The 144,179-nt window shown below is 41.4% G+C and overlaps 1 non-coding gene and 1 pseudogene across 1 annotated transcript; one reads left to right on the top strand and one right to left on the bottom strand.

Moving 5' to 3' along the window:
* Positions 1 to 35,553: 35,553 nt before the first annotated feature.
* Positions 35,554 to 104,187, top strand: LOC149494615 (uncharacterized; annotated as a pseudogene).
* On the bottom strand, positions 58,908 to 59,013 carry LOC149494616 (small nucleolar RNA R71). Its single transcript, XR_016321895.1, has one exon. It is a non-coding gene; the product is annotated as a small nucleolar RNA R71 (small nucleolar RNA).
* Positions 104,188 to 144,179: the final 39,992 nt, after the last annotated feature.

Genomic DNA, 144,179 nt, shown 5'->3' with positions numbered 1-144,179 from the left:
CCGTAAAGACATCAAGTCGGGAATGAATCCCGTAAAGACATCAAGCCGGGAACGAATCCCGCGAAGAAATCAAGTCAGAAATGAATTCTGCATCAACATCAAGTCGGGAATGAATCCCGTAAAGACATCCAGTCGGGAAGGAATCCCGCGAAGACATCAAGCCGGGAAGGAATCCCGCGAAGAAATCAAGTTAGAAATGAATTCTGCATCAACATCAAGTCGGGAAAGAATCCCGCAAAGACATCCAGTCGGGAAGGAATCCCGCAAAGACATCAAGCCGGGAAGAAATCCCGCGAAGAAATCAAGTCAGAAATGAATTCTGTATTAATATCAAGTCAGGGAGGAATCCCAAAGAAATCAAATCGGAAATGAATTCCACAATCCGCATTAAGTCAGAATTGAATTTTGCCCCAACAGCAAGTCGGAAATAAATTCTACACCAGGACGGAAAGGAATTTCGCACTAACATCAAGTCGGAGATGAATTCCGCACCAGCTGAGCACGAAGTTCACATCCTGGAAGGAACTACGAAAGACCTGATTCTCCCCATCCCCCGAAGAGTTCTTGGAGATACGTAGGCAGCCGCAAAGGCGCGGTCACAAACATAAGTTTGCATCATAAATAACATTTTCTCTTTGCCAATATAAAAAAAAAATGAAAAAAAGAGAAGAAAAGAAAAATAAAAGCTGGAGTTGAAAACCCGAAAGGGCGATTTCAGGCAAGAATTGAGCCCGCTAGGCTGAAAACCCGAAAGGGCGGTCTAGGCAAAAGTTGGGGCAAAGAGCCTACTAGAGTCGAAAACCCGAAAGGGCGGCTACTAGGCAAAAGTTAAAAAAAAAAAAAAGTGCTTTCATGATTTCTTTCAGAGAGTCCATTTTTGTAGGATAAACAGCAAAGTATGTCCTTAAAAAAAAAAAATCTCTTTCAAAGGTCTCCTTGGGAGTATATAAATCATTTTTTCTAGGAATCACTGAGTTCCTTCCAGTCAAAATTCACTACAAGAAAAATTCGAGTCTCCAATGAGTCTCTAAAATCAAGTCTCCATCACCAGTGGTCATTCCACAACGAGTCACAAAAATCGAGTCATTCTCAAAAGTTTGTTTTGAAAGCGTCACTCTTTGAGTCATTCCTCGAAAAAAAAAAAGAGAGGGGAAAATGTCAATTCAATCCCCGGGGTTTCCAAAACAACCCTAAAAAATGTCAAACATAATCATTGAGAGGTAATTCTTTAATACCTCGTCTCCACTCAGACCATCGTTTCTTCGATCCTTTCAGACGAGCGATGTCATCCACATTGTCCGTTTCCTCGAGTCATATAAGTGGCTTTGTTCTCTTTGATGCCTCAATCGATTGGACAAGTACAACACCAATGTTTTGAAGTGTTCCATGGTCAGCACCATTCTGGGGGCAAGAAGTGATAAGAGCCTTCACCATTCTCCCATCACAGAAGTAATCACGGAATTTTTAGTCTTTCATTAAGAAAACATTCTATTTCAGCTAATAAGGGCATCAATCCTCTCAAGCAGGGGGCAAAATCCTCCAAGTCGGATTCAGGGGCAAGTGTTATAAAAAAAAAAGCATACAAAACCCAGGGTGAAACCCAACCATCGTCAATCTCTTTTACACAAACCCAGGGTAGAACCCGGTTAATGGTTAACCTTTTTTACATAAAACCTGGGGTGAAACCCTAACCAATAACCAACCATTTTTCATCCAAAACCAAGTCATTTGATCATTTCGACTTTAGGTGGACCCTTGGTTCTCAAAGAAAAAAAAACAAAAATAAAACAAATCTCTTTTCAAGCCCTCATTAAGAGGTAAAACATCTTTTCAAGTCCTCTAAGAGGCAAAATCTCTTTTCAAGTCCTCTAAGAGGCAAAATCTCTTTTCAAGCCCTCATTAAGAGGCAAGACATCTTTTCAAGCCCTCATTAAGAGGCAAGACATCTTTTCAAGTCCTCTAAGAGGCAAAACATCTTTTCAAGTCCTCTAAGAGGCAAAATCTCTCTTCAAGTCATCTAAGAGGCAAAATCTCTTTTCAAGCCCTCATTAAAGGGAAAAACCTCTTTTTCAAGTCCTCTAAGAGGCAAAATTTCTTTTTAAGTCCTCAAAGAGGCAAAAACATCTTTAAGTTGCAAACATAAATCCATGCATTTGATCATTTCATTTCAAAAGAGAAAACCAACGGCGGGGTTTCCTCCTCTGCCCATCCTCAAAATTTGCTCCTTCAGACAGCCACTGGCTCTCATAAATCATTTTTATGATAGCTAGTGGGGGGCAACTGTGAATACTCAAATTTTGAGGCTCGAAAAGCCAGTTTTCCCGGATTGCAAATAGTCAGGCCGGACCGGAGGCCATTTTGGAAATTTACCGGAAGTATGCCAATATGGTACTTAAAACGTCCGGGACGTCGCGAGAATCGCGGAACTGGTCCCGAAATATTTTTTAGAGGTCCAGAACTCCCAAAAAAGCCTCTGGAAAGAAAAATTAGCGAACCCGCCGACCTCGGTGGCTCAAGCCGCCGGACACGGCGGCTCCGGCCGCCGAACCCGGTGGCCCAGGCCGCCCTGCAGTCCATTTTTTGCCTATAAATTGGCCCCGGGGCCTTCATTTCAACTCACTCAGTCTGTGTTGACGGACGCTCCTTCTCCCCCACGCTCCTTGCGATTCTTTACTACTTTTCTGCATTTTTAATTTTAGCTTTATTGCTTTCTTGTTGTGTTAATTGGTCACTAAAATTGAACTAATTAATATTCCCCTAACAAGGAGCTTAATTTGGAGCTAAGAAGTGGCCGACGACTGACCCAGGTAATAATTAAACCCTGTCTATTTAATTTTAGCACTTCATGCATATTTCTCTTCTACTCCTAAATTCTACAACTGCATAAATGCATTCACGTCATGAATTTGGCAAATAAATTGCCTCAATTAATTAAGTTCAGGCTAAGATACCCGGTTAATCAATAATCATGGTATTCATGCTAAAATCCGACAATATCGGCTAAAAAGACCTAGTTAATCAATAACTATGGTTAATTGCCTTTATTTCGAACAGTCCGGCTTAAGTCCAATTAATCAATAATTGTGGCAAAAAAGCCTTAATTAATCACGTTTTGGCAACAAATTGCCTACAATTGAATAAATCACATTTTGGCAACAAATTGCCCGCGGTTCAATCAACTTTTGGCAAACAAATTGCCTATAAATTAGATTAACCACTGTTTAGCGACAAATCGCTTAAATCACAATTTTTGGCTAAAAGCCTTCAAACAATTGCTTTTGGCAAATAAATTGCCTTAAATCAATTAATTTTGGCGACAATCGCCCAATCATCAACTTTTGGTAATAAATTGCCTAAATCAATTCATTTTGGCTAAAAAGTCTTCAAATAATCAATTTTGGCGACAATCGCCTAAATCACATCAATTTTTGGCAACAATTGCCTAAATCAATCTTTTTGGCTAAAAGCCTTAAAATCAAGCATTTTGGCGGCAAACGCCCAATCAATCAATTTTCGGCAACAAATTGCCTAAACAAACACTTTTGGCTAAAAGCCTTCAAATCAACACATTTTGGCTAGAAGCCTTTAAATAACCAATCTTTTGGCAAACAAATTGCATAAATCACAAAACTCTTTGGCTAAAAGCCTTAATCCATTTTTGGCAAACAAATTGCCCAATCAACACTTCTTTTTGGCAACAATAAGCCCAATCAAACACTTCATTTTTGGCAAACAAATTGCCCAATCAACACTTCTTTTTGGCAACTATAAGCCCAATCAAACACTTCTTTTTGGCAACAATAAGCCCAATCAAACACTTCTTTTAGCAACAAACGCCTCAACAAATCAATCAATTCTTTGGCAAAATGCCTAAACAAAATGCACGAAGCATTCACACACTCATGCATAAAGCATACCCATTCAAAGCCCTTTTTAAAAAAGGCCTATCGAACTACGTTGACTTTGATCTTCCATTCAAACGGAAGTACGTAGGCACGTTTGGGATTTAACCCCGAGCGGCAAGTCGAAATCACTTAAAATTGGTCCAAATTACATTAATCACCTTGCAAAGCATTCACTCATGGTTAGTTTATCAACATGACATAGTCTCGGGATCCACCTCGAGTTCGTAGATTATGCCTTAGACATTGGGATAATTAATCTAATAATTAGGTTAATTAAAAATGGAGTCACTTAGGGTTTTTCCTAGTTTACCCTAAAATAATTAAACAAGGTGGCGACTCACACATTCACATGCATTTCTGCCTTTAGTCATATGCATCTCATGTATGGCATTTGGGGTAGGGGTTCACATTATCATATACTTCAAAAACAGGAGGTTGTTCTACATACAGTTCTTCATTTAGAAAACCATTTAGAAAAGCACTTTTCATATCCATTTGATACAACATGAAGTTTTTAAAACATGCAAATGCACAAAGCATTCTAATGGCCTCAAGTCTTGCAACTGGAGTAAAGGTCTCATCAAAATCGATACCTTCCTCTTGGTTGTACCCTTGAGACACTAACCTTGATCTATTTCTCACAACATTACCTTGTTCATCAAGCTTATTTCTAAACACCCATTTTATTCCAATAACAGAATCATTTTTAGGTCTAGAAACAAGTTTCCAAACTTTGTTTATCTCAAATTGATTTAGCTCTTCTTGCATAGTAAGAATCCAACTCTCATCATTTTGAGCATCTTCTAAATTTTTAGGTCTAATTGAGAAACGAAAGCAACATTACCAAAATATCTCTTATATTAAGCTCTAGTCATCATCCTTTCTGAAGGATTATCTATGATGTCCTCTTATGGATGATAATTGTGAAATCGCCATTCTTTTGGTAATTGAGAATCTTCATTTTCTGTTTCTAGCATTTGACTTTCAGTTGTGTTCTGATCTTCATGTTCATCTTCTGGTTCAGCCTGATTATCAACATTCTGCTCACTTTCTAGCTGTTCTAGTTGTTTTGAATGTTCATTCTGCTTTTCTTGTTTAGAATCTACAACATCATCATTTTCTAAAATTCTAGAAGTAGAGTCAGATTCATCAAACACAACATGAATAGATTCTTCTACGACTAGAGTTTTCTTATTAAACATCCTATATGCTTTACTATTACTAGATCCTTCATAAGATTTAGCATCGAATTTAGCAAGATGATTTTTCTTGTTATCTAGAATAAAGCATTTACACCCAAAAATATGAAAATAACTAATATTTGGTTTTCTACCTTTGTATAACTCATATGGAGTCTTTTTAAGTTTAGATCTTACCAAAGCCCTGTTTAGAATATAACAAGTAGTGTTAACGGCTTCTGCCCAGAAGTACTTTTGTAATTTCGAATCACTTAGCATGGTTCTGGCCATTTCTTAAAGTGTTCTACTCTTGCGTTCCACTACTCCATTTTGTTAAGGTGTTCTAGGTGCTGAGAAGTTATGGAAGATTCCTGATTCGTTGCAAAAAGCATCAAATTTCTGATTTTCAAATTCTCCTCCATGATCACTTCTAATTGCAGAGATATTGTATCCTTTCTCATTTTGTATTCTCTTGCAAAGATGAACAAACATGTCATATTACTCATCCTTATTTCTAAGGAAGAGTATCCAGGTAAATCTTGAATAGTCATCTACAACAATAAATACATAGAATTTTCCTCCAAGACTAAAAGGAGTAATAGGTCCGAATAAATCAAGGTGTAGTAATTGTCAAGGTCTAGAAGTAGAAACCATGCCCTTAGATTTGAAAGATGTTCTGGTTTGTTTGCCCAATTGACAAGCATCACAAATGTGATCTTTTTCAAATTTCAACTTTGGCAAACCTAGAACGAAATCTTTCTTTGACAGTTTAGAAATAAGGTGCATGCTTGCATGTCCAACTCTTCTATGCCATAACCAACTAGAATTATCAACAAAAACTAAGCATATGTCTAGGTTATGCATATTAGAGAGATCTACTAGGTATATATTCTCAAACCTTTTTCCAACAAATAAAGTTTTGTTATCATGCATGTTCTGAACTTCACAATAAGAGGGTTCAAAGATCACTCTTCTATTTTTATTAGAAATCTGACTCACACTTAGCAAGTTATAATGTAATCCTTCTACTAAGCATACATCTTTTATTCAAGGATTAGAACCTACCACACCAATACCAACAATTTTACCTTTTGCTTTGTCCCCAAAGCTTACTATACCTCCCTTTTTCTTTTCTAATCTGGTGAATTTCTTTCTGTCACCAGTCATATGCCTAGAGCAAGTGCTGTCCATATACCACATTTCTGTTTTCAGCTCACTCTTTAGGCACACCTGAAAAGATCAAGCAGATTTAGGTACCCAACTCATATTGGGTCCTGGAGGGTTAGTGGTAACAGGTGTATTCATCTTACTATGATTTTTCTTTTTATTGAGACTATCAGATTTCTGATGTTCTAAAGTCACAACATTAGAAACATCATTTTTCTTATTAGAAACATGACTCTGTTTAGAAATGCCATCATAGCTAAAACTTGTCTTTTCTTTAGAAAATGATTCTGAAATTGATTTTAGAATTCTAATCTCAGTTTTTAAAGATTCATTTTAAGAATTTAGATTCTTTCATTTTTCTTCAAAGTGTTTTAGATTTTTAGAAAATCTATTATTATAATTCTTAAGATCTTTGATCTCTATTATAAGATCTTTGCATGTAACTTCTTATTAAAAGCATCTTTTAAATGATTAGATTCTGTTTTTAACTTTCTGAAATCTTTCTTTAGAATTTTATGCTTTCTAACAAGCTTTTCAAGTTCATTGCAAAGGTTATTATAAGTATCTAAAAGATCATTTTTTGATTCAAGTTCAGAAATACTTACATTGCTTTCTTCACGCTTTTGGACCGTTGCATCTATTTCATCAACTTTCTGTGTTGAAGTCAGAGTGCTGATTTCCTTGGAGTCAGAATTGATAGTGGCCATCAGATAGATATTTGTAGTTTCTTCTTGGTCACTTTGACTTTCAGAATTAGAATCATCTGAATCACTCCAAGCGGCTACGAATGCCTGCTTCAGCTTTTCTTTCTTTGACTTCTTTTTCAGTTTAAGACAGTTAAGCTTGATATGTCCGGGCTTGTTGCATTCATAACAAACCAATTCAGAAGATTCTTTCTTAGGCAAGTTGCTATTTTAAGGTGGAAAGTTCTTTTTAATAAACTTTTTCTGTGGCCTTCCAGTCTTTTTATAGAACTTTTTAAATCTCTTAGCAACAAGTGCTAAATCATCACTATCAAGATCAGAAGACCTTTCTTCACTGGAAACTACTTTCAAAGCCAGTCCTTTCTTTTTCTTATCTTCCATAGTCAAAGAAGATTTCATTTCTTCTGAAATAAGAGCTCCTATAAGATAATCATAAGTAACTGGAGTCTCTTTGTAATTCATAACAGTTCCTATAGAATCCCATTTTTTAGGTAGAATTCTAAGGATTTTCTTAACAAGCTTATCTTCTGAAATTTCCTTTCCGAGAGTTCTCAAAGGATTTACTATATTGGTGAATCTAGAATTTAATTCAGCAATAGTTTCTCCTTCCTCATACTCAACATTTCATATTCTCTCCAAAGGATATTTATTCTGAATTTTTTCACTCTATTCGTACCATCATAGGTAACTCTAAGTTTTTCCCAAACTTCTGTTGCAAACTTACATCCAGACACTTTGTTATATTCTGTTGGATCTAAAGCACAATGAAGAATATTAATATCTTTTTCATTTATAGAAATATCATTCAAATCAACATCTGTATATTCTTCTTATGATTTTCTAATTCTGTCATTTTTTATAGTTTTCATAGGAATGCGAGGACCAGTAATGACGTTCCTCCAACAATTTATGTCCATTGATTTTATGAAATTTTCCATTCTGGTTTTCCAATAAGAGTAATTAGAACCATTGAACAAAGGAGGTCTAGAGACAGACTGACCTTCTAAAGAAGTAAGAGGAAGTGGGGCTGCCATGGGATCTTATCTCTTAAGCTATTAAGCTTTGGTAAGTCAAGAGCCAAAGCTCTGATACCAGATTGTGGGTCCCGTATGTGTATGGCACAACCCAAGAGGGGGTGAATTGGGTTTTAAAAAAAAATTTAACTTTAAAAACAAACTCAGAATTTTATAACAGCAGAAAAGTAATGCAATTGTGAGAATAAGTTATTGATTAGAACTTCCTCACAATGCCCTTATGTAGAAAATAGAAAGACTTTGCAAAGTACAGTTATTGATTAGAATTGCTTCACAATTTTTTATGCAATATCAAAACTACTTTATGAAGGAAAGCTATTATGTATAGAACTTCCTCATAAAGTTTAGATAAATATAAAAGACTATGTCAGAGACAGTTATTGAAATCTGAACTGCTTCACAAAGCTTCAATCAAGATTAGAAATCCAAGTAGTGAAATATCCTGAAAATAGAAGACAATTTAGAACTTGGTATATTCACTGAGCAGAAGTCCAGAGTTCTAATGTTCAGAAAAGATAAAGCTTGTTCCAGTTTAGAACATCAAAACCATTAACAACTTTTAGCATTTCAAAAATATAAACAGAAGTGCAAGTAAAATAATATCAAGCAGAAACTTTAGAAAGTAAAAAGATCAACACAGTGATTTATAGTGGTTCAGCACTAACTCGCCTACGTCCACTCCCCAAGACTCATCTTGAGATCCTCAGCTATGTTATCTCTTTTGAAGGGTAATAATACGAATCTGCCACCACTGGTCAATAAAGCTCAAGGAAGCATGGGGAACAACGTAGGAGATCCGTTGGTGCTTCCTAATGGACCGATTACACGAAGTCGTGCCAAGCGATATGGGGCAGCCATGTCCTTATATGTTTAAGTCCAAATAACACAAGAGCTTCATGGTGTGGCATTTAACAAGTGTTGTGAGGAACTTGAAGGCATTCCTAGGCTTCTTACAATGTTGGAGGCATATGCTGATGGTGTGGCATGCCCGTGCTGGGTAGCACACCCTAGGGGTGCTAGAGTTTGCCTCTTGTAGCATGGGGGTGCTAGGTAGCACGCCCAGGGCGTGCTAGACACTGACTTGGACGTGTTTTATCATTTTGTGCTTTATTTGGCTTAGCCTCTTTGTTATTTTTGTATGGGCCTTTTGTTTATTTCATAAAGTTAGCCCATTATGTTTAGGTTTTAGTATAAATATTCTCATCTTCTTTGTAAACAAACAACTTTGATCAAATTGAATTACAGAAATTTTCAAGCTTTGCTTATCTTCCTAGCTTAGAGTGATAGTGAGAGATTGCTTCCTCTAATTGCATTAAGAATTCTAGATAGACTTATCAACTCATTTGCGGCGTTTATCTGATTCTTACTTCTCAATTATTGGTGTTCCCGTTTCTTTATAAGCGAGGGGTGCCATAGAGGCAAACTTCATCTTGATCTTTGATCCAATCCATCCGATTAGGGGTTCTAGGAATCCATTTCCTACGAGTTCCACATCATTTGGTATCAGAGCCAAATCAAAGGTTTGAGGTAAGTTCTGGTATCTTAGATTTTAGGATTTGAATTTTCATGTTCTTGAATTCTCCTTAGTTTGAATTCTTCATCTTCATCTTGATTTTTCTTTTGTGTTTGCTTGGTGTTCTTGACAAAAAAAAAAAAAAAGAGAAAATCTAGAAATTTGAGACCTTTGGATTGCCTAAAAGAGAAGAAAAAAAACAAAAAAAAAAAAAAAGAAAAGACCTTAGATTTGCCTACTCATTAAAAAAAAAAAAAAGAGATTAAATTGCTATCATTATTGAAGAGTTATACTTATTTAACACTTTGTGGGACTGTTTAGGACACAAACCATATACTTATCCCTTGTTAAGGCCTTACCCTACCTAAATTGGGTTACATTTGTGGGTTAAGTGAGGCTATAAGTCAGCACACCCGTGCTTCTATTTAGCACGCCCGTGCTAGGCTCTGACTCTCGAGGTTGGACCTAACCACACAAGCACGCCCATGCTTCCATCTAGCATGCCCGTGCTAGCCCCTGACCTTTAAAAAAAAAAAAAAAAAAATTCGGGTTTTCTTTGTTTGCTTGCTTTGTTTGGGTAGTAATACATAGGTCCATATTTATTTTGCTTTGTGGTGAACTAAATTCATCTGTTATATCCAGAATTCGTCTTTCTTTGATTGTAGTTTTTTATTCTTGCTTTGTGCTTCCTTTGCTTCTTTTATGTTGTTAGGGTGTATTTGCTTGTTTACTACACTCTAATTGATAATTAAGTAGTACATCATTCTTGTTCTTGTGCTACCATTCGTCTTTTGTTTGAGTTTTTTTTCTTTCTAGAAATTGAGCTTGCTTTCCTTGTTAAGATTTTATTTCCTTGAGTTTAAACGTACTTTGAGATTGGTTGGTTGGCCTGGAATTCTGAAGTACAATTGGAGGATTTGCAAAGAGTGGTAAGGACTGTAAACACGTGAGGTAGTGTTTTCTTCACTTTAACCTTACTTCTTTTGTGATTACTTCTTTGAGTACTAACCATGAATACAGGAAAGTCTGGAGAAACTAGTGGGGAAGGAAGTCAAATTCAAGATCCCCAACTGAAGCTCTATATGGAATCAATTCAAGGGCAGTTTCGAAACTACAACAGTTTCCTCCAAGATATGAGAGAGGAGTTGTAGGAGATTAAAGCAGCCCAAAGTTCAAATACAATAAGAGCTCGTACAACTAATACTCCAGCAACTAGATTTCAAACTCCTGAAGATGAGGAGACCGATAATCCTGAAGTTGGTGCAGTTGATGGTGACTTGGGATCCATCAAAATGAAGATTTCGAAGTTCTATGGAAACAATAATGCAGAAGAGTACCTTGAGTGGGAAAGGAAGGTTGAGGAAATCTTCGAGTGCCATAATTACTCGGAGGAGAAGAAGTATCACCTTGCAGCTGTTGAATTCAAGGGGTATGTAATGTTCTGGTGGGTGTGAACCCCTTCCCCAAATATCAAGCATACAAATGCATGTGACTAAGGAAGAAATGCACTTGAGTGTGCGTGTGAGTCGCCACCTTGTTTAATTATTTTAGGGAAAACTAGGAAAAACCCTAAGTGCTCCAATTTTAATTAACCTAATTACTAGATTAATTAACCCAAAGTTTAAGGCATGGTCTACGAATCCGAGGTGGATCCCGAGACTATGTCATGCTGATGAACTAACCTATGAATGAATGTTTTGCAAGGTAATTGGACCAAATGGAATGTTTTGATGATTTCGACTTGCCGCCCGGGGTGAAATCTCGAACGTGCCTACATACTTCCGTTTGAATGGAAGATCAAAGTCAACGTAGTTCGATAGGCCTTCTTTGAAGGGCTTTGAAGGGAATGCTTTATGCATGAGTGTGTGTATGCTTTGTGCATTTTGTTTAGGCATTTGATGCCAAAAACGTTGATTTTAAGGCATTTGATGCCAAAATGTTGATTTTAAGGCATTTGATGCCAAAAATGTTGATTTTAATGGCTTTTAGCCAAATAGATTGATTTAGGCAATTATTGCCAAAAATTGATTTGATTTAGGCGATTGTCGCCAAAATTGATTATTTTGAGGCTTTTAGCCAAAATAAGTTAATTTAGGCAATTTATTGCCTAAAATTGATGATTGGGCGATTGTCGCCAAAATTGATGGCTTTAAGGCAATTTATTTGCCAAAAGCAATTGTTTGAAGGCTTTTAGCCAAAATTGTGATTTAAGCGGTTTGTCGCTAAAAAAAAAAAGGATTAATCTACTTATAGGCAATTTATTTGCCAAAAGTGATTAATTGATTTGCAATGTAGGCAATTTATTGCCAAGAAAACGTGTTTAATTAAAGCTTTTAATTAATTAATTGGACTTAAGCCGGATTTGTTCGAAATAAAGGCCATTATACCATAGCCATTAATTAACTAGGTATTTTAAGCCATTATTGTCGGATTTAGGCTTTAATACCACGATTATTGATTAACCGGACATTAACCTAAATTTATTTATTGAGGCAGTTTATTTGCCTAACGATGATATGAATGCATTTATGCAGTTGTAGAATTAGGAGGAGTAGAAGAGAAACATGCATGAAGTGCTAAAATTAAATAGGCAGAGTTTAGTTTATGTACCTGATTTAATCGACGGTCACTTCTTAACTCCAGGTTAAGCTCCTCATTAAGGGAATATTAATTAAATTTAATTTTAGTGACTACTTAACAAAGCAAGAAAAGTAATAAGACTAAAACTAAAAATGCAGAAAAGCAGTAAAGAATCGCAAAGAGCGTAAGGGAGAAGGAGCGTCCGTCAACACAGACTGAGTCAGGAAAACAGAAGGCCCGGAGGCTGCTTTTATAGGGAAAATCGGACTGTTTCGGCGGCCGGGCCACCGGGCTCGGCGGCTTAGCCGCCGGTGGTCGGCGGCCGAAGGCCAGCGGCTGGGCCGCCGTGCCTGGTGGTTTTGCTAATTCTCGCTCCGGAGGCTTTTCCGGGAGCTCCGGACCTCCGAAAAATATTCCGGGACCAGTTCCACGATCCTCGGGATGTCCCGGACATTTCAAGTACCATATTGGCATACTTTCGGTGAACTTCCAAAATGGCCTTTGGTCCGGTCGGACTGTTTGCAGTCTGGAAAAATTGGCTCTTTGAGCCTCAAAATTTGGGTATTCACAGTTGCCCCCCATCGGCAACCATAAGAAAGATTTATGGGTGTCGGTGGTTGTCTGAAACACAAATTTTGGAGATGAAAATCGGACGCGTCCAGAAGCCCCCCCTTTTGGCTATTTGTTTATAAATAGCTTGAAATTCACCATTTCCATCATTCTAAACTCTCCACAACCAAGAGTCTCTCAAATTCTCTCAACTTCCTTACCATGACTTCTCCAAGCTACGGTAGCGATGAGGATTTCCTCGGGTCTCTGGGGATTTCTCTCGACGAGGCCGATCTCATGGCAGACGCTGACACCCACGCCTCCATGACCGGCATCTTCGCCCAGGTACGCTCTCTCTCACTTTTGTTTGTATATTATTTATTGTTTGGGCCTTAGGCCAAATTGTGAATTTTTGGGCCTTAGGCCAAATTGTGAATTTTTGGGCCTTAGGCCAAATTGCGAATTTTGGGCCTTAGGCCAAATTGTGATTTTTTGAAATTTTCCTGTGCTTACCTTTTATTAGTATGCATGCTAGGGTGGAACTAAGATATTACCCTTAGTAAGGAACCGAGGAGTAACTCTTAGGTTGTTTTACCTTTTAGAACTCCCGTATTAAATTGGATGTGGGTGAGAGCTCTGTGGCTGGAGTTCCGCTTGAAATATTTGATCAAAACAACCCGGTTGGCGCGATTATCTGTCCATCTTATCTGGGCTATCTGAGACATTTTGACATGGGTCGGAGTAACTACAAGGAGTTATTGTGTGCTTTGGCTGAGAGGTGGTGGGACACCACCAATACCTTCCACTTTTCTTGGGGCGAATTAACAATGACCCCTGCAGACTTTTCTGTGATCTCCGGGATCCCTTTCGGCATTCGACCAATCGAGCTATATGATGACTGGAGGATTGATATCTCCCCCGACCGGATGGTAGAGCTGATTGGGATAGACCTGCCTCGGACTGTCGAGCCAGGCTCTGCTACCCCTGCTTTGAGCATTTCCAGGCGCTGGTTATCCCTCCAGGCCCCTGGCATTTATGCTAGATACGGGCGGGGAGAGCTGACGGCTACTCAGGTGGCCCGATTCACTTTGTTGCTGTTGTTCGCTTCGACCTTCTGGTCTAACAGGAAAGAGAAGTTTAACCCTTCTATCTTGAAGAGTTTGGAGAATTTGGCCCATTTAGAGGAGTATGATTGGGCCGGTGCTATTCTGAGCTGCATGTATGACGATATGTGTGATTTGAGTCGAGGCCACGGCAAGCTTAGAGGGACCTACTACTTCTAGGAGGTAATGTAAAGAACATTCTCTCCCTTTCTGTGCCCCCCCCCCCCCCTTTTTTTTTCACTGATTCTTTTTTTCGTTCTACAGACTTGGGCATTCGAGTACTTTCCTTACACTTGCCCAGAGTTGCTCCAAACTGATCCCGGATCAGGACTGGCGCCTTCAGCTTGGAGATGGTACAAATCAAACCTTCATCCCGTCCGGCGCAAGAAGTCGCTGAAGGAGCTGAGAGCCTTTTTTGATACGTGCCCGCTGGAGCAGGTATGTGCTTAGTGATTCTTAGATATGTTAAATAAAAAGGATTTACTAACATATTTGCATCTTTTATAGGCCGAAGTGGGGCCGATGACTGGCCGTCTATAAGGTTGGATTCAGGCTGATCCTGATTTCCAGCGGTCAGATGCCTTGTTTCAGCGGAGGGTGGTCCTGTCACACCCCATCCTTCGGCGATATTACTTGGGCGAGAGAGTGGACATTCAGATAAGAGGCTGTCATTCTATCCCTTATTCTCCTCCTGAGGACATGAGAGCGGGTAAGCAAATGATGCTCACTGCGACTCATACTGAGGGTATTCCACATGTGGAGCTCATCCTGGGGGGAGATTATGACGAGTTCTGCGGAATCTTTTTGATGCCGCCCATTGGATCTCGGCTTGATAATTTCCAGAGGCCGGCTCCTTCTCAGCCGCTCGGCACCCGTTCTTCTCGGGCTTCGGGTCCCTCGACTAGGACTCCAAGGAGGAGGCCCACGACCGATCCCACTTCTTCCACCCCGGTTGAGAGGCCATCGCAGGCCGGGCCTAGCCGGTTGGCAGGTCCTTCTAGGGCTCCCCAGGCTATTTTGGAGGCTACCGGGTCGCTTTACCCAGACCTGGCCAGTCTACGTCTTCCATACAGTATTTCTTACTTTATTCCTGACAGCCCTCCAGCTTTTCGAGAGGTCTCCCTGGAGGGCGTGGATCACACGGTTCTTCCTTCCGAGGACATCACTGAGGTAAACCTGACACATCTCTCACAAAAAGGATTCATAGGAGATATTGACTTGTATTTTTCTTTGTATGATTTCCAGGTTCCTGTCGGATTGGTCAACCAGATGATGGAGCTATTTCTCGGGATGCAGCAAGAACTAGCTGCGGCCTGGACTCAGATAGCCTTTGATGATCAGAGGAGTAGGAGGCCCCGCCGCTGATAGATGCTAGATTTCCCTGCTTTCCTTTGTTTTTCTTTTGCTGTATTTTCTGTACTGAAACTTGGCTGCGTTTTTGAACTTTGGCTATATTTCTGTACTGAACTTTATTTGTACCTGCACTTGATTAGTACTGAAAAAATATGTATGCATGATTATGAAATAGGAAAGAAAAAAAAAAGGATTTTGCTTTACTCTAAAACAAAACATTTCTCTTTCTTTTTTTTTTTTTTTTACTGAAAAAGACACACATTTTTTTTCTTTGAGCTGGAAATTTTATCTCAGGTATATACATCAAAATAAATTTTTTTTTTTTTGGTGGTGGCCGGCTCCGGCAGCCGCGCCGCCGGCTCCAGCGGCTGGGCCGCCTGCGGGCGCGCCTTTCCTCTATTTAAGCTGCTTTTCCTATTTTTTTTTCATTCACTCCTTTTTTTTTTCCAAGCCACCAAAAATCTGGTCAGTTTCTTCTCTCTTTTTCTTCCTTATTTTTTTATTTATTATTTTTTTTTATTATTATTTTTAATAACAATAAATAATAAATAAAATAAATAAAAGGACATGAATCCCTTCTACAACCATAGCATGCACAGCTGGACTAGGAGTCTCTCCAAAGTTGAAAAGATCAATTTGGGGAGGTACGGTCTTTCTCCCGTTATTACCCTTAGGGGTGTAGTAATTGATTGGGATTTTTTACCGGCCTGTATTAGAATTTGGGACCGGAAGCCCACGTTTTCCGGTTTGGGGCCATGATGGAGGAGATGTGCCCTCTTTTTGAGGAGTTTTGTGCTATCATAGGGTGTGACCCCAATGCCCCTTTGGTCAAGCATGAGGTGAAAATTGGGTATGTTAGGTCTTTTGAAAACCTGTTTCAGTTTAGCTGACCACAAGCTAGGGCTATGATCGTTGAAGACCAGAAGGCAGTTCTATTGCCCCTAATTGACGAATTTTCAGAGGCTTGCCCAGACGACCCAGATCGAATGAGGCTGAGAATGCGGGCCTTGGTTTTTTGTTTATTGGCTGGCTTCTTATTTAACCAGGATCCAGGCTTTGGGGACTTACGCCTCTGCCCCATGGTTCGAAAAATGGAGGATATGGGTTGTATTGGCGGCATTGTGCTGGTAGAAACCATTAGGAGCCTTGACAAGGCTGCTTTAGGGTTCGACGATTGGACAGTTTCTCCCATTATTCTCCAGGTATTTCTCCTTATTATCTCTCCTCATTTTTTCTTTCTTTTTAAATCATTCCCTTGTAATAGAAAGGATCCATTACTCAGGTTTGGTTGAAGGACCACCTTCAAGTGGTTACTGCTCCTACCTCCTTTCCTTATAACCCTTCTCAGTATCGCATGCGGAGGATCTTAAAATCTCACATCCTTCTACTGACGCATGGACTTCATGGTTGATTGAGTTGGGCCCAAATGAGATACTGTGGTTCATCTCCTGGTACAACGTCACCCGCTTTATCCAGGTTAGCTTCCGTCATACTTGGGTTTACCTTCTGGGCTTCGCACATTGTACTTGGTACTGCGCTTCACGCGTTTTGAGGCAAATGGGGATAGATCAGACTGTTCCAATTATGGATGACATTTCAGCTGATTCAGCTATTACCCCGGGTGTTACCCGAGCCGTCCTTAGGGCTTGGGTCAGAGATCATCATATGGTTAGGTCCTTGCCTAATCCTGCCAGTATTCAGACTTCCCCTGAGTATCGAACCTGGTTCATTATTGCTGTCTGGCCGATTGAGAGACCAAGGAGGACCGCACTGCTGAGTGTACTCGAAGGTTGGGTTCAAGCTAACGAGGTTGGGACTAGTGAGGAGATTGTGCTGGCTCCTCGGACAGGCGGGATGGGACAGAGTTCAACAGCTAGGGATGACTCGGAGGATGTTGCTCCACGGAGGAGACGGGACACCTAGGCTCCTATAAGCTTTTGAATTTTTATTGTCTTTTGACTTTTGTTTTGGCTTTGGATTTTGGATGTAGTTTTGCCTTTTTGTTTTTTTATTTGGGACTTTGACTTAGACTTTATTATTCATTGGACTCTCTCTTTTTTTTTTTTTTTTGCTTGATTTGAACTGCTTGCTTTTCATGCATGTCATTTGTCTTTTAAACTTTCCAAGCATCCTCCAACTTTATTTATTTATTTAAGCTCTAATTTTTGCCTAAGCCGCCCTTTCGGTTTTCAACTTAGCGAGCTACCCATTTTTGCCTAAGCTGCCCTTTTTGGGTTTTCAACTTAGCGGGCCCCGACTTTTGCCTAAGCCGCCCTTTCGGGTTTTCGACTTAGCGGGTTTTTCTTTTTTTTCTTTCTTTCTTCCTCTTTTTTTTATTTGGCAAAGAAGAATGACATAAATTGTTTATTAGTGTTTAGACCGCGCCCAAAGAGGGCTGCCTACATATCTCCGATACATAATTTCTTTTTTCGAAGAGAATCAGGTCTAATGTAGTTCAATTTTACATTATGCAATGAATTACAATTACACAAAATATCTTTTTAACTGATCTAAATTACATGGATTTGTGAATTCCAAACCATCCAAGTCAGTCAAAATGACAGCTCTGCCAGATAATATCTTCTTCAACACATAGGGTCCAGCCCAATGAGGATGAAACTTCCCACGCGGGTCTACAATTAGCTGTCTAATTTCCTTCAGGACCAAACAACCTTCTTCCAGCTTCCGGTCTTTGACCTTCTTATTAAAATGCCGCGCCATTCTTCTTTGATAAACTTGAGTTTGGTGGATTGCCCGCAATCGCTTTTCATCTATACCCAAGAGTTGCAAATGATAATTCTCAGCCCAATCTGCTTCGCTGATTTGGCTTTCCCGGATGATTCTCGCCGACTGAACTTCCAGCTCAATAGGCAATACTGCCTCCATACCATATACTAAGGAATACGGGGTTGCCCTAGTAGGCGTTCTGATTGAAGTCCTGTATCCCCACAAGGCATTTGGCAATTGTTTGTGCCAAGCTCTATGCTTCTGAACTGTCTTCTGCAAAATGACTTTTATGGCCTTGTTTGCAGCCTCTACGGCCCCATTTGTTTGCGGACGATAGGGTGAAGACTTGTGATGCTGAATCTTCTTTTGCTTCAGTAGGTCCAAAAATTCACTTTGAAAGTGAGACCCGTTATCAGTAATGATCTCGAATGGTGTTCCATACCGACAAAGGATGTTAGTACGAACGAACTGTGCCGCCTTCTTGGCATTCAAGACCGAATAGGAGGCTGCCTCAATCCACTTGGTGAAATAATCAACAGCAACCAGGATGAACTGATGGCCATTGGAAGCCTTTGGATGGATCTTTCCGATCACGTCTATGCCCCAAGTTGCGAAAGGCCATGGTGAAGTAATGGGATTTAGACTGACCGGAGGCTGTCTTTGCAGCTTAGCAAAAATCTGACACTCATGGCACTTCTGCGCGTGCCTCACGCAATCTACATTCATGGTCGACCAGTAATAACCCAGGTTCTTAATTTTTCGAGCCAAGGCTATCTCGTGCATGTGCGGACCAGACTCTCCATTGTGTAAGGAATCCATGATGCTTTGAGCTTCTTCCTCGTCAACGCACCTTAGGTGCAGGCCATTCCAACTCCTTTTATACAGAGCTCCCCCAGTAAGGAAATATCCAGATGCTAACTGTCTCAATGTCCGTTGATCAGTCTTGTTGGATCCCTCCGAGTAGGCTTCATTCTGAAGATAATTCTGTATATCCCAAAACCACGACTTGTCATCGACTAGATTCATGACATGTGCTGGCTGTTTCTGTAGCCGAACCGTCAGAGGTCGAATGACTTGATCTCCCCCTACATTAACCATGGAGGCCAAAGTAGTCAAGGCATCTGCAAACTGATTTTTGGCGCGCGGCAGGTAGTGGAAAGATAATTCCTCAAACTGCTGAGCTAATTCATCCAAGCGTCATAGGTAAGGAACCAACTACTCTTCCTTAATTTTCCATTTCCTTAGAGCTTGAGAGACTATCAGGTTGGAATCTCCAAAAACCCTAAGGATTTTTATTTCTTTTTCTAGGGCCGCTTCTAACCCCTTGATGCCAGCTTCATACTCGGCTTCGTTGTTGGTACAGTCGAAATCTAGTTTGACTGCGATTGGGACGTATTCTCCACAAGGAGTTTTGAATACGACTCCAACCCCGTTTCCATGGTAGTTTGAAGCTCCATCGAAGTACATCTCCCAGACTTCACTTTCCAAGCTGAACAAGTCTTCATCAGGAAATTCTACCTCCGGCATTTGGTCTTCGACCGGCAATTCTGCTAATTGATCAGCCAAGGCTCCGCCTTTCAATGCCTTCCGTTGTACAAATTTTAAGTCATAGGCTGCGAGCACCGACATCCACTTAGCCATCTTAAAGTCAAGAACCGGCCTCTCCATAAGGAATTTCAAGGGGTTCGATTCGGAAATGACATAGGTGGTGTAAGACGAGAGGTAGTGCTGCAGCTTTGTACAGGCCCAAACTAGAGCCAGACACAACTTCTCTATCTTATTGTATTTTAGCTCATATTCCAGCATCCTCTTGCTAAGGTAATACACGGCATTTTCTACCCTTTTATCTTTCGCTTGTTGAGCTAACATTGTACCCATCGCTTCTTCTGTCACTGATAGGTATAATAACAAAGGCTTTCCTAGCCTTGGTGGCTGTAAAACTGGCGGGGATAGCAGATATTGCTTGACTTGGTCAAAAGCTTTCTGACAATCCTCATTCCATTTGACTAAAATCCGACAATATTGGCCTAAAAAGACCTAGTTAATCAATAACTATGGTTAATTGCCTTTATTTCGAACAGCTTGGCTTAGGTCCAATTAATCAATAATTGTGGCTAAAAAGCCTTAATCAATCACGTTTTGGCAACAAATTGCCTACAATTAAATCAACCACATTTTGGCAACAAATTGCCCACGGTTCAATCAATTTTGGCAAACAAATTGCCTATGAATTAGATTAACCACCTTTTAGCGACAAATCGCTTAAATCACAATTTTGGGCTAAAAACCTTCAAACAATTGCTTTTTGGCAAATAAAATTCCTTAAGTCAATCAATTTTGGCGACAAACGCCCAATCAATCATTTTGGCAATCAAATTGCCTAAATCACTTTTTTTTTTTGGCTAAAAGCCTTAAAATCAATCATTTTGGCGACAATCGCCTAAAATCAATCATTTTGGCAATCAAATTGCCTAAATCACCCTTTTTGGCTAAAAGCCTTAAAATCAATCGTTTTGGCGATAATCGCCTAAAATCAATCATTTTGGCAATCAAATTGCCCAACCAACATTTTGGCAACAAATGCCAAAAAAACAATCAATCTTTGGCAAAATGCCTAAACAAAATGCACAAAGCATACACACACTCATGCATAAAGCATCCCCATTCAAAGCCCTTCAAAGAAGGCCTATCGAACTACGTTGACTTTGATCTTCCATTCAAATGGAAGTACGTAGGCACGTTTGGGATTTAACCCCGAGCGGCAAGTCGCAATCACTTAAAATTGGTCCAAATTACATTAATCACCCTTCAAAGCATTCATTCATGGTTAGTTCATCAGCATGACATAGTCTCGGGATCCATCTCGGGTTTGCACACCATGCCTTAACCATTGGGTAATTAATCTAGTAATTAGGTTAATTAAAATCAGAGTCAACTTAGGGTTTTTTCCTAGTTTACCCTAAAATAATTAAACAAGGTGGCGACTCACACATCACGTGCATTTCTTCCTTAGTCATATGCATTCACATTGCATTGATATTATTTGGGGAGGGGTTCACAGTTTGGCGACTCTGCTGGGGACATATGTAATCTTTTTGCATATAGTGGACTACAATTGTTGTGTAAAACTAACCTGCCCCTCTTTAGGGCATTATGTTACTATGCTTTTGTTTTGCAGGGTACCTAAGCACAAATTGAGTATTCTTTCTTTAAGAATACTTAATAAGGAAAATTTGAACTTGATTGACAGATTTAATTAAAACATTTAAATTTGTTGATTTATGTGCACGATTGAGAATCTTTTTCTCCATTGCATAAAAAATGAATTTCAAATGAATTTCTTCTCTCTCTGCTCAAACTTCTGAGTTTGGATAGCAAGTAGCGCTGATCGGCAGGTCTCGTTGATTATGTCGACGGACAGCCAAAGCGTCCTCCCTGTTGCCGCAAACCATCCCTAATCCTTTTGGGGGTAGCCCATGAGTATGCGTACTGTTGGACCCACGCGAAACTCTTTGTTTCACATGTGGTTAGGTATATCCATGCTCAAGGCTCAAGGGTCCCTTATAAGCCGATTCTCTATTTGAGTCATAGCCTATAGAACATATCCTTTAGGACTGTATGCACCCAATGATGTGAATCATTTCATTAAAACAGATTATGTTGTGATGTTGTGCGCATTCACGCATTCATCCCCATACTTCACGAAAAAAAACATTCCGTTTCAGACCAAAAAAATTACATTTTGGTCCCTGAGACCTAAAAATTACATTTTGGTCCCTAAGACCTGGAAAATTACATTTTGGTCCTTAGACCAAAAAATTCACATTTTGGCCACTAAGGCCCAAAAATTCACATTTGGCCACAGAGGCCCAAAAATTCACAATTTGGCCCATAAGGCCCAAAAATTCACATTTTGGCCACTAAGGCCCAAAAATTCACATTTGGCCACAGAGGCCCAAAAATTCACAATTTGGCCCATAAGGCCCAAAAATTCCCAATTTGGCCCTAAGGCCCGAAAGTTCCCAATTTGGCCCTTAAGGCCCAAAAATCCACAATTTGGCCCCTAAGGCCCAAAAAAAATTCACATTTTGGCCCCTAAGGACCAAAAAATTTTTTCTCTTTGAGAACTTAAGGCCTTTCGAAAAGTCGAGGTGTCCAACCCTACCTCACACTACCTCACATACCCCATGAAAACACCTTATATAGGATAGTCTAATCATTTTGACTATGTCCTTTCACAGGTACCCCTCCAAAGACCACCTACACCCGAAACACCGACTGAGCTCTCACCCACGAGTCCAACAACTCCGACTGCACCAATGGCATCACTGTCTGACATTCAAAACCTCATGGAACAACTAGAAGCCAGAATGGAGGCTAGAATGAATGAGGCATTGGCTGCCCAGAGAACCGCCCTATTAGCTGAACTAAGTGGTGGAAATGGAAATGGGGCTTCCGCTGGGGGAAGTGGACCTACTGCCTCCAACCAAGGACCTGGTGCTGAACCGACAAACCCTGCCCTGGATGACATGCCTTCCAAAACTGCTTCTGAGCTGGAAGCTCAGAGAATGAGAAAAAAACTAGAACTGCTGGAAAGGTCTGTTACTGCTCTTAAGACGCACAAGGAAGTGGTGGACATGGACTCCTTGTCCTTATTCCCCGAGGCAAGAATGCCAACCAAGTTCAAAATGCCCAACATGGACAAGTTTGATGGAACCACTTGTCCCAAAATGCACCTGGAAAATGTATGTGGGTGCCCTCAACCCATTTGGCCTGAACAGTGAGCTCCTTGCTCAGTTGTTTTAGCAATCTTTGACTGGTGCTGCATTAAGATGGTTTGTAAGCTTGGATCGTTCCAAAATGAAGAATTGGGAGGACATATGCAATGCTTTCAACATGCAGTACCATTATAATATCGAAGTGGATGTTACCCGGAGGGAGCTGGAAACCACTAAACAAAAGAACAATGAGCCCTTCTCCTCGTTCCTTTCGAGGTGGAGAACCAAAGCTGCTCAAATGATCAACCGACCCTCTGAACAGGAACAAGTTGACATAATAATCAAGAATTTATTGCCTATCTACCAGTCACAGCTTCAAACACAGTACCTGCCTACGTTCCAATCGCTCATTGCGACTGCAACTAAGGTGGAAGACTTAATCTAGTTGGGTCAACTCAAAGAAGACTCATACAAGAAGCAGAATCATGTTGGACTTTGAAAAACCGTCTACAAGACCTGGTTGACAATGGGTCCATCATCCCCAAGAGCAAGCTGAACATCAACCAATCCCTTGCCTAACCATGGGATTAATGCAAAAAAAAAATTGCTGAACAAGAATCGTTCGATCCTTTCGAACTTTTCTTAGAAATGAATGAAGTTTGTGCCCGAGAAGGTTGAGATCAAATCTCTAAAAAGAACAAAGGAATTGTTCAAGACCAACAACAACCTGTCTGATCGATTTAAGCATCGAGAAGAACAAAGTCACTATAGTCAATCCAATCCTAGTCCATCACAGTCCACCTAGAGTTTATCTTTTAGGGTCTAGTTTTTCTTTTCATTTTCATTTCCATTCAAGTTTTCATTCAATTCAAATTTGTAAATCTAAGTGTCTTTTGTACACAAATTTTGTCTTATCAATAAAAAGGGATCAGTTTACGTTCCAATCATGTTTATACTCTTTCCCTATCCTTTCCTGTGAAAGCAAAAAAATCGAAAAAATAATAAAAAATTGAAAAAAAATGATGACAAAAAAATAATAAAAATTGGCAAAGAAAAATGCATTCATCCTTTCATTTGCTCTGCATCAACCAAAGCTGGGGGCATCCTAAGAAGCACCATCAAAGGGGAAATTTTGAAGGGTAATCATGGAAAGGATCCAGCAAAGGGTACGCAAGACTTCAAACAGTATTGAGGCAAAGCCGATTGAAGGGGTTAGGGCCAGAATGGTTTCTCCGAAAACCCAAGAATGGAAGATGCTCCGACAGAGAGGTGTCTGAATTTTGAGCTTAAAAGCGACAGAATAAAGAAGTTATGTTTGGAATTGGGTTGGGTCTGCACGAAGTCGCAATGCTATCCATACACTACTCAAGTCATCTCAGGATCAAGTTGCCTTGAAATTCTTTATGGAGAGGCTGCTTCTAAGCAAGCAAAAGAAAAAATGGGTCAAAAGGAATTTCTGCACAAAAGCTACAGGAAATCGAGTTGTCAAAAACGGGTCAACTGTAAGCTCTCCGTTAAATTCAAGCCCATCAAGGGTAGATGACAAATCATTTCAGCCATAAGTATAAAGACCAAGCGGCTGCTCACATTTTGAAAAAGCAAGTTAAAAGAAGCAGTCCTTTCCACGAATTGGATGACAACAGACACCTTGAAAATCAAGCGCCAAGCATGGCACAAGTACAAGTGTCCTTATAAACAAGGATCATTTCTCAAAACCAGGAAAAGGAAGAGTCTCCTCAAAATTCCTTATGGAGAGGAGAACCATTGAGGAAATAAGTTTCAAATTCAGAGGAAGATAAAGTTCAAGAAAAGGAATCAAATTAACCTCAAGAATTCAAACATGGCGAAGCCACAAACTCAAAGCATAAAAGCTTCTTCAACACTCAAGCCACTCAAGTTACCACCACAATGTGGGTATTCAAAACTCTTTGTAATGAATACAAGTCATATTTCAGTCAACCAGTAGTAAAACCACTACAACAACAAAGTCAGATTCGCCTAGGGTCATCAATATCATACGAGCTCGAGTCAATAAGTTGATTCAACATCATCAAGTCGGGAAGGAATCCCGCAAAGACATCAAGCCGGGAAGGAATCCCGCGAAGAAATCAAGACAGAAATAAATTCTGCATCAACATCAAGTCGGGAAGGAATCCCGCAAAGACATCAAGCCGGGAAGGAATCCCGCGAAGAAATCAAGACAGAAATAAATTCTACATCAACATCAAGTCGGGAAGGAATCCCGCAAAGACATCAAGCCGGGAAGGAATCCCGCGAAGAAATCAAGACAGAAATGAATTCTGCATCAACATCAGGTCGGGAAGGAATCCCGCAAAGACATCAAGCCGGGAAGGAATCCCGCGAAGAAATCAAGACAGAAATGAATTCTGCATCAACATCAAGCCGGGAAGGAATCCCGCAAAGACATCAAGCCGGGAAGGAATCCCGCGAAGAAATCAAGCCAGAAATGAATTCTGCATCAACATCAAGTCGGGAAAGAATCCCGCAAAGACATCCAGTCAGGAAGGAATCCCGCTAAGACATCAAGCCGGGAAGAAATCTCGCGAAGAAATCAAGCCGGGAAGAAATCCCGCGAAGAAACCCAGTCGGGAAGGAATCCCAAAGAAATCAAATCGGAAATGAATTCCATAATCAGCATTAAGTCAGAATTGAATTTTGCCCCAACGGCAAGTTGGAAATAAATTCCGCACCAAGACGGAAAGGAATTCCGCACTTACATCAAGACAGAAATGAATTCCGCACCAGCCGAGCACGAAGTTTGCATCCCGGAAGGAGCTACGAAAGACCTGATTCTCCCCATCCCCCGAAGAGTTCTTGGAGATATGTAGGCAGCCGCAAAGGCGCGGTCACAAACATAAGTTTGCATCATAAATAGCATTTTCTCTTTGCCAATAAAAAAAATAATAAAAAAAAAGAGAAAAACCCGCTAAGTCGAAAACCCGAAAAGGGCGGCTTAGGCAAAAATGGGTAGCCCGCTAGGCTGAAAACCTGAAAGGGCGGTCTAGGCAAAAGTTAAGGCAAAGACCCTGCTAGAGTCGAAAACCCGAAAGGGCGGCTACTAGGCAAAAGTTAAGGTAAAAAAAAAAAAAAAAAAAAAAAAAACAAACAAACAAACAAACAAACAAACAAAAAGTGCTTTCATAGGTCTCCTTGGGAGTATATCAATCATTTTTTTAAGAATCACTGAGTTCCTTACAAGAAAATTTTGAGTCTCTAAATCGAGTCTCCAATGAGTCTCTAAAATCAAGTCTCCCTCACTAGTGGTCATTCCACAACGAGTCACAAAAATCGAGTCATTCTCAAAAGTTAGTTTTGAAAGCGTCACTCTTTGAGTCATTCCTCAAAAAAAAAAAAAAGAGAGAGAGGAAAATGTCAATTCAATCCCTGGGGTTTCCAAAACAACCTTAAAAAATGTCAAACATAATCGTTGAAGAGGTAATTCTTTAATACCTCGTCTCCACTCGGACCATCGTTTCTTCGATCCTTTCAGACGAGCGATGTCATCCACATTGTCCGTTTCCTCGAGTCATATAAGTGGCCTTATTCTCTTTGATTCCTCAATCGATTGGACAAGCACAACACCAATGTTTTGAAGTATTCCATGGTCAGCACCATTCTGGGGGCAAGAAGTGATAAGAGTCTTCATCATTCTCCCATCACAGAATTTTTAGTCTTTCATTAAGAAGAAATTCCATTTCAGCTAATAAGGGCATCAATTCTCTCAAGCGGGGGGCAAAATCCTCCAAGTCGGATTCAGAGGCAAGTGCTATAAAAAAAAAACATACACAACCCAGGGTGGAACCCAACCATCGTCAATCACTTTCACACAAACCCAAGGTAAGAACCCGATTAATGGTTAACCTTTTTCTTCCATAAAACCTAGGGTGAAACCCCAACTAATAACCAACCATTTTTTATCCAAAACCAAGCCATTTGATCATTTCGACTTTAGGTGGACCCTTGGTTCTCAAAGAAAAAAACAAATCTCTTTTCAAGCCCTCATTAAGAGGCCAAACATCTTTTCAAGTCCTCTGAGAGGCAAAACATATTTTCAAGCCCTCATTAAGAGGCAAAACATCTTTTCAAGTCCTCTAAGAGGCAAAACATCTTTTCAAGTCCTCTAAGAGGCAAAACATCTTTTCAAGCCCTCATTAAGAGGCAAAACATCTTTCCAAGTCCTCTAAGAGGCAAAATCTCTTTTCAAGCCCTCATTAAGAGGTAAAAACATCTTTAAGTTGCAAACATAAATCCATGCATGATGTTTGCAAACATAAATCCATGCATTTGATCATTTCATTTCAAAGAAAAAAATCAACGCAGGGTTTCCTCCTCTGCCCGTCCTCAAAATTTGCTCCTTCAGACAACCACTGGCTCTCATAAATCACTTTTATGATAGCCAGTGGGGGGCAACTGTGAATACTCAAATTTTGAGGCTCAAAAGGCCAGTTTTCCCAGACTGCAAACAGTCCGGCCGGAGAAGCCTTTGGAACGAAGAAAAACTAGAAAGTCTGTCGGCCGTGGCGGTGGCAGCCACCCTTAACAGCGGCTGCGGTCGACTGTGAATACTCAAATTTTTAGGCTCGAAAAGCCAGTTTTTCCGGACTGCAAACAGCCCGGCCGGACCAAAGGCCATTTTGGAAGTTCACTGAAAGTATGCCAATATGGTACTTGAAATGTCCGGAAAATTATGAGGATCGCGGAACTGATCCCGGAATATTTTTTGGAGGTCCGGAACTCCCGAAAAAGCCTCCGGAATGAAAAAAAAGGAGCACACGGCACACCCGCCCTCAAGGGGCGGGCCTGACCGCCTAGCCAGGGCGGGCCTGACCGCCCAGCCAGGCGGGCACGCCCGCCCAGCCAGGGCAGGCACGCCCGCCTAGCCAGGCGGGCACGTCTGCCTGGCTGGGGCTGGCACGCCCGCCCAGGCAGAGCGGGCACGCCCGCCCATCTAAGGCGGGCACGCCCGCCCAGCTGAGGCTGGCACGCCCGCCCTTGAGGGCGGGCACCGCCCTCGGGTCTCCGTTTCCTATAAAATGGGGCCTCAGGCCTCCGTTTTTACTCACTCAGTCTGTGTTGACGGACGCTCCTTCTCCCTTACGCTCTTTGCGATTCTTTACTGCTTTTCTGCATTTTTTAATTTTAGATTTTATCGCTTTCTTGCCTTGTTAATTGGTCACTAAAATTAATTAACTAATGTTCCCTTAACGAGGAGCTTAACCTGGAGTTAAGAAGTGGCCGTCGATTAAATCAGGTACATAAACTAAACTTTACCTATTTAATTTTAGCACTTCATGCATGCTTCTCTTCTACTCCTAATAATTCTACAACTGCATAAACGCATTTCATGTCATCATTAGGCAAATAAACTGCCTCAATAAATAAATTTAGGCTAATGCCCGGTTAATTAATAATCGTGGTATTAAAGCCTAAAATCCGACAATATTGGCCTAAAAAGACCTAGTTAATCAATAACTATGGTTAATTGCCTTTATTTCGAACAGCCTGGCTTAGGTCCAATTAATCAATAATTGTGGCTAAAAAGCCTTAATCAATCACGTTTTGGCAACAAATTGCCTACAATTAAATCAACCACATTTTGGCAACAAATTGCCCACGGTTCAATCAATTTTGGCAAACAAATTGGCTATGAATTAGATTAACCACCTTTTAGCGACAAATCGCTTAAATCACAATTTTGGGCTAAAAGCCTTCAAACAATTGCTTTTTGGCAAATAAAATTCCTTAAGTCAATCAATTTTGGCGACAAACGCCCAATCAATCATTTTGGCAATCAAATTGCCTAAATCACTTTTTTTTTTTTTGGCTAAAAGCCTTAAAATCAATCATTTTGGCGAAATCGCCTAAAATCAATCATTTTGGCAATCAAATTGCCTAAATCACTCTTTTTTGGATAAAAGCCTTAAAATCAATTGTTTCGGCGACAATCGCCTAAAATCAATCATTTTGGCAATCAAATTGCCTAAATCACCCTTTTTGGCTAAAAGCCTTAAAATCAATCATTTTGGCGACAATTGCCTAAAATCAATCATTTTGGCAATCAAATTGCCCAACCAACATTTTGGCAACAAATGCCTAAAAAACAATCAATCTTTGGCAAAATGCCTAAACAAAATGCACAAAGCATACACACACTCATGCATAAAGCATCCCCATTCAAAGCCCTTCAAAGAAGGCCTATCGAACTACGTTGACTTTGATCTTCCATTCAAATGGAAGTACGTAGGCACGTTTGGGATTCAACCCCGAGCGGCAAGTCGCAATCACTTAAAATTGGTCCAAATTACATTAATCACCCTTCAAAGCATTCAGTCATGGTTAGTTCATCAGCATGACATAGTCTCGGGATCCATCTCGGGTTTGCACACCATGCCTTAACCATTGGATAATTAATCTAGTAATTAGGTTAATTAAAATCGGAGTCAACTTAGGGTTTTTTCCTAGTTTACCCTAAAATAATTAAACAAGGTGGCGACTCACACATCACGTGCATTTCTTCCTTAGTCGTATGCATTCACATTGCATTGATATTATTTGGGGAGGGGTTCACAATAATCCACACACATTCTGACTTTGCCATCTTTCTTCGGCACCGGCACGATGTTTGCTAACCACGTCGGGTAGGCAATAGGTTCTATGAACTTGTTCTCCAGTTGCTTGGCAACTTCCTCCTTGATTTTCAAGGACCACTCTGTTTTCAGCCTTCTTAGCTTCTGTTTCACTGGCTTAGCCTCAAGGTATACCGGTATCTTGTGCACCACTATTGCTGGGTCAATTCCCGTGATGTCACTTGCCTTCCACATGAAACAATCGGCAAACTTCTTCAAACATTCACTGACCTGTTCCCTGTTCATACAGTCAGATGCAATGTATGTATGTTCATTTTCTTCTTTGCCAATCATTATTTTTTCCTTTTCATTTTTTATTTCATTTATTTGATTATTTTTGCTTGGAAATGCTTGGAAAGATAGACACGCAGGGTAATCAAGAGTTTGCAAGCCTTTATTGATTATGACGGAATCGTCTTCAAAAATTACATCAAATTTGAAAACTGGATCTTCTAGATCCGACACGGACGACTCAGAACTGGAACTAGACTCTGACTCGGTTTCAGAGTCGGGGTCAGACTTAGACTCAATACAGGACTTGACTACAGACTTAGGTACTAGGTTTGACTCGGGAGGAGGTTTATCAGCAGCACGCTCCTCCTCGGCGTACCAGTTGTTGAGAGGTCCTTCGTTCGGCTTGATCAGGCTGAGCAGGTCTTGATTCCCACCATTTCCTGTGATAACTGCAACCTCATCAAAGAGACTAGGCTGCATGAAGTCTTCTGTTTCTAGTTCAGTTATTGTTTCGGGCTTGTTGCCCCAGACATCTGAGAATATCTCTAACCCAGGCAGCATCTTCTTAGCAGTCGGGCAGCAAAATGGTTCTCGGAAGCCACAGTAAGGAACTGCTTCTCCCGGTTTGCAGAAGTAGCTGTTCAAAGTCAGAAAGTAAGACCGCATCCGTACATTCTCCTTCCTTCCCTTTCTGGTTCTCTTAGCACGATCTTCATTAGTGGGCTCATAACCCAGTCCGAAGGTCCCTTCATTCACTGGACACTCCTAAGCTTGCAGTTTGGGGTATGTTTTCTCGGATCTGGCCATAACCATTCCTGGCAAATAGGACATCTTAAGCATCAAGGGCACTATGTAGTTTATTTGCACCGTCCCGAAATCAAAGAGAATTCGAGAGTTTGCAGTCTTTCCTTCTATGAACTGCACAGTGTCATACTGCAATCCCGAGAGGGGTAGGTTGGCAGTTTCAGGGTTGACCTCAAAGAGAGGATGGCCCTTTGGCTTTTTGAGCTGACTGTAGTCATCCCCCTGAATGGTGATAACTTTGTCCTCATAGGGAAACTTGACCTTTTGGTGCAAGGATGAGGGTACTGCCTTAGTGTGATGTATCCACGGTCGGCCCAGAAGCAGGTTGAAGCTGGTCGGTACATCAATTACCTGGAATTGGACTTCCATCACAGCTGGCGCAACTGTTAATTTTAGCATAGCAATCCCCAGCACTTCCCTCCGGGTACTGTCATAGGCTTTCACTATTTGGTCTGATGGAGTGAAGTCTGTTTCTTCCAACCCTAGGCAGCTGGCTACCCTTAGTGGGCAGACATTAAGTGCTGACCCATTATCAATGAGAACCATGGGCACAGTTTTGTCTCTGGTCTGGACAGTGACATAAAGGGCATTATTATGACTGCCTCCCTCCTTGGGCAAGTCATCATCAGAGAACCCGATGCTCTGTATTTTAGATGATTGGGTAAGGGTGGATACTAGCACCTCCGGGATAACCTCTACCGATGTCTGAAGTTGGCTCAAAGCCTTGCAAAGAGCTTGGCGATGAGGAAAGGATGATGCCAGGAGCTCCCAGATTGATACCTTAGCTTGTGTCTTTTTTAGCTGTGCAAGTACCGGATCTTCTTTTAGCTCCTCTGCCCTCTGGTAGGGCTTATTTTGGATTTTATCCAAGACTAGTGGTTCATATTGTCTTTCGCTCCTGGTAATGGCATCGACCTCTTTAGTTAGGTCATTCAGATCCAGGACACAAATGTTATTCATTTCTAGGAACAGTTCAAAAGGATCGATCAGTTCCTGGTCAGCCATAATAGCATTTACCCCGTGATTCGATAAGGGGTTGGTACTAACGTTTGGTTTACTCCTTGGAATAATAGAACCATTATCTACCAGATCTTGGATGCGGTTCTTGAGCATCCAGCACGCTTCGGTCTTGTGCCCATACCCCTGATGGTACTCACAGTATTCATCAGCTTTGTAATTCCTTGGTAGTGGGTTTGGCGGTGGCCTTGCTTCCAAAGGCTTTATGTAATTAGCTTTGACAGCCTCTCGGAATACCACAAGGATTGGCATCCCGAGATCAGTATAGGTTCTTCTGGACGATTGATTGTTATTCCTCATGTTTCCCACACGTAAAGGATTCGTGGGGGTGATGCTAGCCACTTCGTGGACTTTGCTAGCTTGGCTAGGTTTCTTGTACTTTGAGGTTCCTGGGTCTTCTTTCAAGTGCCCCATTTGAATCAGATCTTCTACTTTCGTAGCAGTGGCAATGAGCGACTAAAACGTTGGTAGGTACTGGGTTTGTAGTTGGTGTTGGTAAACAGGCTGCAGGTTCTTAATGATTATGTCTACCTGTTCTTGCTCAGAAGGCCGATTAATCATTTGGTCGGCCTTGGCCCTCCACCTCGTAAGGAACGAGGAAAAGGGCTCATTGTTCTTTTTCTTGGTGGTTTCTAATTCTCTTCGAGTGACATCCACCTCCATGTTATAGTGATACTGTGAATTGAAGGCATTACAAATGTCCTCCCATGTTTTCATCTTAGATCGGTCCAGGCTAACAAACCACCTCAAAGCAGCGCCAGTGAGTGATTGTTGGAACAACTAAGCAAGGAGCTCGCTGCTTAATCCAAACGGGTTAAGGGCACCCACATACATTTTCAAGTGAGTCTTAGGAAAAGTGGTTCCATCAAATTTGTCCATGTTGGGCATTTTGAACTTAGTCGGCAGTCTGGCTTCAGGGAACAAGGACAAAGAGTCCATGTCCACTACCTCCTTGTGTGTCTTTAGAGCCGTGATAGACCTTTCTAGGAGCTCTAGTTTCTCTCTCATTTTCTGAGCCTCCAGCTCAAAAGCAGTTTTGGAGGGCACGTCATCTAGGTTTATGGTAGGGTTTGTTGGTTCAGCAGCAGGACCCTGGTTGGAGGTGGCAGGTCCACTTCCCCCAGCGGAAGCCCCATTTCCATTACCATTCCCATTACCCAATTCAGCTATCAGGGCGGTCCTTTGGGCAGCCAGTGCTTCATTCATTCTGGCCTCCATTCTGGCCTCCAGTTGTTCAATGAGGTCTTGAATGTCGGTAAGTGATGCCATTGATGTAGGTAAGGTTGTAGGAGTTGCAGGTGAGACTGGTGTAGCTGGTGAAGCTGGTGAAGCTAGTGATAGCACTGTAGGTGTGGCTGGCACTGACGTTGGCACTTGGATTGTGGGCACCTGTAAGGATAAGGGTAGCTGGATTAGGTACAGTGGTTGGTGTATCAGGGTAACTGATGTAGATCGACTCTTTTGTCCAACTGTGCATGACTGAACAGAGTGTTTTGTGCTCTCTTTGTGTTTACCCCATGTTTATGATATGTCGTGAATGCGCATAACAACACGTCATAATCTGTTTAATGGTATGGTTCACATCATTGGGTGCATACAATCCTAATGGATAGGTTCTATAGGCTATGACTCAAATAGAGAAATGGCTTATAAGGGACCCTTGAACCTTGAGTATGGATATACCTAGCCACATGTGAAACAAAGAGTTTCACGTGGGTCCAACGGTACGCATACCCATGGGCCACCCCCAAAAAGGATTAGGGGCGGTTTGCGGTAACAGGGAGGACGCTTTGTGTAACAGCCCAACCCTAGTGTGATATTGTCCGCTTTGGGCCTTCGGCCCACATGGTTTTGTTCTTGGGCCAGGGAAACCTCCGCTCTGCCAGCCCAAAATGCGTCACACTAGTTCAAGGTTGCCACCCTTTATGTATAGGACTTTCACCTTGTGCGTAGCCGATGTGGGATTCGCCTAAGGTGTTGTGCCCCAAACCTGGGATGTCACATACATCCCCCCTTAGGGACTCAGCGTCCTCGCTGAGGTTTGCCCCACCACTGGCCAGAGGGATAAGGCTTGTCTCTGATACCAAATTGTAACAGCCCAGCCCTAGTGTGATATTGTCCGCTTTGGGCCTTCGGCCCGCACGGTTTTGTTCTTGGGCCAGGGAAACCTCCGCTCTGCCAGCCCAAAATGCGTCACACTAGTTCAAGGTTGCCACCCTTTATGTATAGGACTTTCACCTTGTGCGTAGCCGATGTGGGATTCGCCTAAGGTGTTGTGCCCCAAACCTGGGATGTCACACTTTGGCTGTCCGTCGACATAATCAAAGAGACCTGCCGATCAGCGCTACTTGCTATCTAGACTCAAAAATTTGAACAGAAAGAGAAGAAATTCATTTGAAATTCATTTTTTATGCAATGGAGAAAAAGATTCTCAATCGTGCAAATAAATCAACAAATTTTAAATGTTTTAATCAAATTTATCAATTAAGTTCCAATCTCCTCCTCAAGTATTCTTAAAGAAAGAGCACTTGATTCGTGCTAGGGTACCCTACAAAACAAAGCATAGTAAAATAAAACCCTAAAGAAGGACTGGTTAGTTTACACAGCAATTGTAGTCCACTTTCATGCAAAAAGATTACATAAGCTATCCCCAGCGGAGTCGCCAAACTGTGAACCCCTTCCCCAAATATCAAGCATACAAATGCATGTGACTAAGGAAGAAATACACTTGAGTGTGTGTGTGAGTCGCCACCTTGTTTAATTATTTTAGGGAAAACTAGGAAAAACCCTAAGTGATCCAATTTTAATTAACCTAATTACTAGATTAATTAACCCAAAGTTTAAGGCATGGTCTACGAACCCGAGGTGGATCCCGAGACTATGTCATGCTGATGAACTAACCTATGAATGAATGTTTTGCAAGGTAATTGGACCAAATGGAATGTTTTGATGATTTCGACTTGCCGCCCGGGGTGAAATCCCGAACGTGCCTACGTACTTCCGTTTGAATGGAAGATCAAAGTCAACATAGTTCGATAGGCCTTCTTTGAAGGGCTTTGAAGGGGATGCTTTATGCATGAGTGTGTGTATGCTTTGTGCATTTTGTTTAGGCATTTGAAGCCAAAAACGTTGATTTTAAGGCATTTGATGCCAAAATGTTGATTTTAAGGCATTTGATGCCAAAAATGTTGATTTTAATGGCTTTTAGCCAAATAGATTGATTTAGGCAATTATTGCCAAAAATTGATTTGATTTAGGCAATTGTCGCCAAAATTGATTATTTTGAGGCTTTTAGCCAAAATAAGTTAATTTAGGCAATTTATTGCCTAAAATTGATGATTGGGCGATTATCGCCAAAATTGATGGCTTTAAGGCAATTTATTTGCCAAAAGTGATTAATTGATTTGCAATGTAGGCAATTTATTGCCAAGAAAACGTGTTTAATTAAAGCTTTTTAGTCACAATTATTAATTAATTGGACTTAAGCCGAATTTGTTCGAAATAAAGGCCATTATACCATAGCCATTAATTAACTAGGTATTTTAAGCCATTATTGTCGGATTTAGGCTTTAATACCACGATTATTGATTAACCGGGCATTAGCCTAAATTTATTTATTGAGGCAGTTTATTTGCCTAACGATGACATGAATGCATTTATGCAGTTGCAGAATTAGGAGGAGTAGAAGAGAAACATGCATGAAGTGCTAAAATTAAATAAGCAGAGTTTAGTTTATGTACCTGATTTAATCGACGACCACTTCTTAACTCCAGGTTAAGCTCCTCGTTAAGGGAATATTAATTAAATTTAATTTTAGTGACCACTTAACAAAGCAAGAAAAGCAATAAGACTAAAACTAAAAATGCAGAAAAGCAGTAAAGAATCGCAAAGAGCGTAAGGGAGAAGGAGTGTCCGTCAACACAGACTGAGTCAGGAAAACAGAAGGCCCGGAGGCTGCTTTTATAGGTAAAATCGGCGGCTCGGCCGCTGGGTTCGGCGGCCGGGCTGCCGGGGCTCGGCGGCTGGGCCTGGCCGCCAGAGGCCAGCGGCTGGGCCGCCGTGCCTGGTGGTTTTGCTAATTCTCACTCCAGAGGCTTTTTCGGGAGCTCCGGACCTCCGAAAAAGATTTCGGGACCAGTTTTGCGATCCTCGCGACATACCGGACGTTTCAAGTACCATATTGGCATACTTTCGGTGAACTTCCAAAATGGCCTTTGGTCCGGTCGGACTGTTTGCAGTCCGGGAAAATTAGCTCTTTGAGCCTCAAAATTTGGGTATTCACAGTGGGAACAATTGTTGTTGAAGCGAAGAAAGAAGCGAATGCGCCCTGTGCCACAATGGGAGACCATGAAAGAGTTGATGCACCAGAAATTTGTTCCAGCCCATTACTTTAGGGACTTACACAACAAATTGGCCAGATTGGTGCAAGGGGGAAGAAGTGTGGAGGTATACTATAAGGAAATGGAGATGTGCATAGCTAGAGCCAAGATTGAAGAGGCTGAAGAAATTATTATTTCCAGTTTCCTTGGAGGATTGAATAGTGAGATTGCCGATGCTTTGGAGATGTATCACTATGATACAATGGAAGAAATGGTAGACATGGCAATGAAACTTGAAAGACAGAAAAAGGGAAGAATCACCAACAAGTATTCCAGCAATACTGGGGGATCAAAACGGTCCAAAGGAGTTGAAAGAAGAGATGTCAAAGGTAATAGTTCCCAAAGGGCAGAATCAACTTCAAGAGGTAAAGAGGTTGCCCAATCTACATTCAAGGGTAACAAAGGTACTTCTAATCCTATAATCGCTTCTAAAGAGATTAAATGCTTTAAATGTTTGGGGAAAGGGCATTTTGCATCTCAATGTCCTAATATGAGGGTTATGATTGCTAAGGATGATGGGAATATTAGTTCTGAGTCTGAATGTAGTGATAATGATGATGAGCCATATTTGCATGATGATGATAATGATAATTTGGATGTGGATGATCATAACTTGTTGTTTGCTGAATATGGAGAATCTCTAGTCATTAGATGTGCTTTGAACATGCATGTTAAGGAAGAGAGTCTTGAACAGTGAGAGAACATATTTCACACTAGGTGTTTGATTAGTGGGAAAGTGTGCATCCTTGTTATTGATGGGGGTAGTTGCACTGATGTAGCTAGTGTAAGTATGGTGAATAAGCTGAACTTGGCATGTGTTAAACATCCTAAGCCTTACAAGCTACAGTGGTTAAATGATTGTGGGGAGGTGAAGGTGACATGCTAGGTACTTGTGTCATTTTCTATTGGATAGTACAAAGATGAGATCTTGTGCGATGTAGTGCCTATGCAGGCAGGCCATCTGTTGTTGGGAAGGCCATGGCAATATGATAGAAGGGCACTACATGATGGGTTCTACAACCGATACTCTTTAGTTCATAAGGGGGAAAAAGGTAACTCTTATTCCATTATCACCACAAGAAGTGTATGCCGATCAAAAGAAAATCTTGAGAGAGAGAGAGAGGCTTAAGCTTTGAGGGAAAATGGGAGTGAGGCTTCAAGTTCTAGAGAACAAAAGAGTGTTAAGAGTGAGGTTGGGAAGAAAGAGGCCACAAAAGGTACCAGACAGATTAATGGCCCAGTGGTGAGTGAAACACCGAGAGGGGAGAGAAAGAAACACAATTTTTATGTGAGAGCTAGAGAGGTTAAGTGTGCTTGTCACGCCCGACTCTAATCACCAGAGGAATTGTCCGTTTGGATCAAGCCAAATCGCCCATACAAGATGGCAAGACCCGCACGGTTTTGTCCCGCAGGTGAAATAGGAAACTTCCCAGGAGGTCACCCATCCTGAGATTTCGGTTAACCGAGCACGCTTAACCCTGGAGTTCTTCCAACTCTCCAGCCATTCCACCAAAAGGCGCCTCTAATGATTAGTTTCCCCCTTTTCAATATATGATTCGATTCATTCCTGTGTCCCGCATTCCACTACCCTAGCTAGCCTGCCATCCTAGAAGCTAGCCAGGAGCTTCGCTCTACCCGCCCTCTTAGGATCGCTTTGCCAGGTCGGGATGTCACAGGTCCACCAGCTTCCGCGTGGTTCGTCCTCGAACCATACATCTACTAGAGGGGGTTCGGCTCTGATACCAACTGTCACGCCCGACTCTAATCACCAGAGGAATTGTCCGCTTTGGATCAAGCCAAATCGCCCATACAAGATGGCAAGACCCGCATGGTTTTGTCCCGCAGGTGAAATAGGAAACTTCCCAGGAGGTCACCCATCCTGAGATTTCTGTTAAGCGAGCATGCTTAACCCTGGAGTTCTTCCAACTCTCCAGCCATTCCACCAAAAGGCGCCTCTAATGATTAGTTTCCCCTTTTTCGATATATGATTCGATTCATTCCTGTGTCCCGCATTCCACTACCCTAGCTAGCCTGCCATCCTAGAAGCTAGCCAGGAGCTTCGCTCGACCCGCCCTCTTAGGATCGCTTTGCCGGGTCGGGATGTCACAGTGCTATAGCCTTGAGGCAGCCCGTGTTGCTTCTTAGGTTCAAGGAGACTTTGTTTTCTAACACTGACATTAACCTTGATGGATTACCTTATGTGTTTGTTTCTATGTTGCAGGAGTTCAATGATGTCTTTCCTGAAGAATTGCCTAGTGGATTGCCACCTTTGAGAGGGAAGGAACATCAGATTGACTTCGTTCCTGGCTCCACCGTTCCAAATTGACCCGCCTATAGAAGCAATCCAATGGAGACAAAGGAGTTACAGAGGCAAGTTGATGAGCTTATGGAGAAAGGATTGGTGCGAGAGAGCATGAGCCCTTGTGCCGTTCCAGTACTTTTAGTACCCAAAAAGGATGGTACATGGCGAATGTACGTTGACTGTAAAGCGGTCAACAAAATCACGGTAAAGTATGGACACCTATTCCTAGACTTGATGACATGTTAGATGAGTTGTGTGGGGCGACTTACTTTACAAAAATAGATTTAATGAGTGGTTATCATTGAATTAGAATGCAACTAGGTGATGAGTGGAAAACTGCTTTCAAAACTAAGTATAGCTTGTATGAATGGTTAGTGATGTCTTTTGGATTGTCTAATGCACCTAGTACTTTCATGAGGCTTATGAACCATGTTTTACGTGCTTTCTTAGGAAAATTTGTAGTTGTATATTTTGATGATATGCTTGTTTATAGCAAGTCTTTGAATGATCATGTTGAGCATGTTAGGCTAGTATTAAAGCTTTGAGAACTGAACAATTGTATGCTAAGCTTAAGAAATGCACATTTTGTATAGATAGACTTGTATTCCTTGATTTTGTTGTGAGTGCACAGGGTAGCGAGGTGGATGAGGAGAAAGTGAAAGCTATCAAGGAATGGCCAATGCCGAAATCAGTTTCGGATGTGCGAAGTTTCCATGGGTTGGCGAGTTTCTATGGACGGTTTATGCAAAATTTCTCTTCGATTGCCGCACCACTCACGGAGGTAATTAAAAAGGAAGTTGGGTTCAAGTGGGGCGAGGAACAATAGAAAGCGTTTGACACTCTTAAAGGGAAGTTGACATCCGCTCCTATACTTTCTTTACCTAATTTTGAGAACACCTTTGAAATTGAGTGTGATGCTTCTAGTGTAGGAATTGGAGCAGTTCTGATGCAAGAGAAGAAGCCAGTTGCCTACTTTAGCGAAAAGTTGAACGGAGCACAACTCAATTACTCAACCTATGATAAGGAGGTGTATGCCTTAGTGAGGACTTTACACGTATGGCAACATTACTTATTGCCTACGGAGTTTGTCATTCATACCGATCACGAAGCCCTAAAGCACTTGAAGGGTCAAGGTAAGCTCAACAAAAGACATGCTAAGTGGGTTGAGTTCATTGAGCAATTCCCTTATGTAATTAAGTACAAGCATGGGAAAGATAATATTGTTGCTGATGCATTATCTAGAAGATATGCTTTGCTTACTACTCTTAGTTCTAAGTTACTAGGATTTGAGTATGTTAAGGATTTGTATGTGTCTGATTCTGATTTTGGCAATGTATATTTGGCATGTGAACATGGAGCATTTGATAAATTTTATAGACATGATGGATATTTGTTTAGGGGCAGCAAACTTTGTGTGCCTAAATGCTTTATGCGTGATTTGCTTGTGCTTGAGTCTCATTGTGGGGGATTCATAGGACATTTTGGGGTACATAAGACTTATGACATGTTAAATGAACATTTTTGTTGGCCTCATATGCATAAAGATGTCGAGAAAGTTTGTGATTCTTGTCTTGCTTGTAAACAGGCCAAGTCTAAGTCTATGCCTCATGGCTTGTATATGCCTTTACCAGTTCCTAGTACACCTTGGGTTGACATATCTATGGATTTTGTGCTTGGTTTACCTAGGACTAGACATGGTAGAGATAGCATATTTGTGGTAGTTAATAGATTCAGTAAAATGGCTCTGTTTATTCTATATCATAAAATTGATGATGCCATTAATGTTGCTGACCTATTCTTTAAAAAGGCGGTACGATTACATGGGGTACTGCGGACCATTGTTTCTGACAGGGATGCTAAATTCCTTTCACATTTTTGGAAAGTTTTGTGGGCTAAGTTAGGTACTAAATTACTTTATTCCACTACTTGTCACCCACAAACAAATGGGCAAACTAAAGTTGTGAATAGGACTTTAGGAACTCTACTACGTGCTATTGTGGGTAAAAATCTAAAAACTTGGGAAGATTGTTTGCCATTTATTGAATTTGCGTATAAACGAAGCATACATTCTACTTCGGGTTTTTCTCCATTTGAACTTGTTTATGGATTTAACCCACTAACTATTTTGGATCTTGTCCCTTTACCCTTACATGAGCTTTCTAGCTTAGATGGTGATAAAAAGGCTAAATTGGTGAAGACTTTACATGAGAAAGCTCGACCAAATATCAAAAAGAAGAACAAACAGTATGCTGACAGGGCAAACAAAGGAAGGAAGAAGCTGGTGTTTGCGCCTGGAGATTGGGTTTGGGTGCACTTTCGGAAGGAGAGGTTTCCCAACCAATGGAAGTCTAAGTTGGATGCACATGAAGATGGTCCATTCCAAGTCTTGGAATGCGTCAATGACAATGCCTACAAAATAGATTTACCTAGTGAGTATGGTGTTTCTGCTACTTTTAATGTTAGTGATTTGTCTCCCTTTGAAATGGATGCAGATTTGAGGACGAATCTTTTCGAGGAGAGGGGGAATGATACGGATCCCCCACCACTCGTCAATAAAGCTCAAGGAAGCATGGAGAACAACATAGGAGATCCGTTGGTGCTTCCTAATGGACCGATTACATGAAGTCGTGCCAAGTGATATGGGGCAGCCATGTCCTTATGTGTTCAAGTCCAAATAACACAAGCTTCATGGTGTGGCATTTAACAAGTGTTGTGAGGAACTTGAAGGCATTCCTAGGCTTCTTACAATGTTGGAGGCATGTGCTGATGGTGTGGCACGCCCGTGCTGAGTAGCACAACCTAGGGGTGCTAGAGTCTGCCTCTTGTAGCACGGGGGTGCTAGGTAGCACGCCCAGGGTGTGCTAGACACTGACTTGGACGTGTTTATCATTTTATGCTTTATTTGGCTTAGTCTCTTTCTTATTTTTGAATGGGCCTTTTGTTAATGGGTCTATTTCATAAAGTTAGCCCATTATGTTTAGCTTTTAGTATAAATATTCTCATCTTCTTTGTAAATAAACAACTTTGATCAAATTGAATTACAGAAATTTTCAAGCTTTGCTTATTTTCCTTGCTTATAGTGATAGTAAGAGATTGCTTCCTCTAATTGCATCAACAATTCTAGATAGACCTATCAACTCGATTAGGGGTTCTAGGAGTCCATTTCCTACGGGTTCCGCATCAGGAAAAAGACAAACAAATAGTACAAGGCAATAGATAAACTCCTAGATCTACCCTTTGTCCCACTAGACTATCCAAAGGTTCTAGTTAACCTCAACCGTTTCTGTTTTTGGCAGAGAATAGAAACTCAAATCAAGACATTGAATCTCTCTCATGGAGAAGGTCGCTTGATAACCTCTTTCACAATAGCTTTTCACCTAAGCTATTACACAAATGTTTATCAAATGAAAAACCTGTCTACTAAAGATTACAAAATCTAAATAGACAGACAGAAATGCAAGTATAAGCATAGGAAAAACAGTTTTTAAGATTAGAAAATCGTTTTAGAAATCAGAACTGTTTTTCAAAAAAAGTTGTTATAAAATTTCTTTTCTCTTTTAAAGATAAAACGTATATTATTAAGATGAAAAGAAATAAGGGGGTTGAGAATAAGTTTTGAGAGATAAAAATATGATCAATGGACGAACACTCTTAAAAACTCTTTTCTCCCACGTCTTTTAAAGAACAGACGCCTTTTATAGAGAGGGATAATAATCTTGTTTTTAGAAAGTAAGATATCTTTTTCAAATCAGAATATTGACTTTTCATTTTTGGAAGATACGGAGATCTTTGTTATCGAAAATTCTTTTGAGTCACATATTCTTTCTTTTTCGATAAGCGAATAAGAGAAAATCTAACTTTCCTTTAAGAACAAAATTTTCGAAAATAAGGATTTGAAAATCTTATTCAAAATATTTATTTACCAAAAACGATTGAGATAAAATCTCATTCATTTAGGTAAGAAGATAAAATCAAGATTTTGGATTTCTTTAAAAGATTTGTTTCCAAAAATGAAGAGATAAAGATTTTATTCGATTTATTCTATTACCAAAATTGTTTGAGACAAAGTCTCTTTAATTTAGGTAAGTGAATAAATTTCGAACCTTTATGAAAATAATTTTCGAAAAGCTAAAATAAGCTTTTTCTTAGATATTTATGACAAAAAATGACAAGTTCTCCTCCATTTTAGGTAAAAGAATTAAGGAACGAAAAAGCTTTTAATTTTTTTAAGGAAGTATTTTCAAAAATCCTTTTGATAAAGAGAGAAGAAATTAATTTTGTACTTATAAATGGATGTTCTCTCTATCCTTTAATAAATCCTAAAAATCTAACCACTAAGGTCTTGAATAGTCTTCATGATCCTCAAAATTGTAGGACTTGCCTCATTTATTTATTACTTTCCATATATAATCTGCATAAAATGTTATTAGCACAAATAACATAATTTAAATTTATTTGTTTTGTTTTAATCATCAAAATCTCAAGATAAATATTTGACCCTTGAGCCAACAGCCTCGTCTTGTTTCTACACAATCGCTTTAAATATCTCAAATTAACGTTCATTTGAAGATTGTAAGCGTATTCCTTAAGGAAAATCGTGGTGAGTTCAATCCAATCTCTCCTTACCCTCTTCTCGATATTGTAATACCAAGTTTGGACAGACCAAGTTAAGGACACTAGGAACATCTTTAGAATTTCCCTCGACGGCAAACTCGCCAATTCCATGATTGACTTGTATTGTATGAGATGCATCTTCGGATCACCATTACCATCATACTTTGCCACTTTTGGCATGTTGTAGGTCATAGGGATAGCTTGCTTCAATTCTAACTCCTCATCATGATCATCATCATCATCGAAGTCAACATATTGGTCCATCTCCTTGGACTTCATGAACACGTGCAACTTCTCAAGCTTCTTATCTTACTTTTTTTCTGAGACGACAGGCTCAGACTCAGCCTTTTTGGCAAACATCTCTTAAAGAACTCATCATCTTGCCAAGTGATCAATGTGTTCCTTCCTTTCTGACTCGCCCTTGCCTTCATCATCTTTAATCACCACTTGCTCTTTACCCTTATCAGTCCATAAGAGCTTTTCAAGGCTAGCTGCCATAATTTTCTCAATCATCTTCTCGATTTCAGAAATGGGAATGCCTGGCTCGAGCATTCTATCAGCATAAGTTGAAGCAGAACTGGCAAATCTTTTTGCATTAGAGAGTGCTCAATCTCAAAGCGGGAGCCCGAAGAACTGGTAGGTACAAAATTTGGCAAATCAAAGGGGGTCGAAGGTTCTTCAACTCTAACCAGGCGATTGTCCACTCTTAACCAACTGGCTCCTTGTGGAGCTTTATCTTTGCAAGGTGCAATCTTGACTGTACAAATAGATGTTAGCAAACACGACATGATGCATGTATGCATGGATGCATGAAAATGAAATGACATACAATAATCCGATCATACAATCACAAAATCATGAGATGCAACTAATGTTATATTCCATTGCGGATTTATCACGATGGCTCAGATCCAAAATCGGAGAAGGGCTTTTGGGAACTATTAGGAGCAAAACATGCCCTATTTAGTAGCCAAATACTTATAATGACTTTATGCTTATTCTTTTATTTTTTATCCCTTTCTTTTTGCCTCAAGCATGATATTACTTGAGCATGGTCCTTTATTTGAGATTTTTTTATTATTATTTTTTTTTACATCAATGATATTTGGCTAAAAAATAAACTCTTTTCATTATTTTTCCAAAAATAAACTTTTTAAATTAATTGTTCTTTTGAGGCCCTAACTAAATATTTAAAATTATTAAACCTCAAAGCCTAAGAGGTTTGATATGGCTTTTCATCCTCTAAAGTGAAGTGGCCAATTTCCACAAGGCGGTTAGCGATATTGCACATGAGCGTGAATCGCGCCTCCACACCTTGGAAGAGAGTCATGGCTTCGAGTTGTGCTTGCTTTATTTCAAGCAAGAGTTGATGAGCCTCTTCTAAATGGTCTTCCTTCATTGGAGTTGGAATCGAAGGAGCTTCCCTCTTAGGCAATTGGACCTCGGCCTTGTAGTCACCATTGGAAAGAGCTCTTTTGGCTCGTTTGCTTCCAACACCTCTCTTAAGTCTTTCGCCCTTTGGTGCTTTGAATGTCAAGATCGAGCCATGATAGAATATACCCTATATACCTACAATAAACAAGTTAAATGATGCACGGATGAAACATGACATAATCATAGCAATTATATACAAACAAGGGGGGAGCGGGAGTAAGGAAATGCATCACCTCCACCCTTATATCTCCCACACACGATTTGAGGTCAAAGTCTCTTCTAACCCTAGGACATATAGGTTGGGCCCATAAACCATCATGGTGTGAACCCCTACCCCCAATATTGGCATATGATGAATATGACTAAAGGGCAGAAATGCACGTGAATGTGTGAGTCGCCACCTTGTTTAATTCTTTTAGGGTAAACTAGGAAAAAACCCTAAGTTGCTCCAATTTTAATTAACCTAATTACTAGATTAATTATCCCAATGTCTAAGGCATAGTTTGCGAACCCGAGATGGATCCCAAGACCATGTCATGCTGATGAACTAACCAATGAATGAATGCTTTGCAAGGTAAATGATGTAATTGGACCAATGAAACGTTTAAGTGATTTCGACTTGCCGCTCGGGGTTGAATCCCAAATGTGCCTACGTACTTCCGTTTGAATGGAAGATCAAAGTCAACGTAGTTCGATAGGCCTTTTTTAAAGGGCTTTGAATGGGTATGCTTAATGCATGAGTGTGTGTATGCTTTGTGCATTTTGTTTAGGCATTTTGCCAAAGAATTGATTGATTTGATTAGGCGTTTGTTGCCAAAAATGTTGATTTATGGCTTTTAGCCAAAAAGATTGATTTAGGCAATTTGTTGAAGTTGATGTGATTTAGGCAATTTGTTTGCCAAAAGTGATTATTTGAAGGCTTTTAGCCAAAATGGGTTGATTTAGGCAATTTGTTTGCCAAAAGGTGTTGATTGGGCGATTGTCACCAAAATGATTGATTTAAGGCTTTTAGCCAAAAGATTGATTAATTCAAGGCATTTTTGCCAAAGCTTTGCTTCGATTTAAGCGATTTGTCGCTGAAAATGGTTAATCTTATTTATAGGCAATTTGTTTGCCAAAAGGTGATCAATTGAATTGCGATATAGGCAATTTATTGCCATAAAAAAACGTGTTTAATTAAGGCTATTTAGTCACAATTATTGATTAATTGGACTTAAGCCGGACTGTTCGAAATAAAGGCGATTATACCATAGTCATTAATTGACCAGATACTGTAGCCAATATTGTCGGATTTAGGCTTTAACACCACAATTATTAATTAATCGGGCATTTAAGCTTAATCATATTTAATTGAGGCAGTTTATTTGCCAAATTGATGACGTGAATGCAATTATGCAGCAGTTTAATTCAAAATTGGAGTAGAAGAAGAATATGCATGAAATGCTGAAATTAAATGGGCAGAGTTTCGTTCTTACCTGATTTAATCGGCGGCCGCTTCTTAGCTTCAGCTTGAAAATTCCAGATTAAGCTTCTCGTTTGGGGAATATTAATTAAAATTAATTTAATTTAAGTGACCAATTAACAAAGCAAGAAAGAAATAAAGCTAAATTAAAATGCAGAAAAGCAGTAAAAGAACCGCAAGGAGCGTAGGGGAGAAGGAGCGTCCGTCAACACAGACTGAGTGAGTAAAAACTGAGAAATCGGGGCCCATTTATAGGGCAAATCCAGGCTGGACGGCGGCCGCTGCCGCCGTGTCGGCGGCAGCTGCCGCCTTGACCGGCGGCCGCAGCCACTGGGTCCGACGGCAGCCGCCGCCGTGGCCGGTCTTCTTGCTTGTCTTTTAGTTCCGGAGGCTTTTCCGGGAGTTCAGGACCTCCAAAAAATATTCCGAGACCAGTTCTGCGATCCTCGTAATTTTTCAGACGTTTCAAGTACCATATTGACATACTTCCAGTGAACTTTCCGAATGGCCTCCGGTCCAGCCGGACTATTTGCAGTCTGGGAAAACTGGCTTTTCGAGCCTCAAAATTTGGGTATTCACTGTTGCCCCCCACCGGCAATCATAAAAATAATTTATGGGAGTCGGTGGTTGTCTGAAAAACAAATTTTGAAGGCGAAAATCAGACGCGTTCAGAAGACCCGCCTTTTGGCTATTTCCTAAATTTTTTTCATTTTCTTCGATTTATTTTTGGGCCTTAGGGGCCAAAATGTGAACTTTTGGGCCTTAGAGGCAAAAATGTGAACTTTTGGGCCTTTGTGGCCAAATTGTGAACTTTTGGGCCTTTGGGGCCAAATCGGGGAATTTTTGGGCCTTTGGGGCCAAGATGTGAACTTTTGGGTCTTAGGGGCCAAGATGTGAACTTTTGGGCCTTTGGGGCCAAATCGTGAACTTTTGGACCTTAGGGGCCAAAATGTGAATTTTTGGGCCTTAGGGGCCAAAATGTGAATTTTTGGGCCTTTGGGCCAAAATTGGGAATTTTTGGGCCTTTGGGGCCAAATTGGAAATTTTTGGGCCTTAGGGGCCAAGATGTGAACTTTTGGGCCTTTGTGGCCAAATTGGGAATTTTTGGGCCTTTGGGGCCAAGATGTGAACTTGTGGGCCCTTGTGGCCAAATTGGAAATTTTTGGGCCTTTAGGGCCAAATTGGGAATTTTTGGGCCTTTGTGGCCAAATTGGGAATTTTTGGGCCTTAGGGGCCAAAATGTGAACTTTTGGGCCTTTGGGGCCAAATTGAGAATTTTTGGGCCTTTGGGGCCAAGATGTGAACTTTTGGGCCTTTGTGGCCAAATTGAGAATTTTTGGGCCTTTGGGCCAAATTGGGAATTTTTGGGCCTTTAGGGCCAAGATGTGAACTTTTGGGCCTTTGTGGCCAAATTGGAAATTTTTTAGCCTTGGGGGCCAAATTGGGAAAATTATTTTGAAGAAAAATTATTTTGTGAAAAAAATTTTTTTTTAGGGAAATATTACTATTCCCCACATTTTAACCAAAAAATGCTTGAGAAAATGTAGAAAAATCTTATGAGAAACAGCAAGAGAAGCAGCAGGGCAAGCAGCAGGAGAAACCAGCATCTGTGAATACTCAAATTTTGAGGCTCAAAGAGCCAGTTTCCCGGACTGCAAACAGTCCGGCCGGAGAAGCCTCCGGAACGAAAAAAAAAACTAGAAAGTCTGTCGGCCGTGGCGGTGGCAGCCGCCGGCGACAGCGGCTGCGGTCATCTGTGAATACCCAATTTTGAGGCTCAAAGAGCCAATTTTCCCGAACTGCAAACAGTCCGGTCGGACCGAAGGCCATTCGGAAAGTTCACCGAAAGTATGCCAATATGGTACTTAAAACGTCCGGGACATCGCGAGGATCGCGGAACTGGTCCCGGAATATTTTTTGGAGGTCTGAAACTCCCGAAAAAGCCTCCGGAACGTAAAACTAGAAAGTCCGCCGGCCGCGGCGGTGGCAGCAGCCGCCCTTCACGACGGCGGCAGCCGCCGTCCCCGGCGGCCCCGCCCCCCATGGGTTCGGCGGCCCGGCCGCCTGCCTCCGGCGGCCAGCGGCCGGCCCAGCCGCTGAGACCCGGCGGACCAGCCGCCGGACTCCGGCGGCCGAGCCGTCGAGCTCCAGCCGCCGAGCAACGGGGCCCCAGCTGCCGACCTCCGACGGCCCAGCCGCCTAGACCCGGCGGCTCGGCCGCCGAAACAGTTCGTTTTGGCCTATAAATACAGCCCCGAGACCCTCCGTTTTCCTCACTCAGTCTGTGTTGACGGACGCTCCTTCTCCCCTACGCTCCTTGCGATTCTTTACTGCTTTTTTGCATTTTTAATTTTAGATTTTATCGCTTTCTTGCCTTGTTAATTGGTCACTAAAATTAATTAATTAATATTCCCTTAACGAGGAGCTTAACCTAGAGTTAAGAAGTGGCCGTCGATTAAATCAGGTACATAAACTAAACTCTGCCTATTTAATTTTAGCATTTCATGCATGCTTCTCTTCTACTCCTAATAATTCTACAACTGCATAAAAGCATTCACGTCATGAATTAGGCAAATAAACTGCCTCAATTAAATAAATTTAGGCTTAATGCCCGGTTAATCAATAATCGTGGTATTAAAGCCTAAACCCGACGATATTGGCTTAAAATACCTAGTTAATCAATAACTACGGTTAATTGCCTTTATTTCGAACAGTCTGGCTTAACTCCAATTAATCAATAATTGTGGCTAAAAAGCCTTAATCAATCACGTTTTGGCAACAAATTGCCTGCAATTAAATCAACCACATTTTGGCAACAAATTGCCCACGGTTCAATCAATTTTTGGCAAACAAATTGTCTATGAATTAAATTAACCACCTTTTAGCGACAAATCGCTTAAATCACAATTTTTGGCTAAAAGCCTTCAAACAATTGCTTTTGGCAAATAAATTGCCTTAAGTCAATCAATTTTGGCGACAAACGCCCAATCAATCATTTTTGGCAATCAAATTGCCTAAATCACTCTTTTTTTGGCTAAAAGCCTTAAAATCAATCATTTTGGCGACAATCGCCTAAAATCAATCATTTTGGCAATCAAATTGCCTAAATCACTCTTTTCGGCTAAAAGCCTTAAAATCAAGCATTTTGGCGACAATCGCCTAAATCACATCAACTTTTGGCAACAATTGTCTAAATCAATCTTTTTGGCTAAAAGCCATTAAAATCAACATTTTTGGCATCAAATGCCTTAAAATCAACATTTTGGCATCAAATGCCTTAAAATCAACGTTTTTGGCATCAAATGCCTAAACAAAATGCACAAAGCATACACACACTCATGCATAAAGCATCCCCATTCAAAGCCCTTCAAAGAAGGTCTATCGAACTACGTTGACTTTGATCTTCCATTCAAACGGAAGTACGTAGGCACATGTGGGATTTAACCCCGAGCGGCAAGTCGTAATCACTTAAAATTGGTCCAAATTACATTAATCACCCTGCAAAGCATTCATTCATGGTTAGTTCATCAGCATGACATAGTCTCGGGATCCACCTCGGGTTTGCACACCATGCCTTAACCATTGGATAATTAATCTAGTAATTAGGTTAATTAAAATCGGAGTCAATTTAGGGTTTTTTCCTAGTTTACCCTAAAATAATTAAACAAGGTGGCGACTCACACATCACATGCATTTCTTCCTTAGTCACATGCATCACATGGCATTGATATTATTTGGGGAGGGGTTCACAGTTTGGCAACTCTGCTGGGGACGTAAACTGATCCTTTTTATTGATAAGACAAAATTTGTGTACAAAAGACACTCAGATTTACAAATTTGAATTGAATGAAAACTTGAATAGAAATGAAAATGAAAAGAAAAGACTAGACCCTAAAAGATAGACTCTAGGTGGACTGTGATGGACTAGGATTGGATTGACTGTAGTGACTTTGTTCTTCTCGATGCTTAAATCGATCAAACATGTGGTTGTTGGTCTTGAACAATTCCTTTGTTCTTTTGGAGGTTTGATCTCAACCTTCTCAGACACAAGCATCATTCATTTCTAAGAAAAGTTCGAAAGAATCGAACGATTCTTATTCAGTAAATTTTTTTTGCATTAATCCCATGGTTAGGCAAGGGATTGGTTGATGTTCAGCTTGCCCTTGGGGATGATGGACCCATTGCCAACCAAGTCTTGTAGACGGTTTTTCAAAGTCCAGCATGATTCTGCTTCTTTTATGAGTCTTCTTTGAGTTGACCCAACTGGATTAAGTCTTCCACCTTAGTTGCAGTCGCAATGAGTGATTGGAACGTAGGCAAGTACTGCGTTTAAAGCTGTGACTGGTAGACAGGCAGTAAATTCTTGATTATTATGTCAACCTGTTCCTGTTCAGAGGGTCGGTTGATCATTTGAGCAGCTTTGGCTCTCCACCTCGAAAGGAACGAGGAGAAGGGCTCATTGTTCTTTTGTTTAGTGATTTCCAGCTCCCTCCGGGTAACATCCACTTCGATATTATAATGGTACTGCGTGTTGAAAGCATTGCTTATGTCCTCCCAATTCTTCATTTTGGAACGATCCAAGCTCACAAACCATCTTAATGCAGCACCAGTCAAAGATTGCTGAAACAACTGAGCAAGGAGCTCGCTGTTCAGTCCGAACGGGTTAAGGGCACCCACATACATTTTCAGGTGTGTTTTAGGACAAGTGGTTCCATCAAACTTATCCATGTTGGGCATTTTGAACTTGGTTGGCAGTCTTGCTTCGGGGAACAAGGACAAGGAGTCCATGTCCACCAATTCCTTGTGTGTCTTAAGGGCGGTGACTGACCTTTCCAGCAATTCCAATTTTTCTCTCATTTTCTGAGCTTCCAGCTCAGAAGTGGTTCTGGAGGGCATGTCATCCAGGTTGAGGGCAGGGCTTGTTGGTTCAGCAGCAGGTCCCTGATTGGAGGCAGTAGGTCCACTCCCTCCAGCGGAAGCCCCATTTCCATTACCCAATTCAGCTATCAGGGCGGTCCTTTGGGCAGCCAATGCCTCATTCATTCTGGCCTCCATTCTGGCCTCCAGTTGTTCAATGAGGTTTTGGATCTCAGAGATTGATGCCATTGATGCAGGTGGGGCTGTTGGACTTGTGGGTGAGAGCTCAGTTGGTGTTTCGGGTACTGGCGGTCTTTGGAGGGGTACCTGTGAAAGGACATAGTCAAAACGATTAGACTATCCTAAATAAGGTGTTTTCATAGGGTATGTGAGATAGTGTGAGGTAGGGTAATGTTGGCATGCTAGGACACCTAGGATAGGACCCAATGGGATGTGATATGTAAGGTAGAGTGCTTAGGGCTGGACACCTCGACTTTTCGAAAGGCCATAAGTTCTCAAAGAAAAATTTTTTTTGGGCCTTATGGGCCAAAATGTGAATTTTTGGGCCTCTGTGACCAAATTGGAAATTTTTGGGCCTTAGGGGCCAAAACTTGAACCTTTGGGCCTTCGTGGCCAAATTGGAAATCTTTGGGCCTCTATGGTCGAATTGGAAATTTTTAGGCCTCTGTGGCCGAATTGGGCATTTTTGGGCCTTTGGGGCCAAAATGTGAATTTTTGGGCCTTTGGGGCCAAAAAGTGAATTTTTGGGCCTCGGGGGCCAAATTTAGAATTTTGGGCCTTAGGGGCCAAAATGTGAATTCTTGGGCCTTAGGGGCCAAAATGTGAATTTTTGGGCCTCAATGGCCAAAATGTGAATTTTTGGGCCTCTGTGGCCAAATGTGAGTTTTTGGGCTTCTGTGGCCAAATTGTGAATTTTTGGGCCTTAGGGGCCAAATTGGGAGTTTTGGGGCCTTTGGGGCCAAAATGGGAATTTTTGGGCCTTAGGGGCCAAGATGTAATTTTCCAGGTCTTAGGGACCAAAATATAATTTTTCAGGTCTCAGGGACCAAAATGTGATTTTTCAGCTTTTGAAATGGAATGTTCTTTTTAATGAGATGATATGTCATGAATGCGCACAACATCACGTCATACTTCGTTTAATGATATGATTCGTATCATCGGGTGCATACAGTCCTAAAGGATAGATTCTATAGGCTATGACACAAATAGAAAATTGGCTTATAAGGGACCCTTGAACCTTGAGTATGGATATACCTAACCACATGTGAAACAAAGAGTTTCGCGTGGGTCCAACAGTATGCATACCCATGGGCCATCCCCAAAAGGATTGGGGATGGTTTGCAGTAACAGGGAGGATGCTTTGGCTATCCGTCGACATAATCAAAGAGACCTGCCGATCAGCGCTACTTGCTATCCAGACTCAGAAGTTTTAACAGAGAGAGAAGAAATTCATTTGAAATTCATTTTTTATGCAATGGAGAAAAAGATTCTCAATCGTGCAAATAAATCAACAAATTTAAATGTCTTAATCAAATTTGTCAATTAGGTTCAAATCTCCTCATCAAGTATTCTTAAAGAAAGAACACTTGATTCGTGCTAGGGTACCCTGCAAAACAAAGCATAGTAACATAAAACCCTAAAGAAAGGTTGGTTAGTTTACACAGCGATTGCAGTCCACTTTATGCAAAATGATTACATTGAATTCCCCAGCAGGGTCGCCAAACTGTGAACCCCTCCCCAAATAATATCAATGCCATGTGATGCATGTGACTAAGGAAGAAATGCACGTGATGTGTGAGTCGCCACCTTGTTTAATTATTTTAGGGTAAACTAGGAAAAACCCTAAATTGACTCCGATTTTAATTAACCTAATTACTAGATTAATTACCCAATGGTTAAGGCATGGTGTGCAAACCCGAGGTGGATCCCGAGACTATGTCATGCTGATGAACTAACCATGAATGAATGCTTTGCAGGGTGATTAATGTAATTTGGACCAATTTTAAGTGATTACGACTTGCCGCTCGGGGTTAAATCCCAAACGTGCCTACGTACTTCCGTTTGAATGGAAGATCAAAGTCAACGTAGTTCGATAGGCCTTCTTTGAAGGGCTTTGAATGGGGATGCTTTATGCATGAGTGTGTGTATGCTTTGTGCATTTTGTTTAGGCATTTGATGCCAAAAACATTGATTTTAAGGCATTTGATGCCAAAATGTTGATTTTAAGGCATTTGATACCAAAAATGTTGATTTTAATAGCTTTTAGCCAAAAAGATTGATTTAGACAATTGTTGCCAAAAGTTGATGTTATTTAGGCGATTGTCGCCAAAATGCTTGATTTTAAGGCTTTTAGCCGAAAAGAGTGATTTAGGCAATTTGATTGCCAAAATGATTGATTTTAGGCGATTGTCGCTAAAATGATTGATTTTAAGGCTTTTAGCCAAAAAAAGAGTGATTTAGGCAATTTGATTGCCAAAAATGATTGATTGGGCGTTTGTCGCCAAAATGATTGATTTTAAGGCAATTTATTTGCCAAAAGCAATTGTTTGAAGGCTTTCAGCCAAAAATTGTGATTTAAGCGATTTATCGCTAAAAAGTGGTTAATCTAATCTATAGGCAATTTGTTTGCCAAAAATTGATTGAACCGCGGGCAATTTGTTGCCAAAATGTGGTTGATTTAATTGTAGGCAATTTGTTGCCAAAACGTGATTGATTAAGGCTTTTTAGCCACAATTATTGATTAATTGGACTTAAGCCGGACTGTTCGAAATAAAGGCAATTAACCGTAGTTATTGATTAACTAGGTCCTTTTAGCCGATATCGTCGGATTTAGGCTTTAATACCACGATTATTGATTAAACGGGCATTAAGCCTAAATTTATTTAATTGAGGCAATTTATTTGCCTAAGGATGAGATGAATGCAGTTGTAGAATTATTGGGGGTAGAAGAGAAGCATGCATGAAGTGCTATAATTAAATAGGCAGAGTTTAGTTTATGTACCTAATTTAATCGACGGCCACTTCTTAACTCCAAGTTAAGCTCCTCGTTAAGGGAATATTAATTAATTTAATTTTAATGATCAATTAACAGAGCAAGAAAGCAAATAAAGTTAAATAAAAAAAAATGCAAAAAAGCAGCAAAGAATCGCAAGGAGCGTGGGGGAGAAGGAGAGTTCGTCAACACAGACTGAGTAAGGAAAACGGAGGGTCTTGGGGCTGTATTTATAGGCCAAAACGGACTGTTTCGGCGGCTGGGTTCAGCGGCTCGGCCGCCGGAGGCCGGCGGCTGGGGCCCCGTTGCTCGGTGGCTGGGCCGCCGGAGCTCGGCGGCTCGGCGGCCGGGCTACTGAACCCACGGCGGGCAGGGCCGCCGGGGACGGCGGCCAGAGCCGCTGTCGCCGGCGGCTGCCGCCGCCGTGAATGGCGGCTGCTGCCACCGCCGCGGCCGGCGGACTTTCTAGTTTTACGTTTCGGAGGCTTTTTCGGGAGTTTTGGACCTCCAAAAAAAATTCCGGGACCAGTTCCGCGATCCTCGCGACGTCCCAGACGTTTTAAGTACCATATTGGCATACTTTCGATAAATTTCCAAAATGACCTTTGGTCCGGCCGGACTTTTTGCAGTCCGGAAAAATTGGCTTTTCGAGCCTCAAAATGACTCAAACTGTGTATACTAACCAGCCCTTCTTTAGGGTTTTATTTTACTGTGCTTTGTTTTGCAGGGTACCCTAGCATGAATCAAGTGTTCTTTCTTTAAGAGTACTTGATGAGGAGGTTTGAACTTAATTGACAGATTTGATTAAAACATTTAAATTTGTTGATTTATTTGCACGATTGAGAATCTTTTTCTCCATTGCATAAAAAAATGAATTTCAAATGAATTTCTTCTCTCTCTGTTCAAACTTCTGAGTCTGGATAGCAAGTAGCGCTGATCGGCAGGTCTCTTTGATTATGTCGACGGACAGCCAAAGCATCCTCCCTGTTACCGCAAACCATCCCTAATCCTTTTGGGGATGGCCCATGGGTATGCGTACTGTTGGACCCACGCGAAACTCTTTGTTTCACATGTGGTTAGGTATATCCATACTCAAGGTTCAAGGGTCCCTTATAAGCCAATTCTCTATTTGTGTCATAGCCTATAGAACCTATCCTTTAGGACTGTATGCACCCAATGATACGAATCATATCATTAAACGAAGTATGACGTGATGTTGTGTGCATTCATGACATATCATCTCATTAAAAAGAACATTCCATTTCAAAAGCTGGAAAATCACATTTTGGTCCCTAAGACCTGAAAAATTATATTTTGGTCCCTAAGACCTGGAAAATTACATCTTGGCTCCTAAGGCCCAAAAATTCCCATTTTGGCCCCAAAGGCCCCAAAACTCCCAATTTGGCCCCTAAGGCCCAAAAATTCACATTTTGGCCACAGAGGCCCAAAAACTCACATTTGGCCACAGAAGCCCAAAAACTCACATTTGGCCATAGAGGCCCAAAAATTCACATTTTGAGGCCCAAAAATTCACATTTTGGCCCCTAAGGCCCAAAATTCCAAATTTGGCCCCCGAGGGCCAAAAATTCACTTTTTGGCCCCAAAGGCCAAAAAATTCACATTTTGGCCCCAAAGGCCAAAAAATTCACATTTTGGCCCCAAAAGCCCAAAAATGCCCAATTCGGCCACAGAGGCCTAAAAATTTCCAATTCGGCCACAGAGGCCCAAAGATTTCCAATTCGGCCACAGAGGCCCAAAGATTTCCAATTTGGCGACGAAGGCCCAAAGGTTCAAGTTTTGGCCCCTAAGGCCCAAAAATTTCCAATTTGGCCATAGAGGCCAAAAAATTCACATTTTGGCCCCTAAGGCCCAAAAAAATTTTTCTTTGAGAACTTATGGCCTTTCGAAAAGTCGAGGTGTCCAGCCCTAAGCACTCTACCTTACATATCACATCCCATTGGGTCCTATCCTAGGTGTCCTAGCATGCCAACATTACCCTGCCTCACACTATCTCACATACCCTATGAAAACACCTTATATAGGATGGTCTATCGTTTTTGACTATGTCCTTTCACAGGTACCCCTCCAAAGACCACCTGTACCCGAAACACCAACTGAGCTCTCACCCACAAGTCTAGCAACCCCGATTGCACCCATGGCATCACTGTTTGACATCCAAAACCTCATTGAACAACTCGAGGCCAGAATGGAGGCCAGAATGAATAAGGCATTGGCTGCCCAAAGGGCTGCCCTGATAGCTGAATTGGGTAATGGAAATGGGGCTTCTCCTGTTGGAAGGGATCCTGCCACATCTAATCAGGGACCTGCAGCTCCACCGACATCATCAAATCCTGCCCTTAACCTGGATGACATACCCTCCAGAACTGCTGCTGAGCTGGAAGCTCAAAAAATGAGAGAGAAGCTGGAATTGTTGGAAAGGTCTATTACTGCCCTCAAAACACACAAGGAAGTGGTGGACATGGACTTCTTGTCCTTGTTCCCCGAAGCAAGATTACCTACAAAATTCAAGATGCCTAACATGGACAAGTTTGACGGAACCACTTGCCCCAAAACGCACCTGAAGATGTATGTGGGTGCCCTCAACCCGTTTGGCCTGAACAGCGAGCTCCTTGCTCAGTTGTTTCAGCAATCTTTGACTGGGGCTGCATTAAGATGGTTTGTAAGCTTGGATCATTCCAAAATGAAGAATTGGGAGGACATATGCAATGCTTTCAACATGCAGTACCATTATAATATCGAAGTGGATGTTACCCGGAGGGAGCTGGAAACCACTAAACAAAAGAACAATGAGCCCTTCACCTCGTTCCTTTCGAGGTGGAGAGCCAAAGCTGCTCAAATGATCAACCGACCCTCTGAACAGGAACAAGTTGACATAATAATTAAGAATTTACTGCCTGTCTACCAGTCACAGCTTCAAACACAGTACTTGCCTACGTTCCAATCGCTCATTGCGACTGCAACTAAGGTGGAAGACTTAATCCAGTTGGGTCACCTCAAAGGAGACTCATACAAGAAGCCGAATCATGCTGGACTTTGAAAAACCGTCTACAAGACCTGGTTGACAATGGGTCCATCATCCCCAAGAGCAAGCTGAACATCAACCAATCTGATAGGTGTTAATTTTATAGTGTTTTAATATAGTTTTTATTAGAATTTTAGCAAGTTTTTATTGCTTTAATTTGATTTTAAATCACTTTTAGTATAATTGTGTTCAAAAGCTTCCTTGACTTTTAATCCGCTTGATCTAAGAGAAAATTACAAGAATTTGGCGCAGAAAAGAGCTTTATATCACAAGGCACTTGACTTCTAGCACGCCCTAGCCGTGCTAAGTGGCACGCCCAAAGTCGCGAGCGCGACATTCACAAGCGCGAGCGCGACAATTAGAAAAGAGAGTCAGAAGATTTGCAAAGAAAAGTCGCGAGCGCGACATTCGTATACGCGGGCGCGAGCTGAAGTCGCGAGCGCGACATTCATATACGCGGGCGCGAGAAAGCACCTTTGAGAGGCAGAAAGTTTGCCAGCAGAATACGCGAGCGCGACTTTCATATGCGCGAGCGCGAACTTGAGAGGCAGAGAGAAGCACACCCTGCCTGTGCTCTACAGCACGCCCGTGCCTCAGGACTTCACTAGCCCGTGCTACCTAGCACGCCCCGTGCTTCACTAGCCAGACCTCCAGACTACAGCACGCCCAGCCCGTGCCATGAAGCACGCCCGTGCTGCCCAGGCGGAACCAGCGTGAATTTAATACGCAAATCAAGCTCTTTCTCACATGGGCCGACTTCAGGGAGTTTCCTAAACACACTAAACAAGACCTGGACCTATTCTTAGGGAAAAAGGAGTCCTAATCAAGAAGAAATCAAGAACCTAAACAGTCATGATCTCCTATAAAAGATTTTGCACTAAATAAGGATTCTATTTCCTAAAAGGAGTCAAACTTGCCTTCAGGAGCTCTATATAAAGAGAAGAACTTTTCATAGCAGAGGAGCTCGTTTTTTTATGCAATTTCTCTACATAATTCTCTCTCTCTCAAAGATTTCAAGCTTCAAATAATTGTGCTAAGATTCAAGGAAGCCATCAACATAGTTGTGATACAGTTTTTATTCTAAACTCTTCATCTTGTTTCTTTCTTTATTTTCTGTCTTTAATTATGATGAATGATTCAAGTATGATTGAGTTTAATTTAATTACTATGTCTAGCTAAACTCTTATACTAGGGATTTGATGTAACTTAATTTGATTCCAGTTTATAATATTAGATTTATTCTTCTTTGTTCTTGTTATAACTTATTATTGTGCTTAAGGCTTCCAGGCAGAAGTTTTCCCCTGGATTGTACTATTTCAATAATTACATTCGGGAGAAGGGTTATTGATATGAAAAAGATAATAATTTACTTGAGAATAATAACTTGATGCGGAAGCTATATGGTTTGACTCAAGGGAGGTTTTCATAAGTTAATAAATTTTTAAGTTGTGAACTCACAAAACAACCATAAAACCTAATAATCTGATTTATGTTTAATTTCACTATTAAAGATAGGTAATTGAACTGGATTAGAATAATTGAACTGGATTAGAATAACTAACAATAAATCGGGAGAGCTTGTTAGTGACTTTAGGGTTGTTCTCCTACTTGAACAATTAAAATTGATTAATGAACTAATAGAATAAGCTGGATAGAATTAAGTGAAATCAAATTCCCTAGTAGCTTAATCCTCTGATTTCTTTTCACTTGAATTTTGTGTTTGATCTCTTCTATTTTTACTTTAAATTTTATTTACCTTACAGCAAATCTCCTTTATCGTCGTCTAAATAATAATAGGTTAACATAATTTTGGTAATTGATAAACAATCCCTGTGGATACGATACTTTCTTACTCTATACTACTTGTTGCGATTTCGTACACTTGCGAAAAACGCTGTCAAGTTTTTGGCGCCGTTGCCGGGGATTGACATATCAATATCAATACGAATTACCCTGTTGTTAATTTAGACACTCTTTTTATTTTTACTTAATTTTCTCCTAAGAATTATTCCAGGTGTTTTATGCAAAGAAGATCAAGGACGACTGAACCTCTAGTCTTTGACCCAGAAATTGAAAGAACCTTTCGTAGGTACAACGCTGCAAGAAAAGCAAGAGAAATAAAACTCGAACAACAAGCAGACATGGCCAACGAAAATGAAAACAGAAACGAAAACGTAGTTGGACCACCACTTCAACATCCGATCCGTACCTTAAGGGATTATACCACACCTAATTTGAATGGGACAACCTCAAGTATTACTAGACCTAGGGTAGAAGCTAATAACTTTGAGATTAAACCTGCATTTATCCAAATGCTCTCTACCTCGATCCAATATGGAGGTTTGCCTAGTGAAGATCCTAATGCTCACATCACCAATTTTTTGGAAATTTGTGACACATTCAAACAAAATGGTGTTTCTGAAGATGCAATCAAGTTGAGGCTTTTTCCTTTTACTCTTAGGGATAAAGCTAGATCTTGGTTACAATCATGTCCCGCTGGGAGTTTTACCACATGGGATGAATTAGCTCAAAAATTTCTAGCTAAATTCTTTCCATCCTCAAAAACCACCAAGTTGCGCAATGAGATAATGACGTTTGCTCATCATGATCAAGAGAGCTTGTATGAAGCTTGGGAAAGATTCAAGGACTTGCTAAGAAAGTGCCCGCATCACAGTTTGCCCAAGTGGTTACAGGTACAAACTTTCTATAATGCTCTATCTCCTAATATTAAAATCACTTTAGATGCAGCTGCAGGTGGGTCCTTTGAAAAGAAAGGTATTGATGAAGCATATGAGTTGATAGAGGAAATGGCAAGCAACAGCCACTACCAAAACAATACCGAAAGAAGAAGAACTGTAGGAGTCTATGAAATAGACGCCATTACAGCACTTAATGCCAAGGTAGATAACATGGTAAGGAAATTGGACATGTTAACTACTAATCCTATAAATTCTGTCATGCAAATTTGTGATAGGTGCAATGGACAACATGGAATTGGAGAATGTATCATGGACTCTTTAAATCCACAAACTTTGGAACAAGTGAACTATGTGATGAATCAAGGAAGAAAGAATTACCCTTATTCAAATTCATATGACAACAGGTTAAGGAATCATCCTAATCTATCCTATGGTAATCCTCAAAACGCCTTGAATGCACCACCAGGTTTCCACCCTCCTGAAAAGAAATCTCATGATGACCTCCTCACTGCTCTTTCTAAATCACACATGGAATTTATGAATGAAACCAGAGAAAACTATAAAATCCAGCAAGCTGCAATCAGGAATTTGGAGATTCAGCTAGGGCAATTTGCAAACATGATGGCATCTCGACCTCAAGGTACGTTACCCAGCAATACTGAAAAGAATCCAAAAGAACAAGTGCAGGCTATTACCTTGAGGAGCGGCAAACAAATAGATGAACCACCAAGGAAAGAAAAAGAAGAAAAAGAACAAACAAAGGTGACTATCATTGACTTGGAGGAAAAAGAAAAGGTAAAACCATATGTTCCCCCTGTACCCTTTCCACAAAGATTAAAGAAAGCACAAGATGACAAGAGCTTCCTCAAGTTCCTGGATGTGTTTAAGAAGCTTCAAATCAATATTCCTTTTGCTGAAGCTCTTGCACAAATGCCTAGCTATGCTAAATTCCTAAAAGATATCTTGAGCAAGAAACGAAGAATTGATGATCAAGAAACGGTAATGTTAACCGAGGAGTGCAGTGCGATTATCCAAAACAAACTGCCTCCAAAGTTAAAAGATCCAAGAAGTTTTTCTATCCCTTGTAACATTGGTAATCTTGACTTTGAAAAAGCTTTGGCAGATTTGGGTGCTAGCATCAATCTTATGTCCTATGAAGTTTTTAAGATGCTAGGTATGGGAGAACTCAAGCCAACAAGGATGTCTTTGCAACTAGCAGATCGTTCAATTAAATATCCTAGAGGGATTGTCGAAGACGTACTTGTGAAGGTAGGTACATTCATCTTTCCTGTTGATTTTGTTATTCTTGACATTGATGAGGACAGGGAAGGATCTCTAATCCTTGGAAGACCCTTTCTTGCAACTGCAAGAGCATTAATTGATGTTTATGAGGGTAAGTTGCTCTAAGAGTTGGACAGGAAGAGATTGTATTTGATGTACTTAAATCTTGTAAACTTCCTATGGATCATGGAGACTGTTTCAGAATTGATGTTGTTGATGAATGTGTGGAAACCACTTTGCATGTTGAAAATAACATTAATAAATCAAGCGTCTTGAATGAAAAAGAAAAGGAATCACCTAAGCATGAACTGAAACAACTTCCACCTCATTTAAAACATGCATTCTTAGGTGAGGACCACTCTTTTCCTGTTATTATTTCTTCTCACTTAACGCTTGATCAAGAGGAAAGGTTGTTGCAAGTTTTACGTAGGCACAAGAAAGCTTTAGGGTGGTCTATTTCGGATTTACAAGGAATAAGCCCAAGTGTGTGTATGCATAAAATCTTGATGGAAGAAGACTACAAACCTTCAATCGAACATCAAAGGCGATTGAACCCGAACATGAAAGAGGTAGTCAAGGCTGAAATTATTAAACTCTTAGATGCCGGAATCATTTATCCAATTTCAGACAGTAATTAGGTGAGTCCTGTCCAAGTTGTTCCAAAAAAGGGAGGTATGACTGTTATTTCTAATGAAAACAATGAATTAATCCCCACAAGAACAGTCACAGGTTGGCGTGTGTGTATAGATTATAGAAAACTAAATAAGGCAACACGCAAAGATCACTTTCCCCTTCCCTTTATTGATCAAATGCTTGAAAGACTTGCAGGATATCCTTTTTATTATTTCTTAGATGGCTATTCAGGATACTTCCAAATACCTATAGCCCCTGAAGACCAAGAGAAAACTACTTTCACTTGTCCTTATGGCACTTTTGCCTATAGGAGAATGCCTTTTGGGCTATGCAATGCCCCTGCAACCTTTCAAAGGTGCATGATGTCCATCTTTTCTGATATGGTGGAAAAATTTATTGAAATATTCATGGATGATTTTTCTGTGTTTGGTTCTTCCTTCGATGCATGCCTTCATAATTTATCTTTAATGATGCAACGATGTGAAGATACTAACCTTGTGTTAAATTGGGAAAAATGTCACTTCATGCTTAGTGAAGGTATTGTCCTAGGGCATAAAATCTCTCAAAAGGGGATTGAAGTAGACAAGGAAAAAATTGAGGTAATTGAAAAACTACCTCCCCCTAACACAGTGAAGGGCATAAGAAGTTTTCTTGGGCATGCAGGGTTTTACAGGAGATTCATAAAGGATTTCTCAAAAATCACTAAACCTCTTTGCAAATTGTTAGTTAAAGATATTCCATTTGATTTTGACAAAGAATGTTTAGATGCTTTTAACAGGTTGAAGAAGGAGTTAATCTCAGCCCCGATCATCACTACACCAGATTGGACTTTACCTTTCGAGCTTATGTGTGATGCTAGTGATCATGCTGTAGGAGCTGTGCTTGGACAGAGAAAAGACAAGAAGTTGCATGTTATTTATTATGCCAGTCGCACCTTGAATGATGCGCAACTAAACTATGCAACTACGAAAAAGGAATTATTGGCTATTGTTTTTGCTTTTGACAAATTCCGGGCATATCTAATTGGAGCTAAAACAATAGTTTACACAGATCACTCAGCTATCAAATACTTGCTGGAGAAGAAAGATGCAAAGCCGAGACTCATTCGTTGGGTACTTCTATTGCAAGAGTTTGACCTAGAAATTCGCGACAAAAAGGGGACCGAGAACCTCGTTGCTGACCATCTTTCCAGGCTTGAATTGGGGAGGAAGATACAAGCAAGCTACAAATCAATGAAAGCTTTCCTCATGAGCAACTTCTTCTAGTAGCAAATGCTCAAACCCCCTGGTACGCTGACATAGTTAATTATCTTGTTTGCAAAATTCCTCCTCCCAATTTTTCTTACCAACAAAGGAAAAATTTTTTTCATGATATCAAATTTTACTATTGGGAGGAGCCATTTTTGTTCAAGTATTGCAGTGATCAGCTTTTCAGAAGATGTATACCGGAAACTGAAATAGAAAGTGTCCTTAAATTCTGCCATTCAATGGAATGTGGAGGTCACTTTGGAGCAAGCAAAACAGCTGCGCGTATACTAGAAAGTGGTTTGTATTGGCCTAATCTCTTTAAAGATGCTTATAACTATGTTCGTCTTTGTGATCGTTGTCAAAGGTTAGGTAACATTTCGAAGAGACATGAGATGCCCTTAAACAGCATCCTTGAAGTCGAAATCTTCGATGTCTGGGGTCTGGACTTTATGGGACCTTTTCCACCATCATACTCTAATCAATACATTCTAGTGGCAGTGGATTATGTGTCAAAGTGGGCAGAAGCTGTTGCTCTTCCAAATAACGATGCCAAAAATGTGATGAGCTTCATCAAGAAAAACATTTTTACAAGGCATGGTACTCCCAGGGCGATAATCACGGACGAAGGTAAGCATTTTTGCAATAAATATTTAGATTCCCTTCTTGCAAAATATGGTGTCACTCATCGTGTAGGTACTTCATATCATCCTCAAACAAGTGGACAAGTAGAGGTCACTAACAGAGAAATCAAAAAGATCCTCGAAACCACTGTTGGACAATCAAGAAAGGATTGGTCCAAAAAGCTAGACGACGCTCTATGGGCCTACAGAACGGCATTCAAAACACCTATAGGTATGTCTCCATATCGCATGGTGTATGGTAAGGCTTGTCATCTTCCTGTAGAATTAGAACATAAGGCATTTTGGGCCATTCAATTTCTCAACTTTAATGCCAAGGAAGTGGGACAAAAACGCTTGTTACAGCTAAACATGATGGATGAATTGCGCCTCCATGCTTATGAAAGTGCTAAAATATATAAAGATCGCACTAAACAATGGCATGATAAGCGCATTATCATGAGGGATCTAAAGGTAGGCCAGCAGGTGTTGCTCTATAACTCTAGACTTCGGTTATTTCCTGGTAAGTTGCGCTCTAGGTGGTCTGGACCATTCACAATCAAGGAAATCTTTCCTCATGGCGCGATTGAAATAGTGGATGGTAAGTCGAATCGAAGTTTCAAGGTAAATGCTCAACGTTTGAGAAGCTATTATAATGAAACCTTTGAACCCACCAAGACTACAATTGGTCTTGCTTAGCCTAAATTAAGATAAGTGCGTCGAACTTAACGACGTTAAACAAAAGTGCTCATGGGAGACAACCCATCTATTTTTATTAAATTTTCGTCCATTTATTTATTTTTATTCCCTATTTTATTTGTCAAAATCCCAAATTTTCTCCATGAGTGTTCTTTTGTTTAGTTAAGAATTTTTGTAGGAAAAAGTGGAAATCCAGAACCAAGCACGCCCTAGCCGTGCTGGGTGGCACGCCCGTGCCATGAGAGGTGAAGCCAGCACGCCTCAGGCGTGCCCATCAGCACGCCCGTGCCATAGAAAAGAGATTAACACACTTGAAGGTCAGAGGAGAGCACGCCCTAGCCGTGCTAAGTGGCACGCTCAAGTCGCGCTACGAAGCAAGTCTCAACAAAGAAAACGCCCAAGTCGCGAGTGCGACATTCACACGCCCAGGGCCCGAGCTTAAGTCGCGAGCGCGACATTCATACACGCGGGCGCGACAAGAAGATCTGAGTGTCAGAAGCAATTGGACCAGAAGACGCGAGAAGACGCGAGCGCGATATTCATATGCGCGGGCGCGAGAAAAGAACAAGAGAGGCAGAGAAGAGCACGCCCAAGCCGTGCTATGTAGCACGCCCGTGCCAGGTACGCCACTTTTGTTGTTTTGCAGGTCAGAGGAGAGCACGCCCAGGCCATGCTCATCAGCACGGCCATGCCACGATCAGACCAACTTATTAATTGGCGCCCCTATTTAAAGAGCACGCTTTCAAACTGTCTCTTTTCCATCCCGCACGCCCTAGCCGTCACTTCTTTTCTCCCAAACTTTCTCTTTTCTTCTCCATTTTCTCTCAAATCAAACACTTTCCACCCAAAATTTTCACATAATCAACTCCAACAATGCCTCCTAGATACAAACGTAGCAGACCCGCATCCTCCATTGCTGCTCGAAACTGCGCAACTACACGATCTTCCACGGCTCCTCAACCTCCTTCACCTCCTGCACTTCCATTCGAATTCGCCTCATCCGATCAACAAGAAAGGTACACAAAATTGTCTCTTCGACCTATTCTACTGAACAGATTTATTGATGAGACTGCTTTAGCACAAGTGGGTCTTAGAGATATTGTGTTAGAGCCACTGACAGCGTTTTTCGCAAGTGTACGAAATCGCAACAAGTAGTATAGAGTAAGAAAGTATCGTATCCACAGGGATTGTTTATCAATTACCAAAATTATGTTAACCTATTATTATTTAGACGATGATAAAAGGAGTTCGCTGTAAAGTAAATAAAATTCAAAGTAAAAGAGATCAAACACAAAATTTAGGTGAAAAGAAATCAGGGGATTAAGCTACTAGGGAATTTGATTTCATTTAATTCTATCCAGCTTGTTCTATTAGTTCATTAATCAAGTTTAATTGTTCAAGTAGGAGAAAACAACCCTAAGGTTACTAACAAGCTCTCCCGATTTATTGTTAGCTATTCTAATCCAATTTAATCACCTATATTAATAGTGAAATTAAACATGAATCAGATCATTAGGTTTTATGGTTGTTTTATGAATTCACAACTTAATACTTTATTAACTTATGAAAGCCCCCCTTGAGTCAAACCATATAGTTTCCACATCAAGTTATTATTCTCAAGTAAATTATTACCTTATTCATATCAATAACCCTTCTCCCGAATGATGTTATTGAAATAATTCAATCCAGGGGAATTTTTCTGCCTGGAAGCCTTAAGCACAATAATAAGTTATAACAAGAACAAAGAAAAATAAATCTAATATTATAAGCTGGAATCGAATTAAATTACATCAAATCCCTAGTATAAAAGTTTAGCTAGACATAGTAATTAAATTAAACTCAATCACACTTGAATCATTCATCATATTTAAAGACAATAATAAAGAAAGAAACAAGATGAAAAGTTTAGAATAAAAACTGTATCACAACTATGTTGATGGCTTCCTTGAATCTTAGCACAATTATTTGAAGCTTGAAATCTTTGAGAAGAGAGAACTATGTAAAGAAGTGTACAAAGAACCCCCTCTGCTATGAATAGTTCTTCTCTTTATATAGAGCTCCTGAAGGCAAGTTTGACTCCTTTTAGGAAATAGAATCCTTATTTAGTGCAAAATCTTTTATAGGAGATCATGACTGTTTAGGTTCTTGATTTCTTCTTGATTAGGACTCCTTTTTCCCTAAGAATAGGTCCAGGTCTTGTTTAGTGTGTTTAGGAAACTCCCTGAAGTCGGCCCATGTGAGAAAGAGCTTGGTTTGCGTATTAAATTCACGCTGGTTCCGCCTGGGCAGCACGGGCGTGCTTCATGGCACGGGCTAGGCGTGCTGTAGTCTGGAGGTCTGGCTAGTGAAGCACGGGGCGTGCTAGGTAGCACGGGCTAGTGAAGTCCTGAGGCACGGGCGTGCTACAGAGCACAGGCAGGGCGTGCGTCTTTCTGCCTCTCAAAGGTGCTTTCTCGCGCCCGCGTATATGAATGTCGCGCTCGCGACTTCAGCTCATGCCCGCGTATACGAATGTCGCGCTCGCGACTTTTCTTTACAAATCTTCTGACTCTCTTTTCTAATTGTCGCGCTCGCGCTTGTGAATGTCGCGCTCGCGACTTTGGGCGTGCCACTTAGCACGGCTAGGGCGTGCTAGAAGTCAAGTGCCTTGTGATATAGAGCTCTTTTCTGCGCCAAATTCCTGTGATTTTCTCTTAGATCAAGCGGATTAAAAGTCAAGGAAGCTTTTGAACACAATTATACTAAAAGTGATTTAAAAATCAAATTAAAGCAATAAAAACTTGCTAAAATTCTAATAAAAACTATATTAAAACACTATAAAATTAACACCTATCAGCCACTTAGGCGAATAGGATGGGGGGAATTTCTTGAGATGAAGGACTTAGTTTATGCCCCTCTAACTCTAGAATTTCTGAGTTCCTATCGCGCTTTTATTCCGTTATTGCCTAATTCACCACCAAGCCGGGTTAACTTTAGGCTTCTGAGTCAAGACTTTGAATTAACTGTGAATGAAATTAGCCAAATTTTCGGATTCCCCACAGAAAACAGTCAAATTCAAATTTCTAGTGATTTTAGTGCACGTAATACTTGGCAAGATTTTACAGGTGAAGTAAATTATAATCCTAGATATTCGAAGGCATCCAAATTGAAAAAACCTTCCTTGCGGTATATTCATAAATTTTTGTCAAATACTATATTTGGAAGGAGTGAAAGTGATGGGGTGTTGAGTTTGAATGAACTATATTTTCTGTGGGCTATTGAAAATGGGGTTCTATTGAATGTTGGGTATTGGCTCTGCCAGAGATTTGCGAAGGTGGCTAGAGCCGACAAAGGAGCTATAATGATGGGGTGTTTTGTGAACCGAATTGCTAGATATCTACAGGTTTGGAACCCGGCTAGGCCAATTTATGATAGTGTAGGAGGGGGGCGTGGTACCAGGCTGGATGTCGATGTTATGATTCATATGAAGTTGATTGAAAAAGTTGGGGATGCATATCGAGTAATAGGTGCCCCAGAGAATGATTCTGATGAGGAAGAAGCCGAGGCTGCAGGCGGTGCTGACATGGAGGAGGATATCCCTCCACCTTTTACTTCTTCTTTTGGTGTAGGTACATCGGGTGCTGGCCCATCGTTCCAAGGCACATCCAACATGTCAAATGATGAAGTCCTTGCAAGGATGATGTCTCGAATGGACCTCTTTGACACGCGCCTTAGCGGAATGGAAACAATGATCACAGACCGTTTCCAGTCCATTGAGATCATGAATGGCAGTCTTGATTCTAAGATGGACACCATGCAAGGACAACTGCAGACCATCCTCCAGTTTCTGCAGCCACCCCCACCACCAGAAAATTGATGGATTTCTCTTTTCTTTTCTGTTTTTGTTTCTGTTTCTTTTGTTCTAATACATTGTCGTGGTTGTTTTCCCTTTTAACTTGTTTATTTGTTATGTGGATCTTTATAACCTCTTAGTAGTTTTTGTTCTTAATGTTTAGTTGCTCCTTTAGCTAAGACACTTTCCACCACCTTTCTATTGTATTGTTCAATACAATGTTGGTAAGTTTTTCTTCTTCTCTCTTACTGCTTTCCTTCAAATAACGCAATAAGTTTGGGGAATTTATACACATTGGGGACAATGTGATTGATTGAATTGGGGGAAGAGGGAATTTTAGCTAAAAAAAAAAAATTTTTTTTGTTGTTTTTGGCTTAACATGGTTGGAATGATTACAAGCAAGCTTGAGGGTTCTCATGTCTAGTAATAAGTGTTAAACATAATTGATTCTCAATTCTACCATATTTAAGTTTTGAATTTGAAATTTTGATTTAAATATGTTCATTGATCTAAATTATTTGTTTCTAGATTTTTAAACACTGATTTTTATGAGAATTATGATGTATAAGTGTGTTTTACTCTAAAGTATTTTAAAACCCTGGCATTCCTAGAACAAAACTTAGAAATCCCTTCGAGGTGAAAAATTTAAATGTTTACTTTTTGAAAGAGATGATTTAGGCAATTTTTGTTGAAACCTATATGTAGCCTAGACCACCTAAATTAAAAATATGACCTTTGAACCCAACTTTGAAGCCTTAAAACCGTAAAATTTTCTTCTTCACCCTCAATAAAACCAAGCCATTAAAGCCAAATTCAAATTTCCTACCCTAAGTACAAAGGATTGTATGATTAAAAGATTCGATTTTTAATTAGAATGTAGCAACAAAAAGAGGGAGAATTCATAAATTAATACTAGCAAATAAAGAAAAGAAGAAAGAATCAAGAAAAAGGCACATGAAAAGCAATCAAAAGAATTCAAGAAAAAAAAAAAAGAAAAAGGCAAGGAAGAAAAGTGCCAAAATATTAAGAAAAGACCTTGTCCAAGATGCCTCTAGCTAGTAAGAAAGTTTCAAAACAAGACACTCCCTAGAACTGGAAAAACTTTAATTAAAATAGAATCTTGAAAGTTATACATTCTTTTGTACTTTTTGTCTACATTTTATCCCTTTCTTTGATTAAGCAAAGTTTACACCAAGAAAGCCCCGTTACAACCCAAAATAAAGACCTTCTGATCTTTTAATCGTATGCATTTAAATCGTGGAGAAAGGATGACTAATTCTGCATATGGGAATGCCACCTTTGCTCTATCAATTGTCTTACTTTTAAATGCTTTAGATGATTCATGTCCTGTTTATCATAATTCGAATAAGTATTAGTGTTGACAATCTCTTTAAACTTGTATTTTACTCAATGAACGTGTTTTCTTCAAAATAAAGAGTCAAGCTTAAATGTGAATAGCATAGGGAACAATTAAGTCTATTCACTTATTTACTAATCATGATATCTTGAAAAGTTATTGAGATCATCTCCAAACATGGTAAGCTAGTGTCGTCAAATCTTTTTCTTTTAGTTTTGTTGCTTGAGGACAAGCAATGGTTTAAGTTTGGGGAATTTTGATAGGTGTTAATTTTATAGTGTTTTAATATAGTTTTTATTAGAATTTTAGCAAGTTTTTATTGCTTTAATTTGATTTTAAATCACTTTTAGTATAATTGTGTTCAAAAGCTTCCTTGACTTTTAATCCGCTTGATCTAAGAGAAAATTACAGGAATTTGGCGCAGAAAAGAGCTTTATATCACAAGGCACTTGACTTCTAGCACGCCCTAGCCGTGCTAAGTGGCACGCCCAAAGTCGCGAGCGCGACATTCACAAGCGCGAGCGCGACAATTAGAAAAGAGAGTCAGAAGATTTGCAAAGAAAAGTCGCGAGTGCGACATTCGTATACGCGAGCGCGAGCTGAAGTCGCGAGCGCGACATTCATGTACGCGGGCGCGAGAAAGCACCTTTGAGAGGCAGAAAGTTTGCCAGCAGAATACGCGAGCGCGACTTTCATATGCGCGAGCGCGAACTTGAGAGGCAGAGAGAAGCACACCCTGCCTGTGCTCTATAGCACGCCCGTGCCTCAGGACTTCACTAGCCCGTGCTACCTAGCACGCCCCGTGCTTCACTAGCCAGACCTCCAGACTACAGCACGCCCAGCCCGTGCCATGAAGCACGCTCGTGCTGCCCAGGCGGAACCAGCGTGAATTTAATACGCAAATCAAGCTCTTTCTCACATGGGCCGACTTCAGGGAGTTTCCTAAACACACTAAACAAGACCTGGACCTATTCTTAGGGAAAAAGGAGTCCTAATCAAGAAGAAATCAAGAACCTAAACAGTCATGATCTCCTATAAAAGATTTTGCACTAAATAAGGATTCTATTTCCTAAAAGGAGTCAAACTTGCCTTCAGGAGCTCTATATAAAGAGAAGAACTTTTCATAGCAGAGGAGCTCGTTTTTTTATGCAATTTCTCTACATAATTCTCTCTCTCTCAAAGATTTCAAGCTTCAAATAATTGTGCTAAGATTCAAGGAAGCCATCAACATAGTTGTGATATAGTTTTTATTCTAAACTCTTCATCTTGTTTCTTTCTTTATTTTCTGTCTTTAATTATGATGAATGATTCAAGTATGATTGAGTTTAATTTAATTACTATGTCTAGCTAAACTCTTATACTAGGGATTTGATGTAACTTAATTTGATTCGAGTTTATAATATTAGATTTATTCTTCTTTGTTCTTGTTATAACTTATTATTGTGCTTAAGGCTTCCAGGCAGAAGTTTTCCCCTAGATTGTACTATTTCAATAATTACATTCGGGAGAAGGGTTATTGATATGAAAAAGATAATAATTTACTTGAGAATAATAACTTGATGCGGAAGCTATATGGTTTGACTCAAGGGAGGTTTTCATAAGTTAATAAATTTTTAAGTTGTGAACTCACAAAACAACCATAAAACCTAATAATCTGATTTATGTTTAATTTCACTATTAAAGATAGGTAATTGAACTGGATTAGAATAACTAACAATAAATCGGGAGAGCTTGTTAGTGACTTTAGGGTTGTTCTCCTACTTGAACAATTAAAATTGATTAATGAACTAATAGAATAAGCTGGATAGAATTAAGTGAAATCAAATTCCCTAGTAGCTTAATCCTCTGATTTCTTTTCACTTGAATTTTGTGTTTGATCTCTTCTATTTTTACTTTAAATTTTATTTACCTTACAGCGAATCTCCTTTATCGTCGTCTAAATAATAATAGGTTAATATAATTTTGGTAATTGATAAACAATCCCTGTGGATACGATACTTTCTTACTCTATACTACTTGTTGCGATTTCGTACACTTGCGAAAAACGCTGTCACAATCCCTTGCCTAACCATGGGATTAATGCAAAAAAAATTTGCTGAATAAGAATCGTTCGATCCTTTCGAACTTTTCTTAGAAATGAATGATGCTTGTGTCTGAGAAGGTTGAGATCAAACCTCCAAAAGAGCAAAGGAATTGTTCAAGACCAACAACCACCTGTCTGATCGATTTAAGCATCGAGAAGAACAAAGTCACTACAGTCAATCCAATCCTAGTCCATCACAGTCCACCTAGAGTCTATCTTTTAGGGTCTAGTCTTTTCTTTTCATTTTCATTTCTATTCAAGTTTTAGAGTTATTAGGAGTAGAAGAGAAGCATGCATGAAATGCTAAAATTAAATAGGCAGAGTTTAGTTCATGTACCTGATTTAATCGACGCCCACTTCTTAATGCCAGGTTAAGCTCCTCGTTAAGGGAAATTTAATTAATTTAATTTTATTGATCAATTAACAGAGCAAGAAAGCAAATAAAGCTAAATAAAAAAAAATGCAGAAAAGTAGTAAAGAATCGCAAGGAGCGTGGGGGAGAAGGAGCGTCCGTCAACACAGACTGAGTCAGTAAAACTGAGGGCCATCGGGGCCAATTTATAGGCAAAAACGGACTATTTCGGCAGCCAGGGCCGCCGGAGCTCAGCGGCCGGGCCGCTGGAGGCTTTTTCGGGATTTTTTTCTTGGAATGAAATGATCAAATGCATGTATTTATGTTTGCAACTTAAAGATGTTTTTGCCTCTTAATGAGGGCTTGAAAAGAGATTTTGCCTCTTAATGAGGGCTTGAAAAGAGATTTTGCCTCTTAATGAGGGCTTGAAAAGAGATTTTGCCTCTTAGAGGGCTTTAAAAGAGATTTTGCCTCTTAGAGGGCTTGAAAAGAGATTTTGGCTCTTAGAGGACTTGAAAAGACGTTTTGCCTCTTAATGAGGGCTTGAAAAGATGTTTTGCCTCTTAATGAGGGCTTGAAAAGATGTTTTGCCTCTTAATGAGGGTTGAAAAGATGTTTTGCCTCTTAATGAGGGTTGCAAAGCATTCACTCATGGTTAGTTCATCAGCATGACATAGTCTCGGGATCCACCTCGGGTTCGTTAGATCATGCCTTAAAACATTGGGTTAATTAATCTAGTAACTGTGAATACTCAAACTTTGACCTTGCTACAGTGTCAATGCCGGACTGCAAACAGTCCGGCCGGACCGAAGGTCATTTTGGACATTTACTGGAAGTATGCCAATATGGTACTTAAAACGTCCGGAATATCGCGAGGATCGCGGAACAGGTCCCGGAATGTTTTTCGGAGGTCCGAAACTCCCGAAAGCTCCTTCGAAGTGAAAGGCCCGAAAGGCCGCCGCCATGTACGGCGGCCGGCTGTCGGGCCCAGGCGGCACCTGCCGCCCAGCACGGGCGGCACATGCTGCCCCACCGCCTGGGCGGCACCTGCTGCCCCACCGACTGGGTGGCAGCTGCCGCGCTCCCAGGCGGCACCCCCCGCCCAACGTGGGCGGGGCCTGCCGCCCTCCCGGGCGGCACCTGCCGCCCAGCCTCTTGGGCGGCAGCTGCCGCCAAGCCAGGCGGCACCTGCCGCCCTGGACCCGAAAATGGCCTATAAATAGGCCATTTTCAGCCATTTTTTGGCACCTCGGTCTGTGTTGACGGACGAATCCTTCTCCCTCTCACGCTCCTTGCGTTTTCTTTACCGCTTTTTGCATTTAATTTAATTTTTATTGCATTTTTATTGTGATATTTGGACATTAAAATTAAACAAATTAAAATTAATTAATATTTCCTAAGCGAGGAGCTTAATCTGGAGTTAAGAAGCGGTCGTCGATTAAATCAGGTATGTAAACAAAACTCTGCCTATTTAATTTTAGCACCTCATGCATATTTCTCTTCTACTCTTAATAATTCTACAATTGCATAAATGCATTCACGTCATCATTTAGACAAATAAACTGTCTTAATTAAACACGATTAAGCTTAAATGTCCGGTTAATTAATAACTGTGGTATTAAAGCCTTAAATCCGATAATATTGGTTAAAAGAGCCTAGTTAATTAATAACTACGGTTCAATTGCCTTATTTCGAACAAATCCGGCTTAAGTCCAATTAATCAATAATTGTGGCTAAAAGCCTTAATCAATCACGTCTCGACAATAAATTGTGATTAAGCTCGAACGCCCGATTAATTGATAATCGTGGCATTAAAGCCTAAATCGCACATTTTGGCAAACTAATTGCCTAAAACAACACATTTTGGCCAAAGGCCTTAAAATCAACCATTTTAGCGACAAATCGCTTAAATTAATCAATCTTTTGGCCAAAGGCCTTAAAATCAACCATTTTGGCGAAAATCGCCTAAAATCAACATTTTTGGCAACAATTGCCTAAATCAAATCATTTTGGCTAAAAGCCATTAAAATCAACATTTTTGGCAAAATGCCTAAACAAAATGCACAAAGCATACACACTTATGCACAAAGCATACACACTTATGCACAAAGCATACACACTTATGCACAAAGCATACACACAAAATGCACAAAGCATACACACACTCATGCACAAAGCATACACACAAAATGCACAAAGCATACACACAAAATGCACAAAGCATACACACACTCATGCACAAAGCATACACACACTCATGCACAAAGCATACACACTCATGCACAAAGCATATACACACTCATGCACAAAGCATACACACTCATGCATTAAGCATACACCTTCAAAGCCCTTTTAAAAAGGCCTATCGAACTACGTTGACTTTGATCTTCCATTCAAACGGAAGTACGTAGGCACGTTCGGGATTTAACCCCGAGCGGCAAGTCGAAATCACTCAAACATTTCATTAATCCATCATTCACCTTGCAAAGCATTCATTCATCGGTTAGTTCATCAGCATGACATAGTCTCGGGATCCATCTCGGGTTCGTAGATTGTGCCTTAATCATTGGGATAATTAATCTAGTAACTAGGTTAATTAAAAATGGAGTCACTTAGGGTTTTTTCCTAGTTTACCCTAAAATAATTAAACAAGGTGGCGACTCACACATATCACGTGTATTTCTTCTCATTCATCATATGCATCACATGCCTATGACATTTGGGGAAGGGGTTCACAGTAACTAGGTTAATTAAAATCGGAGTCAATTTAGGGTTTTTTCCTAGTTTACCCTAAAATAATTAAACAAGGTGGCGACTCACACACTCACGTGCATCTCTTCCTTAGTCATATGCATTCACATTGCATTGATATTATTTGGGGAGGGGTTCACACCCGGAGGGAGCTGGAAACCACTAAACAAAAGAACAATGAGCCCTTCTCCTCGTTCCTTTCGAGGTGGAGAGCCAAAGCTGCTCAAATGATCAACCGACCCTCTGAACAGGAACAAGTTGACATAATAATTAAGAATTTACTGCCTGTCTACCAGTCACAGCTTCAAACACAGTACTTGCCTACGTTCCAATCGCTCATTGCGACTGCAACTAAGGTGGAAGACTTAATCCAGTTGGGTCAACTCAAAGAAGACTCATACAAGAAGCAGAATCATGCTGGACTTTGAAAAACCGCCTACAAGACCTGGTTGACAATGGGTCCATCATCCCCAAGAGCAAGCTGAATATCAACCAACCCCTTGCCTAACCATGGGATTAATGCAAAAAAAAAAATTTGCTGAACAAGAATCATTCGATCCTTTCGAACTTTTCTTAGAAATGAATGAAGTTTGTGTCTGAGAAGGTTGAGATCAAACCTCCAAAAGAACAAAGGAATTGTTCAAGACCAAAAACAACCTGTCTGATCGATTTAAGCATCGAGAAGAATAAAGTCACTACAGTCAATCCAATCCTAGTCCATCACAGTCCACCTAGAGTTTATCTTTTAGGGTCTAGTTTTTTCTTTCCATTTTCATTCCCATTCAAGTTTTCATTCAATTCAAATTTGTAAATCTGAGTGTCTTTTGTACACAAATTTTATCTTATCAATAAAAAGGATCAGTTTACATCCCAATCATGTTTATACTCTCTCCCTATTCTTTCTTGTGAAAGCACAAAAAAAAATCGAAAAAAAATAATAAATTAAAAAAATGATGATAAAAAAAAAAGAAAAAAAAGATAATAAAAATTGGCAAAGAAAAATGCATTCATTTGCTCTACATTAATCAAAGCTGGGGCATCCTAAGAAGCACCATCAAAGGGGAAGTTTTGAAAGGTAATCATGGAAAGGATCCAGCAAAGGGTACACAAGACTTCAAACATTACCGAGGCAAAACCGATTGAAGGGGTTAGGGCCAGAATGGTTTCTCCGAAAACCCAGGAATGGAAGATGCTCCAACAGAGAGGTGTCTGAATTTTAAGCTTAAAAGCGACAGAATAGAGAAGTTATGTTTGGAATAGGGTTGGGTCTGCACGAAGTCGCAATGCTATCCATACACTACTCAAGTCATCTCAGAATCAAGTTGCCTCGAAATTCTTTATGGAGGGGCTGCTTCTAAGCAAGCAAAAGGAAAAACGGGACAAAAGGGAACCCCTGGTCAAAAGGAAGCAAATAAGCAAAAGAAAAAATGGGTCAAAAGGAACTTCTGCACAAAAGAAAGAAATCAAGGACAAAGCTACAAGAAATCAAGTTGTCAAAAACGGGTCAACTGCAAGCTCTCCGTTAAATTCAAGCCCATCAAGGGTAGATGACAAATCATTTCAGCCGTAAGGACAAAGACCAAGCGGCCGCTCACATTTTGAAAAAGCAAGTTAAAAGAAGCAGTCATTTCCACGAATTGGATGACAACAGACACCTTGAAAATCAAGCGCCAAGCATGGCACAAGTACAAGTGTCCTTATAAACAAGGATCATTTCTCAAAACAAAGAAAAGGAAGAGTCTCCTCAAAATTCCTTATGGAGAGGAGAACCATTGAGGAAATAAGTTTCAAATTCAGAGGGAGATAAAGTTCAAGAAAAGGGAATCAAATTAACCTCAAGAATTCAAACATGGCGAAGCCACAAACTCAAAGCATAAAAGCTTCTTCAACACTCAAGCCACTCAAGTTACCACCAAAATGTGGGTATTCAAAACTCTTTGTGATGAATACAAGTCATATTTCAGTCAACCAGTGGTAAAACCACTACAACAACAAAGTCAGATTCGCCTAGGGTCATCACTATCATACGAGCTCGAGTCAATAAGTTGATTCAACATCAAGCCGGGAAGGAATCCCGCGAAGAAATCAAGCCAGAAATGAATTCCGCGTCAACATCAAGTCGGGAAAGAATCCCGTAAAGACATCCAGCCAGGAAGGAATCCCGCGGAGAAATCAAGTTAGAAATGAATTCTGCATCAACATTAAGTCGGGAAAGAATCCCGCAAAGACATCCAGTCAGGAATGAATCCTGTAAAGGCATCAAGCCGGGAAGAAATCCTGCGAAGAAATCAAGTCAGAAATGAATTCTGTATTAATATTAAGTCGGGAAGGAATCCCGAAGAAATCAAATCGGAAATGAATTCCACAATCAGCATTAAGTCAGAATTGAATTTTGCCCCAACGGCAAGTCGGAAATAAGTTCCGCACCAAGAGGGAAAGGAATTCCGCACTTACATCAAGACGGAAATGAATTCCGCACCAGTCGAGCACGAAGTTCGCATCCCGGAAGGAACTACGAAAGACCTGATTCTCCCCATCCCCCGAAGAGTTCTTGGAGATACGTAGGCAGCCGAAAAGGCGCGGTCACAAACATAAGTTGGCATCATAAATAGCATTTTCTCTTTGCCAATAAAAAAATAATAATAATAAAAAGAGAGAAAAACCCGCTAAGTCGAAAACCCGAAAAGGGCGGCTTAGGCAAAAATGGGTAGCCCGCTAGGCTGAAAACCCGAAAGGGCGGTCTAGGCAAAAGTTAGGGCAAAGAGCCTGCTAGAGTCGAAAACCCGAAAGGGTGGCTACTAGGCAAAAGTTAAGGTAAAAAAAAAAAGAAAAAAAAAAAAAGAAAAAACAAACAAACAAAAAAACAAACAAAAAGTGCTTTCATAGGTCTCCTTGGGAGTATATCAATCATTTTTTTTAAGAATCACTGAGTTCCTTATAAGAAAATTTTGAGTCTCTAAATCGAGTCTCGAATGAGTCTCTAAAAATCAAGTCTCCATCACCAGTGGTCATTCCACAACGAGTCACAAAAAATCGAGTCATTCTCAAAAGTTCGTTTTGAAAGCCTCACTCTTTGAGTCATTCCTCGAAAAAAAAAAGAGAGAGAGGAAAATGTCAATTCAATCCCCGGGGTTTCCAAAAAAACCCTAAAAAAAAAAGGTCAAACATAATCGTTGAGAGGTAATTCTTCGATACCTCATCTCCACTCGGACCATCGTTTCTTCGATCCTTTCAGATGAGCGATGTCATCCACATTGTCCGTTTCCTCGAGTCATATAAGTGGCTTTGTTCTCTTTGATTCCTCAATCGATTGGACAAGTACAACACCAATGTTTTGAAGTGTTCCATGGTCAGCACCATTCTGGGGGCAAGAAGTGATAAGAACCTTCACCATTCTCCCATCACAAAAGTAATCATGGAATTTTTGGTCTTTCATTAAGAAGAAATTCTATTTCAGCTAATAAGGGCATCAATTCTCTCAAGCAGGGGGCAAAATCCTCCAAGACGGATTCAGGGGCAAGTGTTAAAAAAAAAAACATACCCAACCCAGGGTGAGACCCAACCATCGTCAATCTCTTTTACACAAACCCAGGGTAGAACCCGGTTAATGGTTGACCTTTTTTTTTTTACATAAAACCTAGGGTGAAACTCTAACCAATAACCAACCATTTTTCACCCAAAACCAAGCCATTTGATCATTTCGACTTTAGGTGGACCCTTGGTTCTCAAAGAAGAAAACAAAAATAAAACAAATCTCTTTTCAAGCCCTCATTAAGAGGCAAAATCTCTTTTCAAGCCCTCATTAAGAGGCATAAATCTTTTCAAGTCCTCATTAAGAGGCATAAATCTTTTCAAGTCCTCTAAGAGGCATAAATCTTTTCAAGTCCTCTAAGAGGCATAAATCTTTTCAAGCCCTCATTAAGAGGCAAAATCTCTTTTCAAGTCCTCATTAAGAGGCAAAATCTCTTTTTAAGTCCTCAAAGAGGCAAAAACATCTTTAAGTTGCAAACATAAATCCATGCATTTGATCATTTCTTTTCAAAGAAAAAAAACCAACGGCGGGGTTTCCTCCTCTGCCCATCCTCAAAATTTACTCCTTCAGACAGCCACTGGCTCTCATAAATCATTTTTATGATAGCCAATGGGGGGCAACTGTGAATACTCAAATTTTGAGGCTCAAAGAGCCAGTTTCCCGGACTGCAAACAGTCCGGCCAGAGAAGCCTCCGGAATGAAAAAAACTAGAAAATCTGTCGGCCGTGGCGGTGGCAGCTGCCCTTAACGGCGGCGGTAGCCGCTATCGCCGGCAGCGGCAGCCGCCGGCGACAGCGGCTGCAGTCATCTGTGAATACCCAATTTTGAGGCTCAAAGAGCCAATTTTCCCGGACTGCAAACAGTCCGGCCGGACCGGAGGCCATTCAGAAAGTTCACCGGAAGTATGCCAATATGGTACTTGAAACGTCCGGGACGTCGCGAGGATCGCGGAACTGGTCCCGGAATATTTCGGAGGTCCGAAACTCCCGAAAAAGCCTCCGAAATGAAAAATCAGCAGAATCGCCAGCCGCCGGCGGCCCGGCCGCCGAGCCTGGCCGCCGAAATAGTCCGTTTTGGCCTATAAATACAGCCCTGAGACCCTCCATTTTCCTCACTCAGTCTGTGTTGACGGACGCTCCTTCTCCCCCACGCTCCTTGCGATTCTTTACTGCTTTTCTGCATTTTTTTTATTTAGCTTTATTTGCTTTCTTGCTCTGTTAATTGATCATTAAAATTAAATTAATTAATATTCCCTTAACGAGGAGCTTAACCTGAAGTTAAGAAGTGGCCGTCGATTAAATCAGGTACATAAACTAAACTCCGCCTATTTAATTATAGCACTTCATGCATGCTTCTCTTCTACCCTTTAATAATTCTACAACTGCATAAATGCATTCATCTCATCCTTAGGCAAATAAACTGCCTCAATTAAATAAATTTAGGCTTAATGCCCGGTTAATCAATAATCGTGGTATTAAAGCCTAAACCCGACGATATTGGCTTAAAATACCTAGTTAATTAATGGCTATGGTATAATTGCCTTTATTTTGAACAGTCCGGCTTAAGTCCAATTAATCAATAATTGTGGCTAAAAAGCCTTAATCAATCACGTTTTGGCAACAAATTGCCTACAATTAAATCAACCACATTTTGGCAACAAATTGCCCACGGTTTAATCAATTTTTAGCAAACAAATTGCCTATAAATTAGATTAACCATTTTTTAGCGACAAATCGCTTAAATCACAATTTTTAGCTAAAAGCCTTCAAACAATTGCTTTTGGCAAATAAATTGCCTTAAAGTCAATCAATTTTGGCGACAATCGCCCAATCATCAACTTTTGGCAATAAATTGCCTAAATCAACTCATTTTGGCTAAAAGCCTTCAAATTAATCAATCTTTTGGCTAAAAGCCTTAAAATCAAGCATTTTGGTGACAAATGCCTAAATAATCACCTTTTGGCAAACAATTGCCTAAATCATTCTTTTTTGGCTAAAAGCCTTAATCATTTTGGCGACAAATGCCCAATCAATCAATTTTCGGCAATAAATTGCCTAAATCAATCTTTTGGCTAAAAGCCTTCAAATAAGCACTTTTGGCAAGAATAAGCCCAAACATCAATTTTGGCAATAAATTGCCCAATCAACACTTTTGGCAACAAATGCCTAATCAAATCAATCAATCTTTGGCAAAAAGCCTAAACAAAATGCACAAAGCATACACACACTCATGCATAAAGCATACCCATTCAAAGCCCTTCAAAGAAGGCCTATCGAACTACGTTGACTTTGATCTTCCATTCAAACGGAAGTACGTAGGCACGTTTGGGATCTAACCCCAAGCGGCAAGTCAAAATCACATAAACATTTTTTCATTGGTCCAATCACTTCATCTTCCTTGCAAAGCATTCACTCATGGTTAGTTCATCAGCATGACATAGTCTCGGGATCCACCTCGGGTTCGTTAGATCATGCCTTAAAACATTGGGTTAATTAATCTAGCATTTAGGTTAATTAAAATTGGAGTCACTTAGGGTTTTTTCTTAGTTTACCCTAAAATAATTAAACAAGGTGGCGACTCATACATCACGTGTATTTCTTCCTGCATCACATGCATCTGTATGCATTGATATTCGGGGAGGGGTTCACAGTTTGGCGACTCTGCTGGGGACGTGCAATCTTTTTGCATAAGTGGACTACAATTGCAGTGTAAACTAACTAGCCCTTCTTTAGGGTTTTATTTTACTATGTTTTGTTTTGCAGGGTACCCTAGCACGAATCAGGTGTTCTTTCTTTAAGAATACTTGAGGAGGAGATTTGAACTTAATTGACAAATTTGATGAAAACATTTAAATTTTTTGATTTATTTACACGATTGAGAATCCTTTTCTCCATTGCATAAAAAATGAATTTCAAATGAATTTCTTCTCTCTCTGTTGAAACTTCTGAGTCTGGATAGCAAGTAGCGCTAATCGGCAGGTCTCTTTATTATGTCGACGGACAGCCAAAGCGTCCTCCCTGTTACCGCAAACCGCCCCTAATCCTTTTGGGGGGTGGCCCATGAGTATGCGTACTGTTGGACCCACGTGAAACTCTTTGTTTCACATGTGGTTAGGTATATCCATGCTCAAGGTTCAAGGGTCCCTTATAAGCCAATTCTCTATTTGTGTCATAGCCTATAGTACCTATCCTTTAGGGCTGTATGCACCCAATGATGCTGTATCATTCCATTAAAAATGAATTATGTTGTGATGTTGTGCGCATTCACGCATTCATCCCATACTTCACAAAAAAGAGAATCTTAAAAAAAAAAAAAAACATTCCATTTCAAAGCTGGAAAATCACATTTTGGTCCTTGAGACCTGAAAAATCACATTTTGGTCCTTGAGACTTGGAAAATCACATTTTGGTCCCTGAGACCTGAAAAATTACATTTTGGTCCCTGAGACCAGGAAAATTAAATTTTGGCCCCAAAGGCCCAAAAACTCTCAATTTGGCCACAGAGGCCCCAAAATTCTCAATTTGGCCATAGAGGCCCAAAAACTCACATTTGGCCACAGAAGCCCAAAAATTCACAATTTGGCCACAGAGGCCCAAAAATTCACATTTGGCCATTGAGGCCCAAAAATTCACATTTTTGCCCCTAAGGCCCAAAATTCCAAATTTGGCCCCCAAGGCCCAAAAATTCACATTTTGGCCATAGAGGCCCAAAAATTCACATTTTGGACCCTAAGGCCCAAAATTTTTTTAAGAACTTAGGGCCTTTCGAAAAGTCGAGGTGTCCAGCCCTAAACACTCTACCTTACATATCACATCCCATTGGGTCCTATCTTAGGTGTCCTAGCATACCAACATTGCCCTACCTCACACTATCTCGCATACCCTATGAAAACACCTTATATGGGGTAGTCTAATCAGTTTGACTATGTCCTTTCACAGGTACCCCTCCAAAGACCACCTGTACCCGAAACACCAACTGAGCTCTCACCCACAAGTCCAACAACCCCGATTGCACCAATGGCATCACTGTCTGACATCCAAAACCTCATTGAATAATTGGAGGCCAGAATGGAGGCCAAAATGAATGAGGCATTGGCTGCCCAAAGGACCGCCCTGATAGCTGAATTGGGTAATGGAAATGGTAATGGAAATGGGGCTTCAGCTGGGGGGAAGTGGACCTGCTACCTCCAATCAGGGACCTGCTGCTGAACCGACAAATCCTGCCCTCAACCTGGATGACATGCCCTCCAGAACCACTTCTGAGCTGGAAGCTCAGAAAATGAGAGAAAAATTGGAATTGCTGGAAAGGTCAGTCACCGCCCTTAAGACACACAAGGAATTGGTGAACATGGACTCCTTGTCCTTGTTCCCCGAAGCAAGACTGCCAACCAAGTTCAAAATGCCCAACATGGACAAATTTGATGGAACCACTTGTCCTAAAACTCATTTGAAAATGTATGTGGGTGCTCTTAACCCATTTGGATTGAGCAGCGAGGTCTTTGCTCAATTGTTCCAACAATCTCTGACTGGTGCTGCTTTGAGATGGTTTGTCAGTTTAGACCGGTCCAAGATGAAAACCTAGGAAGACATCTGCAATGCATTTAATTCCCAATATCGCTATAACATGGAGGTGGATGTTACTCGAAGGGAGCTGAAAACCACTAAACAAAAGAACAATGAGCCCTTCTCCTCGTTCCTTTCGAGGTGGAGAGCCAAAGCTGCTCAAATGATCAACCGACCCTCTGAACAGGAACAAGTTGACATAATAATCAAGAATTTACTGCCTGTCTGCCAGTCACAGCTTCAAACACAGTACTTGCCTACGTTCCAATCGCTCATTGCGACTGCAACTAAGGTAGAAGACTTAATCCAGTTGGGTTAACTCAAAGAAGACTCATACAAGAAGCAGAATCATGCTGGACTTTGAAAAACCATCTACAAGACTTGGTTGGCAATGGGTCCATCATCCCCAAGGGCAAGCTGAACATCAACCAATCCCTTGCCTAACCATGGGATTAATGTAAAAAAAATTGCTAAACAAGAATCGTTCGATCCTTTCAAACTTTTCTTAGAAATGAATGAAGTTTGTGTCTGAGAAGGTTGAGATCAAACCTCCAAAAGAACGAAGGACCTGTCTGATCGATTTAAGCATCGAGGAGAACAAAGTCACTACAGTCAATCCAATCCCAGTCCATCACAGTCCACCTAGAGTCTATCTTTTAGGGTCTAGTTTCTTTTCTTTTTATTTTCATTTCCATTCAAGTTTTCATTCAATTCAAATTTGTAAATCTAAGTGTCTTTTGTACACAAATTTTATCTTATCAATAAAAAGGGATCAGTTTACGTTCCAATCATGTTTATACTCTTTCCCTATCTTTTCCTGTGAAAGCAAAAAAAAGAAATCGAAAAAAATAATAAAAAATTGAAAAAATGATGACAAAAAAAGATAATAAAAATTGGCAAAGAAAAATGCATTCATTTGCTCTGCATCAGCCAAAGCTGGGGGCATCCTAAGAAGCACCCTCAAAGGGGAAATTTTGAAGGGTAATCATGGAAAGGATCCAGCAAAGGGTACGCAAGACTTCAAACAGTATCGAGGCAAAGCCGATTGAAGGGGTTAGGGCCAGAATGGTTTCTCCGAAAACTCAGGAATGGAAGATGCTCCGACAGAGAGGTGTCTGAATTTTGAGCTTAAAAGCGATAGAATACAGAAGTTATGTTTGGAATTGGGTTGGGTCTGCACGAAGTCGCAATGCTATCCATACACTACTCAAGTCATCTTAGAATCAAGTTGCCTCGAAATTCTTTATGGAGAGGCTGCTTCTAAGTAAGCAAAAGAAAAAATGGGTCAAAAGGAATTTCTGCACAAAAGCTATAGGAAATCGAGTTGTCAAAAACGGGTCAACTGCAAGCTCTCCGTTAAATTCAAGCCCATCAAGGGTAGATGACAAATCATTTCAGCCATAAGGATAAAGACCAAGCGGCTGCTCACATTTTGAAAAAGCAAGTTAAAAGAAGCAGTCATTTCCACGAATTGGATGACAACAAACATCTTGAAAGTCAAGCGCCAAGCATGGCACAAGTACAAGTGTCCTTATAAACAAGGATCATTTCTCAAAACAAGGAAAAGGAAGAGTCTCCTCAAAATTCCTTATGGAGAGGAGAACCATTGAGGAAATAAGTTTCAAATTCAGAGGAAGATAAAGTTCAAGAAAAGGAATCAAATTAACCTCAAGAATTCAAACGTGGCGAAGCCACAAACTCAAAGCATAAAAGCTTCTTCAACACTCAAGCCACTCAAGTTACCACCACAATGTGGGTATTCAAAACTCTTTATGATGAATACAAGTCATATTTCAGTCAACCAGTGGTAAAACCACTACAACAACAAAGTCAGATTCGCCTAGGGTCATCACTATCATACGAGCTCGAGTCAATAAGTTGATTCAACATCATCAAAGTCAGGAATGAATCCCGTAAAGACATCAAGCCGGGAGGAAATCCCGCGAAAAAAATCAAGTCAGAAATGAATTCTGCATCAATATCAAGTCGGGAAGGAATCCCGCAAAGACATCCAGTCGAGAATGAATCCCATAAAGACATCAAGCCGAGAAGAAATCCTGCGAAGAACTCAAGCCAGAAATGAATTCTGCATCAACATCAAGTCGGGAAAGAATCCCGCAAAGACATCAAGTCGGGAAAGAATCCCGCTAAGACATCAAGCCGGGAAGAAATCCCGCGAAGAAATCAAGCCGAGAAGAAATCTCGCGAAGAAATCAAGCCGGGAAGAAATCCCGCGAAGAAATCAAGTCGGGAAGGAGTCCCGAAGAAATCAAATCGAAAATGAATTCCACAATCAGCATCAAGTCGGAATTGAATTCTGCCCCAACAGCAAGTCGGAAATAAGTTCCGCACCAAGTCGGAAATAAATTCCGCACCAAGACAGAAAGGAATTCCGCACTAACATCAAGACGGAGATGAATTCCGCACCAGCCGAGCACGAAGTTCGCATCCCAGAAGGAACTACGAAAGACCTGATTCTCCCCATCCCCCGAAGAGTTCTTGGAGATACGTAGGCAGCCGAAAAGGCGCGGTCACAAACATAAGTTGGCATCATAAATAGCATTTTCTCTTTGCCAATAAAAAAATAATAATAATAAAAAGAGAGAAAAACCCGCTAAGTTGAAAACCCGAAAAGGGCGGCTTAGGCAAAAATCGGTAGCCCGCTAGGCTGAAAACCCGAAAGGGCGGTCTAGGCAAAAGTTAGGACAAAGAGCCTGCTAGAGTCGAAAACCCGAAAGGGCGGCTACTAGGCAAAAGTTAAGGTAAAAAAAAAAAAAAAAAAAACAAACAAACAAAAAAACAAACAAAAAGTGCTTTCATAGGTCTCCTTGGGAGTATATCAATCATTTTTTTTAAGAATCACTGAGTTCCTTACAAGAAAATTTTGAGTCTCTAAATCGAGTCTCGAATGAGTCTCTAAAAATCAAGTCTCCATCACCAGTGGTCATTCCACAACGAGTCACAAAAAATCGAGTCATTCTCAAAAGTTCGTTTTGAAAGCCTCACTCTTTGAGTCATTCCTCGAAAAAAAAAAAGAGAGAGAGGAAAATGTCAATTCAATCCCTGGGGTTTCCAAAACAACCCTAAAAAAAAAAGGTCAAACATAATCGTTGAGAGGTAATTCTTTGATACCTCATCTCCACTCGGACCATCGTTTCTTCGATCCTTTCAGACGAGCGATGTCATCCACATTGTCCGTTTCCTCGAGTCATATAAGTGGCTTTGTTCTCTTTGATTCCTCAATCGATTGGACAAGTACAACACCAATGTTTTGAAGTGTTCCATGGTCAGCACCATTCTGGGGGCAAGAAGTGATAAGAACCTTCACCATTCTCCCATCACAGAAGTAATCACGGAATTTTTGGTCTTTCATTAAGAAGAAATTCTATTTCAGCTAATAAGGGCATCAATTCTCTCAAGCAGGGGGCAAAATCCTCCAAGACGGATTCAGGGGCAAGTGTTAAAAAAAAAACATACACAACCCAGTGTGAGACCCAACCATCGTCAATCTCTTTTACACAAACCCAGGATAGAACCCGAGCTCCGGCGGCCCAACCGCCGAAACAGTACGATTTTGCCTATAAAAGAAGCCTCCGGGCCTTCTGTTTTCCTCACTCAGTCTGTGTTGACGGACGCTCCTTCTCCCCCACGCTCCTTGCGATTCTTTACTGCTTTTCTGCATTTTTTTTATTTAGCTTTATTTGCTTTCTTGCTCTATTAATTGATCATTAAAATTAAATTAATTAATATTCCCTTAACGAGGAGCTTAACCTGAAGTTAAGAAGTGGCCGTCGATTAAATCAGGTACATAAACTAAACTCCGCCTATTTAATTATAGCACTTCATGCATGCTTCTCTTCTACCCTTAATAATTCTACAACTGCATAAATGCATTCATCTCATCCTTAGGCAAATAAACTGCCTCAATTAAATAAATTTAGGCTTAATGCCCGGTTAATCAATAATCGTGGTATTAAAGCCTAAACCCGATGATATTGGCTTAAAATACCTAGTTAATTAATGGTTATGGTATAATTGCCTTTATTTTGAACAGTCCGGCTTAAGTCCAATTAATCAATAATTGTGGCTAAAAAGCCTTAATCAATCACGTTTTGGCAACAAATTGCCTACAATTAAATCAACCACATTTTGGCAACAAATTGCCCACGGTTCAATCAATTTTTGGCAAACAAATTGCCTATAAATTAGATTAATCACTTTTTAGCGACAAATCGCTTAAATCACAATTTTTAGCTAAAAGCCTTCAAACAATTGCTTTTGGCAAATAAATTGCCTTAAGTCAATCAATTTTGGCGACAATCGCCCAATCATCAACTTTTGGCAATAAATTGCCTAAATCAACTCATTTTGGCTAAAAGCCTTCAAATTAATCAATCTTTTGGCTAAAAGCCTTAAAATCAAGCATTTTGGCGACAAACGCCTAAATAATCACCTTTTGGCAAACAATTGCCTAAATCATTCTTTTTTGGCTAAAAGCCTTAATCATTTTGGCGACAAACGCCCAATCAATCAATTTTCGGCAAGAAATTGCCTAAATCAATCTTTTGGCTAAAAGCCTTCAAATAAGCACTTTTGGCAAGAATAAGCCCAAACATCAATTTTGGCAATAAATTGCCCAATCAACACTTTTGGCAACAAATGCCTAATCAAATCAATCAATCTTTGGCAAAAAGCCTAAACAAAATGCACAAAGCATACACACACTCATGCATAAAGCATACCCATTCAAAGCCCTTCAAAGAAGGCCTATCGAACTACGTTGACTTTGATCTTCCATTCAAACGGAAGTACGTAGGCACGTTTGGGATCTAACCCCAAGCGGCAAGTCAAAATCACATAAACATTTTTTCATTGGTCCAATCACTTCATCTTCCTTGCAAAGCATTCACTCATGGTTAGTTCATCAGCATGACATAGTCTCGGGATCCACCTCGGGTTCGTTAGATCATGCCTTAAAACATTGGGTTAATTAATCTAGCATTTAGGTTAATTAAAATTGGAGTCACTTAGGGTTTTTTCCTAGTTTACCCTAAAATAATTAAACAAGTTGGCGACTCATACATCACGTGTATTTCTTCCTGCATCACATGCATCTGTATGCATTGATATTCAGGGAGGGGTTCACAGCATCAAGGGCAGTTGCAACCGCCTCCCAGGGCGGGCGTGACCACCTCGAACGGCGGGCGTGACCGCCTCTGACGGCGGGTCTGACTGCCTCCGACGGCGGTTGCAACCGCCTTCGGGCGCGCTTTTCTATAAAAACCCTATTTTTTTCCAGACTCCCTCTTTCTTTCTTGAAATTCGTGCCAAAAAAACAGTTTTCAGCCAGTTTCTTCTCTTTTTCTCTCTTTGCCTTCTTCTTTTTTTTCAAAAAATGAACCCTTTTTATAACCACAGCATGCACAGCTGGACTAAGAGTCTCTCCAAAGTCGAAAAGATCAACTTAGGGAGGTACGGTCTTTTCCTATTATTACCCTTAGGGGAGTGGTAATCGACTGGGATTTTCTACGGGCCTGCATTAGACTTTGGGACCCGGAGGCTCACGTTTTTTGGTTCGGGGCCATGATGGAGGAGATGTGTCCTCTTTTTGAGGAATTCTGCGCTATTATAGGTTGCGATCCCAATGCCCCTTTAGTCAAGCATGAGGTCAAAATTGGGTATGTTCGGTCATTTGAAAGCCTGTTTCAGCCGGCCACAGGCTAGGGCCATGATTGTTGGTGACCAGAAAGCAATTTTGCTGCCCCTGATTGATGAATTTTCAGAGGTTCACTCATACGACCCTGACCGGATGAGGTTGAGAATGCGGGCCTTGGTTTTCTGCCTATTAGCTGGTTTCTTGTTCAACAAGGATCCAGGCTTTGGGGATTTGCGACTCTGCCCCATGATTCGGCAGATGGAGGATATGGGTTGCATCGGCGGCATTGTGTTGGCAGAGACTATCAGGAACCTTGACAGAGCTGCTTTAGGTTTCGATGACTGAACGGTCTCTCCGATTATTCTCCAGGTATTTCCCCTTTTCCTTTTCCTTGTTTTTTCTTCTGGTTCTTTCCTTTGTAATAAAGGATCCATTACCAACAAAGGATCCATTACTCAAGTTTGGTTAAAGGACCATCTCCAAGTGCTTGCTGCTCCTACTTTCTTGCCTTACAACCCCTCTCAGTATCGTATGCGGAGGATCCTGATCACTCATCCGTCTACTGATGCATGGACCTCATGGCTGATTGAGTTGGGTCCAAACGAGGTGCTGTGGTTCATTTCCTGGTATGACATCACCCGCTTTATCCAGGTTAGCTCTCGCCATACTCGGGTTTACCTTTTAGGCCTTACACATTGCACGTGGTACTGTGCTTCGCGCGTTTTGAGGTAGATGAGGATAGACCAGACTGTTCTGATTGTGGATGACATTTTAGCTGATTCAGCCATCACTCCGGGTGTTACCCGAGCCGTCCTTAGGGCTTGGGTTAGAGACCATCACATGGTTAGGCCTTTACCTAATCCTGCCGGTGTCCAGACTTCTCCTGAGTATCGGACCTGGTTCATTGCCGTTGTCTGGCCGGTTGAAAAGCCAAGGAGGAATGCACTGCTGAATACACTTGAAGGTTGGGCTCAGGCTGACGCTGATAATGAGGTTGGGACTGATGAGGAGATTGTGTTGGCTCCCTGGACAGGCGAGGTTGGAGAGAGTTCAGCAGCTAGGGATGACTCGGAGGATGTTGCCCCACGGAGGCGACAGGATACCTAGACTCTTATAGGCTTTAGGACTTTTGTTGTTTTTCCCTTATTTTGACTTTTTATTTGGGACTTGGACTTTGGATTTTGGATTTTGTTTTTTTTGGCTTTGGATGTATGTTTTGTTTTTTTTTTTTTTTGGACTTGGACTGAGACTTCATTATTTATTTATTTTCCTCGGACTCTTTGGCTTTCTGCTTGACTTCGGACTGTTTGGGAATGTCCTTTGGCTTTTAAGCTTTCCAAGCATTTTCCAACCTTATTTATTCAAGCTCTAATTTTTGCCTAAGCCGCCCTTTCGGGTTTTCAACTTAGCGAGCTACCCATTTTTGCCTAAGCCGCCCTTTTCGGGTTTTCAACTTAGCGGGCCCCGACTTTTGCCTAAGCCGCCCTTTCGGGTTTTCGACTTAGCGGGTTTTTCTCTCTTTTTTTTTGCACTTTTTCTCTTTTCTTTCCTCTTTCTCTTTTTTTTTTATTTTTTTTTGTTTTTTTTTTCTTTTTTGGCAAAGAAGAATGGATTATGAAATGATTTTTCCATTAATGCTTAGACCGTACCCAATGAGGGCTGCCTACATATCTCCGATATTCTTTTTTCCGAAGAGAATCAGGTCTAATGTAGTTCGTTTGTACATTATGCAATGCTTATTATACAAAATATCTTTTTAACTGATCTAAATTACATGGATTCGTGAATTCCAAACCATCCAAATCAGTCAAAATGACGGCTCCGCCAGACAATATTTTCTTCAACACATAGGGTCCAGCCCAATGAGGATGAAATTTCCCACGTGGGTCTATGATTGACTGTCTAATTTCCTTCAGGACCAAACAACCTTCTTCCAGTTTTCGGTCTTTGACCTTCTTATTAAAATGCCGTGCCATTCTTCTCTGGTAAACTTGAGTTTGTTGGATCGCTTGTAATCGTTTTTCATCCATACCCAAGAGTTGCAAATGATAATTCTTAGCCCAATCTGCTTCGCTGATCTGGCTTTCCCGGATAATCCTCGCCGACTGCACTTCCAGCTCAATCGGCAGCACTGCTTCCATACCATACACTAAGGAATACGGAGTTGCTCCGGTGGGCGTTCTGATTGAAGTCCTATATCCCTATAGGGCATTCGGTAACTGTTCACGCCAAGCTTTGTGCTTTTGAACTGTCTTCTGCAGAATAACTTTTATAGCCTTATTTGCAGCCTCTACAGCCCCATTTGTTTGTGGACGATAGGGCAAGGACTTATGATGCTGAATCTTCTTTTACTTCAGCAGGTCAGAAAATTCACTTTGAAAGTGGGACCCGTTATCAGTAACGATCTCGAATGGCGTTCCGTACCGACAAGGGATGTTAGTACGAACGAACTGTGCTTCCTTCTTGGCATTCAAGACCGAATAGGAGGCTGCCTCAATCCACTTAGTGAAATAATCAACAGCGACTAGGATAAATTGATGACCATTGGAAGCCTTTGGGTGGATTTTTCCAATCACATCTATGTCCCAAGTTGCGAAAGGCCATGGTGAAACAACAGGATTCAGATTGACCGGAGGCTGTCTTTGCAGCTTGGCAAAAATTTGACACTCATGGCACTTCTGTGCGTGCCTCATGCAATCTGCATTCATGGTTGACCAGTAATAACCCAGGTTCATGATTTTTCGAGCCAAGGCTATCCCGTGCATGTGTGGACCAGACTCCCCATTATGTAAGGAATCCATGATGGTTTGAGCTTCTCCCTCATCAACGCACCTTAGGTGCAGGCCATTCCAACTTCTTTTATACAGAACTCCCTCAGTAAGGAAATATCCGGATGCTAACTGTCTCAATGTCCATTGATCAGTCTTGGTGGATCCCTCCGGGTAGGCTTCATTCTGAAGATAATTCTGTATATCCCAATACCAGGGCTTGTCATCCACCAAATTCATGATATGTGCTGGCTGTTTCTATAGCTGAACTGTCAGAGGTCGAATGACTTGGTCTCCCCCTATATTAACCATGGAGGCCAAAGTAGCCAGAGCATCAGCAAACTGATTTTTGGCTCGCGGCAAGTAGTGGAAGGATAAATCCTCAAATTGCTGAGCCAATTCGTCCAAGCGTTGTAGGTAAGGAACCAAACGATCTTCCTTAATTTTCCATTTTCTCAAAGCTTGGGAGACTATTAAATTGGAATCCCCGAAAACCTTGAGGACCTTTATTTCCTTTTCCAGGGCTGCTTCTAACCCCTTTATGTAAGCTTCATACTCGGCTTCATTGTTGGTGCAGTCGAAATCTAATTTGACTGCGATTGGGACGTATTCTCCACAAGGAGTTTTGAATACGACTCCAACCCCATTTCCATGGTAGTTTGAAGCTCCATCGAAGTACATTTCCCAGACTTCACTTTCCAAGCTCAACAAGTCTTCATCAGGAAATTCTACCTCCGGCATTTGGTCTTCAACCGGTAATTTTGCTAATTGATCAGCCAAGGCTCCGCCTTTCACTGCCTTCCGTTGTACAAATTTTAAATCATAGGCTGCGAGCATCGACACCCACTTAGCCATCTTACTGTCCAGAACCGGCCTCTCCATAAGGAATTTCAAGGGGTTCGATTCAGAAATAACGTATGTTGTGTAGGACGAGAGGTAGTGCTGTAGCTTTGTACAAGCCCAAACTAGAGCCAGACACAACTTCTCTATCTTATTGTATTTTAGCTCGTAGTCTAGCATCCTTTTGCTGAGGTAGTACACAACATTTTCTACCCTTGTATCTTCTGCTTGTTGAGCTAGCATTGCACCCATCGCTTCTTCTGTCACTAATAGATACAATAGCAAAGGCTTTCCTAGCCTTGGTGGCTGTAAAACTGGCGGGGATAACAGATATTGCTTTACTTGGCCGAAAGCTTTCTGACAATCCTCATTCCATTTGATGGCTACTCCTTTCCTGAGTAATTTGAAAATCGAACCACAAGTATTAGCCAATTTATTAATGAACCAGCTGATGTACTGTAGCCTTCCCAGGAAACCCTGAACTTCCTTTTTCGTCTTCGGTGCTGGCATTTCCAAAATGGCTTTGGCTTTTGAAGGGTCAATCTCTATGCCCTTCCGACTAACCATATGCCCCAGAAATACTCCGGAGGTAGCTCCAAACAGACATTTCGCCGGGTTGAGCTTTAAATTGTACTTTCGAAGTCTAAGGAAGAACTTCTCAAGTGCTGTTGTATGTTCTTTAGCTGTTTTTGATTTAACAACCATATCGTCCACATACACTTCTACTTCTTTGTGAATCATGTCATGGAAGATGGTCGTTGCCATTCTTTGATAGGTTGCCCCGGCATTTTTGAGCCCAAAAGGCATAACCCTATAGCAGTGGGTTCCCCACTCCGTGATGAATGTCGTTTTCTCTTTGTCTGGCAAGTGCATCATTATTTGATTGTATCCGACAGCAAGATCGGTCAAGGAGACCATCTCGTGTCCAGCCATTCGGTCCACCAACAAGTCAATATGCGGCAGGGGGAAGTCGTCCTTCGGACATGCTTTATTCAAATCCCGGTAATCCACACACATTCTGACTTTGCCATCTTTCTTCGGCACCGGCATAATATTTGCTAACCACGTCGGGTAGGCAATGGGTTCTATGACCTTATTCTCCAGTTGCTTGGCTACTTCCTCCTTGATTTTCAAGGACCATTCTATTTTCAGCCTTCTTAGCTTCTGTTTTACCGGCTTAGCCTCAGGGTATATTGGAATCTTATGCACCGCTATTGCCGGGTCAATTCCCGTGATGTCACTTGCCTTCCACATGAAGCAATCGATAAACTTCTTCAAGCATTCAATGACCTGTTCCCTGTTCACACAATCAGATGCAATGAATGTATGTTCATTTTCTTCTTTGCCGATTATTATTTTTTCTTTTTCATTTTTTATTTCATTTATTTGATTTTCATTATTTTTGCTTGGAAATGCTTGGAAAGATAGACACGCGGGGTAGTCAATAATTTGCAAGCTCTTATTGATTAGGACGGAATCGTCCTAAAAAATTACATCAAATTTGAAGTCTGGATTTTCTAAATCCGACATAGACGACTCAGAACTGGAACTGGACTCTGACTCGGTTTCAGACTCGGGGTCAGACTCAGACTCAGTACAGGACTTGATTACAGACTTTGACTCTAGGTTTGATTCGGGAGGGGTTTTGTCAGCAGCGCGTTCCTACTCGGCGTACCAGTTGGTGAGAGACCCTTTGCACGGCTTGATTAGGCTCATCAAGTCTTGGTTCCCATCATTTCCTATAATGACGGCAACCTCGTCAAAGAGACTGGGCTGCATGAAGTCTTCCACTTCCAATTCAGTTATTGTTTCGGGCTTGTTGCCCTAGACATCAGAAAATATTTCTAACCCAGGCAGCATCTTCTTAGCAGTCGGGCAGCAAAATGGTTCTTGGAAGCCACAATAAGGAATCGTTTCTCCCGGTTTGCAGAAGTGACCATTCAAAGTCAAAAGGTAAGGCCGCATCTGTATACTGTCCTTCCTTCCCCTCCTGGTTATCTCAGCACGGTCTTCATCTGTGGGCTCATAACCCAGTCCAAAGGTCCCTTCATTCACCGGACACTCCCAAGCCTGCAGTGTGGGGTATGTCTTTCCAGACCTTGCCATAATCATTCCCGGCAGGTAGGACATCCTCAGCATTAAAGGAACTATGCAGTTTATTTGCACTGTCCCGAAGTCAAAGAGAATTCAAGAGTTTGCAGTCTTTCCTTCTATGAACTGCACAGTGTCATACTGAAATCGCGAGAGGGGCAAATTGGCATTTTCAGGGTTGACCTCAAAGAGAGGCTGGCCCTTTGGCTTCTTGAGCTGGCTGTAGTCATCCCCCTGGATAGTGATAACTTTATCCTCATAAGGAAACTTGACCTTTTGGTGCAGGGAAGAGGGCACTGCCTTAGTATGATGTATCCATGGTTGACCCAGAAGTAAGTTGAAACTAGTTGGCACATCAATTACTTGAAACGGGACCTCCATCACAGCTGGCCCGATTGTTAACTTTAATGTAGCAACCCCCAACACTTCCCTCCGGGTGCTGTCATAAGCTTTAACTATTTGGTCTGATGGACTGAAATCTGTTTCTCGAACCCCAAACAGCTGGCTACCCTTAGTGGGCAGACGTTCAGTGCTGACCCATTATTAATGAGAACCATGGGCACAGTTTTATCTCTAGTCTGAACAGTGACGTAAAGGGCATCGTTGTGACTGCCTCCCTCCTTGGGTAAGTCATCATCAGAAAACCCGATGCTTTGCATCTTTGATGATTGGGTGAGGGTGGATACCAGCACTTCAGGGCTAACCTCCACCGATGTTTGAAGTTGACTCAAAGCATTGCAAAGAGCTTGGCGATAAGGAAAGGATGATGCTAGAAGTTCCCAGATTGACACCCTAGCTTGGGTCTTTTTTAACTGCGAAAGTACCGGGTCTTCCTTTGGCTCATCTGCCCTCTGGTAGGGCTTATTTTGGACTTTGTCCAAGTTTAATGGTTCATACTGTCTCCTGACCTCTTCAGTTAGGTCATTTAGATCCAGGACACAGATTTCATTCATTTCTAGGAATAGCTCAAAAGGATCGATCAATTCCTGGTCAGAAACAATAGCATTTACCCCATGATTTGGTAAGGGATTAGTGCTAATGTTTGGCTTACTCCTTGGAATAATTGAACCATTGTCCATCAGGTCCTGGATGCGGTTCTTAAGCGTCCAGCACGCTTCAGTCTTGTGCCCGTTACCCTGATGGTACTCACAGTATTCGTCAGCTCTATAGTTCCTCGGTAATGGGTTGGGTGGCGGCCTTGCTTCCAAAGGCTTGATGTAGTTTGCCTTGACAGCCTCTCGGAATACCAAAAGGATTTGCATCCCAAGATCAGTGTATGTCCTTCTTGACTGACTGCCATTTCTCATATTTCCCACACGTAAAGGGTTTGTGGGGGTGATGCTTGCCACTTCATGGACTTTGCCAGCTTGGCTAGGCTTCTTGTATTTTGAGGCTCCCAGGTCTTCTTTCAGTTGCCCCATTTGGATTAAATCCTCTACCTTGGTTGCAGTAGCAATGAGCGACTGGAACGTCGGTAGGTATTGAGTTTGCAATTGTTGCTGGTAGACAGGCAGCCAGTTTTTTATAATTATGTCCACCTGTTCTTGCTCAGAAGGCCGGTTGATCATTTGGGCGGCCTTGGCCCTCCACCTCGTAAGGAACGAGGAAAAGGGTTCATTGTTTTTCTGTTTGGTGGTCTCCAGCTCTCTCCGAGTAACATCCACCTCTATGTTACAATGATATTGTGTATTAAATGCATTGCAGATGTCTTCCCAGGTCTTCATTTTAGACCGATCCAGACTGACAAACCACCTCAAAGCAGAACCGGTGAGTGATTGTTGAAACAACTGAGCAAGGAGCTCGCTGTTCAATCCAAACGGGTTTAGGGCACCCACATACATTTTCAGGTGCATTTTGGGACAAGTGGTTCCGTCAAACTTGTCCATGTTGGGCATTTTGAACTTTGTTGGCAGTCTTGCTTCGGGGAACAAGGACAAGGAGTCCATGTCCACCACTTCCTTGTGTGTCTTAAGGGCAGTAATAGACCTTTCCGGCAATTCCAATTTTTCTCTCATTTTCTGAGCTTCCAGCTCAGAAGCAGTTCTGGAGGGCATGTCATCCAGGGTAGGGTTTGAGGATGTCGATGCAGCACCAGGTCCCTGATTGGAGGCAGCAGGATCACTTCCCCCAGCTGAAGCCCCATTTCCATTACCATTACCCAGTTCAGCTATCAGGGCAGTCCTTGGGCAGCCAATGCCTCATTCATTCTGGCCTCCATTCTAGCCTCTAGTTGGTTCATAAGGTTTTGGATGTCAGAGATTGATGCCATTGATGCAGGTGGGGTTGTTGGAGTTGTAGGTGAAGCTGGTGTATCTGGTGAAGCTGGTGATGTTGGTGATAGCACTGTAGGTGTGACTGGAACTTGGGTAGGCACTCGAACAACGGGTGCCTGTAAGTATAAGGGTAATTGGATTAGGGTATAGTGGTTCGTGTATGAGGGTAGCTGATGTGAGGTAGATTGACTCTTTGTCCAACTGTGCATGACTAAAAAAATGAAAGGATTTTTTATGTTCTTTTTGTGTGATGAGATGTCATGAATGCGCACAACAACAAGCCATAATCCATTTTAAAGATATGATTCGCATCATTGGGTGCATACAGTCCTAAAGGATAGGTTCTATAGGCTATGACATAAATAGAGAATTAGCTTATTAAGGGACCCTTGAACCTTGAGTATGGATATACCTAACCACATGTGAAACAAAGAGTTTCGCGTGGGTCCAATAGTACGCATACTCATGGGCCACCCCCAAAAGGATTAGGGATGGTTTGCGGTAACAGGGAGGACGCTTTGGCTGTCCGTCGACATAATCAAAGAGACCTGTCGATCAGTGCTACTTGCTATCCAGACTCAGAAGTTTGAACAGAAGGAGAAGAAATTCATTTGAAATTCATTTTTTATGCAATGAAGAAAAGGATTCTCAATCGTGCAAATAAATCGACAAATTAAAATGTTTTTAATTAAATTGTACAATTAAGTCCAAATTTCCTCATCCCGTATTCTTAAAGAAAGAATACTTGATTCGTGTTAGGGTACCCTGCAAAACAAAGCATAGTAAAATAATACCCTAAGGAAGGGCAGGTTAGTTTACAAACAATCGTAGTCCACTTTATGCAAAATAATTGCATGTAGTCCCCAGCAGAGTCGCCAAACTGTGAACCCCTACCCCCAATATTGGCATATGATGAATATGACTAAATGGTAGAAATGCACGTGAATGTGTGAGTCGCCACCTTGTTTAATTATTTTAGGGTAAACTAGGAAAAAACCCTAAGTTGACTCCAATTTTAATTAACCTAATTACTAGATTAATTATCCCAATGTCTAAGGCATAGTTTGCGAACCCGAGATGGATCCCGAGACCATGTCATGCTGATGAACTAACCAATGAATGAATGCTTTGCAAGGTAAATGATGTAATTGGACCAATGAAATGTTTAAGTGATTTCGACTTGCCGCTCGGGGTTAAATCCCAAACGTGCCTACGTACTTCCGTTTGAATGGAAGATCAAAGTCAACGTAGTTCGATAGGCCTTTTTTTAAAGGGCTTTGAATGGGTATGCTTAATGCATGAGTGTGTGTCCTTTGTGCATTTTGTTTAGGCATTATGCCAAAGAATTGATTGATTTGATTAGGCGTTTGTTGCCAAAAATGTTGATTTATGGCTTTTAGCCAAAAAGATTGATTTAGGCAATTTGTTGCCAAAAGTTGATGTGATTTAGGCAATTTGTTTGCCAAAAGTGATTATTTGAAGGCTTTTAGCCAAAATGGGTTGATTTAGGCAATTTGTTTGCCAAAAGGTGTTGATTGGGCGATTGTCGCCAAAATGATTGATTTAAGGCTTTTAGCCAAAAGATTGATTAATTCAAGGCATAAAGCTTTGCTTCGATTTAAGCGATTTGTCGCTGAAAATGGTTAATCTTATTTATAGGCAATTTGTTTGCCAAAAGGTGATCAATTGAATTGCGATATAGGCAATTTATTGCCATAAAAAAACGTGTTTAATTAAGGCTATTTAGTCACAATTATTGATTAATTAGACTTAAGCCGGACTGTTCGAAATAAAGGCGATTATACCATAGTCATTAATTGACCAGATACTGTAGCCAATATTATCGGATTTAGGCTTTAACACCACGATTATTAATTAACCGGGCATTTAAGCTTAATCATATATAATTGAGGCAGTTTATTTGCCAAATTGATGACGTGAATGCAATTATGCAGCAGTTTAATTCAGAATTGGAGTAGAAGAAGAATATGCATGAAATGTTGAAATTAAATGGGCAGAGTTTCGTTCTTACCTGATTTAATTGGCAGCCGCTTCTTAGCTTCAGCTTGAAAATTCCAGATTAAGCTCCTCGTTTGGGGAATATTAATTAAAATTAATTTAATTTAAGTGACCAATTAACAAAGCAAGAAAGCAATAAAGCTAAATTAAAATGCAGAAAAGCAGTAAAAGAACCGCAAGGAGCGTAGGGGAGAAGGAGCGTCCGTCAACACAGACTGAGTGAGTAAAAACTGAGAAATTGGGGCCAATTTATAGGGCAAATCCGGGCTGGAGGGCGGCCGCTACCGCCATGTCGGCGGCAGCTGCCGCCTTGACCGGCGGTCGGCGCCGCCGCCGCGTCCGGCGGTGTTTTTCCCCCGGAGAAAAATCCGAAATCTATTTATGTACTTAAATATTTAGGAAAGCGGTGATAAAAACCTTTTTGGATATACGATGCCGATAAATCGGTCTTAGAAATTATTTTTAGTCGCCACCCATTATTTCGGCAATGGGACCGTTTTCATTTTTTTGTTTTGTAAAAGTGACTCCATTTTAACCCATTTTATTCAAGGCCTTTTATTTGAGATAAAACTGGTCAGGCATACCAAGTACGATTCTAGGTAAGGGAATTGGGTATCGGAAAAAACCGGCCTCTTTTAACCTACGATTTCTAATTTGATTTTATTTTAGAAAAGCCAATTATTTAAACCCAACCCGAATAAATCGAACCGAGTTCCTATGTGGAAAATTAATTAACCATCCCAATTAAATCCATCCATTGCATTCATCACAAATAAAGTATATCATCCACCATCCATCCATAATACATATTAAATAAAATAAAAGACCCGCTCTTGCCTTATGGTTAAAGGCGGGCCACAAACCGAATCTAAAAATATAATTAATAGTAAATAACAACAAAAAATAAATCCCTCCAAAGCTCATAATCATCAATAATTGATTGGCTTTGTTTGATTAAAACTTAGTTTGCCCATGATTGATTATTTCCTGGATTAGAGTTAAAACCTACTTAATTGACTTGGAATTTAAATAAAATACCAAAAGTAAATTGAAGCTGGAAAACAGTCGCGTCACGCAGCTGTCCTACAAAGAACAGTCGCGTGACGCAACTCTCGTCTCTTGTTCTGGAGCTTGTAACAGTTGCGCCACGCAGCTGTTCTACGAAGAACAGTCGCGTGACGAAACTCCAGTTACAGCTTTGTAGATTAGAACAGTCGTGTCACGCAGTTGTTCTATGAAGAACAGTTGCGTGACGGAACTTCTAGCCGCGTGACGAAACTCCTCATAGTTTATTCAAAACACGCAGACACTTCGATTATTTATTTACAGTGAAACACTAAAAAAAAGTATAAAGAGAAATAAAAACTGTGTACTTGAATAGCTGCGTCACGCGAGTAGTCTATTCCAAGATAAAGCATTTTTGGACACGAACAGTCGCGTCACGCAGGTGATAGCTGCGTGACGCGGCTGCTCTGGTCCGCAACTACTTTTCAAACCTACCCTTTTTTATGTATTCTTTTATTTTAAGCGATTAGAACCAATCCAGAAGGGTTCAACAATAGGCAAACTAATGTTTTATCAATAATAGTCCAGTCAAATAGTGTGAAAATGGAATTTTAAGAGGTAAAATATTAGAAATAGAAGAGAAAGGTTAAGATTGTTACCTAACCCTCAGATTTGAGGATTGCATACGTTGGTATTGCTCTAGAAGTAATGTTTCACAGTCACAGGAATGTAATCACCAGGTTCTTCTATGAAAACAAAACGATTTTCCTCTCTTTTCCTCTCTCTTTTTTTGTCTTCTCTTTTTTGTTATTTTTCTTTGATTTTAAATCTAGATATCTATGACTCGATCTATCCCAAGTTTACTCAGACGAGTTCTTGAGAAAGAGCTTTAGTCGTTTTTTATGCCTAAACTCAGAAGATTATGTCTTAGAGAAAAACGAGAGCAAAAATCTTAAAAATGTCAAAAAGTTCCATTTTTGCTGTGTAATGCAGTATTTATATGGCTAGGGCGACAGAGCAGTCGCGTCACGCGGGTGGAAGCTGCGTGACACAGCTGTAAGCCTGCGTGACGTGACTTACTTTTCGTACTGTTGCCGCGTATCCAAACAAACAGTGCAGGCCGTTGCACGGGCGTGCGCCAGGGGTGTCAGACCCGTTAGAGCTGCGTGACGCAGCTATCAGTGGCGTCACGCAGGTTGTAGCTGCGTGACGCAACCCTAACGTGGGTTAGGCTCCTTTAGATGGTTTGATTCAAGTTTTTTTGGTTCAAACATTCCTGGTTAACCGTGAAACTTTATCCCTTGTCCTCATATCATCACCGGGTCAGGCGGGGCATAAAATTACGCGTCAACAGTTTGCCTCCCCACTTTATCATTAATTGTATAAATAATTAATGTCAAAGTGGCCCATTGACGCGCCTTCTATCTGGCAATTCTCTCGAAACTCGGTTTGATCGGCTCGGAAAAATGCTGAATCAATCATCCGGTCACCTTCTAAGCTCAGTTCGGTCGGCTTTGTCGATTTCCATTGATCTGTGAATGACTTCAAAACTCGGTTTGATTGGCTTTGAAGACACCTCCGAGGCTCGGTTTGATCGGCCTGAAGGATTTTAATCTGGCCACCTACTTAGCTCGGTTTGATCGGCTTTGTCGGCTCCAGTCGGTTTCCATTGATCTGTGAACAACTTCAAAACTCGGTTTGATTGGCTTTGAAGACACCTCCGAAGCTCGGTTTGATCGGCCTGAAGGATTTTAATCTGGCCACCTACTTAGCTCGGTTTGATCGGCTTTGTTGGCTCCAGTCGGTTTTGAAAAGGTATCTTCGATGCTCAGTTTGATCGGCCCGAAAGACACTGATTTCACCCTGGTCAACTTCGCAACTCAACATCGTTGACTGGGGAAGGAGTCTCAAACAGCTTCGCAATACACCATCGCTGGTCGGAAATTGAAATTGTTCTAATTAGCTTCGCAATGCACCATCACTTAATCAGAAGGACCTATCGGCTTCGAAAAACCATCACCGGTTGGCCTGAAAAATTGTTCACCAGCAGAAAAAAGAGCAATGTCCGTGTACGCACGGACCTTGTCTTCCGTTAGAAAAATATTGGAACATCACACGTTCCCATGCATTTCTTATGAAAACTTTGCAAAAATTTTATCAGAGGATTTGTTGTCAGTATTTTCGAGTATACTTTTTGTGATATAGTGGTTTGAAAGAAAACTTACCTGGGGTAATCGGGCCGTTTGACATTCCTGCCCCCTGCGTGGCAATTAGACAAAAATCACTGAAGTGTACGGGTCGCATATTGACGTCAAATTACCGAAGTGGACCGTTGCGGGCTTTGAAGAGTGGGCTTGGGCCGGTTGGTTGGAAAAATGGGCTTGGGCCTAGATATCTACTATAAGTAACTTCCTTCTTAACCGATTCATTTTCACTTATTCACAAACCCTAAGCGATTGAAAATTCTCTGAACTGTTCAACCGAAAGAGATGTCTCAGCTTCCTGAAATCCCTGCTTCCGCCTACACTCGGGAGATGGAAACCCTCGGGGCCCTACCCTATATCCCCACATTCGACGGTGAGCCGGTGCCGGTGAGTCGGAACCCGCTAACCCCCGGGACGCGACCGCTGCAACTTCTTCCATTGCCGGGTTCGGAGTTTCCAGTCTGATATGAAACGAGTCAGATGCGCGGCTTTCGGTCCGAGGTAAGTAAAAATTTCTTCAATTTTTTTGTTTTTTACTGCTTTTGATCCGTAACTATAGCAATAGGGCTGCTCTTTACTGTTTATGCCTGCGTCAACAGTCGCGTCACGCAGGTAGGAGTTGCGTGGTGCGGCTGTTCTTCCATGAACAGTTGCATGACGCATCTGTTCTTGCGTGAACAGTTGCGTGACGCAACTGTTCGAGGTGCCAGAAACCCTAGCTTGCCTTGAACCTTAGGATCGACCTATTTAGACTGTGTTTAGACCTTGATTTATTGAGTTTTGATTGCTGATAACTCCGGGCGACTTGATTTTGCCCTGAAATTGCATAAAAACAACACAAACGTAGTGAAATTAAGTTAAAACTGGACTGCTGCGTACCTTCGACAGTTGCGTCACGCAGCTGTTCTTAGGAAGAACAGTTGCATGACGCGACTGTTTGTCAATGAATGGTTGCCTTGAACAGTTGCGTAACGCAGCTAGAGAGATGCGTGGCGCGGCTTCGTGGTTGCGTGACGCATCCGTTCTTGGGACCACATATCTTGAACAGTGGCGTGGCGCAGCTGCAGAGTGGCGTGGCGCAGGTGTGGAGATGCGCTACGCAGCTGTGCTTCTATTTGCGCAACTTGGGTAAAGCTGCGTGGCGCGACTCTGTAGACGCGTGACGCGACTGGGAGTTGCATGACGCAGCTGTGGTTCAAACCAAAACCTTGGTTTTTTTTTTATTTTTTTTATTTTGCCTGTCAGAGAAGAAAACAAACAATCGTTAGCCTTATATTTATTGAAATTGAAATTTTCTTACAGGTTAATCTGGGCAAGGCCCGCTCAGGTGGATCAGCTACTGATGCTTCTGCTTTCTGGGATCTGCTGGACCCTCCTATGCGAGCTCGGGTTGTCGCTGCAGGTTTCAGGGATTACGCTGCCGGATTGCGCCGTACGCAGCCTCGTTTCCCGCCTGCTATGCGATATGCATTGATGGAGCGATGGAACGACTGCACGCATACTTTCGTGTTCGGGTTCGGAGAGATGACCCTTACTCCCGTGGATTATGCTGCTATCACCGGCCTTCGCTTTACTGGCCCGGCTCCTCCATTAGACGCTCGATATCAGATAGCTGCTATCGGAGCTCAGCTTGTGCGCTCCTTGCTCGGTGTTACCTCACAGACTCGGTACACCGTGCAGGGATGTATGTCCTACGAGATGGTCTTCCGGTTCTGGGCCGAGAGGATCAGGACCCGGTTGGAGGCTTGGAGGGAGTTGTCGGAGGATGTCCGACCTGCCGCTCCTGCGTATACTCGCGAGGAGAGGGACCAGGCTGTTCGGTCCTTCTTGTTCTATATTATTTCTTCCCAGCTGCTGTGCACCTCCCAGAATAAGGGAGACCCTGCAGTGCTGGCATGTCTTCGGGATCTGAGCCAGGTCGGATCCTTCGACTGGGCCACACTCGGTTTGGCTCATCTCTATCACGGTCTGGACGTCTGGACCCGTGGTAGCGGTGAGTCGAACTGGCTGTTCATCCGGCCTTTGGAGGTAATACACTTTCACTCTTAACCCTTTTCCTTTTCTTCTTTGATCCGCTGTTCTCAACTGTTCAACTAACTGATGTTATTTTCTGTCTCTGTTGCAGGTGTGGTCTTACGAGTACTGCATCTACCCGGGCGGTCCTAGCGGTGATTCTCCCGTCGAGTCCAGGAGGATTCCTCGCTATCTGGCCCACTGCCACCATACTTATGCCAGTGGCGAGGATCCCGAGTACTGGCGGAGCTTCCTTAATGACAGGGAGCTGTCTGATGTGAGTACAGAAGGAATCTCTGAATCTTTGACTTGTCTCTCTTTATTTTGACGCACAACTAATGTTGATTTCTCATCATCATTTTTTGCAGCTATCCTTGGAGCCATGGGATTGTGAGGCCTGGAGGACCTATCCGGGGCCGGAGGTGGCTGAGTTACACACCCGGTCGAGGCTGTTGATGCGAGGATACTGGGCTGACCGGTACTTCCTAGGAGAGAGAGTCTTCGACACTCCGATCGATCCAGCATAGCGGAGAGTGCCTCATGCCCCTCCTTGGCATATGTGTCTGCTGGAGTGTTTGACTCGGGAGGACCTGGAGGTAGAGTATAGGGGCTTCTCAGCGAACGATTTCCTATCCGCCAGTGATTTTCCTTCTTACTTTGCCTCTCGGATGCAGGCTCGACTTCCCGAGGTTCTCGAGTACATCTAGGTAACTCATTTGACCTTCAACCTTGTTTACCGTTATCATTCCTCCCCCCCTTTTTGAACTCACTGATGCTATTAGTTTCTTTGTAACTAAATGCAGGAGCAGAAGACGCACAAGACTGCAGCTCACTACCGGGCTGAGGCAGCAGCTGAAGCCGGTGGCGTGGCGGCTCCGGCCGGACCAGTCGGTGTAGTACTGGGCGATGTCCCGTTTCCTCCAGGCATGGAGGTGGTGTTGGATGCTGGCCTTGGCCTGGGATCTGGCATCATTATTCCTGCTGACCTACGGCAGGCTCCTCCTCCGGTGCAGCTGGATCCTGAGCACACTACACATGTAAGTCATAAACCGAATTTACCAAGTTAGAAACATTTTACCTGAATATCCTTTTGATGGATTTTTATTGTTTACAAGTGCCGGCCCAGAGGTACCAGGAGATCTGCCAGCGCTTCGGGTTTGCCCGATCCTACATCGGCAGGCTTTACTCCGAGCGACATGAGCTGGTATGTATTTTATACATTTTTACCTTTTTGCTTCTTATTATCTTGGTAACCTTTCTTACATATGCTTGTCTTTACAGGAGCTGGAGAATGGGAGGCTGCGAAGGCATCAGACCTGCCAGTCCAGTGCCGTGAGTCGGCTTCAAGCAGAAGTGGAGCGGCTTCGGACGAGACTAGAGGTTGAGGGTATCCCGCTCGACTCTTCTGATGAGGATGAGGATGGCTCTTCTTCCGACGACGTGCCACCATCTCCACCCCCTCCGGCTGTTGCTGGTCCTAGCCGCAGGCGGCGGTAGTCCTGCTACATGTCTCCTCCGTTTTTGAACATTTATTAGTTTTCTAATTATTATACATTTTTTGGATGGTTGTACAATCATATCCACATTTTATGATATTGTCTGTATTTTATTTATTTTTTTTATTACTTTGTCGTATGTGTTTATGTTTTATAACTGTGAAGTCTCATTCCTGCAAAAATAAAACACAAACACAACACGAAACACACAACAACGATGTCCCATTTGTTTATAAAAATGGTTCACCTTATTAGCAGTTAGTGAATCGATTTATTGTAAATGAATATATGAAATGAAATGAATAAAGAATAAAATAATGAACTTAACATGGAACATGATCAGAAATCACTTTCCAAACAGAAAGCGTACTGTAGTACTTACCTGATAAGGCGGTCCACTCGGTGAATGCGGACGTAATGGCTTAACCATCCTTTCTCGATTAATACGATCGTAAAGACTCAACTTCCTTATTGTACAGGCCGTCCTTCCTATTAATCAATGTAGGTTTGAATGCTCACCGACCCGAATGGACTATTCAGGACTGTCCTTTCAACTACCTCTGACGATGACTATTAAGTTGAGTGATGATGATGTTTCGCCCATCGGTTTCTTCACTCTCCTATAAGTGGAGGTTTTACTTCGCACTTCCTTCACAACCAGCATTCAAAGCAAATCTGTTTCTCAGATAATTTTTCTTCATGGCTTTTAGGAACCAAGTTTCATCCTTTGTCCAATCCATTTCTGACGATCTATGGCAAATTCCTCCTATGAACTAACTCGTTTGGCTGAAATATTTCAAAGATTTGAAACCTGACTATGGCTTCTTGTCTTGGCTTGTTGCGCACTTCAATCCTAACACCATGGTTTTCCGGTTTGAAGATTCTGAAGTAACTCCGACCTATGAGGAAATGTGCACCGTGATGGATCATCATCCTGAACAAAACGAAACTCCGGCCTTGCCCCCAGGTCCTAGGTATGATCTAGCTGAGATCGTGTCCTTATGCCCGGTTTACCTCCCTGATGGCATAAACGTGGATCAAGGTCTTCCCTTGGAGCCTTTCTTGAACAGGGTTTTGTCCACTGATCTAGATCTACCTTGGATCCGAGCTTGCTGCTTCTTGCTGTTGAATGTGTATGCGATGAAGAACCGTCGACCCGGAATTGGGGATTTCCGACTTCTAACCATTGTCCGTGACATGCAATTGTATCATCGTACTGTCTTCATGATGATCCTAGGAGAAACCATGTGTTGGGTCAGGGATATTGCCCTTCACATTACTGACTTCAATATTCATCATCGCGGCTGTCCATTGCTATTGCAAGCCTGGGCTCTGGACAAATTGAGTCTGATTCCTGCAGTTCCAGCTCGCTTGATTCCAACTTATGGACCTGCCGTTTTCCAATCTCGGTCTCGGAGACGCTTCGATTTTGGTGGTAACCCTACTATTCGGTGGACCTGTCCTTGGTGGAGAATTAGACTGGCCACGATTGGAAGTATGAATCTCAATTATGTGTTGTATGCCAGTCTAGACCGTTCCATGGCCTATTTCCCAGATAGGATCAGTCGTCAGTATGGGATGATACAACGTGTTCCCCGAGTCCACAACTTCGAGAGCGGTCTGATAACATCACATCTGTTGACTAATTTGGCCGATCGTTGGCAAAGTCGAAACACCGTGCATTTAGATGAAGGAATGATGCAAGACACTGTGACACCTGCATATGCCAACTGGTTCTTCACCCCACAATGATGTCACGTTCTGTGAAGGTTGACCTTTGCTGATAGGCCTCATCAGAATAAATTGTCGTTTGTTGTTTTTATTTTGTACTCAAGCCATGAGCTTTCATCTAAATGTATCTGCTTTTCTTTTAATCAATGGCCTTGACGATTCTGTCTTTATTAATTCCTGCACATATGAACAACGAAAGACAACAAAACTTTTCTTTCGAAATTATTTGTTGTGTTAGTTATCTGGGCCTCCTACCCCTGGGTTAATAAATGAAAACTCATAAAGTAAAAATTATTCTGTAAAAAAAAATAGGAACTTATGCTTGTAAACAACAAAGAATGAAGTGACTGTTTTATTACCTGCACAAATAAAAATAATAGATGCAACTCCTTTATGTATGCATGAACTTATGTGAGTGCTAAGGTTTATTCATGGTTTTATATTGATCTTTCCAGGGGAATCACTGAGAAAATGGTGTTCGTCCCTCTGATCAATGTCTTTTTTTTTAAAAAAAAAATTCAATGTTTAGGCAGGGCCAGCAGCCAAGACATTTCACACCAAGTGAGTCGATCTTTGTTTAAATAGGCAAAGAGGAAGGTCTTGCATTCTTCGACCGTAATTCCAGGACAAAAACAAAAATTTTAAAACACAAATCCTTTATTAATCTTACTTCTTTTCAACATTATATAGAAGTAAAGAAAGTTTATTCTAATACAATGGTCATTCGCTCTAATTACTTGATTTCCTATTCTCCTTCGAGTCAAGTTGATGGCGTTGAGCAATCAGTCACTAATCTGTCACGAACGCATGGCATGAATTCTGCATTTAAGTTAAGCACCACGCGTTAATCCCGAGATTTTACTATCATTATTTTGCATTTTTTCTTTTACGTGCTCTAACTTTTGCCTAGGCCGCCCTTGCGGGTTTTCAACCTAACGAGCTCATTTCTTGCCTAAGCCGCCCTTTTCGGGTTTTCAACTTAGCTTTTTTTTTTTTTTTGTTGTTTTTTTTTTTTGTTCTTTTTTTTTGAAATCATCATCTCAGACATAAAATCTTTTCATTTGATCTTGATTGATAATTCGATTGACAGGCTCTCCTTCCATAGTGACTAATTCGACGACGCCTTTAGGTAGCAGCTTCTGAATTCTGAACGGCCCATGCCAGTTGGGTTTGAATTTCCCAGCAGGATGATGTTGGCCTTCATGGTCCAATAACCTGATTAACACCAAATCTCCATTCTTTAAAGCCCTTGGATGTACCCGCTTGTTGTAGAAACAAGCAATCCTCCTTTTTCTCATTTGATCCTGGAATCGAGCATTCAGTCTCCTTTCGTCTAAGAGCATCAGGTCTTCATACCTTTTCTTGACCCATTCTTCTTCGGTCAGACCAGTTTCTACCAAAACCCTGAGAGACTTCTTTTCGAGCTCTACTGGTAACACTGCCTCCATCCCATATACCAATTCGAAGGGAGAAGCTCCATTTACTGCCTTGAAGGTAGTGCGATGCCCCCAGAGCGCGAAAGGAAGTTTCTCAGCCCAGCTTCTATATCTTTCGCACATCTTTGCCAAGATTCTTTTGATCTCCTTATTTGCGGCTTCTACTGCACCATTAGCCTGAGGGCGATAAGGAGAAGAATGGTGATGCTCAACCTTGTATCTATAAAGCAATTGGCCAACTTCTGCTTGAAAATGAGAACCATTATCCGTAACTATGTGATGGGGAATTCCATAGCGACAGAAAATGTTCTGTTCAATAAACTTTGCCACATGCTTGGCAGTTAAGATTCTGTAAGATTGAGCCTCGATCCATCTAGAGAAGTAGTCGACTGCCACTAATATATACTGATGACCATTGGATGCTGCGGGTGAGATTTTACCGATGACATCTATGCCCCATGCAGAAAAAGGCCACGAAGGAGTTGTCGGATGGAGTTCGACAGCAGGTAAGTGGCTTCTATTGTCATGATATTGGCAAGTTTTACAACGGCGCACATACTGAACACAATCGCCTTCCATCTGTATCCAAAAATAACCTTGCCTCATGATCTTTCTTGCTAAACTCATACCGCTTAGATGAGTACCGCAGACTCCTTCATGAACTTTTCTCATTATGTCCTCTCCTTTCTTACTCATGCATCGTAGCAACATCCCATTCCAGGTTTTCCTATAGAGTTCGCCATCGGCTAGGACATAGTGCAGAGCCATTTTCCTTAAGACTGTACGGTCTTCTTTCGTCGCATCATCAGAAAAAGTACCATCTTTCATATACCTCAGGATATCCGTAAACCAGGGTTCTTCCTCCGACTCCACCTGATTCACATAATGTTCTTGATAGCACGGGATATTGGCTGTGGTAATGTAAATGGCTTCTTCGGAACTTTGCTTAAATCCTGCCAAGCCGACGCTAAGTTTGCCAAGGCGTCCGGAATTCTGTTATAGGTTCTTCCTATGTGAGTGAAAGTGATCTTGTCAAATAGTGCTGCTTTCTTCAACAAGTACTCAACATAGGGCTTCAATCTTTCCTCTTCTACCTTCCATCTCTCGTTGGCGTGCTCGATAACCAGTAAAGAATCTCCTATTACTTCGACCTCCTTAGCGCCGGACGCAAGAAGAGCTTCCATTCCCATGATGCACGCTTCATATTCTGCCATATTGTTAGTGACCGGGAACAATAGTCTCTTGCACATGGTTGTGACTTCGCCATTAGGTGCTTCTATAACAATACCAGTCCCAGCTCCGTTTCTGTTGGCTGATCCATCAAAGTATAATCTCCAAACTCCTGTGTCAATATTCAGCAAATGTTCATCCGGAAACTCCAATTCCCAAGATTCGTCATCTGTCACAGGGTTTTCTGCTAGGAATTCCGCCACAGCTCGACCTTTGACCGTCTTTTTCGTTACAAACTCCGCATCCACTCTATACATTTGAATCAACCACTTAGACAACCGTCCCTCTAGAGTAGGCGTTCTCTGCAGATATTTCAGTGGATCAATTTTGGAGACAAAGGTGACCTTGAAGGAATCAAAATACGGCCTCAATTTCTTTATCAACCACACTACTGCCATGCATGTTTTCTCAATCAGGTTGTACTTCTCTTCAATAGGCAATAGTTTCTTACTGATGTAGTAAATGGCTTTCTCTACTCCAGCGGCATCCGGCTGTACCAACATTGCTCCCACTCCTGCATCTTCTATAGATAGGTACAAGATTAGAGGTTCTCCTGGTCTTGGTGAACTAAGCACCGGTGGATTCATCAAATATTTCTTTATGTGGTCAAAGGCTTTCTGGCAATCTTCATTCCACTTAACTGGCTGATTCTTTTTCAGTAACTTGAAAATTGGAGCAAAGGTGATGGATAACCTCGAAATAAATCTGCTGATGTACTGAATTTTACCCAGGAAGCTTCTCACCTGACGTTCTGTTCTTGGCGGCTCCATATCCTGAATGGCTTTTATTTTGTCCGGGTCAACCTCAATCCCGTTAGGTCCTACCACAAAACCTAACAATTTTCCCTTCGTCACTCCGAATACACACTTCTTGGGATTAAGTCTCAAATTATACTGCTTGACCCGTGTGAGGAACTTCTCCAGCATCTCTGCATGTTCCTCCTGTGTTTTTGTCATGATCACCATATCATCTACATACACTTCCAATCCCTTATGGATCATATCATGAAATAACGTAGTAGCCATCCTCTGATATGTTGCTCCGGCATTCTTCAGTCCGAACGGCATCACTCTATAGCAAAATGTTCCGAAGTCAGTGGTGAAGGCGGTCTTATGTTTATCCACTAAGGCCATCAATATCTGATTATACCCTGAGAATCCGTCCATGATAGAATAACATCCCATCCCAGCAGCACTGTCTATCAAAACATCTATGTGTGGAAGTGGAAAGTCATCCTTGGGCGAGGCTTTGTTCAGATCCCTGTAGTCGACACAGACCCTTATCCTGCCATCTTTCTTCAGCACCGGGACTATATTTACCAACCACTCCGGATAGTGTACTACTTCTAAGAATCCTGCATCCAACTGCTTCTGGACTTCAGCTTTGATCTTGTCCTACCATTCTGGTCTGACCCTTCTCCTTTTCTGCTTTACTGGCTTAATACTCGGATCAGTAGGAATGAAATGCTCTGCTATTGATCTGTCAATCCCTGGCATGTCCGCGTAGCTCCAGGCAAATATCTCTGAGTTTCTCTTGATACATTCTTGAAGATCCTGTCTGAGCTCAGCTTTAAAGTCTGATCCGATTTCAATTATTTTAGGATCTTCGGTGGTGCTTAAATTCAATGCAAAATTATGCAATGCATTTATGTCAAATATGCGAGTGATGTAATCAATGCCATGAACGTGACAATCAGGAAAACAAGAAAACAAATAGGCAAAGTTCACTTCCATTGATTGAAATAAAAGAGGAAAACCATCCATACTGTTCTCAAAACAAACATCAGAAAAACAAAATACAGGATTAACTGCCTGTTCAATACATTCATTACAAGTATCTTTTATTGCCTGGACCACTTCGTCGGCGTCTGCGCCTTCTTCCTCCGCCGGAGTATCTTCTTTCTTGGCCTTTTCCCTGCTCTATCGTCTTCTTTGCCTTCCTCTCTGCCTCTTCGGCATCTTCAGCAGCTAGAACAGACTGGAGGATCCGTGCCTTGGCCTTTTACTCTTGCACTGACTTGGAAGCTTCATCCCCAATCCCCAAAAAGTCTTCAAACTCAGATATCTTCTTCGACCAATCAGATTCAGTACTTGCTTCTGTCATGCATACCATAAACTCGGTTCCATCCACCAGCTGTTCCAAAGAAGGTTCTGGCGACTTGACCAGCTTCTCCTCATAATCGGTCATAAATATCTCCAAGCCGGGATAGGTCCTTCCTCTGCTCTGAAATTCCCCCTCAGCTTGTGGAACAAAGAAGATCTGATTCAAGTTTGGCCCTCTGACCGGAGATCGAATCTCATATCTTTCCTTCTTTCTATTTTCAGAATATCCCAGTCCACGCTTGTCTTGCTGCCCCAATGCCGATGAGAAAGGCTCAAACCTTCCTTGCAACTCCCGGCCCAAGCCTTTGCCGTACTGCCAATTCATCTTCTTCATCATCTTTCTCGAAAAAGGACTCATGCTGTTTACTGCACTCTTGCTCTTGGTTGTAGGCGCATCAATTACTGCCACCTGAAATCCTGATAATGGCACCGCCAGTTCTAGACCTTCCACTGCAGCCACATTCAGATCCTCTTGCGCATTGACTGTCACCACATCTGTTCCCCACGGAATTTTCACCTTTCTGTTCAGAGTGGATGGAACCGCACCTAGAGGATGGAGCCACGGTCTTCCTAACAAAAGAGCATAGTTGGCTAAGATGTCAAGCACAACTACGTCTACCCAACTTTCTACTGCCCCTGTGGATATCTTTGCTTTAAAGGTCCCTTTCACGTTCCGCATAGTATTGTCATAAGCTTTGACCACCATATTTGATGGCTCAAGCTCTGATTCTTCGATCTTGAACTTAGACAGCATCTTCAGCGGACATACACATAGTGCTGATCCATTGTCCACCATCACATTTCGAGTGTCTCGTCCATTGACGGAAATCTGAATATACAGTGGCTTACAGTGGTTCCTTCCTTCTGGTGGGAGATCTGAATCAAAGAAAGTGACTTCGCCTATTCTCCGCTGTAGCACATTGATCATATCAACACTTTGAATTCGAGCCGGCACTCTGACGAAAGTCATGGCTTCAAGCAAGGCCTCTCTATGCTCCTTAGATGCTATCAGTAAATCCCATATCGAAATGTCTGCTCTTGTTTTCTGCAATTGACTCAGTACTGAGCTGGCAGTTACCCCATTAGGTGTCTTGCTCTAACTGGTTTCTCCAACTTCGACAGCCTTCTTTTGCCCTTTCACTACCTCCTCTTCTTTCTTTTTCTCTTTCGGGTTCTCCCCGTCTTTCTCTGTCATTTTCTTCTTTGCTCCATCAACAGCAATCTCTTTTCCCTTAGCCTGCATACTGCTCTCGGGATTGTACACTCGCCCACTTCGGGTCAAACTCTGAACACCTACTTCATTCACTTCTTCCTCACTGCTGTAGTACCATTGTTCCTCTTGATCGGCTAAACTCTTTTGAATGGCCAGCTGGAGCTGCTCATCCTCATCTTCATGCACGTCGCCTACCTTTACAGTGATACTTTTCTCGATTTCAATCTTCACTGGCACCTTCTCTTCCTCATCACTACTACAGTCGTCCCATATGTTCAACATGGCGCACACCCGCTCTTCCCATTCTGCTTCGGCTAATACTATCTCTTCTGGTAATCCACTCCCGATTGCATTGACCGATCCACCCGACTGAGACTTACGGGATGGATAGTTATACTGATATTGAGGAAGTGGGTTGTTCTTGGTGCTTGGCTTGCTCTTTTCCGAAGGCTTAGTAATTTTTCCACTGTCAATCAAATCTTGAATATCGTGCCTTAGTTTGAAACATTCATCAGTTGAATGCCCTTTGCACTGATGGTAATCACAATTTCGGTCTATATACCTCCCTCGCACGGGTTTAGTCGGATCGACTGGCAGTTTCGACAACACCCCGTTCTTGATGCAAGATCTTAGTACTGTGCTCAAAGGTCTTCCTAAGTCAGTGAACTCTCTCCTAGTTCTCTCATTAACTGCACCTATTACGGCATTACTGGCTCCTGACTGATTCTGACTACTGCTTCCGGCAACTCTATCACCATAAGAAGTCCGGTAGTTACCAAACCCTCTGTTCTTCTTCTTTTCTTCCTTGTACAATTCCTCGATGTTTAAACCGGCACTTTGAACCAAAGAAAAATCGATGAGAGGCTGAGTCAACATCCTTTCCTTAAAGAAGGGCAACAAGCTCCTGCTAAAGATTCTGATCAACTCTTTGTCCTTTGGCCTTGTCTGAACTCTATACAGCTTAGTCCTCCATCTTCTGTAGTAATCAGAAAAGCTTTCATCCTTCCCTTGTCTTAAACTCTCCAAATCACGCAGACTGAACTCATCACTCTCTTTAATCTTGAAATGTTTGAGAAAAGCTGTCTGCAATTTGATCCAATTCTTCTGAACCTCCTCGTCTAAACCGTCATACCACCTCCGATAATCCTTATGTAGTGTTTGCGGGAATGCTCGCAAAACATCTTCCTCGTTATAGCGGTTCATTTGGGATACTCGAAGAAATTCAGACAAGTGAGAGCGAGGATCATTATCTCTTTCAAATATAGAATGCTTGAAGGTTTTGAAAGAAGCCGAGCTGGTCGAGTGCAGAACATACTCAGTTATGTGAAAATTGGTGGCCGGGTCTTTCTCCTTTACTACCGCCATTTTGTCGAATCTTTCTTTCAGATCGGCGAGTTGCTTGAGCATATCATTTTCAACTGGGACAGTGTTTCCCACAGAAGCCTGATTACTTGACACAGGTTCCAGGATCGGTCTCTCTTCAGCCACAGGTTGGCTACCCGAAGGGGGAGTATTCTAATTTTGGGCCCTGTCTTGAGCAAGAGCCGCAGCCACAATCTGAGCAATGGTTCTTATCTGGGCTTCAGAAAATCCGGTCTCATTTTCTGTGTTATCCGCCATTTCTGCTGGATCTGAATCGGGTTCTGAATCTGATGAACTGGACTGATTTACAGAGCTAACTGGAGCAAATTCGGGGATTGGGGATGTTCTGATTAAACGCTGACCAGGATGCCGATTCCAAACTCTCAAAGTAGTTTCCCGGGAAGGATCAATTCTGACAAAAAAATTTCTGAGTTACAGAGGGTCCTGCATGTATGCATGTGAAAATGAGAGCACATAGGATGAAGAATGCATTTCTAATGCGCTAAAACCGATATGGAAATAAGATCTCGATTTCAACGACCGGATCAAAAATTCGGTATGAATAATGCATCAATAACCTATTTTGTATTTGAATATTTCAAGCATTATCTGTCGTCAGCCGTTCCTTTTGGATTTACGATCAACTATTTTCTCTCGAGTCCCTAACTTTTGCCTCGGAATGAAAGAATTTCCGAGCGGGATTTTACTTTTGTCTTTGTTTATTGTTTTCGTATCCTTACTTTTTGCCTTGGAACATATGGTCCCAAGCAGGACTTTCTTTTATTTTGCTACAAAATTTTACAATCTCTCACTTATTTTCAGATAATGCGAGAAATGTTGAAATACAAAGGAATTACAACCCCCTTATAACTCCCTTTTCTTTTGGGTATTAGTTCACTATAAGTAATTTGAAATCCGGTCTTAAAATCAAGGTCAAATGTCCATATCGAACATTAGCTCTTATTAATGCATGGCTGACAAGGAAGGTGTTACATGGTGCATGAATGTCACAACATATGTACAATTTATATCATACAGGGGAACGGGAGTTGGGAAATGCATGCCTTCCAACCTTATTTCTCCCACACACGGATTCCATTGGTATAAATTCCGACATCTGTTTCCTAGGAATAGGTCTAATCTCGACAACCAACAGGGGGTTTTGAGATTGACGATATAAGCTCTTGGAAATGAATGCGGCATTACAATAGCAAATAGCATCGGGTGCACCTTAGGGGAAGTAACTAAGGCTTTGAACTACGTGCATGGGCTTTGGTCTCATTAGGCTGAACAAGGTCTGGGTTCCGCAAACAGGATTCGGGCTTTGTTGGGCCTACTCCTTTCGACGCACCTTTAAGGTACTAGGCTTGCGGTTGGTAGTAATGTTAATTCTCAGATGGATGCACCTAAATCGCATGGTCTAGGCTAGATCCACCGTCAAACTTAACACCAGTACCGAAGGGTGATACGGGTAGAATGAGGTGAGAAGCAAGGAATGTGAATGAATGCAAAAAATCCTAGAAAGAAAAAGGAAAGCGATTTAAACACATACGGACGATCAATAATTTTCCATCGGCTTTTCTAATCAATTTTATTTAGAAATAGTAGGTTTTTAGAGTCAATTCCTAATTTCAACCACTAAATTATTAAAATAACTGGGGATTAATGGGTGCAAACTCCCCAGCGGAGTCGCCAAACTATTTATCCCCCGGAGAAAAATCCGAAATCTATTTGTGTACTTAAATATTTAGGAAAGCGGTGATAAAAACCTTTTTGGATATATGATGCCGATAAATCGGTCTTAGAAATTATTTTTAGTCGCCACCCATTATTTCGGCAATGGGACCGTTTTCATTTTTTTGTTTTGTAAAAGTGACTCCATTTTAACCCATTTTATTCAAGGCCTTTTATTTGAGATAAAACTGGTTAGGCATACCAAGTACGATTCTAGGTAAGGGAATTGGGTACGTCGGCCCGTTGGAAGCCGACGCCGGGAAAAAACCGGCCTCTTTTAACCTACGATTTCTAATTTGATTTTATTTTAGAAAAGCCAATTATTTAAACCCAACCCAAATAAATCGAACCGAGTTCCTATGTGGAAAATTAATTAACCGTCCCAATTAAATCCATCCATTGCATTCATCACAAATAAAGTATATCATCCACCATCCATCCATAATACATATTAAATAAAATAAAAGACCCGCTCTTGCCTTATGGTTAAAGGCGGGCCACAAACCGAATCTAAAAATATAATTAATAGTAAATAACAAAAAAAAAATAAATCCCTCCAAAGCTCATAATCATCAATAATTGATTGGCTTTGTTTGATTAAAACTTAGTTTGCCCATGATTGATTATTTCCTGGATTAGAGTTAAAACCTACTTAATTGACATGGAATTTAAATAAAATACCAAAAGTAAATTGAAGCTGGAAAACAGTCGCGTCACGCAGCTGTCCTACAAAGAACAGTCGCGTGACGCAACTCTCGTCTCTTGTTCTGGAGCTTGTAACAGTTGCGCCACGCAGCTGTTCTACGAAGAACAGTCGCGTGACAGAACTCCAGTTACATCCTTGTAGATTAGAATAGTCGCGTCACGTAGCTGTTCTATGAAGAACAGTTGCGTGACGGAACTTCTAGCCGCGTGACGGAACTCCTCATAGTTTATTCAAAACACGCAGACACTTCGATTATTTATTTACAGTGAAACACTAAAAAAAAAGTATAAAGAGAAATAAAAACTGTGTACTTGAATAGCTGCGTCACGCGAGTAGTCTATTCCAAGATAAAGGATTTTTGGACACGAACAGTCGCGTCACGCAGGTGATAGCTGCGTGACGCGGCTACTCTGGTCCGCAACTACTTTTCAAACCTACCCTTTTTTATGTATTCTTTTATTTTAAGCGATTAGAACCAATCCAGAAGGGTTCAACAATAGGCAAACTAATGTTTTATCAATAACAGTCCAGTCAAATAGTGTGAAAATGGGATTTTAAGAGGTAAAATATTAGAAATAGAAGAGAAAGGTTAAGATTGTTACCTAACCCTCAGATTTGAGGATTGCATACGTTGGTATTGCTCTGGAAGTAATGTTTCACAGTCACAGGAATGTAATCACCAGGTTCTTCTATGAAAACAAAACGATTTTCCTCTCTTTTCCTCTCTCTTTTTTTGTCTTCTCTTTTTTGTTATTTTTCTTTGATTTTAAATCTAGATATCTATGACTCAATCTATCCCAAGTTTACTCAGACGAGTTCTTGAGAAAGAGCTTTAGTCGTTTTTGATGCCTAAACTCAGAAGATTATGTCTTAGAGAAAAACGAGAGCAAAAATCTTAAAAAATGTCAAAAAGTTCCATTTTTGCTTTGTAATGCAGTATTTATATGGCTAGGGCCACAGAGCAGTCGCGTCACGCGGGTAGAAGCTGTGTGACGCAGCCGTAAACCTGCGTGACGCGACTTACTTTTCGTACTGTTGCCGCGTATCCATACAAACAGTGCAGGCCGTTGCACGGGCATGCGCCAGGGGTGTTAGACCCGTTAGAGCTGCGTGACGCAGCTAACAGTGGTGTCACGCAGGTTGTAGCTGCGTGACGCAACCCTAACGTGGGTCAGGCTCCTTTAGACGGTTTGATTCGGGTTTTTTTGGTTCAAACATTCCTGGTTAACCGTGAAACTTTATCCCTTGTCCTCATATCATCACCGGGTCAGGCGGGGCATAAAATTACGCGTCAACAGGCGGCCGGCGCTGCCTTGACCGGCAGCCGCCGCCGTGGCCGGCCTTCTTGCTTGTCTTTTAGTTCTAGAGGCTTTTCCGGGAGTTTTGGGCCTCCAAAAAATATTCCGGGACCAGTTCTGCGATCCTCGTAATTTTCCGGACGTTTCAAGTACCATATTGACATACTTCCGGTGAACTTTCCGAATGGCTTCCAGTCCGGCCGGACTGTTTGCAATCTGGGAAAACTGGCTTTTCGAGCTTCAAAATTTGGGTATTCACACATGGGGCTTTGGACCGTTGTCTCTTGCATTTATTACATGAATGCAACAATCATACTTTATTAAGGTGAACCTAGAGGAAGGAACTAGGGTCGATTACATGAGTTTAGGTCGAGTTTATTAAGTCTTGGGTTCCATAAGTTAGAATTGGTTGTATCCTTCCATTTGCTTTGGGTCAAAGCATAATGGTGATAACAAATTGTGCCAATTCTTTTGATATATATCAAATGGTACTTGACTTATACGTTGTGTATATTAGTGGTGAATCCCAACAGTCGAGTAGAGTGAAAGGATTAAAAACCCCAATACCACCTTTAGGGTTTAGGGTAGAAAGGAGATTAAGAAGAGAATAAATGCATGAATGACATTTACAAGTATTAAAAGGAAACTCAATTTGAAGTTAATAATATTATTAAAGATTGTGAATAGTTGGACAACTTTTGGAGCCAACTCTCTTATTCAAATCCATAACCGAAACTAGACATTCTGGGTTCGATCCCTAGTGGAGTCGCCAGGCTGAGGACGCATGGTTTTCCTAAAAGCGATTTGGAAGAACCAAACAGAATGAGCTTGATTGATTTTATTTATCAAAATGGTTTTCTTTTACTAAACCCGGTTAATCCTCAAAAAAGATTCTCTTACTTTGGTATGATTTTTATTTTGGAGTCACCACCCTTATTTAGGAAAAATTCTTGAATTATTCGATTCTTTGGAATTGACTAATCCGGTTTTAAACCAAAGACAGGTTCGGGAGTTAGGTATAAAATGGGTTCTGGTTAAACCGGCCTCCATGTTGTCTGAAAATTCAAAATAATTAATAATGAGATTCACTTTTAATTGAGATGTAAACCGATTTTAATGCCATTTTTAGAAAACTATGTCATTCAAACAAATTATTGTAAGCATAATGAGCATGAATCATAAAGCATACATAAAGAAGAAGGGTGGAGAAAAGAGTTACAAAGTCATCCTAATAATACAATCTACCCTCATCCCTCCAAATTTTCTAAAACCAACTTAATGTTACAAACAAGCTTTAATGAGATCCATTAGGATCTCTTACATTTTGCAACAATAATTAATAAACACATCAAGAAATGAAAGATCACAACAAACAACATTTATACAAAAAATAACAATATTAACAGGGTAATAGAATATACATTCCCAACCACTCACACTCACACATTCACAGAATGCATATATGATGCATGTTAGAGGTACGAGATTAATAAGTAAAGGGGTTAGCACAATAATAATTATAAAGCGTTAAATTAAAGAGCATGAAATCAAATGACAGAAAAGTGAAATGCTTGCAATGTAAAGAACAATAATCAAAGGGGCAAAAATTAAAGGTTAATCAAGGTTTAAGCTCATGATCTTTATGTTCATCCAAGAAGATGAACAAATCCCTCAATCACAGCCCTCAACCTTGTTTTAATGTTTATTTGATCCATCTATGACCAAATATGCATCCCAAACCCTTGAGGATTGGAGCTAGGCCATTGGATCTCTGAATCGGGACATTTATTGAATTTTTATATATTCAGAGCCTTTGAATTGAAGGGCCTCACGCCATAGGGAATTATGGTGTACGCCTCAAGCTTATGGTCCACACCACACATAGTGGCGCAGGGCGTTTCCCAGATCAAGAAGGCTTCTGGGTTTCACAGGGCAAAAACAGGGGAATCTGAGTGCTTGTGGCTTACGTGGCTTGCGCCACTAGCTTCGGTTGCACACCACAAAGGCACAAAAACCCTTTTGTGGTTGATCCTAGGTTTCCCTCACAACCAGACCTAGGACAAATGTTAAAAAGGCCGAAAAGGAAAAGAAAAAGATGGAGAAACGAGTTTAAGGTTCTCAGAAATTACCTCTTAGAGATTCCTTTGAAGATTGAATAACAATGGATGAATGAACCCAACCCTTAGGTCCATGATCCAATAGTCCAAGATTGAAGATTAAGAACATGTTTTTGGGATTCTTTGATTGATCTTTGGGGTTTTTGTAATTGAACAAAAATCTCAACTCTAGATTAAAGGGTAACATTTGTTGCCTTTGATCTTTTGCTTGAGGTTTGAAAAAGTAATAGTTTCCCCTCTAATCCAAAAAATCCTCCCCTTAAGACTCACCCCCCAATATCTATTTATAGACATTTGAGGGTGAGATGACCCCATTTAGGGCTGATGTGGCAAAAATGCACTGTTCGGCCCGCAACAAGACTGTGCCTACTTTTACTAAAATGGACCAGGTGGCACGCAAAATGAGGCGATGCACTAGAAAGTGTGCCGGGCATGCCCGATACGCTTCTCGGGCCCGATTTCGTACTGAAACGCTAGGTGATCCAAAAAAGTAAAAATAGTTAAACACTAAATAATTTCAGCCAAGGACCATTAGTCCGAAAATCGGAGCGATCGGGAATCTCAATCCAATTTTATAAAAAAGATGGTGTATCATCACTGAACCTTTTAGGGGCAAAATTTGAGCATCTACAGTGGCATACTCAATATCAAATTATGATAACAGGATTAACGATCTTGCTAGTTTCCCCACCAGTGCTGGTGATCCATACAGATACTTGACCGAATCCATTCTCGAAACTACTATAACCTTATAAGACTGAAAGTAGTATCAAAGTTTCTTGGTTGCCCATACCATTGCTAAACAAGTTGTTTTTATCAAGTTATGCGTTTGTTCATTTGGAAGAAGCTTTTTGCTCAAGTAGTACACTTCTTTCTCAACACCTACTTCATCAGCTTGTGCTAACATGGCTCTAATCCTAGTACTTCCACTATGAAGTATAGAATTAGTGGTTTCCCTGGCTTTGGTGGGCATAAAATCGGAGGACTTGAAAAATATTCCTTGATCTTATCGAAAGCTATCTAGCAATGATCATTCCAATTTACTAGTTGATCTTTTCTTAACAACTTGAAAATCAGATCACATACAATAGACAATATTGATATAAACCTGCTTATATATTGAATCTTTCCTAGAAAGCTTCTCACTCGCTTCTCTGTCTTGGGTGACTCCATCTTTTGGATCGCCTTGATTTTTTCTAGACCGATCTATATTCCTTTCGGTCCTATTATGAATCCTAGCACTTTTTTGAAGCTACCCCGATACACACTTCTTCAGGTTCAACCATAACTTGTATTTGATCAATCTGTCCATAAATTGCTCAAAAGCCGCTGGATGCTCCTCTGGTGTCTTAGTCATGACAATCATATCGTCAATATAAACCTCTAACTCCTTATGGATCATGTCATTAAATGACGTAGTAGCCATCCTTTGGTTCGTGGCTCTGACGTTCTTTAAGCTGAACGGCATCACCCGGTAGTAGAAAGTTTCAAACTCTATCACAAAAGTTGTCTTAGCCTTGTATAATGTGCCATGAGAATATGATTATATCCTACAAACCCATCCATAATGGAGTAGCATCCCATCATTGTTGCACTGTCTATCAGGACATCAATATGAGGGAGAGAAAAATCATCTTTTGGTGATGCCTTATTCAAATCTCTGTAATCCACACACATTCTAATTTGCCTGTCCTTCTTGGGCACTAGGACTATATTTGCTAACCACTCTGGATAGTGAACTACTTCTAAAAATCCTGCACCAACTTGCTTGGTGACTTCCTCTTTAATTTTCTCAGCCCATTTTGGTCTTAATCTTCTTCTCTTCAGTTTACTAGCGTGGCTCCAGGATATAGTGGAATTGTGTGCTCGGCTATAGACCTATCTATCCCAGGCATGTCTTCATAGCTCCATGCGAAGGCCTCTTTCTTGTCCATAAGTAGACTTTAAAATTTCATGTTTAATTCTAGCGTTAGGTAACAAAATCTATGGATTATCTTTTGTACCAATATTAAATTCAAGCATGCATGATGAGTTAATGTCAAATATGTGCATGAGCTTATCTACTTGATGAATGGAACCATCAGGAAAGACATCAAATAAGTAAGCAAAATTGAAGCTTCATTTCAGTAAAAAGCATGGAGAATTCATTACCCTCAAATTCATCACTAATAGAAATCACAATATCAGAAGGGATTCAGCTTCCTCGAAGCTTTCTTTAATGCAGACTCGGATCACCTTGAGACTTGATCCGTAGGGTCCTCAGCTCCTTTTTTGGTGCTTGCCTTCTTATTCCTTTCTTCTTCTCCTTGTTGAATAGCTTACTCCTCCTTCTTGTTCTCTTCCTCGGCCACCTTCGGCCCTTTAACCCCTCTTCTTCTTGTTCTTTCTCTTCTTCCTTCTCTTCCTTCTTCTCAAGCTCTCATCCTCTAGGCTGAACCGCTAGGACTTTGATGATAACATCTATAAAAATCTCTAGGCCTGAGTATGTCTTTCCATTATGCTCAAAAGGCTCTATCGGTAGACATGGAGAGGAATGCTCACTCGAACGAATGAAACGCCCATCCAATTCTAACAAGCCAAGTGTTTTCTTCGATGTGCTTCCATACTCGAAACCCAGGCTTAGACGGTTCCTCTGGGTGTGAATTTCTGGTAATTCTATGATACCCTATTTGTTCTTTCCTAGTCCTTTCCCTTCCTCAAAGTTCATTTTCTTCATGATGTTAGAAACAGTGGGCCCCATGTCGATACTCAAAACTGCAATCTAGAAGCTAGTCCATGTGAGAATGACCTGCTTGTCAATATTCAGTGTGGCCACACTCCTCTCACTAGCAGTAGGAAAGGTAATGCCTCACCATTAAATGGAAACTTGATTTTCTAGTGCAACATAGATGGCACGCCTCCCAAAGAATGGTATCATGGGCACCCAATCAACAAGGGAAAAGTCGAGGGAATGTCTATCATGATAAATACCATCTACTTTTCAATTGGCCCCACCTTTACCGTAGTCTTGAATATGCCTTCCACCTGTCTCTTGGAATCATCGTAAGCTCGAATGAAAACATCTGAAGGTACTAGATCTGACACTTCGAACTTGAACTTTGACAGAAGTTTTAATGGACAAACATTCAAAGCTGACCCATCATCAATTATGACATTACCAGTTATTCTCCCTCTCACTTCTACCTTAATAAACAAATCTTTGGTGTGATTCCTTTCGTTAGGAGGAAGCTCGTCATCAGAAAAAGTGATTGTAAAGGGGTTATATTGGATCAACCCCAAAAAATCAACAGTTGAAATGGATGACGAGACTAGAATCTCGATCATAGCTTTAAGTAAAGCCTCTCGGTGTTGCTTGGAAGAGACAAGTAGGTGCCACATGATCACATTAGGATGGGTTCTTTTCAACTGTTTAATTAATGCGTCATCTTCATCATCTTTCTTTGGCATGGCCGATGTGCTAGCTTTCTCATTTTTCGCTCTAGGCTTTATCATATCTGGCTGATAGACTCAACCACTCCAGGTCATGTGATTTACTACTTTGGCTTCTTCTTCTTCTTCCTCACTACTCCAAATGTCAAGAGTAATGGGATTCACTAGCAACTCATCCTTGCTTTCCACCCATTCATCATTCTGGTTTAACCACTCCTCATCACTATCGTCCTATATGTTCAAGACCATCACAAAAATCTATCCAACAATTGCTCTCTCTCTTCATCTTCCTCCTCCTCTTTAAACTCGGCCATCACCTCCTCGGGATTCTTACCAGACTCAACGATGTATAAATTCTTAAGAGGCGGCACGTTATAAAAGTTCGGCAATGGATTGGTTCTTGTGCTTAGCTTGGATTTTTCTAGATCCGTTACCTTGCCCTCATTAATAAAATTCTGGATTTCATTTTCTCAATCGAAGACATTGGTCGGTAGTGTGACCGCTACCTTGGTGAAACTAATAGTAACCATCACGGTTGAAGTTCTATAGCAAAGGTTCCAGAGGCGGTCTCAGTGCTAGCGGTCATAACCAACCCGCTGACTTGACTTTCTCAAACCCCTTTGATAGAGAAGTACCAAAATTGGAAAATCTCCTTTATTGCATATTGGTAGCCCTAAAATCTAGGGTAGTTATTGTGGTGTTCTTGCTTGGGTTCATGGTCTTCCGAGAAGAACTAGACCCTTGGAGATCGGACTTATTGAAGTTCCCCAAGTGGTTCCCATATTTCTTGTCTTCCCTTATCTTATCCTCTATGGCAGTCCCAACTTCATAGACTTGTGAAAATTCAATCAAAGGCATGTAATATAGTTTCTGTCAGAAAGCGGGCAGGATTCCCTTGATGAAGATTTTGATCTATTCCTTAGTCTCGAGTCGATTTCTCATTTGTTTAACCTTGGCTCTCCATCTAGCCAGGTAATCAGTGAAAGAATCGTCCCCTTTCTACATGGTGGCCTCTAGATCTCTCAAGTTAATGCTCATCTGGAGATTTTAGGCATACTCCTTCAAGAAGATTGTGGTGAGCTCATTCTAACCTTTCCTTACTCTTTTCTCTAGATTATAGTACCAAGTCTGAGCTAACCCGGTCAAAGCCATAGTGAACATCTTCAAAATCTCTTTTGATGGCAGACTTGCCAACTCCATTACTGCCTTATACTGCATTATATGTACCTTGGGATCACCATGCCATCATACTTCGACACTTTACACATTTTGTATGTCAGAGGAATGGTGTTCTTCAGTTAAAGCTCTTCATCATCATCATCGTCAAAATCCACATATTGATCCATCCCTTTTGGTTTCATGAAGACGTGAAGCTTCTCCAATTTCTTATCTAACTTTTCAAACTTCTCAGAGATGACTAGTTTTGACTCGCCTTTTTAGTGGGTACTTTCTTAGCAAAGAATTCCACATCTTGCCATGTATCATCTACATGCTCTTTCTTCTCTAATTCGCCCTTGGCTTCATTGTCCTCTATCACCACATGGTATTTTACCCTTATTTGATCGTAGGAGCATCTCTAGGCTAGCAGCCATAATCTTTTCAACCATTTTTTCAATTTTTGAGATGGGAACACTTGTTTCGCCCATGTTATCAACAGAAGCAGCAGTAGAAGCGGAAAAATTTGCTTGGATTAGAGGGTTCTTAATCTCAATACGAGAGTGCACAGAACTGGCAGAAACTGAATCAGGAAGGTCAAAGGGGATTGAAGGTTCTTCAACTCTAAGCAAGCGATTGTCCGCTCTTAATCAATTGATCTCTTATGGAGCTTTCTCTCTTCATGGCGCTATCTTGACTGTATAAAACAAATGTTAGAAAACACGATATGATGCATATATGCGTGAATGCATGAATATGGTATGACATACAAAAATGCTATCACGCAATCATAGTATCGTGAAATGCAACTAATGTTATATACCATCATGGCTTTATCACGATTATTCAAGACTAAAATCAGAAAAGGGCTCTTGAGAACTGACAAGATCAAAACGTGCCCTATTTTATAGCCAAATATTTATAATGACCTTTTGCTTCTTATTTTTATATCCCTTTCTTTTTGCCTCAAGCGTGAATATACTTGAGCAGGGGTTTTTATTTGAGAATATTTTTTTCTTTTCTTTTGATTTTTCTTTTAGATTAACAATATTTGGCTAAAAACAGACTAACTTTCATTACTTTCCAAAAGTCGACTTTTTACATTGTTAGTTCTTTTAGCCTTAACTACATACTTGCAACTTTCGAAACTCATAGCCTAGGAGGTTTGGTATGGCTTAGCATCCACTAGAGTGAAGTGTGCAATTTCCACAAGGCGATTGTCGATATTATGCATGAGCGTGAATCGTGCCTCTACATTTTTGAAGAGGGTCATGGTCTCGTGTTGTGCTTGCTTAATTTCAAGCAAGAGTTGATAAGCCTCTTATAATTGGTCTTCTTTGGTTGGTGTCGGAATCGAAAGAGCTTCCCTCTCAAGCACTTGGGCTTTGACCTTATAGTCAACATTTGAAAGAGCTCGTTTGACTCGTTTTGCTTCTAGCACTTTTCTTAAGTCCTTCGCCCTTTGGCGCTTCGAACATCGAGATCGAGCCATGATAGAATATACCTATATGGCTACAATAAAACAAGTTAAGTGATGCTGTGAACCCCTCTCCCGAAAACATAGGCATATGATGCATATGATAAAGGATAGAAATGCACGTGATGTGTGAGTCGCCACCTTGTTTAATTATTTTAGGGTAAACTAGGAAAAAACCCTAAGTGACTCCAATTTTAATTAACCTATTTACTAGATTAATTACCCAATGGTTAAGGCATGGTGTGCAAACCCGAGATGGATCCCGAGACTATGTCATGCTGATGAACTAACCCATGAATGAATGCTTTGCAGGGTGAATGAAACAATAGGACCATAAATGTTTATGTGATTTTGACTTGCCACTCGGGGTTAAATCCCGAACGTGCCTACGTACTTCCGTTTGAATGGAAGATCAAAGTCGACGTAGTTCGATAAGCCTCTTTTAGAGGGCTTTGAATGGGGATGCTTTATGCATGAGTGTGTGTATGCTTTGTGCATTTTGTTTGGGCATTTGATGCCAAAAACGTTGATTTTAAGGCATTTGATGCCAAAATGTTGATTTTAAGGCATTTGATGCCAAAAATGTTGATTTTAATGGCTCTTAGCCAAAAGGATTGATTTAGGCAATTGTTGCCAAAAAATTGATGATTTTAATGGCTTTAAGCCAAAAGAAGTGTTTGATTGGACTTATTTGTTTGCCAAAAGTGAATTAAGGCTTTTAGCCAAAAGAACCTTGTGATTTAGGCAATAAATTGCCAAAAGTGTTGATAAGGCGATTGTCGCCAAAAAAAAAAAATGGTTGATTTTTAGGTTGTAAAACTAAAAAAGATTGATTAAGTTTTAAGGCATTTTGCCAAAACTTTGATGTTAAGCGATTGTTGCCAAACGTTTGCTTATTTAAAAGACTTTTAGTCAAAAGTGTTAATTTAGGCAAGTTGTTGCCAAAAAATTGGTTATTCTTACTTATAGGCAATGTGTTTGCTTAAAAGGAATTAAATGAACTACAATGTAGGCAATTTAATGCCAAAAGAACGTGATTAATTAAAGCCTTTTAGTCACAATTATTGATTAATTGGACTTAAGCCGAAAATTGTCGGATTTAAGCTTTAATGACACGATTATTAATTAACCGGGCATTTAGCTTAATCATACTTTAATTGAGGCAATTTACTTGCCTATATGATGATATGAATGCATTTATGCAGTTGTAGAATTATTAGGGGTAGAAGAAGAAGCATGCATGTAATGCTAAAATTAAATAGGCAGAGTTTTGATTTACATACCTGATTTAATCGGCGGCCACTTCTTAACTCCAGGTTAAGCTCCTCGTTAAGGGAATTAATTTTAATTTAATTTTAAGTGACCAAGTATCACCACAATAAAATAAAACTAAAAAATTAAAAAATGCAAGAAAGCAGTAAAGAATCGCAAGGAGCGTAAGGAGAAGGAGCGTCCGTCAACACAGACTGAGTCAAGAAAACAGAAGGCCCGGGGCCACTATTTATAGGCAAAACCGGACTGTTTCGGCGGCCGGGCTCGGCTGCTGGGCCGCCGGTTCTCGGCGGCCGGACCGCAGTGTCCGGCGGCCGAGCCGGCGACTGGGCCGCCGGGCTTAGCCGCGCGGCTCCAGCGGCTAGGCCGCCGGGCCGGGCCGCCGACTCGAGTAGCTGGGGCCGCCGGGCTCGGGCGGCTGGGCCGCCGTGGCCGGTGGTCGGTGGTCTTGCTATCTTTTCGCTCCGGAGGCCTTTCCGGGCGCTCCGGACCTCCGAAAAAATTTCCGGGCCCAGATCCGCGACGTCCCGGATGTTTCAAGTACCATATTGGTATACTTTCGGTGAACTTCCAAAATGGCCTCCAGTCCGGCCGGACTGTTCGCAGTCTGAGAAAACTGGCTTTTTGAGCCTCAAAATTTGGGTATTCACAGTTGCCCCCCACCGACAACCATAAAAATGATTTATGGGAGTCGGTGGTTGTCTGAAACGCAAATTTTGAAGGCGAAAAACAGACGCATCCAGAAGACCCGCGTTTTGGCCATTTGCTTATAAATAGCTTGAAATCTCACTATTCACTCATTCTAAACTCTCTACACACAAGAGTTCTCTCAAATCCTCTTAACTTTTAAAGTTACAAGACCTCCTTCCTCTATGGCTTCTCCAAGCAGTGACGAGGATTTTCTCAGGTCTCTGGGGATTTCCCTCGACGAGGTTGATCTAATGGCAGACGCTGACACGCACGCCTCCATGACTGGCATCTATGCCCAGGTGAGTCTCTTCCACCTTTGCATATTTTATTGTCCGGGCCTTAGGCCGAAAAACTGTGGATTTTAGGGCCTTAGGCCAAATTGTGAATTTTTGGGCCTTAGGCCAAATCGTGAATTTTTGGGCCTTAGGCCAAATCGTGGATTTTTGGGCCTTAGGCCAAATTGTGATTTTTGGACCTTAGGCCAAATCGTGATTTTTGGAATTTCTTCTGCTTACCTCTTTATTAGTATGCATATTAGGATGGAACTAAGATATTACCCTTAGTAAGGAACAGAGGAGTAACTCTTAGGCTGTTTTACCTTTTAGGACTCCGTATTAAACTGGATGTGGGTGAGAGCTATGTGGCTGGAGTTCCGGTTGAAATATTTGATCAAAACAACCCGGTTGGCGCGATTATCCGCCCATCTTACCTGGGCTATTTGAGGCATTTTGACATGGGTCGGAGCAACTATAAGGAGTTATTGTGTGCCTTGGCTGAGAGATGGTGGGACACTACCAATACCTTCCACTTTTCCTGGGGCGAGTTGACAATGACCCCTGCAGATTTTTTTGTGATCTCTGGGATCCCTTTCGGCATTCGGCCGATCGAGCTATATGATGATTGGAGGGTTGATATCCCCCCTGATCGGATGGTGGACCTGATTGGGATAGACCTGCCTTGGACTATCGAGCCAGGCTCCGCTACCCCTGCTCTGAGTATCCCCAGACGTTGGTTATCCCTCCAGGCCCCAGGCATCTATGCTAGATACGGGCGAGGAGAGCTGACGGCTACTCAGGTGGCCCGATTTACTTTGTTGCTGTTGTTTGCTTCGACCTTTTGGTCCAACAGGAAAGAGAGGTTTAACCCTTCTATCTTGAAGAGTTTGGAGAATCTGGCTCATTTAGAGGAGTATGACTGGGCCGACGCTATTCTGAGTCGCATGTATGATGATATGTGTGACCTGAGTCGAGGCCACGACAAACTTAGCGGGACCTACTACTTCTGGGAGGTAATGTAAAGAACATTCTCCCTTTCTGTACTCCTTTCTCTTTTTTTCACTGATCCCCCCTCTTTTTTTCCTGCAGACTTGGGCATTTGAGCACTTTCCTTATACTCGCCCAGAGTTACTCCAGGCCATCCCCGACTCAGGACTGGCGCCTCTGGCTTGGAGATGGTACAAATCAAACCTTCATCCGGTCCGGCATAAGAAGTCGCTGAAGGAGCTGAGAACCTTTTTTGATATGTGCCCGCTGGAGCAGGTACATAATTAGTGACTCTTATACATGTTAAATAAAAAGGATTTACTAACATATTTGTATCTTTTGTGGACCGAGGTGGGGCCGATGACTGCCCGCTTATAGGGCTGGATTCAGGCTGATCCTGATTTCCAGCGGTCAGATACCTTGTCTCAGCGGAGAGTGGTCCTGTCACACCCCATCCTGCGGCGATATTATTTGGGTGAGAGAGTGGACTTTCAGATAAGAGGCTGTCGTTCTGTCCCTTATGCCCCTCCCGAGGACATGCGAGTGGGTAAGCAGATGATACTCACGGCTGCTCATACTGAGGGCATCCCGCATGTGGAGTTCCTCATGGGAGGAGAGTACGATGAGTTCTGCGTGATTTCTTTGATGCCACCCATCGGTTCTCGTTTTGATGATTTTCAGGAGCCAGTTCCTTCTCGGCCACTCGGCACCCGTTCTTCTCGGGCTTCGGGCCCCTCGACTAGGACTCCAAGGAGGAGGCCCATGACTGATCCCACTTCTTCTACCCCGACTGCGAGACCATCACAGGCTGGGCCCAGCTGGTTGGTAGGTCCTTTCAGAGCTCCCCGGGCTATTTTGGAGGCTACCGGGCCGCTTCACCCAGACCTTGCCAGTCTACGCCTTCATACGGTGTTTCCTACTTTGTTCCCCACGGTCCTCCGGCTTTTCGAGAGGTCTCACTAGAGGGTATAATCGCACGGTTCTTCCTTCTGAGGACATCACTGAGGTAAAGCCTGACAATCTCTCACGAAAAGGATTCATAGGAGATTCAATATTGACTTGTATTTTTTGTTTATATGATTTTCAGGTTCCTGTCGGGTTGATCAACCAAATGATGGAGCTGTTCCTCGGGATGCAGCAGGAACTAGCTGCGGCCTAGACTCAGACAGCCTTTGACGATGAGAGGGGGAGGAGGCCCCGCCACCGATAGCTGCTAGATTTCCCCGTCTTCCTTTGTTTTTCTTCTACTGTATTTTCTGTACTGAAACTTGGCTGCATTTCTGAACTTCGGCTATATTTCTGTACCGAACTTTACTTGTATCTGCACTTGATTAGTACTGAGAAAATGCATGCATGATTATCAAATTTGAGAGAACATAGGGTTTTATTCTAAAACCAACATTCCTTCTTCTTCTTTTTTTCCTTTAGCTGAAAAAGTACAAACATTTTTTAAAAAAAAAAAAAAAAACTAAAAACTGAAAAGGACACCCTAAAAAAAAATTTTTTTTTTTTTTTGCTCCGGCGGCTGGGCCGCCGGCAGGCGCGCCCTCCCTCTATTTAAAGGCCTTTTGCCTTTCTCTCATTCACACCTCTCTCTTTTTTTAGCCACCAAAAAATGGGTCAGTGTCTTCTCTCTTTTTGTTCCTTATTTTTTTTATTTATCATTTTTCATTATTATTTTTTTATTATCATTTTTTAAAAAAAAAACAATAAATAATAAATAAAATAAATAAAAGGACATGAATCCCTTCTACAACCATAGCATGCACAGCTGGACTAGAAGTCTCTCCAAAGTTGAAAAGATCAATTTGGGGAGGTACGGTCTTTCTCCTGTTATTACCCTCAGGGGTGTAGTAATTGATTGGGATTTTTTAAGGGCCTGTATTAAACTTTGGGATCCTGAGGCCCACGTTTTCCGGTTTGGGGCCATGATGGAGGAGATGTGCCCTCTTTTTGAGGAGTTTTATGCTATCATAGGGTGTGACCCCAATGCCCCTTTGGTCAAGCATGAGGTGAAAACTGGGTATGTTAGGTCCTTTGAAAACCTGTTTCAGTTTAGTCGATCACAGGCTAGGGCTATGATTGTCGGAGACCAGAAAGCAATTTTGTTGCCCCTGATTGACGAATTTTCAGAGGCTTGCCTAGATGACCCAGACCGGATGAGGTTGAGAACGCGGGCCCTGGTTTTTTGTTTATTGGCTGGCTTCTTATTTAACCAGGACCCAGGCTTTGGGGATTTGCGCCTTTGCCCCATGGTTCTACAAATGGAGGATATGGGTTGTATTGGCGGCATTGTGTTGGCTGAGACTATTAGGAGCCTTGATAGGGCTGCTCTAGGGTTCGACGACTAGACAGTTTCTCCTATTATTCTCCAGGTATGTCTCCTTATTATTTCTCCTCATTTTTTCTTTCTTTTTAAATCATTCCCTTGTAATAGAAAGGATCCATTACTCAGGTTTGGTTGAAGGACCACCTTCAAGTGGTTACTGCTCCTACTTCCTTTCCTTACAACCCTTCTCAGTATCGCATGCGGAGGATCTTAATCTCACATCCCACTACTGATGCATGGACTTCATGGTTGATTGAATTGGGCCCGAATGAGATACTGTGGTTCATATCCTGGTACAACATCACCCGTTTTATCCAGGTTAGCTTTCGTCATACTCGGGTTTACCTTCTAGGCTTCACACATTGTACTTGGTACTGCACTTCGCGCGTCTTGAGACAGATGGGGATAGATCAGACTGTTCCGATTATGGATGACTTTCTTGCTGATTCAGCCATTACTCCGGGTGTTACCCGAGCTGTCCTTAGGGCTTGGATTAGAGATCACCATATGGTTAGGCCCTTGCCTAATCCTGCCAGTATTCAGACTACCCCTGAGTATCGAGCCTGGTTCATTGCCACTGTTTGGCCAATTGAGAGACCAAGGAGGCCCGCACTGCTGAGTGTACTCGAAGGTTGGGTTCAAGCTAATGCAGATGATGAGGTTGGGACTAGTGAGGAGATTGTGCTGGCTCCTAGGACAGGCGAGGCTAGGCAGAATTCAACAGCTAGGGGTGACTCGGAGGATGTTGCTCCACGGAGGAGACGGGACACCTAGGCTCCTATAGGCTTTTGGATTTTTATTGTCTTTTGACTTTTTATTCTGGTTTTGGATTTTGGATGTAGTTTTGCCTTTTTGGCTTTTTTTTTTTTTGAGATTTTGCCTTAGACTTTATTATTCATTGGGCTCTCCTTTTTTTTGTTTGATTCAAACTTGCTTGCTTCAATTATGAATAGCATTTAGCTTTCCAAGCATTTTCCAACTTTTATTTATTCAAGCTCTAACTTTTGCCTAAGCCGCCCTTTCGGGTTTTCGACTTAGCGAGCTACCCATTTTTGCCTAAGTCGCCCTTTTTGGGTTTTCAACTTAGCGGGTTTTCCTTTCTTTTTTTCTTTTGTATGTTTTTTTCTTCTCTTTTTTTTATTATTATTGGCAAAGAAGAAAAGAACTATGAAATAATAATTTTTATCAATGTTTAGACCGCGCCCAAAGAGGACTGCCTACATATCTCCGATATATAATTCCTTTTTTCCAAAGAGAATCAGGTCTAATGTAGTTCAAATATGCAATGATTACAATTATACAAAATATCTTTTTAACTGATCTAAATTACATGGGTTTGTGAATTCCAAACCATCCAAATCAGTCAAGATGACGGCTCCGCCAGATAGTATCTTCTTCAACACATAGGGTCCAGCCCAATGAGGACGAAACTTCCCACGTGGATCTACGATTGGCTGTCTAATTTCTTTCAAAACCAAACAACCCTCTTCCAACTTCCGGTCTTTGACCCTCTTATTAAAATGTCTCGCCATTCTTCTTTGATAAACTTGAGTCTGGTGGATTGCTCGCAATCGCTTTTCATCCATACCCAAGAGTTGCAAATGATAGTTCTCAGCCCAATCTGCTTCGCTGATCTGGCTTTCTCGGATAATTCTTGCCGACTGAACTTCCAGCTCAATAGGCAATACTGCTTCCATGCCATATACTAAGGAATATGGGGTTGCCCCAGTAGGCGTTCTGATTGAAGTCCTGTATCCCCACAGGGCATTTGGCAATTGTTCGTGCCAAGCTCTATGCTTTTGAACTATTTTCTGCAAAATGACTTTTATAGCCTTGTTTGCAGCTTCTACGGCCCCATTTGTTTGCGGGCGATAGGGTGAGGACTTGTGATGCTGGATCTTCTTTTGTTTTAGTAGGTCCAAAAATTCACTTTGAAAGTGAGACCCGTTATCAGTAATGATCTCGAATGGTGTTCCATACCGACAAAGGATGTTGGTACGAACGAACTGTGCTGCCTTCTTGGCATTCAAGACTGAATAGGAGGCTGCCTCAATCCACTTGGTGAAATAATCAACAGCAACCAGGATGAACTAATGGCCATTAGAAGCCTTTGGATGGATCTTTCCGATCACGTCTATGCCCCAAGTTGCGAAAGGCCATGGTGAAGTAATGGGATTTAGACTGACTGGAGGCTGTCTTTGTAGCTTAGCAAAAATCTGACACTCGTGGCACTTCTGCGCGTGCCTCACACAATCTACATTCATGGTCGACCAGTAATAACCCAGGTTCATAATTTTCCGAGCCAAAGCTATCCCGTGCATGTGCGGACCAGACTCTCCATTGTGTAAGGAATCTATGATGCTTTGCGCTTCTTCCTCGTCAACTCACCTTAGGTGCAGGCCATTCCAACTCCTTTTATACAGAGTCCCCCCAGTAAGGAAATATCCAGATGCTAACTGTCTCAATGTCCGTTGATCAGTCTTGTTGGATCCCTCCGGGTAGGCTTCATTCTGAAGATAATTCAGTATATCCCGAAACCACGGCTTGTCGTCGACTAGATTCATGACATGTGCTGGCTGTTTCTGTAGCCAAACCGTCAGAGGTCGAATGACTTGATCTCCCTCTACATTCACCATGGAGGCCAAAGTAGCCAGAGCATCGGCAAATTGATTTTTGGCACGCGGCAGGTAGTGGAAAGATAGTTCCTCGAACTGTTGAGCCAATTCGTCCAAGCGTTGCAGGTAAGGAACCAAACGCTCTTCCTTAATTTTCCATTTTCTTAGAGCTTGGGAGACTATCAGATTGGAATCTCCGAAAACCCTAAGGATTTTTATTTCTCTTTCTAGGGCCGCTTCTAACCCCTTGATGCAAGCTTCATACTCGGCTTCGTTGTTGGTACAGTCGAAATCTAGTTTGACTGCGATTGGGACGTATTCTCCATAAGGAGTTTTGAATACGACTCCAACCCCGTTTCCATGGTAGTTTGAAGCTCCATCGAAGTACATCTCCCAGACTTCACCTTCCAAGCTCAGCAAATCTTCATCAGGAAATTCTACCTCCGGCATTTGGTCTTCGACTGGCAATTCTGCTAATTGATCAGCCAAGGCTCCGCCTTTCACTGCCTTCCGTTGTACAAATTTTAGGTCATAGGCTGCGAGCACTGACACCCACTTAGCCATCTTACAGTCAAGAACTGGCCTCTCCATAAGGAATTTCAAGGGGTTCGATTCGGAAATGACGTAGGTGGTGTAAGATGAGAGGTAGTGCTGCAGCTTTGTACAGGCCCATACTAGAGCTAGGCACAGCTTCTCTATCTTATTGTATTTTAGCTCATATTCCAGCATCCTCTTGCTAAGGTAATACACGGCGTTTTCTACCCTTGTATCTTCTGCTTGTTGAGCTAACATTGCACCCATCGCTTCTTCCGTCTCTGATAGGTATAATAATAAAGGCTTTCCTAGTCTTGGTGGCTGTAAAACCGGCGGGGATAGCAGATACTGCTTAACTTGGTCAAAAGCTTTCTGACAATCCTCATTCCATTTGACTGTTACTCCTTTCCTGAGTAGTTTGAAAATCGGACCACAAGTATCGGCCAATTGATTGATGAATCGGCTGATGTACTGTAGCCTTCCCAGGAAACCCCGAACTTCTTTTTCCGTCCTCGGTGCTGGCATTTCCAGAATGGCCTTGGCTTTCGAAGGGTCAATCTCTATGCCTTTCCGACTGACCATGTGCCCCAGAAATACTCCGGATGTGGCTCTAAACAGATATTTTGCCGGATTGAGCTTGATATTGTACTTTCGAAGTCTAAGGAAGAACTTCTCAAGTGTTGTTGTATGTTCTTCAGCTGTTCTTGATTTGACAACCATATCGTCCACATACACTTCTACTTCTTGGTGAATCATGTCATAGAAGATGGTTGTTGCCATTCGTTGATAGGTTGCCCCGGCATTTTTGAGCCCAAAAGGCATGACCCTGTAGCAGTAAGTTCCCCACTCCGTGATGAACGCCGTCTTCTCTTTGTCTGGCTCATACATCATTATTTGATTATAACCGACAGCAAGATCAGTCAAGGAGACCATCTCGTGTCCAGCCATTCGTTCCACTAACAAGTCGATGTGCGGTAGGGGGAAATCGTCCTTCGGACATGCTTTATTCAAATCCCGGTAGTCCACACACATTCGCACTTTTCCATCCTTCTTCGGCACCGGCACGATGTTCGCTAACCACGTCGGGTAGGCAATAGGCTCTATGAACTTGTTCTCCAGTTGCTTGGCAACTTCCTCCTTGATTTTCAAGGACCACTCTGTTTTCAGCCTTCTTAGTTTCTGTTTCACTGGCTTAGCCTCTGGGTATACTGGAATCTCGTGCACCACTATTGCTGGGTCAATTCCTGTGATGTCACTTGCCTTCCACATGAAACAGTCGGCAAACTTCTTCAAACATTCACTGACCTATTCCCTGTTCATGCAATCAGATGCAATGTATGTATGTTCATTTTCTTCTTTGCCAATTATTATTTTTTTCCTTTTCATTTTTTATTTCATTTATTTGATTATTTTTGCTGGGAAATGCTTGGAAAGATAGACACGCAGGGTAATCAAGAATTTGCAAGCCTTTATTAATTATGACGGAATCGTCTTCAAAGAATACATCAAATTTAAAATCTTGATCTTCTAGATTCGACGCAGACGACTCGGAACTGGAACTAGACTCTGACTCAGTTTCAGACTCGGGGTCAGACTCGGACTCATTACAGGACTCGATTACAGACTCTGGTACTAGGTTTGACTCGGGAGGGAGTTTATCAGCAGTGTAATCCTCCTCGGCGTACCAGTTGGTGAGAAGTCCTCTGCTTGGCTTGATCAGGTTGAGCATGTCTTGATTCCCGTCATTTCCTGTGATAACCGCAACTTCGTCAAAGAGACTAGGTTGCATGAAGTCTTCTGCTTCCAGTTCAGTTACTGTTTCGGGCTTGTTGCCCCAGACATCTGAGAATATCTCCAACCCAGGCAGCATCTTCTTAGCGGTTGGGCAGCAAAAGGGTTCTCGGAAGCCACAGTAAGGAACTATTTCTCCCAGTTTATAGAAATAACTGTTTAAAGTCAGAAAGTAAGGCTGTATCTGTGCTCTTTCTTTCCTTCCCCTTCTGGTTCTCTTAGCACGGTCTTCATTAGTGGGCTCATAACCCAGTCCGAAGGTCCCCTCATTCACTGGACACTCCCAGGCTTGCAGTTTGGGGTATGTTTTCCCGGATCTGGCCATAACCATTCCTGGCAGATAGGACATCTTAAGCATCAAGGGCACTATGCAGTTTATTTGCACCGTCCCAAAATCAAAGAGAATTCGGGAGTTTGCAATCTTCCCTTCTATGAACTGCACAGTGTCATATTGAAATCCAAAAAGGGGTAAATTGGCAGTTTCAGGGTTAACCTCAAAGAGAGGCTGACCCTTTGGCTTTTTCAGCTGGCTATAGTCATCCCCCTGAATGGTGATGACTCTGTCCTCGTAGGGAAACTTGACCTTTTGGTGCAAGGATGAGGGTACTGCCTTAGCGTGGTGTATCCAGGGTCGCCCCAGAAGGAGGTTGAAGCTAGTCGGTACATCAATCACCTGGAATGGGACCTCCATCACAGCCGGCCCAACTGTTAACTTTAACGTGGCAACCCCCAATACTTCCCTCTGGGTGCTGTCATAGGCCTTCACTATTTGGTCCGAGGGAGTGAAGTCAGTTTCTTCCAACCCTAGACAGCTGGCTACTCTCAGTGGGCAGACGTTCAGTGCTGACCCATTATCGATGAGAACCATGGGCACGGTTTTGTCTCGAGTCTGAACAGTGACATAAAGAGCATTGTTATGACTGCCTCCCTCCTTGGGCAAGTCGTCATCAGAGAAATCGATGCTTCGTGTTTTAGATGATTGGGTGAGGGTGGATACTAGCACTTCAGGGCTAACTTCCACAGGTGTCTGAAGTTGACTCAAGGCCTTGCAAAGAGCTTGGCGATGAGGAAAGGATGATGCCAAAAGTTCCCAGATTGATACCCTAGCTTGTGTCTTTTTTAATTGTGTCAGCACCGGGTCCTCCTTTGGCTCCTCTGCCCTCTGGTAGGGCTTATTTTGGATTTTATCCAAGACTAGTGGTTCATATTGTCTCCCGCTCCTGGTTATAGCATCAAGCTCTTCGGTTAGGTCATTCAGATCCAGGACACAGATGTTATTCATCTCAAGGAACAGTTCGAAAGGATCGACCAGTTCCTGGTCAGCCATAATAGCATTTACCCCGTGATTTGGTAAGGGGTTGGTATTAACATTTGGCTTACTCCTCGGAATAATTGAACTGTTGTCCACTAGATCCTGGATGCGGTTCTTGAGCGTCCAGCACGCTTCAGTCTTGTGCCCATGCCCCTGATGATATTCACAGTATTCATCCGCTTTGTAACTCCTAGGTAATGGGTTTGGTGGTGGCCTTGCTTCCAAGGGCTTGATGTAGTTGGCCTTGACAGCCTCCCAGAAAACCAAAAGGATTGGCATCCCGAGATCAGTATAGCTTCTTCTGGACTGATTGTCATTCCTCATGTTCCCCACACGTAAAGGGTTCGTAGGGGTGATGCTCGCCACTTCGTGGACTTTACTAGTTTGGCTAGGTTTCTTGTATTTTGATGCTCCTGAGTCTTCTTTCAGTTGACCCATTTGAATTAGATCCTCTACCTTTGTAGCAGTGGCAATGAGCGACTGAAACATTGGTAGATATTGGGTTTATAGCTGGTGTTGGTAGACAGGCTGCAGGTTCCTAATGATTATGTCTACCTGTTCTTGCTCAGAAGGCCGGTTAATCATTTGGGCGGCTTTGGCCCTCCACCTCGTAAGGAACGAGGAAAAGGGTTCATTGTTTTTCTGTTTGGTGGTTTCTAGCTCTCTTCGAGTGACATCCACCTCCATGTTATAGCGGTATTGGGAATTAAATGCATTGCAGATATCTTCCCAGGTTTTCATTTTGGAACGGTCTAAGCTGACAAACCACCTCAAAGCAGCACCGGTGAGAGACTGTTGGAACAACTGAGCAAGGAGCTCGCTGCTCAGTCCAAATGGGTTAAGGGCACCCACATACATCTTCAAGTGAGTTTTAGGACAAGTGGTTCCGTCGAATTTGTCCATGTTAGGCATTTTGAACTTAGTCGGCAGCCTGGCTTCAGGGAACAAGGACAAGGAGTCCATGTCCACCACCTCTTTATGGGTTTTGAGAGCAGTGATAGATCTTTCCAGGAGTTCTAGTTTCTCTCTCATTCTCTGAGCTTCCAGCTCAGAGGCAGTTTTAGAGGGTATATCCTCCAGGTTCAGGGCAGGGTTTGTAGGTTCAGCAGCAGGCCCCTGGTTGGAGGCAGCAGGTCCACTTCCCCCAGCGAAAGTCCCATTTCCATTACCATTCCCATTGCCCAATTCAGCTATCAGGGCGGTCCTTTGGGCAGCCAGCGCCTCATTCATTCTGGCCTCCATTCTGGCCTCCATTTGTTCAATGAGGTTTTGAATGTCGGTAAGTGATGCCATTGATGTAGGTAAGGTTGTAGGAGTCGCAGGTGAGACTGGTGTAGCTGGTGAAGCTGGTGATAGCACTGTAGGTGTGGCTGGCACAGATGTGGGCACTTGGATCGTGGGCACCTGTAAGGATAAGGGTAGCTAGATCAGGTATGGTGGTTGATGTATCAGGGTAACTGATGTAGATTGACTTTTCTGTCCAACTGTGCGTGAATGAGGAGGGTATTTCATGCTCTATTTGTGTTTACCCCATGTTTATGATATGTCGTGAATGCGCATAACAACACGTCATAATCTATTTAATGGTATGGTTCACATCATTGGGTGCATACAGTCCTAAAGGATAGGTTCTACAGGCTATGACTCAAATAGAGAATTGGCTTATAAGGGACCCTTGAACCTTGAGCATGGATATACCTAACCACATGTGAAACAAAGAGTTTCGCGTGGCTCCAACAGTACGCATACCCATGGGCCATCCCCAAAAGGATTAGGGATGGTTTGCGGTAACAGGGAGGACGCTTTGGCTGTCCGTCGACATAATCAAAGAGACCTGCCGATCAGCGCTACTTGCTATCCAGACTCAGAAGTTTGAACAGAGAGAGAAGAAATTCATTTGAAATTCGTTTTGTTTATGCAATGGAGAAAAGGATTCTCAATCGTGCAAATAAATCAACAAATTAAAATGATTTAATCGAATTTGTCAATTAGGTTCAAATCTCCTCATCAAGTATTCTTAAAGAAAGAACACTTGATTCATGTTAGGGTACCCTGCAAAATAAAGCATAGTAAAATAAAACCCTAAAGAAGGGCTGGTTAGTTTACGCAGCAATTGTAGTCCACTGTATGTAAAATGATTACATGAACATCCCCAGCGGAGTCGCCAAATTGTGAACCCCTCTCCCGAAAACATAGGCATATGATGCATATGATAAAGGATAGAAATGCACGTGATGTGTGAGTCGCCACCTTGTTTAATTATTTTAGGGTAAACTAGGAAAAAACCCTAAGTGACTCCAATTTTAATTAACCTATTTACTAGATTAATTACCCAATGGTTAAGGCATGGTGTGCAAACCCGAGATGGATCCCGAGACTATGTCATGCTGATGAACTAACCTATGAATGAATGCTTTGCAGGGTGAATGAAACAATAGGACCAAAAATGTTTATGTGATTTTGACTTGCCACTCGGGGTTAAATCCCGAACGTGCCTACGTACTTCCGTTTGAATGGAAGATCAAAGTCGACGTAGTTCGATACGCCTCTTTTAGAGGGCTTTGAATGGGGATGCTTTATGCATGAGTGTGTGTATGCTTTGTGCATTTTGTTTGGACATTTGATGCCAAAAACGTTGATTTTAAGGCATTTGATGCCAAAATGTTGATTTTAAGGCATTTGATGCCAAAAATGTTGATTTTAATGGCTCTTAGCCAAAAGGATTGATTTAGGCAATTGTTGCCAAAAAATTGATGATTTTAATGGCTTTAAGCCAAAAGAAGTGTTTGATTGGACTTATTTGTTTGCCAAAAGTGAATTAAGGCTTTTAGCCAAAAGAACCTTGTGATTTAGGCAATAAATTGCCAAAAGTGTTGATTAGGCGATTGTCGCCAAAAAAAAAAAATGGTTGATTTTTAGGTTGTAAAACCAAAAAAGATTGATTAAGTTTTAAGGCATTTTGCCAAAACTTTGATGTTAAGCGATTGTTGCCAAACGTTTGCTTATTTAAAAGACTTTTAGTCAAAAGTGTTAATTAAGGCAAGTTGTTGCCAAAAAATTGGTTATTCTTACTTATAGGCAATGTGTTTTCTTAAAAGGAATTAAATGAACTACAATGTAGGCAATTTAATGCCAAAAGAACGTGATTAATTAAAGCCTTTTAGTCACAATTATTGATTAATTGGACTTAAGCCGAAAATTGTTCGAACTAAAGGCAATCATACCATAGCCATTGAGAGACTAGATATTTTAAGCCAAAATTGTCGGATTTAAGCTTTAATGTCACGATTATTAATTAACCGGGCATTTAGCTTAATCATACTTTAATTGAGGCAATTTACTTGCCTATATGATGATATGAATGCATTTATGCAGTTGTAGAATTATTAGGGGTAGAAGAAGAAGCATGCATGTAATGCTAAAATTAAATAGGCAGAGTTTTGATTTACATACCTGATTTAATCGGCGGCCACTTCTTAACTCCAGGTTAAGCTCCTCGTTAAGGGAATTAATTTTAATTTAATTTTAAGTGACCAAGTATCACCACAATAAAATAAAACTAAAAAATTAAAAAATGCAAGAAAGCAGTAAAGAATCGCAAGGAGCGTAGGGAGAAGGAGCGTCCGTCAACACAGACTGAGTCAAGAAAACAGAAGGCCCGGGGCCATTATTTATAGGCAAAACCGGACTGTTTCGGCGGCTGGGCCGCCGGTCTCGGCGGCCGGGCTCGGCAGCTGGGTCGCCGGCTCTCAGCGGCCGGGCCGCCGAGCGGCTGGGCCGCCGGGCCGGGCCGCCGACTCGGGCAGCTGGGGCCACCAGGCTCGGGCGGCTGGGCCGCCGTGGCCGATGGCTGGGCCGCCGGTGGTCGGTGGTCTTGCTATCTTTTCGCTCCGGAGGCCTTTTCGGGCGCTCTGGACCTCCGAAAAAATTTCCGGGCCCAGATCCGCGATCCTCGCGACGTCCCGGACGTTTCAAGTACCATATTGGTATACTTTCGGTGAACTTCCAAAATGGCCTCCAGTCCGGCCGGACTGTTCGCAGTCCGAGAAAACTGGCTTTTTGAGCCTCAAAATTTGGGTATTCACAGATGCATGCATAAACACAACACAATCATAGCATAAGTATATACAAACAAAGGGGAACAGGAGTTGGAAAACACATGATCTCCACCCTTATATCTTCCACCTACGATTCAAGGTCAAAGGTCTTTCTAAAACCCTAGGGCATATTGGTTGGGCCCATAATCTATCATGGGGTTTTAGACCGACACCTCTTGTATTTTTTTTATGAATGAAATAATCATTAATTATTATGGTACTCCTAAAGATAAGAACTAGGGTCAATTACATGAGCATTGGTCAAGTTTATTAGGTCTTGGGTTCCATAAGCGAGAATTGTTTGTTTCCTCCCATTTTGCTTTGGGTCTAAGTAAATGGTGATAATGGATTGTGCCAATTCTTTTAATATACCAAAAGGTACTTGACTTATGGGTGATGTGTATTAGTAGCGGATCCCAACTGTCGATTAGATTGAAGGATCACAACCCCTAATATCACCTTTAGGGCTTAAGGTAGAAATGAGATCAAGAAAAGATAAATGCATGAATAACAATTATATATGTACAAAAATAAACTCAAATTGAAGTTAATAATATTATTAAAGATTGTGAATAAGTGGACAACTTTTTATAGTCAACTCTCTACTCGAACCCAAAATCGAAACTAGAGACTCTAGGTTCGATCCCCAGAGGAATCGCCAAGCTGAGGACACGTGATTTTTTTTCGATCATTCCAAAAAAAGGAAAGATGAAAATGGATCGAGCTTGGTTGATTTTATTTAATAAAGTGGTTTTCTCTTTATTAAACTTGTTTTATTAATCCTAATAAATGGCGATCCTTTTTAAAAAGGGATTGTAAAAAGGACCTCTTACATTGGTAAGAGTTTTTAGTTTTAGGAGTCGCCACCCTCTTTAGAGAAAATTCTTGAATTAGTCGTTTCTTTAAAATCGACTAACTGGGTTTTAAACTAGAGATTGGGGTCGGGAGTTAGATACGATATTAGGAAGAAATTAGGCATTCATATGACTTGGTTAAACCGACCTCCTCGTTATTCATTAATTCACAATGAATAATAATATGATTAACTAAATTTGAGATGTGAAAGAAATGGTTTTAATGTAATTTTTCAAAGGAATGACAATCATGCAAACAATATCATACATTTAAACATGAATTTAACCAACCATAAGAAAGGGGGAGAAGAAAAGCTTACAACCCATCTCCTAAAATACATTTTACCCAAACCCCATTAAAATTTCCCAACCAATTATTACAAGCAAAAATTATTAGGAATCCATTTAGGACCCTTCACATTTAGCCAAAACAAAATAAAACTAAAGCAATAAAAAATCATCCATACAACACAAACATAACATATATAATATAAACATAAACATAAATCCATACATGGGATCATAAAACATTCATTCATTCAAAAATGATTAAATGATGCATGTTTATGTTCATAGGTTAGTGAATAACGGGTTAGTGCAACAATAATCACAATATAATGAATAAAAGAGCATGAATTTAAAGGACATAATATAAAATGTGCTAAAAAGTAAACGACATTAAATGAAAGGCAATAATTTAAAGATTAAGACAAGATTAGAGTTCAAGGTCTTGATGCTCATCATGAATGATGGACAAATACACCCATCACTACTCAAAATCTCATCTTTTGATGTTTATTAAATCCATTTGTGGACAATAATGCATCTCAGATCAATAAAGTCTGGAGCTTTACCACTGGATATCCGAATCGAGTCAGTTTTATTGTTATTTATGAATCTGGACGTCTTAAACAAAGTGCCTGGCGCCACAGGAAAAGTGGCGTGCGCCATACGTAGTAGCGCTAGGCACTTACATTGATCAGTAGGGTCACAGGTCGAAAACACAGCATAAAGAGTGTGTCTAAGAAGAAGTGGCACGGGCTATATGCTTGTCGCGCACGCCACATAGTGGTTTGCACCATTGTAGTTCTCAGCATGCCGTCTCTGTGGGTCCCGAATATGTATGGCACAACCCAAGAGGGGGGTGAATTGGGTTTTCTAAAAACTGAAATAAATTTTAGAAATTCTAAACAGAAATTAGAATTCTAAGTGCAGCGGAAAATATTCAGAACTTTGTGAGAGTAGAATATGGATTAGAATCTCCTCACAATGTTCCAATTTCAAATATAGAAAGTCTGTGCAAAGTGCAGCTATTGATTAGAACAGCTTCACACTGACTTGTATAATATCAGAGCTTCTTTATGAAGGGAAGTTATCGAACTTAGAACTTCCTCATAAAGTTTGCAAAACCATATAAAGATATGTGAAAGATAGTTATTAAAATTCAGAACTTCTTCACAGAGCCTTAATCAAATATTAAAGTAACTTTATGATGGAAAGTTATCAGGATTAGAACATCCTCATAAAGTTTAGAAAATAAAAAAGATTGAATTATACTGGAAATAGAACAATAGTTAGAACATTGTATATTCACTTTATTAGAATACCAGAGTTCTAATGTTCACGAAAGATAAGACTTATTACCGTTTTAGAACATCTGAATTATTAACAATTTTAGCGTTTCAAAAAGATTAAACAAGAGTGTAAAAGAGACAGTATCAAACAAACTTCAGAAATAAAGAGATCAACACTGAGAATTATAGTGGTTCGGCACTAACTCGCCTACATCCACTCCCCAAGACGCATCTTGAGATCCTCAACTAAGTTATCTCTTTTAAAGGGTAAGAGACAAACCAACAGTACAAGGCAATAGATCAAAAACCTAGATCTACCCTTTTTGTCCCACTAGATTTTCAAAGGTTCTAGTTAATCTCAACCCTTTCTGTTTTTGGCAGAGTTCAGAAAAACTCAGTTCAAGACATTACTATCCCACACATGGAGAAGGTCGCTTGATAACCTCTATCTTAATAGCTTCTAACCTAAGCTATTACACTCAAAAGTTTAACAAATAAAGAGTCTGTCTACT

The sequence above is a fragment of the Jatropha curcas genome, chromosome 7 (assembly GCF_041381405.1).
Source record: "Jatropha curcas cultivar XTBG-Jc1 chromosome 7, XTBG_Jcur_1.0, whole genome shotgun sequence".
Lineage (NCBI taxonomy): Eukaryota > Viridiplantae > Streptophyta > Magnoliopsida > Malpighiales > Euphorbiaceae > Jatropha > Jatropha curcas.
Note: the sequence above shows the minus strand (reverse complement) of the source record. Positions and strands in the feature narration are given on the sequence as shown.